This window comes from Apis laboriosa, unplaced genomic scaffold (genome assembly GCF_014066325.1).
Source record: "Apis laboriosa isolate Shangri-la unplaced genomic scaffold, ASM1406632v1 scaffold13_cov153, whole genome shotgun sequence".
Taxonomy (NCBI): Eukaryota; Metazoa; Arthropoda; class Insecta; order Hymenoptera; family Apidae; genus Apis; species Apis laboriosa.
In genome coordinates this window covers 534,042-678,220 of record NW_025221370.1, presented here as the reverse complement: position 1 = coordinate 678,220, position 144,179 = coordinate 534,042, and the positions used below count along the sequence as shown (strand labels likewise).

Here is a 144,179-nt window from a genome sequence, read left to right as displayed (position 1 = left end):
TATTAAATATTCGAACGGAAGATTTATTTTTTAGACAAAAGTTCGAAAATTAATTTTAACGTAAAAAAATCTGTGTATAAATATTTATAAATGGATGAGACAAAATTCGATGGCAAGGAGGTGCGGTCGCAGATGTAACTCCTCTTTTGCTCTTTCTTTCGAATTTTCATTGAGAAAGAAACAGTTAGAGGAGGAACGGCCGTTGCATCCCCCTCTTTTGTCGTCGAATCCACGGTGTGCATCGTTGCATCGCTTTATTGTATGCACTCGCAGTGACGAGGGGAGCCAACAAGAGACATCCTCCGCATGGTGATGGACTCTTTTGGAGGGGATAGATACATTGGTGGAGGGGTGATGCATTCAAGTGGGGGGTAATGCACTTTGCATGGTCGAGAACTGCAGCTTTCAACCGCCATGAGACATTCGTACGGTATTTTGAAGCATTGAATAGAACGCTATTTCAAGGCTAGATTTCTCTATTTTTTCGAATTTTTGAAAAAAAGTCTCACTAAATATTAGAAATAATAAAGAGAAAAATATGGTTTATCTTTCTTGAATATAAAGTGTATTTTTAAGCAATCTTTTTATTATTTTATTTTCTCCGAAAAATACTATTCAATTTTTATCATCTATAATATTTTACTTGAAGCTTAAAATCTGATTTTTGGAGCAATAAAGTAGCTATTGTAATAATGAAATTTATTGAGAGATTATTTTAAATATCGAAGTTTGATTATTTTTTATAGATTTAGAAACAATCGTAACCCTTGAAATTTACCATATCGTCAAAGCTACGTTAATTATTTTACAATTGTTTTGACGTTTTCAGGGAATATATTTTCCCTGAAACGAAAAAAAAAATAATTTCTCGAGCTAATTTTAATTCTCTCTCGATCTTATCAATTTCCTCCTTTTTTGCCATTGCAAAAATTAAAAGATTCCTCTTTACGGGATATCGATTAAACGAAATTTCTTTATGAAATTGAAAATAACGCGCGGTTGATCGACGGACTTCATTACGGATCCATGGCAGACGTCTATTGGCGGAACTGTTCATGGTGGGGCACTGGCAATGCACATTTACGCATGCCGCACGCCAAGTCTTGCATCGTGCATCGCATACTTGACGCCGTGTGGGAGAGACACTGCACTGCGATGGTGGGATACCACACGTAGAGGGGTAATGCATTTTAGCAGCGATGCAGCGAGAACTGCAATCGACATTGGTACGCCATTCGCTTGCACGTTAATATCGAAATTTCGCACGTTCTTTGATATATTCGTATTCGTAAATATTATTCCTTTCGGAATAAATGGAACAAATATTTCAGAGTTTTATTTACCAAAATTCTACGTGTGAAGTAAATTCGAAATTTATTCCCTAATATTAAATAATCTATCGTGTAATCGCGATTAAAAGAAATATTTGTATTATTCGCGCTATTTAATTTCGTGGAAAAAAAAAATTTTCAGCCTTATCGATGTTACGTTATGCTATTTCGATTTTCCAAAGATAAACGCGCGTATTCTTCTCGTATTATTTTTCACCGTTCAAGTCGTAAGCTCGCGGAAAAGGAAGAAAAATTTCTCCTCTTTAAGAAGGAGAAATAAGATGGTAGTTGAAGGTTGCAGTTCAAGATCTCGGGGAAACAAAAGGTCGGATAACGGTGAAAGTAAAAGTTGTCCTTTCCTTTCCACGTCGTAAAAGAAGAAGAAGAAGAAGAAGAAGAAGAAGAGGAAGAGAAAGAAGAAGAGGAAGAAACTGGCTCGATTCGATGGAGCGACCTTATACCGGTCTTGAGAATCGACCACGACGTATTCTGTTCAAAAACTTTGGCTCTCTCGTGTAAGATGTATACGTTGTATAAAGCTAGGAAAAGGAAAGTTGTTCCGGGTACGATCTGGGTTGGAAGGCTTTGCGGCCGATCAGGGTCGCGTCGATGGTTCGACGCGGGAAGAGTAGTGGCACCGTAAAAGTTTCACGAGGGTGAACTCGGAAAGCGTCGAAGGGGAGAGATATCGGGCGTAAAAATAGAAAGGGACGAAGGTATAGACGGAAGCGGATGGGAAGAGGGGAAAGCTGGTGGTTGCAAGTGGGTAAGCGGTAGGAAGCGGGACGAGTCGGCGGGGTGGAGGGAGAAAGATAAAGAGAAAGTACGTGACGTAGGGAGGGAAAGGAGGAGAAGGGGGAGAAGGAAGGGTGCGAGGGTTGGGGGGAGAAAGAAAATCGTGCGGAGAGAAAGAAAAGGGTGAGCGCAGGGATGGTGGTTGGAGGAAGAGAGGGCGAGAGAGAGAGAGAGGGGATAGGTTAAGGGAGAAGGTTAGTGGACGGGAGGCATAGGCCTTCCGCTAGGCAGGGGTGAGTCACCCTGTATTAACGAGCGGCTACGCCCATTCAAAAGATGGCTGTTTCTCGATTGACCAATTAGATTTCGCGATGTGGCCCGTGTCGAAAAAGCGCGGCAAACGTGACCCTCCTGGCCACCCTGTCGCACGAGGGCTTCGCTAGAGGGATGCTTTTATTTATGTCTCCTTTCTCCCTTCTCCCCCTTTCCAATACCGAGAAAAAAATTTTTTCCCCACCGCGTACGCCGCTCCCTCTGCGCCCTTACAATCTCTCCCCCTTTTCTTTTTTGCGCCACGAAAATTCCAGCCGGAAAATGATAATCCGCTTCCGGTAGCGCGCATCTTGCGAGCCCAACCTCCAGAATCTTCTTTTCAACATCTTGCGTGAGATTACTATGTTTGTTCCGTGGATTTCCTTCTTTTTCGTTATCGTTCCGTAAATTTTATTTACGGTTTTTGGAAAAAATTTAAAAGAATCTTCAAAAATTATCCACCTTTCTCTCTTCGTAAATTGAAACGTTACGTTTCATTACAATATATTTAAAAATTTATCTATTTGTACGCGCAGTATTTCAAAGAAAGAAATATAATATATAATTCAATATTGCATTCCTTACGGTGATTGTAATGTATTTATCTTTTTACTCTTCCGTATTTTCGTCCGTTTTCTTAAAAATCATTGAGAACATCGAGGAAATTTATATTTTTCAAATAGATAGAATATTATTTCAGTTTGATAAATTAAAAATATATGATTCTTTTTATTATACAAATAAACATTAGAAAGAATTATTTATCCTATATTTTTCAATATGAAAATTAAGCATACATTCGATAAAAAGAAAGTAACATTAAAATTTAAAATTTATAATATAAAAATATTCTATGCATCTGTTTATCAATAATAATGTTTAATAAAAGTAACGCGTATATAATATTAATTTCAATAATATAAGCTAATATCACTTTATTAAATTTGTAATCAACAATGTAAAATACGTAAAGCAATTTTTACGAATAATATAAATTTGTTTTGATTACAAAAATAAGAAGCATATTTACTTGAAATATTACTCCATTTAAAATTTTCTACCATTATTCTTCTATTTATCCACTCTATAGATAGTAAAATTTTCTATTCATCCGTTACAATTTCTATGAAATAATATAGATTTTCATCGAATATCACGTAATATCACTAATCGACCAACGATATTCTTCTCGTAAAAAAAATCATTGGTCGAATGTTTGCACGATGTTGAAAAATAAAGTTTATTTTGTTTGACGACCTCCGTTCACGAATAGTATTCATAGACGAGGCAAAAGTTCAGCTAGGCGAGCTAGTCCTACGCCTATGGATTCCTAGAAGTCGGCATGTTCAGGACTCATTGGGCGTGTATAGACGCTTGTGCGTATCCGACCTAACAGCACTCTAGGGTGGTGTCGTAGATATACGTTGGCCTTGTACAGAATTTTTAAACCTTCCTCAGGTCAGCCAGGAATTTTCTGACCCAAGTTTACTTTAGTCCCGGGAAATTTTTTTGACCTGTAAGAATTTTTATACCTGCCAGTTGCTTTCCGTTGCAAGGAAATTGTTTTCTTTTCAACCTCGAAACGAAATTTACGAGAGAGGCAATTCCAAGAAAATTTTCCAGCCTTCCTTCCGCTTCGATCCGTTTTTCCGCCTTATTCAAACGTGAAATTTTAATAAATTTTTTTACTTGGAAATTCTTCTTGAAAACTATTTACACTGCACTATTTACTCTTTCTCTCTCTCTCTCTCTCTCTCTCTCTCTCTCTCTCTCTCTCTCTCTCTCTCTTTCTCTCTCTCGATATTTATATCCGTGGTTCATTTACGAAACGGAATACACGTAAGAAGCATTCCAAGTGTTATTCATCGCTCGAAATGGTTCGACAAGTTAGTTTCCATCCGGAAGTAGTTTTCATAGGCGACGAAGAATTTTTTTTTTTTTCTTGTGGTATTGGTAAGGGGGTTGAATGGACGTGTAAGGCACAGCTGAATGGCTAACGAGATCTTCTCTCGTTTCATAGGCATTAGGTACTTGCACATGTATGCCATCATTCATGCGATAGAAACGCTCCAATACAAGCGTATTTCTGCTCCTTCCAGGAGCGTATCAACCGTTGAATGCCTCGAATCTTTGAATCTCACGGAGTAGGAATAAATTTTCAAACGGGTCGGAAATTTTCTAATAATTAGAAATACGACGAGAAATAACTCTCTACTCTCTCTCTCTCTCTTTCTCTACGTTCAAATTTAGGTCTGAAACTTTCACTTTAGAAATTCTTTGGATGCCATTATCTAACCGCATAACTTCCCGACTTTTTTCTTTTTTTCACATTTTACGTATCCACCTATTCGAGGCGTCAATCAGCAGAAAAATCGATTTTTTCGTGTATCTTTTTCCCGTTAGGCAGCGTTATCGCACACCGTTGAAACTCTCGAAACGTGCGCGTTGCGAGCGTGCACGTGTGTATTTTCGGGGAAAGCAGAGGGAGGATGGGACAGTCCCTTCGTATAATTAGCGTACGGCCCTGAATACACACTTAAACACACGTATCGTAGGTAAAAACCTAGGACGGAAGATGGAATAGAGAAGGTTGCACGTGCTTCGTTCACCGGGCGAGGTTGGTACCCGGCTTCGCAAGGACAACGGCCCGGTTTCCATCGGCCGTGCGCACACATACAAGAATCGAAATTCAAAGAGCGGGTCGCCATTTGCAATCGAAAACAAAAAAGAAAAAAAAAAAGAAAAGAGAGGAAAAAAAAAAAAGAGAAAAGAGAAAAAAAAAAAGAAAAAAAGAAAAGGAAAAAAGAAAGAAGAGAAAAAAATAGAGTAGGAGCGGCGAACAAACGGATTCGACCAGGGGGCGATTCCCTTGCTTTCTCGGGGTCGTTACCCCCTTTCGGATTTGGGTCATTGCTCGAAGGGAGCTTTGATTCGGCATCGATGAGAAAATTCATTTGACTATATCAATAGAGAAGTTTGTCCTCGACTTTCGTCCTAACTTCTACGGATATATATATAGGCGGTCTCGTGAGAAAAAATATTGAAAACCGATCGATATCATTCTTGTGAGAGCATCGTATTCGTACATGTGTTATTTACGATCATGTCTAGATTTTGAAAATTAAATTATGAAATTTTATATCCTTTTTCACGTGTAATGATAAATTTTTATTTGTTTATTTAATTTCAAGAGATTTATGATTGAGGATATTATAAAGTGAATTTTTATTCACTAGCTAAAACGAAAAAGGGAATAGATAAAGGTGAAGTACGCGAGTTTTTTTTTTTTTTAAATCAAATCAAGATAAGTTTCTGGGGAAAAAATTATGGATGAAAATAAGAGATTTATGGGAACGGTTATTTTAATTTTTTAACGTATCGACGTTCACGATTTCCATGGCGGCATGCCTCCTGGAAAACTCATGGAGCGCATTAGGGCTTTTTGGGGGTCGTTCCCCTCTTTTCTCGTTCCTCGTGTTCTCAATATCGACCTCGCTTATATTTTCTCGACCCAATGCGAAGGGTCGTTGCCCCCCCTCCTTTTCGCTCCCGGAAATCGTGGCTCATGTCTCTCAAAAGCGGCCACGAACAATGGATTTTATTTCCATTGCAGTTTGTGACCTTCTTTATCTCGTTTTGCAGCAAACTGCTACGTTTACGCGTATGATTCCTATCGTATTTTATTTATATTTATATTTTGGACAAAGTTATTAATTATAGGCTATAATATATAATATAGGATAATTTTGAAAGAAGAGATTACATGGCTATTCAATTCCAACCAATTGTTTTTCTATTATTATCTTATATAAAATTTTATCAATAATTTTCCACTATCCGTAAATTCATTTTCTCTCTAAGAAATTTAAAGTTTCATTTTTTATTGCGATCATTTTCAAAATTGAACGTTCGCTGTAAAAAAAAAAAAATTCAAAATTTAATTTACACCGTATATTCGAAACCTTTTGGATCCTTACGATTGAAAACGATTTACCAGATGTATTCAGCAGAAGAAGGTTTGGCGTTAAATTTATATTTTTGATTTCGCGATTTCTTCTAATAAGCTCGTCGAAGACGAGGAATAATTCGTACGATCGGCAAAAATTCGAGCAAAGTTTCTTCGAAAAGGGATCAAGAGGGTCTTCTACAATTTTATCGGTTGCCAGTGGCAACGCCTCGAGTTGCCTTTGTAGGTTCAGACCAATTTTTACGCGTTTGCTTCTTCAAAGCGCTAAAGAAGGACTGATTCGAAGTAAGAACGAAAACGTAGACGTTGTGGGATAGACTTAAAAGCGAAAGAACTGCTTTCCTATTGATGGAAGAGAGGCTGACATTTTTCAGCCAGGAAAAGAAGAAGAAAAAATATTACGCGACGTGAAATCTAAAATGAACGTAAATATGGAAATGGGGATACAAGTTTATTTCATAAAACATCCTTTTTTAACGTTCTTATTTTTTTTTTTAAATTGCTATCTTATGAAAATAGGACAGATCAGAAACGAAACAAATTTTAGAATATATAGAAAAATATATAGCCGTTAATTTTATTCATTTCTTATGGTAATTATATTATTCTTCTTGGTAATTATATTATTTATATAATATACATTATATTTTAATTTTCTATTTTTAAAATTCGTATATATATATATAATTTTCGTTTTTGTTTGAAAACTTTTATAAAGTATCAATTTTGTGAGATTTTTACGCGAGATCCGATATCGAACAGTTTTATTTTCACAAATCTGCTGTCTATGAGTGATTGGAAAAAGTTTCAACGAAGAAGTTTTAGAGTGTTACTTAAATGAGTCTTAATAACTGAAGGCTACGGGCCCTTAGTTAACCTTCATTGTCGATGGAATCATGTTCTTTCTTCGAATTGAAGTGTGAGATTCTCTTTGGAATTTTTTAATAAGTCAAATAAAATATTTAGCAATTATTCATGAATACAATGAAATTGTAATATATATATATATATATATATATATATATATATATATATATATATATATATAATTATAAGATTTAGAGAATAAATAATATTTTATATATCTTAAATTTATTTAAGCAGAAATTCCAATGTGCATTTCTTTCTTTCTTCGTTTCAAAACTTATGATCTTTATTTTTTACTATTAAAAAGTAATAAAATATGATAATAAAATATTATGATATTAATATTTTATTATTTGTTAAATCTTTGAAATATTTTGAATTCGAGTGTATGATTATTTTTACAGCTTCGAGAAATAGTTATATTTGCAAAATTTTATTTTATATATATATAAAAAATAGATATTATCGATATTTCGTTAAAAATTTCTCTATATCAAACATATATTTTAGCCTAATTAAATTTAAATTGTAACAAATTTGTAAAAATGATGAATTTTTAATGAATTAAAAATTTTAATTGCAAATTCACGCGAATAAATAATTTTAAATTAAAAAATATGATTCATGAAATACAAAATTATAGGATATTTATTTGCTTGATTCAGATATAAAAAATTTTGAAAAAGATTAATAGTATGGCTAAAGAAAATGGCGGTAGCGAAACCACGATTCGCAAAGTTGCGAACTGTAGACGGCGCCACTGGATGGGATGAAGAAATGTGAATAATACAATTTATAGTTGTTTGATTATTATAAATATTTGATAAAACTATAAAATTATTACGTTATATTTAATTACAATTGTATTTAATTGATTTTAAATTATAGAAAGACAAAAAGATACATATCAGACGTATGTATTGTATCTATATTAAATATAGTTTTGAAATATAGGTTGATTATTTGTTAATCGTGTTTCTTTATATTTTAACTCGTCTTTAATAGATTTATATTACATATTTGTATTTTTGCATTTTTGTATTACAAGTTTCTATTATTTTATAAAGATTCTGAACGAAAAAAAGAAGCATGAAAAATTGGTTCGATAGATTCAGTTATAATTTTGTTTCAGATAAAGCAAGATTGTAATGTTAATGATAAGAAAACACTGTAAAAGTGGATGATAATGGTAAATCGAAGCTTCGTAATTATATAAGCGATCTGCTACAAAATATTCGTATAATAGCGAAGAATAGTTAGATAAGCGCGTCTGAAAATAGGAAGATAAATATTTCGTCAGAAACCGAAATCGTTTATTTCGTGATTTCACTGAAAACAATATTTTTTTTTTCTTTGTTATTTATAGCTCTTTACAAATCTGCATTTCTTCTTTAAAAAAACTTAAAAATAAATTAAAATAATAATCTTTTAATAACAATGCATATTCTTTAAAAAAGTTACAAATTTATTATTCTTATTTCATTTACAACAATAAGAGTTTTAATATATCTATAAAATTAATTATTAAACATATAAAATATATGTATATTAATATTAAAACGTTAAAACATCAGAGAATATATGAAAAAGTATAAAATAATATGTTTTAATTGCAAAAATTAAATATAAACATAGTTTTTAAACTTTTTTCATAGTCATTCTTTAATAAAATTATGAAGATTTTTTGGAAATAAAATAAGAATGTTTTTATGGATAAAACTTGAATTTTATAAGAATGATAGATTATATCGAAATAATGTAATTTCTTAAAAATATGAAAGAATTTTGATTTTTTTCTCCGATGTAGTGCTAATTCAGCTGAATCTTTTAGCTCATTTTTATAACGAATTTAAATTAATTTAACGTTAAAAGGATAAAAAACGGTAGTGAAAATGTTCCGGAAATTTGAGAATTTTCACCGTGTCCCTTTGGTCCTTTGATTTACAAAATGGCGCGGCTTTGCCTGGGCGGCATTATGGTTTCCCCCATCCTATAGGGTGAAACTCCATTCCACAAAGCCACCCTTCACGTGGGGTGAACTCTCGATCCCTCGTACTGAATTCGAAAGTAACATAAGGGTGGGGGTAAATGAAGAAAGGGTGTCCAAAGAGGACTCTCGGGAAATTCTCGGAAAATGATAGCAGTATGTTTGAGTTTACCGTCACCGCCATCTAGGAATCATCGTTCATAGTTGTTCGATGTAAACGGACATGTCATGTATCGGTATTGTAGATCTTCTCTCTTTTGAAAATATAGAAAAGATAGTTCGTAGATTTTAACATCATTCACAAAATTTAATGTGAATTTATCGTTACAAATCTTATATCGAATCGAAAATGTTGAGACTATTGTTAAAATTGTGCGAGAAAAATGTATCGAGCGATACATCTTTATCGTTACATCACGAGCCTATATTTTCTTTGAAATAAAAACATAAAAAAATAGTTATTGTTAATAAAATAGAAGAAAGGAATGGGAATATAAATTTTCATCGATGACTTATTCAAAATTTTATGAATGACCTATGTATGAATGACCTATTTTTAGTAATTTTTTTTTATTTCGTATCAGTATCGACGGACGATAATTTGTACTATTTTAAATTCTCTTCTAATTTTATCAGCTTGCCCATGACAGCAGCCGAATAATTTCCTCTTCCTGGATCATCGAATACAACTTGTTCGTTAACAAGCCATAAACTATAACGAATTTCCGAGAGAAGGTGAAAACCCACGCTTCTTGCCCTCGTTTGGCTCACACCGCAAGTGAAAATACCACCGATCGCTGGCATTTTTAAGCTCAATGCTACCCGGATGCAAGCGTTCAAAAGCGCGATCTCGACACTTTTCTCTTGATAAGATGGATGCACGCATAAAATGTATATACAGAAATATTTCGAATGTTTGAACTTTTCATGTGCGTTTGTTTGCTGCATAAGTGTGTTTTGCAAATGCATGATCTTGCGTAGAGTTTCTCCCTTTAACACCTACAAAACTCATACGTGACCTCGTTATAATCAATATATATTTGTTAATCTACAATTTTTATTCAGAATTTACCTAATATCTAATAAATTTATTTTTTCACTCTGGAAGCAACGTAACGCGTTTAACAAATAATTATATCGATATCGATCTCAATAATACCTGAACACGCTGATAAGTATCCGTTTTCAAGGTCCTGCTGTTGACTCTCGTAACAGCAACTCCGATAACGCGACCAGATTTAATACTAAGGGCGACTATGCTCGTTGTATCGTTCATCCACGTTCTTATAAGTTCCAGATAATCGTTCACGGACGTTGAATCCTCGAGCAACGAGGACGCTTTGCACATAGGTTCCTCGCGAAAAAAGTGATGCTGTGGAAGTTTAGATCAGTTTTACAACGTCCACAATATTACGTGGTATATAAGATAATCGAGCGGTTAAAAGAAAGTGTTGGAAAAAGTTAATCGAAATATTTGCACGACGTTATTTCGCGATTTCGTGGCTAAACTTTGATCAGACGTAAAGCTTCGTCGTACTGTGACTCCTTTAGGTCTATTATTTTGTATTTCGCCGTTGATTCCCATTCGAGGGGAGCCTTGAGTCGTGCCTCCGCCTCTAACGTGTATTCATCTTTGTCGTCGATGAAATCCATCTCGAACGTTTTAAGGATTAGGCATAAAAAAATGATTTACGAATTACGTTAAAAATGCTAAAAACATGATATTTTTTATAATAACGGAAAAATTTTTATAATATCTCGCGTAAATTCTGAATATGTCTGTACAGAAAATTTCTTAATCGAGCTTAATCGATTTTGATCGGAAAACAACTTCAAAGTTAAGATCCGAGTGGAAATTTTTAAAAGTGTTATATTAAAAATTACACGTAAATTATTCATTAAAATTGGATCATTGGGGCGTTTTTAAATTACAGAATATTAAGCGTGTTAACACAATTTTGTGAAACATGTTCAGAAGGAAATGGATTCGCAAAAGGAGTTCTATCAAGGATAGCGATTTTTTTGCTTTAAGTCTTCGTATTGCATCGATCAGGAAGAAACGACCATCGGATGATTTAATCAATGGAGATGCACCTATAGTGTGGGAAAGAATGTCGAACGGTTACAGAATCATTGATCTTCAGTTACACAAATTTATGCAGGCGTTGCATTTCGTACTAGTACATCGCTGACCGAAATACAGTTTATTACAGTTTAAAAGATGATAGATATTTTTTAGATATTTTTAGAATATCTATAAATTTCCATACAATCGTTTTTATTCATTTAAATTCTATTCTCTATCATAGACAGAAATAATTATGTTTAATTATTGTAAAGCATTTGAGGGAGCATTTCAAAGGTATTATTCACGATTATTCAAATTGACAAATATATTGAAATTAAACATGTTTCAGGCTTACTACTCTAATTCGGAACCATTGTTCAAAACTATCAAATTGTATGACGATGCAACGTCTATGAAGACGTTCATGAACATGGTCTTCAAACAGATGGAAGGCATGATTGGTTTCTGTGCAATTAGGGAAGGAACCAACGAACTCGTCGGTGTGCTTATTGCTTCTATATTCAAAAAATTTAATTGGGTAATTAAGAAAGGGGTACGTACATCAAATATCAAAAATCTCATCGAATAAAATACTTTTATAACTTTATTTCCGAAATTTACGATTGTTTGCTAAAATTTTTTAATATATATTCGTAAAAAAAAAAAAAAAAAAAAAAATTAATACGATAATCTCTCATTTATAGCAAGGAGAGACACTGTGTCACGTGATGAACTTGAAAAACTTCGCTTTTGCCAAATCTCGATTCGTAGAATCGATATATATAAATAAATCTGTGCACATTGATATCATTTGTGTAAAGCCTGATCATCAAAAGCGTGGCATTGGTACCGCGTTACTTCGCTCTTGCATTACTCGAGTGAGTAATTTTACGTCCATTGTTTTCGGTCAATTCACTTCGAGTGCTGCTCAAACGATCGGTATATATTTCTTTTTATCTTTCATATTTATCGATTAAGATTTATCATTTAATGATGATAATTCATGATATCCGTCGATTTATAAATAATCCATAAATCTCTGATGTTTACAGCTAAAAGATTGAATTTTGATATTGTTGGTGAATTACCGTATAAGAATTTATCCTTGCAGAATATTAAATACGAAATTTTTGAAAGTTGTTATCCGGAAAATTATTCCATAGCTCACATGATGTTAAAAATAATACCAAAATTAAAATTATCGGTTCATACCTTAGAAACGAAAACAATATCTGAAGAAAAAATTAAGATAGAATTAAAAGAAAAGATCGACTTCCCAAAAAAAAAGAAAAAGAGAATACATGTGGTGTATTAAAAATAAAAATATACATAGGTATGCATATTTATATTATTCAAATGTCTAATATACATAATATTAATTTTTTTTTTTCTTGACATTTTTATCGATATCATTTACATTTCGCGATTGAATGTGCTGGCAAACAATACTTCAGTGAAGATATAGAAATATAATCCTTTCAACTATATAAATATACTAAGATTACAGAGTAAAAAATGAATAATATCTTTTTTTTTTTTTAACCTTGTATGATGCAATCATGCGATTATGAATGTAAAAATATATACATTTATACATATAAATAATATAATTTATACATAATTTATATTCGAATGGAATTATCAACAGTATTTCATATGAATATTTCACGTTTTTCGTGGATCCGAATCATATCATATTATCCGTATATTTTCTTTTTTTTTTTTTTTTTTTTTTTCTAAATTGAAGTTCATTTGTTAACATGTAATAATCGAGGAAACACCATTTATCCATTGTTTCGTGCGAATTAAATTTTGTGATTTTCACGCATGACAATCATAACGCAGTTTTTTAACATTTTTTTATAATTCATCTTTTCCTTGATATTTTGATCCGCTATCATCCGATCGTATCGGTAAACTTTCCCAAAATTTCATTCTCTCCGAGATAAGATTTTCCGACATTCTAATGTTATCCTGTCCTATATGAAGATATTCTAGGGCCTGAGTTCTCACGGGTTTCCATTTAATGGGTATATCTTCCGACACTTCGGGTGTAGGATTGCTGAAAATGAATCGTTCGTTTTGGTGAACGAACACAGTGATTTCAACTCAATTTTGAATGAATAGAAAATTTGACTGAAACTTTACTCACCCGGATTTTGCGAAATTGTACCAAAGATTTGTGATAATGTCCACCATTTTGTGATCTTGCTTGCTCAATGAAGTGTTCTTGAACAATTGTTCACCAACAGGGAACAAATATTGAAGTTCATCCGCGTGCGATACACCGTAATCGTTGTGAGGATCGCCAAATATCATACTGAACGACGCGCTTCCTTTGTATGCGAGATAATAATAATACACGGGAGAAGATTGTTTCGCGAGATAATTACGCACAGAAGTGTAAGCTGCATGATTGAACCAGGCGTCACTGTACATCTATAAGATTTATACGATATGATTTTTCATAAATATTGCATTAGTTTTGTTAAAATGGAAATTGAATTACGGCAATTGAATACGGCTATAGTCTACCGCCTATTTCTTCTATCTTATTTTAAATCAAAACGCGATCAATGTCCTTCGACACGCAAAGGAAAAATGTATATAAATACTTATTTCCACGTGTCAACGATCCCGGTAACGAATGTATTAAAAGAGAGCAATAGCAATATAAATTGCAAAAATATAAAATTTTAATTTTTTTTAACGAATGTATACTCACATCGATCACTTTGAATCGCGTTGAATTATCAATTGGGCCATCGTCGAAATAGAATTTCCGTATTTCGGAAGTCACCCGTTTCTGTTCATCTTTGGGGCATGTATCCCCGTATAATAACGTTATTGGAGCGATGTTTAAGAAATCTTTGTTCAATTTTTTAATCAAAGCTCCGTTGTTTCTTCCATATAATGCTACAAGAAAGATACATTTATACAAAAAACAAGAAAGATAGATTTATAATTAATGTAATGATTCTTAGTAATAAGTTTTAGTAATAATAGAATTAAACGAAGACAAATAATAATCATAAACATAAGGATTAAACATGTAATTGAGAAATTAATTGTGTTTTTAATTTTAGATACCTGGTGCTACGAGGGAACCTTCTTGGGATGTAATTCCTGTCATCCATGGTATATCTAATATGCGGCCATGTTTAGAAGAAATTGCTGGATCTTCAGTTAAAAAAGCACCAGGATGAATAGGTTCAATTACCGGTCTGAAGGGTATCATTGGGCAATAACCAAATATCTAATAGATATAGAGCAAAAAATTTAATTCAAGTTAAGTTTTTTCATGGTATATATGAAAAAATTATATATTTAGGAAAAAGAAATCATATTTTTTCAGTTTCAAAGTTTCAATTATGAATTCGATTCATTCAATTTCCAAATATATTCCAAAATACACTTCAACACTTGTGTCTAAGTAAAAATAGAAATTCTTCGATACAATGTAGTCGATTTATCGTTTTATTTGTCTACTTTCTCTTCCAACTGTTACATGACACACTTCTTTGCTCTGAAACTGTTTCCATTCCATAGCGAAAATTCTTTACTTTCCATTTATACCTTGAATAAAGACGCACATTTAATCGATAAGATTTTGTTAGAATATTGATTTTCGTTGGAATCATGAAGTTCACGCACGAATAGATATAATATATTCACGAATGCGCGAAACAGGTTTTTCCAGAAGTTGGACCTCTTAACTATGCATAAATAACATGTTATTCTGATATAAAATTCCTGATAAATCTGATCAAAAAAAATTATTTTTCAGAGATATTGTCATATTAACTTACTTTCACAAATAATACTAATGATGATATAATTTTATTTTTAATTTACAAAAAAATAAAAAAATGTAAAGATATTTAAAGTGGTTAGATACAAATATATATATTATTATAATTAAACCTTTTATTAATTAATAATACCAATAATTCTGTTGAGTCTAATTTGTATTTAGCTAAAGCTATTAAATTTATTTGTTTTAGAAAATTCATTCAAGACTCTGAAAACATCCGCACAACACAACAAGATAAAAAAAAAAAAAATAAAAATATGATATTTCTATAATATTATTATACATTATGAAATCATACTATTTATGACTATTATTTTTATTCGTTCCAATTATCAAGATACTTATATAAGAATTAATTTATAAACATGATCATAGAATAGATTATTCAATATCAAAGTAAAGGTGTGTGTTAAGTAACAGATAAACAATATATACAATATAGACTCATTAATCTAGATTTCTAGAGATATATATATCCATTAGATTATATTGAAAATAAAAATTGAAAAAAATGATTAACATTTCATTAATTTTTCTTGATTTTTAAAACATTTATCATTTAGATAAAATATAATTGCTAGTTAAATAAGAAATGAAGAGTAGACAGCATAAATATCTTTCAATATTATCAATTCATATCATGAATGGAAATTTATTCATTATTCAGTTTATATCATGAATGAAAATTAAGTGTTATTAAAAACGATTATCAAACAATTTTATAAACAATTTTATAACATTTATAAACAATTATTTGCAACCTCGAGTGAATAAGATAACTGATAGAACTGCATATCGAAAAATGTGACAAATACAGATAAATGAGCATCATAATATATCTATTATACGATTAGATGATAATTATATAATCAAATATTGAAAGGTGATTGGTCATGAAAGATAAACTATAATTATATATAAATGGTATTTCTCTATGTTTTTTTCTTGACTTTTTTTCGTGACTTGATTTTTTACTTCTTATATATACTTCTAATATATTTACTTCTTATTTAATTAAAAACTTCAACCTGAAATATTTTTTTTGGAAGGATGAATTGAACATTTTAAATATTTTTAATTTTTAATAATTTTTCAAAGATGCATTAACGATCTGCTTCTATTAACACCGGGTTCAAATATAATATTTTTAATCTTCTATAATTCTATATTGATATAAAATAATGTTAAGAATAATATATCTACTTATTATATTTGAAATTTTGTAATGAAAAGTAACGAGGAAGAGGATAATTGAACTTACTTGAAAAGCACGATCGGTCGCGATGATGTCAGTGGCTTTCTTCTTCCGCAGACAATCGACAAGCTGTTTTGAATCTTTCGAAGGACAACCCAAAAGTTCAGCAACCTTGGTGGCTTTTTTTTTTGCTAAACCTGGTCTAGTTAAAGTCCATAAACAATGGCCATTACCACTTTGAGAGATCGCTCGATGGATAAATCCTATTTTAATTTGTATACCATAATTATGAAACGTATTACATAATCAAGCAATGATTATAAGATTTCATAGATTATGAGATTATTCTAAGATTCATAATTAGGATTTTTTTCTATCATTTCTTCATTCTCAACCTTGAATGTCATTTATTACGTTTTCTCTCAATATAGTAATTTTAAATTTAAAACGTTTCTGGGAATGATATGCGAATATTTTTATCGTTTTATGCTTGATTGGAATTTTTTATGAAACTTTGTTCAATTTCAAACAATTATAATATACAAGAAATAACACAGATTATGTCATAAAAACGTTAAAAAACACTTTAGTCATTTTCAATTATTGTACATTTTTCATTGCATAATTTTAAATTTGTCAAAAGCGTTTTATTACTACCACATAATGGTATCTTTCAAACATCAATTATTTTTATCTGTTTGTAATAACAATGATCTAGAACCAATTTTAAACTTTTGTATATTCTATTCGGTTTTATCAAAACGATCGTTTTAATTTCTTTTTTCTACTGATTTTTTTTTCTAAATAATTAAACTGCACATTTTATGATTTATTAATTTTCGTTAATCGTAATTTTTATTATAGCATTTGTTAAATTTTATATATAATTATTTATAATATTAATTTTTAAAAAGACCGATAAATCCATAAAATTCACATCTCGATAAAAAATATTTATATGTGTCGAAAATCTATCTATCTTACTTTTTATAAATTTTATAAATTTCAAATTTACATAATTCATTCAGTTAAAAATGACTTACCTTTTGTCAAATTACTTATCATATGATAATGCACGCTAGCGCCACCTGCGCTTTCTCCAAAGATGGTCACACTATTTGGATCACCACCAAAAGCGGCAATGTTTTCGTGTACCCAACGAATGGACAAAGATTGATCTTTCAATCCATTATTTCCAGGACATACAGTATCTTCTGTACTCAAAAATCCCAAAGGTCCGAGTCTATGAAAAATAATGGTAAATAATTTTCTTTATCTTATTTTTTTAATTAAATGTGAAAATTTCTAACCTGTAATTTACTGTCACGAGAACTAAATCATGGTCTAATAAAAATTTGGGATTATAAAATTCTGAATGACCAGCACCACAAATCCATCCACAGCCATGAAACCAAATCATAACTGGATATCCTCCTTTTAATTTATCATTTTCAGTAGGTAATTTTGGTGTATAGACATTCAAATAGAGGCAATCCTCGTCACCAACGATCTCTTCTTGATAAATGTAAATATTCCTTTGTATACATATATTGGCGTCTTCTTTAGCTGATCGCACATCATTCCAGGCTATTGCTGGTTTTGGTGGCTATAAATAAATAACATAAGTTTTAAGTTTACTAATTAATGTATTTTTCAGTTTATTATTAAGTTTTTCTGATTATGTGATGGAAAGAATGAAAAATGGATATGATTATAAATATATAATTAATCAATATATCATGATATATGAATATATAATACATGATAAGTTAAAATGATCAATATTTTCATCAAAAATTATTATTCTGTAGAAAAATAATGAAGTTATTAGAAACATATGAAATATATTCACCAGAAGTTGTTTGATACATTCATCTGATGTTTCATAATCTAATATAAAGTTGTATCATTTATAAAAACAGGTTTCTATTTCTAAGTAAAAAAAAATGGAATAATTTATTTGACCTGCATTAATTTGCATTTAATATATGAAAGTCGAATTTTAAGAATTCTATAAGATCTTAATCATGAAAATTTAAAAGCAAGTATGAATTTTCTTATAATTATTTGAAATAATTATTATAATAATTTGAAATATAAATTTGAAATACTAATTCTAATTATTTTTATAATTGCTTTTTTAAATCATGAATAATTTATATTTTTTATATGATTTTTACAGAATGACAAGGAAAAAATCATGATATTATGAAATCTTTTATATAATTCGATGTAATGTAATATATGCAAAACTATATGTGCCTAGAAAACTTTTTAAATTTATCCTTAACTTTTCTGCTACAAACATTTTGTAATAATTTTTAAATAATCGAATGATTATTTATTAAAAAATTTATCTTTGTTTTTATATTATATATAAAATTTCTATATATATATATATATTTCGAAGATTACATTATGTAATATATATATATATATATATATATATTTCTATATTATTAAAATTAATAAAAATTTTTGATTTTGAAAATATAATATTATTATATTATATAATAATATTATTATATAATAATATTTTAACTATTATTTAACTTACCTCAAATCTTAACTTTTCAAGAGGTGGAAGCGCGTATGGTATACCCCGAAAAGCGGCAATTTCTCTGCCCTTTCTAGTTTTCAAAGTCAAACCCGATAAAGTACCATTTTTTATTTTTACTATTAGTTCATCAGTCGTGACATGTTCAAAAAAATATATACAGCTCAATAAACAAAAAATTAGAACTCTTCGATATTGTGTCATTTCGTAACAGAGCGAAGAAATCATCTAAGATTAAAACATAATATTTATCTATTCACATAATGTAAAGAAAAAGATAAATAATAATGAAAATTTTATTCGAAATAACAAGTTAATTTTTTTACAATCATTTTTTTATCTGGAAAATTATCAATTGGTTATTTATGTTTCAGAAAATAAATTCATCGGTTATAGCTATTATCGTAGATATTATCGTTATAAAATAGCTATACGAGTTAAATACGCATCGATTAATCAACTTATTTGATAATACAATCGACAATTAATAAGTCGAATGAAGAAATGAAATAGTATAATTGTCATAGAAGAAATATTGAGTGAATTGCTTTATTATTATCTGAAGAAATTTTTTAATATTATGTGTGAATTGTTATGTGAACATAAAAAGTAAAATATAAATGTATTAAATATGAAAAATTATACATATATAATTATAAATTATAAACTTTTTATTTCTTACACAAAAAATTTCGATATGGTCAGAGAGAAACGCGTGCGCGATCTACCAAGGTAAAACCACGACTGTCTCGGGTGAGAGTCGTTCGTCGGATCGTATACTTTATGATGTTTGGATGTATATTTCTTTAACACTCACACAGTTATAAATCTTGGTACATGAAGGGTAACGATGTTTCTGACTATTTAATTAGGATTAATAATATGTATCTTGGAGACATATTTTTTTTCTATTATATCTATGATATAATCTTTTCATTAAAATGTAAGAAATATTTTTAATTGTAAACATTAAAAAATGAATAATACATTTAATGAGATATTTAAAAGAAAAATGTAATTAAAAATATATATAGTTTTTAAAATTTACTTTTAAAATTAATGAAGATCTTTTTCCTCATATAGATAGATTTGAAAATTAATTTTTTTTATATATTTTATAGCATTTGTTCTTTTATAAAATACTATTGTCGATTGATTAATTGCCGAATGTAGATTATAGAATAAATTATTAATTTTCTACTTTATCAATAATTGATTTTCTTTAAAAAAATGTTATAAAAAAAATCCATAACATAATAAATTTATAACACGAAGTATAGAAAAGATTTATCTCCAATATATGTTTGAATTAATTCGAAGATTACATTATGTAAATTACTGTTACCATTCACATGCAACATTATCGATTTAAAATGGAATAAGACAATAACACTATTAGGATAAAAGAAATTGTAATTAAATATAGCGAATCATAAGAATTAAAATTATTAAATATAAAAATTAATAGAAATGTAAATCTATATTTATAAAAATATATTTATTAAATTTCTTTATTATGTTTTAATTTTTTGTAAATTTAATTTTTATATTAAATTAATTTTTAATAATTTATTTTTATTATACTTTTAATCGGTATATTATTTCAATAAATTCATAATTTATATTATACAATATTTCAATTTTCGCGCGGTTTCAAGATGAAGAAGCATATAGTTTCAGCCAATCAGGTGCGTTCTAAGGCCCAGCGGCTAAACGAATCAGAGTGAATGGCGTCAGTCTGTTGCTAAAAGTCATGAAGTGAGGATGTGTTATACCGGTGTGTGGAATTTCTACGTATTAATATCTGAGGTATGATTTATAAACTTTTACTTTTATTTAATTAATAACAGTTCGTTTAACCTTTTATTAAGCATTATTATATTAAAATTAATTAGTTTTTTGCACTTTTTTTATTATTTTATATATTTTCATCTATTTAATAGTTACATCGGTAGTTTATTATGGGTAGTTTGTATCATAAATTTTGGATTTGATTTCAATTATTATATTAATATTGTTTTAATTTTATACTTTTTTTATGATTTTAATTTCTATTTGTGCAGATTATCGTTTGATGATCGATTTTCTAAGCTACAGGTTATGACACAGAATATAAAGAGACATATTTACGACGTACAAGTGTGGTAAGATTTTATTTATTTAAAAAATTCTAATTACTAAATTACTAATATCTAAATTTCTCTTATATTCCTATTTATTCATAAATGAAAATAGTCAAATTGTTATAATTAATTTTATTTCATATATATATTTCATATACATTTTTACATATTTCTTAATGCGTATATTATATTAACATTCGTGTATCAATGTTTTTGTTTTTATATTTTGCTTAAAGTTGCAAATGTTTCTTATATTTTTATATTTGTTTTGATGTTATGCTCAAGTTTGAAAATGTTTTTTTTCGAGGAATTTGGCGGTTTGTGTTCGTGTCATATTCGACATATTTCGACTTCTCGCCGAGCATATCCCTTCCCCAATTTGTAATATTATAGCGATCGAGGCGCAGGCTGTCATTTTGTGGTTGAAAATTGTGACATCTCGACGATTCGATCAGGTAAGTGAATAATTTATTATTGTATAATATATTATTTCGATAATTATTTTTTTACTTTTTATATTACTGATACACGATCATTTAATTATTCATTAAATATTATTATAAATAATAATCTTTTGGGAAATAATTTATTCTTTTTTTTTTAACCTATATGATTGTTAAAGTTATAAATAGTTTGTATTATTTCGAATTTATTATATCCGAAAATAAAATTTGAGCTTAGTTATGGTTTTGATTTAATACAATCAGTTTTAATTTTATATATTTATTTTTCAAGGTTTTAAAGATTGTCTTTTCTGTAAATTGAGTGATGGAATAAGGCGGGAAAAAAGGATTCCAATATGGCTGTCGAAATGAATATTTGACATAATGATCAGTCTAATGATGATTCCTCATAATGGAATGGTAACGTTTATTTTGTTATATCAGGAATAAGTATATTTTATTTTTATTTATCATTAAGTAATTCATAATCATTTATCATAATACATTAATAGAATGAAAATATAAGAAATTAAACAAATCGCATATTAAAAAATATTAAACTATTTTTATTAAATTATTTTTTTTAATCTCAGATTAAATTAATTTTTAATATATTTTTATATGAAAAGTAATTTTTATGAACTATACTTTTTCAAATAAACGCTTGATTAAAAAAGAAAAGAAAATATTAACTTTCCTTCTTTTTTTATCATCTCATTTTTTATTTTCAGAAAATATTTGTAACCGCGTGCAATGCGGTTGATAGAGTCAGTGTTTGCTTCGTAATAGTATTTTATGTATTTTTTAGAACATAGCTGTTGTAATGTAATTATAATAATCACTCGTGAAATTAGAGTCAGTGTTTGTTCGCCGATTATAATTTAAATGGTCTCGACAATATTTTTTTTTTTTTTTTTTTTAATTTAAATATTTATTTTGTATATATATTAAAGTTAATGTTTCAAAAGGATAAAGTAATCATCCATCACGCGAAGAGGTAAATTATTTTTTTTATTTCAATTTAAATAATCATTATATATATTTCGTTTTAAATTATAATAATTCATTTTTTATTACAGTCTTTTCTTATTTGACGACTTTGATGAGTTTACATGGGTTAATATCGACGACAATATCATGACATCTAATGGTGAGTCGCATGCATTTTGATTCCTCCGGTTGCTCAATTATATCGTAGAATGAAAGGTTCAAATCGATACGAGTGACTGGTTGTATACGTAGAATTTTGCACGAGCACAGTGACCATGGGTATTTATCATACTCATGAATAGTAACATTTCTTTTGTATGATTTATTTTTTAGTTCAAGCTAGGTCTTCTTGTACATCGCGCTTTTAAATATTAGTAATTTTCAAAATTAATTATGTAAAGTTAAATCATTGTAACATTCTATTCGATATAAATATTTGTAAATGTGAAGAATATCTAAATATCGTGTCTAAAATGATAATAAAAATTAATAATTTTCCTCTCGTTCAAAACTATATTAAATTTTATATACAAGAAGACACTTCGCGACAGGTAGATTTTGAAATCAAAGCTACAAGTTTTGAATACTTCTTTCATATTTTAGAAAATATGCTTTGATGAAGGAATCACCTGAGGATATTTTCATTCATATTAAAATTTAAATTTGAATCAATTATTTTATTACATTTTAATTTTAATTTTTTTGATAGATATGTTCCATTTAATTGTTTTTATAAAAGATTATAAATTTAAAAATAATTTACTGCATTGATAAACTATAAAGTACAAAGAGCTTCAGATAAGATGAGAATATAGAATGTTCATTAGCCCGTTAAATACAAAATATTTATATTAATTTATCTTTTTAGCTCAGGATTTTCAGGTTTAATCCTTTCCGTGTTCATTGTCAGGATCTCACTCACGTGCCCAGGTGTTACTTGAGTGAGAGAAAGGCGATGGGCATGATGATCTTAGTTTATAAGTTTATAATAATTTTTTAGCGACTGACGATGCGTTAGTGTATCGTGCACGACGTATTTTCCACATTGTGTGCGTATCGTTAGGCTGTGGAATTGCGTCGTTTCGTTCGACATAATACGATTTATATGCAATATTACAATTCTTATTTTTTAAATTATCAACAATATCATCAAATTTTTCGATAATTTAATTTATTCCTTCCAAAATTATTTTATTCTTTCGTTAATACATAAATTTTTTTCTTAAAATTAAAGATATACGTTTATCTATCGCATAATACGCAAAGGTCACTAGGCACTCGTCAGTCGATTTCAGGAAAATGGTACGTAAAGTTAAAGTATGCGAGTTGTGTGCCAAGCTCGGGTGTCGGAGGCGTCCCGGGACGTTTTCCCTAGTGTAGGCTTTTTTGCGCCCGAGCGTTATGCGTGAGAATCGTAGAATGAGTGTGTTGGTATGCCTGTTTTGCCATATTTTTTAAATATAGGGCTAGGTAGGATAGGTAGTATACTTCTGGTGCGTCTGTTTAATTATAAGTAGGTAGGGCCGGGCAGGTTGTCACAGTCTCTCAGGTCGGGTAGGCGCGTTCTCGCGTGGCAACCTGTTTCAGGAAATCAAATTTGAAAAATCGAGGGTAAAGCTGAGAGGAATGAACGACGTCTCACGTCGGTTTTCCTCGGCTTCGCTGATCGATTTTTCGAGTTTCGTGGTCGCGGTCGCGAAGTGAAGTTCGAAACGAACGTCGCGCTCGAGATTGTGCACATGCACGGAGAACGATCATTGCGATCGTTGATCGTCCATGTGCTTAGCTTTCGCGATATAATTTTTTATTTTTTATTTTTATTATTTTTTTTTTTTTTCGTTTAGTGAATCTCGAGTCTAGATTTAAGTTTCAGCGGGTATCGCGCCCGAAGGAGGAAGACCGAAGAGGCCTCGACAAACTGTCACGAAGAGGGGCTGCAACGAATGGCTTCTCATTTTTTGGATCTTTTTTGGCTCCAAAGAATGGGAAGTCATTGTTACTATTTTGTCACTGTGCTCGTTTTAGTAATAAACGTAGTAAATGTTGTATCTGGCCGATTTGCATGCCGGCCCACCACGGATCCAGTTATCATGGGCATCGCGATTTTGAATTAGTGTTGCGTTATAAGAAATATCGCGATTTCTTTTAATTATTCTGGTCAGTTGAATTAGTCTTTTATTTATGTATTTTTTTTTATTTAAACTTGAATTTATTCTGTAGTGTTGCGATTGATGATATCGGGATATCTTTTCATTTATAATATATAATAGTAAATTTTGTATTAAATTCACTTTAAAATCACTTATAAATTGCGTTTTTTAAAAATAGCCGTTTACAAATTGCCCATATTTCTTCCACTTGGACAGTGGAAACATGTTCCTGTTCCTAATCACCTATTGCAAATAAGAGTTGCACAAGGGTGATTGTACGATTGTACAGCAGTTTTCGATATGGCTGCAATCTTTCGTTATTAGTGTTGTGTATAATAAAATATGAGTGCATAAAATAGTTTAACTAGAGTTTCGTAAATGTTTAAAAACTTATTACAGGTGTATGCTTCCGTGAGTTTTCTATTTTTTTCTTTTTTTCTTTTTTTTTTTTCCAAGAATTGCATTGCAAAGCACTCTTCGTGTTTTCGTTTGTTGAATTTAGTTAGTGTATTATAGTGTTGCGAAACGGAAAAAAATATTCCACTCACGGTTTGTTCGGGTTTACATTGAGTGGATAATTATTTCGGTAGCCCTTCTGGCTATCTTTCTTTTGTCTTTTTCTTTTCAGCGTCCTCTTATGCGAGAATGTTTGAATACTGTTAAAAAAATACATTTCTTTCTTGTTGATCAATTGTCTTTCAAATTATGATGATTTTGATAAAATTATGAATTACTTAACAAATTATATTTTGTTAATTTCTTTTTTTTTAAATATAAATTATTTTTTTTTATTACTAATCCAATTGAGTTTGCAGTTGCAGGTATGAAGAAAATAAATAGAAGAAAAGAGGTAGGAAAGAGGAAAATTATTTTCTGTTTTTTATTAATCGCATTGTATAATCTGTTTCAGGAATTCTTCGACAGAATGGAAGAGAAACAACATTTTATTCTTTTTTCATTAGATTTTTCTCATTTTATTATATCGTACAAAGAAACATTTAGCTTTTTGATAGATAGGATTTATAAATGCGTTTAATATTTTGTTACTCTTCTTATTGAAACGCTTATCCTCACTAAACTTTCTCATTCTAAACAACCAAATTGATAGCTACGTGATTTTATTCACTAGTTATCTAGTACATTCCTACTTAGATTTTTTACTAGCTATAGTGGTTCATGCCGTATCAAAAATTGTCGATGTCATTAGTTTATAAGATTGTGAAAAGAATGTTTTAGATTTTCGATAAGCAGGTTTATAAACAACATATTTAATTCTTCTTTACAATGCATGTATGTAGAGATATGAGATTAGCTTTTTAAATAGGTAGGTTGTTTTAATGTTGTATTTAAGTTTGTTTCAGGGTTTTTCATAGCAGCAGAAGATTATATCATTAAATTACATTATAAAAAAAAAAAAAGGAAAAACTCTTATTTCGTTTTAGGAATTAATAAAATACATCATGCGATATGTATTATCTTATCGAATTTCGGAAACCATTACAAAACTTGAAATTTTCATATCCTGCTCCTATGTTGTCTTATTCCTTCTTCGTTATAGACTTTTAAATAGATGGGATTTATAGATAATTCTTTCTATATTTATATATCGTAAAATTGAGTTGTTTGATATTGATTTACTTGTAAATAGTTTATTTAATTTTTATCGATTTGCGAGATAAAAACTCTTTAGAAATCCAATCTATCTCTAGTAGATAGATTGGATTTAAACAAAGAATTGTTTAAATTTTATTATTTAAAATTATTTAATATTTAATAAAACGATATAATTTTTCTATTCATTTTCTATTATCAATGGACGATATTGAGAAACGTAGACTACGATATCATAGCTTGGTAATGTAGATTGTACAAAAAGTTTGATTGTACACCGAGAGATGGTACTGGCTACGAATTCCTAGCATTCCACGGGTCGTTCGAAACGGGAGATGCGCGCGCGTTCGATGAAGACATGCGCGAGACAAGCGGCCGCAGTCTCGACAGTCGGTGCATGGCGGCCCGAGGCCCATCGTATCGCGCAGCCCTCGAGATACGCGTTCGAATATACGAGTGCATTCGTAGTGAACCGGGAAAACTTCTCTCTTTTCCTTCGACCGTTCGGTCGTAAGAATATTAGCGGCGTGATTGACAGAGTGGGTGACGCTTGTGTGACAGAATTTTTCGTCCTCGCGGAATCTCGTGGATTCGCCGGAATCGTCAGACAACAGAGAGAGAGAACACGAAATATCGTTTCGGTAAGTTCTCACACGTATTAATATTTCAAATCGTGTTTTCAATTATCCCTAAAATTGTACATTATCCTTCGTATTTTTATCGTTGGATCAATCGGAGGGATATTCCGGTTTTAAAAAGTGACATTTCGCTATTTTCTCTTGGAATTTCTTACCACGAATGTCACGCAATGCCATTTACACGATTCGATTCGAACATTAGGAACGATTAGCGAGAACAATCGGTATAATTTCTCCCGCTATAGATGTTAGCACAGATATTCCGGAACACGAGAGCGACGTGTCTGACATGAGTAAAACGTAATATACTATCATCGGATGACGTATCCGGCAACGGTGTTCAATGATGTGGAAAATATCGAAGGGACAGATGCCCAGGCTCGGTGGAACGGATTTCTCGCGGATATCTTTATTTCCGAGCCTCATATGTGCCTCATATGTGGTTTTCAAGTCTCTTCTTCTTTTTTTCCTTTCTTTTCATTCTCCGTTATACGGACATCCGTGTGGAGTCCACACCCGCAGCGTTGCCAAACGCTACAGGTGTGGTCATTGACTTCGAGCATAAGGTTTGTTGTTAATCGGTCGTGTTAAGGAAAAGGTAACGCGGATGATTCGGAAATATTCCGCTCCAAATTTTGCCGGTAATTACGAACGCATATAAGCAAGTATTTGTAACATCACTTTCACGGCTCTTACCGGCTACGTGGGCGAGCGGGCACGCTCGATTCGAGCAAACCGAACAAGGTTAACGGGCAAGGTTAACGTTAATTCGCATCTACGTTTCGAATCGAGAATTATCGAGAATTATTATATAGAATTTTTTAGATTATCACTAATTTTAAAATCCGTACGATCGATACTTACTATCCTTACGATATTATTTTATAACAATATTTATTTAAAAATCTACTTATAATATATTTTCTATTTATAATATTTCGCGTAAAATTCGTCAAATTAATGCAGTTTGCGTTCGTATATATAATAGACATTGCTACGGATAATAAGATTCTCTCGATTCGAAGATGGACTCGGTTCAACCAGTTTCCATGAAGCAAGCAAATGAGGTTAACGTGGAAGAGCAAGGTTAACGTAGACGACATCAGATGCTCGTATATCGCAGTAACTAGTAATCTGGTCTTATCAGTCGAACCGTTGAGTACCGTTGCTTATCAATTCACGGTTGAAGATAGATTTCTAGCGTGTGATGGTAAACTTGGATCGTGTTCGCATTTACCGGAAGCGGAAACGATACGTCGTAGCTTCTCCTCCATGTCTGGCGCATTCGCGTTTAATTACGATAATAATGATGATGATTATAGATACGTATGGGCATAGAAATGACAAGATTATGCGTCGACAGACTTTAACGATGGCTTAATACGCGTATTAAATATTAGCATTTCGTGTTTATCGAAAATTTTAAGACATAAATATAAACTTGATGTAGCTTTAAAATCATACGGTAAAGATATGATACTTGTTAACGAACGTTTTTCGTTTCGCTAATCGTTCTTCAACATCCGCGTCATTACTTACTTATCCTTTCTTTTTCCATTATTGCCGAAACTCACGCAAACCATAAAATATTCCTTCCACTCTTCGATACGCGTTAATTTATCGAATCAAGTCGATGCTCTTTATTTAAATATCCACTACTCTCATTTCCATATTTCAACCATTCGATTTTATTCCGTACGTTATCGAACGATCTTTCGAAATCGAAATCGTTTCTTCGAACGATCTTGTGTTCAAACCTCCCTCCCTCCCTATCTCCCTCCCTTCCTCGAGTAACGATTCGAGTAACAATTACAATCCCTTTACGACTTTTACGATTTCACTCGCGCATCTTTTCGTAATTGTTCATTGTCGGTGTTCCTGCTCCGAAACGGAGTGATAGAGAGCGAAACGAGATGAGACGCGTTAGAATTACAAAACGCTCGTTAAATTGTACGTCGCGAGGAACGCGTCGAAGGCGAGAACAATAGGTTAGTGGTGACCGGTTAAGCGAGAGGGAAGCACGAATCCTCTCTCTCTCTCTCTCTGTTCGTATTTTCGCTCGTTTATTTCGTTTCTCTCGTGCTCTACGAGCAGAGCGAACAGAAGCATATTTATGTAGGTATACCGAGTGAGAGTAGACTCTTGTCTCGAGAACGGTCACTCGAGTGGTGAATTAGTGGAGTTAGCGACACTCGTTTCTTTTCCCTTTCTCCTTCCACTTACTCTTCGTCGATCGTCTCGCTCCCGATTTCTTAGTATTCCGTAACGTTATTCCACGGCGATGACAGTGCAGATGGATCTTTTCGCGTCGCGAATACCATCGTTGTACCGATGTCTCGTATCAATTTAGGCGTTGTTCATCTCGAGGTGAAATGCATACTTTTATTCCGTCATTCTTGAAATACATTCAGAATCAAAATAACGAAAAATTTCGATCAACTTTTCATCGTCACGGTTTGCGGAAAAAAACCAGCATCACCCGTTCACCAATTTTTCAACAGATTTGTACCTTTCCATTTGCCTGGAACGAGATATCAAACGGGTTACCTCGTATATCAAAATGGTAAAAAAAAATGTTAGCTCACACGATCGGGCGATATTTCATTCTCGTCGATACGAGTCCGTGGAAACGTTTTCCACGATTCCGATATCCCATCGATCGGAATCGTTGCGCCTCGTTAAAATTCATCCACGAATCCGTGACTCCACCAACTTGCACATTCGATAGAAAGTATTTCAGCGGGGATTGTACGTGGTTATTGACCTTGTTCATGACCTCCATCGCAATTACGTTGGCGCGTTGCGCTTTTCAAGGATATTGAGCCGGCGCAGCGAGTCGATCGATGAGGTCTTCAACCGTAGGTCCGCTTTTTCTCCCTCCCTCCCTCCCCCTTATCTTCTCTCCTTTTTCTTCCTCTGTTCTTTTCTTTCCTTTTTTCTCTCCCTCCCCCCTTCCCTCATTCTTTCCCTCGGCTCTCTTTTTCTTCGCGTTTCGATTTCGATCCCCCTTGGCCACCGCATGGAACTCCGATATTCGCCGAGCTTCAATAAAGCCGCACCGCTTTTCGAAGTATAAGCGCGTCGCCTATTAATAGAGCTTCCTCTCTTCCTTTATCTCTCCTCCTCCTCCTCCTCCTCCTCCCCCTTCCCTTCCACACACCGGTATTCCGGAGAAAGGGCATACTTGGGACGACGAGAAGAAGACGGAGGAGGAAGGGAGGAGGGGGGTTTGCGACGCGCAGCCTTTTCGCCGTACGCACACCCGCGTGTGCACGCAGCACCCCTTTTCCGCGCTGCTCCAGACGGAAAAAAATAAAAATAAGTCGAACGAAAAATAAGTCGTAAAGTGGTATTCTACCTACCGCTATCCTTCCTCTTGTCTCCTCTTTCCCTTTCGACCGCGCATTGTCCCCGTCAAAACACCGCGACCGGATAAGGATCCGGTTTCTTCCTCTCTTACGCTTTCTGCAAATTTGCCCACTTCGTTGTCGTGAATATCATAAGGAGGATAATCATAGCCTGTATCGTGTCCAATCATCGTATGGTAATGCTTCCAGATTTCTTTATTTCCGAATTGAACGGATGTTTCTTCATAATTTCGATCAAACAATTTCAAAGAGCGAAGTAACTCTTTATTGTTCAACTACCGATTGCAGATAATTTTAATCTCTTAATCCTATCCTCCATCGCACGTAATTAGATAGGAAGCGATATTAGATGTTATTAGTAATTGCGATAACGGAATTATTCTCGTTATCTTTTACTATCTTCGAATTGAATATCACGAGTTTCCACTTGCGAGAAAAACACGAGGTTCTTTTTATAAACGGAAGTTTTTTACACACAGTTGGATACAAAAATTCGTTTTATCCCGCTTCATGAAACGGGATTCACCGCTTTTTTATCGTAAAAATTAACGACGTTGAGTAGGTCCGCCCGAGATCCAACAAAAAAAAAAAAAAGAAAGAAAGAAAAATACAAGCGCAAACGTTCCTTTCAGCCTCGCCTCCCCTCGGTCCACAGTGTTGCGATTCAAAGGCTCGGTCCACTACTGGCCAGACCCCTGCGACAATACCTTTCTCTCTGTAATTAGTCTAACGTGCGCATTACGTATGGAAAGCCTCAAATTAGAACGAGTGGCACGAATAAGCCGAATCGGGAAGGAAAGAACCAGAGATGGACGCGTCGCGCCCTGTTGAAAATTCATTCTCACGCATTCTCACGATGCGAACAACCTCCAGTATTTTTTTTTTTTTATCGCAAGGTCGTTCGTTGCTCGTCGCCAAGGGAGAAGAACAAGCCGAATAAATTGGAGCATCCACGACGCGTTAAATTTTATATGCTTGGCAGATTTACGAAGGAGCGAGTCATACGCAAATATTTAGCGACAGTAAAACGTTGCTTTTTTATCGCGACGATAAACCTCGCGTTCGATAACGATAGCCTTCTCGATGATCTCATTTATAACAATATCCACGTAGATCCATAATCTACTCTAATCTGCTCGCTTCTCGCTCACCTTCTCGTTCCCCGCCATCTTGCCAATTTCTTCCTACGAAATGTTGGATTTGATCGAACGCGCCCCAAAGAGTCTGTATCCTCTCTCTCTTTCTGTTCATCTCTCTGTCCTCACTTTTTTTCTCGGGCAGAGAGAGGAGCACGAGCGACTTCTTCATTCTTTCGATTCAATTTCTCGTTTCCATTTTTCTTTTCTTCTTTCTTCCTTTTTTTTTTTCGACGGCTTTTAATCGCGGAACAATGGATCGCGGGACAGCGCACTCGTCCTTTCTTGGATCTCCTCGTCTCTTCGGGGAGAGACCACGGGCTTTATCGCGAATGTTTACAGGGTTTATCTTCGCACCCTTCACAGTGGTTCGTAGTCACTTACGAGTCCCCCTGCTCGTGTCCAACCCTTGCGTCGCTCGGACCAAGGATTCCCCGAAGGGATCGCAAGATTCTCGCGATCCTTTTCTCACCTTTCCTCTTGCCTTGGATATCGGTGATTAATTGTTATAGAATTTAAAGTTCACTGAAATTTTATATAAATGATTTCATTATTGAATGTTGTCAGCAACATTACTATTTCATAGTTGGTAGCTACTTGTTTCTCCTCGATACACGTATCTCAAATGTTTTATAAACAGATACGCGCAATCACGTATAATCAAATATATTCATTCAGTTAAATTTATATATTTTATTTATTGTTTTCCACTGCCCAGTCAACATTAATAAATGATTGCAGGGAAGAAAGGATTTTCGCGCCGTTTGATCGATATTCGAGAAGATCTTCTTCTTCTTCTTCTTCTTCTTCCCGAGGACGAATTTTATTAATCCGCGCGGAAGGGAAGGGGGAGAAATTCTCTTCGTTTCGAGGAATAATAATAAGTTTCGAAGGAATTTTAATAAACGGAGAGGAGATGTGTGGCTCGGCGTATTACGTGGGATGGGAATAAAAGGAAGGTTGAAAGAATTTTTGTGAAAAGTATGGGTGGAGGTGGGAAAATGCGTGGGAATTGCGATGTCGTTCAATGCGCGACGCGATTTTCACGATTGTACAAAGGTGGTGGTTTGTTAAAAAGCGAGAAACATCTGTGCGTGCGCCATTTTTTATTCACCGCGAGGAGAAGTTATTACAACCCTCCGCTGTTAATCAACCTTCCATTAAAACAAAATGCTTACCGTGAATTAAAACGCGGAGAATTTTGTTCGCGTGGCTCGTAAATCCTCCAAGGTATCCTGCAAGGTGCCCGGTTATAATTATTTTAACGAGTTTGAATTTTAACGTTCAACCCGGAGAGAGATTACATTTTCCACTTAACAATTTCACATTCGTAATATAATCTTAACTCCCTCCCACCAGTGCAAAAATCGTTAAACGTTTATTTATTCCTGGTTTATTCTCTAATCGAAACGAACGAGAGTCCAAAACTCGAAACATCTCGTCTCGAGATAACAAACTTTCCAAGCACAAGTAATATTCTTAAATTTTACTGAAATTTGCCCTTTGAAGTTTACTGAATTAGAAAAAGTAAAAGTTATGTACGCGTTTCTACGAGGGTTGAACGAAGTTTGAAAAGTGACAGGGCAGATTCGAATAATTACAAACGTCACCGGTGGGGGGTCTGGACGGATCCGGTAAACACTTTGTAAATCGTGCACCGGCGCAACCCCCTACAGCCGTGGAACATGCGTGCACCTATGCAGTCGATGCACGCAGGCGTGATACAGGTAGACGACGACGCGTGCCTCCACTGTTTTCCACAGAGGTGGTGCACTCGAGCTGCGCCCTTCCGACCTTGGAGAACTCGCACACGCGATCCTCTCGTTAATTGTACCGAGGCTGCACGCACGCACGCACGCACGCACGCACTTTGCTTCGCGATATACGGCCGCTTCCCTTTTCGTCGAGCGCTTCCATCGTGGCTTTCCGACTGCGTGCATTCCGCCCGTACCGTTATACCCTTCCTTTTCTTCTCTTTCCTTCCTTCCTTCCTTCCTTCCTTCTTTCTCTCCTTTCGTTTAATTCCACGTCTCGCCCATCGTCGCTCCTTTTCGTACGCGCTGTGCTGGTATCAGCGGTTCGAACGGCGACCTTTTGAGTTGGTCGGTCCTCGAGGGAAAATTTCACCGGCCAGCTCGAGCCACGTGAACAGCGAATCGGTCTCAGCGACTCTTAATGGCTCGTCACGCTCGACCGTGGAGAATTCGTATAGATTGTCGTGGCGGTAGCACGGCGATGATTGTCGAGATACGATCGGATTCTTTCCACCGAATCCCGGCGGCCGCTGCTTTGCCATTTACATTCGCGTTCGAATGTGTCGCAAACCTTGGAAACTTTCCCACTTCCTTATCGTGATAACGCGCGTCACGGAGACAATTTATAACGCATAACGAGTGAAACGCGTGCGATTTGAGAGTGTTTTTTTCCTTTTCCTTCCTCTCGAGTCCTCTTCCTAATCCTTTCTCCAAGATCGTGATTCTTCTCGTGATCGTTCATTGGAAGGGATCGTGCTCTCTTCCTTCTTCTAAATTACAATCCGCAGCACGTGTTTCGAATGCTTCTCGCTTTCCTGTCTTTGTCGCGGATATAATTCAGAGACTCACTCTCTCTCTCTCTCTCTCTCTTTCTCTCGAGGGACGATATTAACGGTTTGACGGTTTACACGAAGTCGTAGCCGAGCTTGTTCCTGTCTGGCTGCCGGTAATGGCGAGCATTAGAGAAAATTACCGTTACACAATGATTGCTCGGAATTGAAGCTTGAAATTGACGCGTGATATCGCCGTGTGAAGTTACGTTATCGGCTACGCAGCGACCGGATCGTTTGCCATGAGAAACGATTCCCCGTTCACCGAACCACTCGTTGCTCGTGTTTTATTTAATGTTCCTTAAATAGACGCGTTGTGATTCTTCCCGTGATACTTGCAACCTGCCTCGAGTGGCTCTGGAACCATTGGAAATTCTGCCTTGTTCCGCGCTCACTTTCGATTTACTTCTTTTCTTTTACGCAGTTGTTGCGCCCTCCTTCTCTCTCTCTCTCTCTCTCTCCTTTTTTTATATAGAATTTCGCACGATCGTGACACTCTCATTTCCATACTTTCTCTTAAATAGAAAAAAAACGAGAGGACCGATAACAATGTTCCATAAATCCATCGGGGAAAATTTATTCATTTATTTTATCATTTAATTTTTCATTTATTTTGGCGGTAAAAGATGAAAAGGAAAAAAAAGTGGAAATTTCGTGTAACACGAAAACTACTTGTCCGTAAGTTGTCGAAGCGTGGCGGAGAGTTTTCACAGCTGTTCCGGCAGCACAGACGACGGTAGCCGCCGTCTATATTTACGCCACACTTCGACTTTCCGGTTTCCTCGTTTCCTTTAATGGCGAGTTCACGGAAGTTCGTTAATGTAGAAACCGATCTATTATTAGTGGAGGGCGCGTAGAGTAGTACAGCCGTTCGTGGCCGTTCTGGAAACGGTGTTGGAGCCGGATCGATGTATCGCTCCTCGAAAAGATCGATTTCGATGGCGGAGTCACGAATCGAAGTCGTGGCTCTTTCGAGGCCTGTTTCCTGCCGGCTCGGGAACGCGAAAACGATCGATAACTCGGTGGAACGCCCCCATTGTCGAGGAGAGAAAGGGAGAGGGACAGCCGAGCTCACCCTTTCTCTCTTTACATTCCTCTCCCTCCCTCTTTCTTTTCAAACGGGAGAACCAAGGAGAAGCTCCTTTAACCTTTCCCCCAAGGATATATACACGAGAAGTCGACCAGGGCTGTCGATAAGACGACAAAAGGAGAAGTAATCATCCGTTAACACCTTGCCCTTCGTCTCTCTCTTTTTATCCGATTCTTCGAGTCAAAAAAATTAGCTCGGTTCTCGATTTCTCTTTGATCGCACGAGACGATTCGCGAATGACGAGCGTCAACGATCGAGACCTATCGAGACGAGAGCAATAGAGATGGAAGGAGGAAGGGATGAGGAAAGAGACGCCTCTCTCCTTCTTCTTCTTCTTTCGATCGAATCGAATCGTCGACCGAGCAATTTCCCGGCGAGGAACGATTAAACGTTGACGGCATCGTCTCGTTTCTCGCTCGTCTCACGCCGATTACATCGAACGCGCGTAATTGCCGTCTGAGCCGATCCTCGAGCTCAGGAACCGGCGCACCATCTTTTCGAAACGGTGCGGTCTTCGCGTCGCGCTTCAAACCACGCGAAAAATGCTTTCCATCGCTTTTGATCGCTGCACCCGGAAACGCAGAGGGGGAGGACGATACGAAGAGGACGAGAATGCGATCCAAGGAAATTGTCGGCCGTTGTATTTTGTATCTTCCGAATTTAGATCGATTTAGATCCATCTCCTTGGATCATTCCCCCTCCTTCCCCTCGATATTCGATTATTTGAAGAACAAGAATGCGACCCAAGGAAATTATCGGCCGTTGTATTTTGTATTTTCCAAAGGATTTGAATCATTCCTCCTCTTTCTTTTCCTCCTTCCCCTCGATATTCGATTATTTGAAGAACAAGAATGCGATTCAAGGTAATTATCGGTCGTTGTATTTTGTATTTTCCAAAAGATTTGAATCATTCCTCCTCTTTCTTTTTCTCCTTCCCCTCGATATTCGATTATTTGAAGAACAAGAATGCGACCCAAGAAAATTATCGGCCGTTGTATTTTGTATTTTCCAAAGGATTTGGATCAATCTCCTTGGATCATTCCCCTCCCTTTCCCTTCCTCCTCGATATTCGAGTATTTGAACACCAAGAATGCGATTCAAGATAATTATCGGTTGTATTTTGTATTTTTCGAACGACTTGGATTGATCTCCTTGGATCATCCCTCCCTTCCCTCCCCTTGATATTCGATTATTTGAAGAACAAGAATGCGACCCAAGGAAATTATCGGCCGTTGTATTTTGTATTTTCCGATCGATCTCCTTGGATCATTCCTCCCCTCCCTTTCCCTTCCCCCTCGATATTCGAGTATTTGAACACCAAGAATGCGACCCAAGGAAGTCCTCCTTTCTTCCTCCCCTCTCTTTTCCTCTTTTCTTCCTCCCCTCCCTCGATATTCGATTATTATTTGAAATATATCGTATCAACCTCGATCCGATTTGTTATTATTTGGAGTATATTTAAAGATTAAAGTTTACACGTTCGAGCTAAAAGAAACCGTAAACCACATCTTCTCGGAAGCACTGTTTTCTTCGCTGTTGATACCAAGATAATATACACGTTGAAGGAAATGGAAAAAATTCATAACATCCGCCGCATGCGATGCGACCTAACCTCTCCTCGACCCGGTTCTCCGATTTTCCAAGCTGCGAGCGTTGCGTTACCAAGCGAACACGTGCAAACTTTGTCGCTTCGACAAAAGATCGCGAATAAATATTTTCATCTATTTGTTTGGCCACGTGGCTTCCGTTTACGGTAAGTTTACGGTTTCGCTTAGTACTCATACCGAAGAGGTTATTGAGCGCGATCTTATTAACGATTCTCGATGGAGGCTGCATCCACCACGAGTTTTTCGAGGTTTTCCGCGTGAAAGACAATTGAGGAGTTATACGTAACGTATACGCAAACGTTCCTCTCGCGTAAGTTTGCAGATATATTCGCCTGTTGTAACGTGCCGCGATATTATATGCTATAGCGTTCGCGTGTGCGTGGAGTTCAAAGTTCTTGAAAGTGAGAAGTGTTTCCCTCGTGAGAAAAATTTGAAAGAGAAGAAACAGGACGCGTAAATTTCTCTTTGCTCCGTTCTCTTACTCTTAAAATAAATATCGATTTCAGTTGAGACGTAGGATGAAATGGAAGGAAATCGGATTTTTCAAAATACGAAAATAACGTTTGCCACTGGGATCGATCGAGATCGAGGCGGATGATTTTAAAAATATTCCGCGTGAATAAAGGAGAGAAGGAGTAAAATAATACTTTATCAAAGCCTTTTTTCCCCCCTCTTTGATGTCTCGTACTCGGATATCAAAGGATATCGGGAAAGTTGATTCGACATATGTAACAGTTTTTAGAATCATTTTTATCGACGCGGCAGCGTTGTTTCGAGAAAAACCCATCCGTGGAGTTGTCCTTGTTCGGTTCGAGAGCCGAGGGAACGGGAATATTTCGGCCAACAAAGGAAGCCTTTTGATTTCCTTTCGACGCTCGTTGCGCACGGGGAGGCAGATAATCAAGCTTAATTAAAACGATTATACCCACAAATCGAGCGGCAACGAGAATGCGGGCTTTCGAGCGCTTTCTTCCCTTTCAACCAATTACCTTCACCGAGCTTTCGAATCGAAGGGAGCGCCGTTGAGCAAAAGAGAGAGAGAGAGAAAGAGAGAGAGAGCCCCCGTGCACGCGATTGAAGTTTCATTCTCTCGTAGGGAGGAGTACACGTTTTAACGGAGTGCTTTCAGACGCCGCTCCGTTAAAACGTGAATTACTTACGACGACCCAAAGCGATACGTTGTCCGTGGAAAGACTTTAATCTCTCGCCTATCTCTACTTTCTCTTTCGCCTCTCGATGCTTTCCACCTCTCTCTTTCCCTACGTAACAGGGATGACACGTGTCGTATCGGCCCGATTCACGTCATTTTACATCATTATTCTCCGATATTCTATCGCGAGCGGCCACGTAACTGCGAAAATATTCTCTAAGAACGTAGATGGGCGTGTTACGGAGAGTTCGTTTTCCACGCATTCCACGGGAAAATAATCGAGGCTAGTCGCGAAAGCGGGGGGTTGGCAATTAAAGAAGGGAGAAGGGGGTAAGTAAGAGGGATTTGGTTACCGGCTGCCGACATTTTTTCTTGAGCGAAAGATGGATAGAGACCTCTCTCTCTCTCTCTCTCTCTCTCTCTCTCTCTCTCTCTCTCTCTCTCTCTCTCTCTCTGTTGGGGCGACGAGAGGATTAAGCAACCTTTTTTCGTCGCCGCTATCAAAGAGCTTCGAGGTGTAAACGCGTTACCTTTTCAAACGACGCGAACCCCGAGGATGACTCCTAAGACGCCTGCTAAGGAGGAAACTCTCCCTTCTTGATGCCGCGAGGGCATAGCCGTTTAAAACCCCGTTCATGTCCCGCGAATCAATGGTAATAAGTCGCTGAAAGTGCGATTAACTCTCTTTCAAACGGGATACTTTCGGCAATTCGTTTCTTTCCGATTTTGTTTCACGAAGAAGAAGAAGATGTTTCTTCTTCTTCTTAGGCGGTGGCTTCGAAAGGGAAAATCTAATCTTCTTAGGCAAAAACTTTTTTAAACGAGAATTTTTCGAATTAATTGGAAAGGAAATTTCCGATTAAAAATTTTCGCGTGTAAAAAGCGATGACAGAAAAATATGATATAATTCATGGATCGTAATGTTACGTTCAATTTATCTCGTATTTCCCGTTCACGTGGCGTTTCAAAGAGGAATTTTCGGAATGCACGCCTATATATAATTACGATCCTTTTAATCGATTGTTTTAAGCTCTGTCGATCGTTCCTTCGGATCTCACGATTTTCATTTCCGTTTTATAGGAGAACCTGGTGCCTGAATTTTACGATCGTTCCTCACCCTCGTCTTCCTGTTCTGTTATTATTCCCGCGAAAGGTCGTCTAGAAAACGAAGAATGATTGTGGCGAGTCCTTAACAGGCATACATGATTTCGTTCGAAGCAACGAGGTTGGTTAAATTTTTTGAAAGTAGTCGCGTAATTTGGGGAAGGGAAAATTGTTGGAAAACTTATCGCCACCGAATTTCTTACGCGCAAATCGATCACGAATCTAGTTGTTTCATTCAATCGTTTTGCGTTACGAATGTGTTTTTACTATAAAATAATCGAACGAATAAAATATTGAATAATTTCAGGATTTTATTAGGCTTTGATTCAACTTTTACGGGTGATAAAATAACGCGAGAGTTTCTCGTACAGTCGTAAAAATAAGAATTAAGCAGTAGAGCGAGTCTGAGCTTGTTTCTTTTTATTTTTTTTTTTCTTTCTAGAATATATATTCGCGTAAAATTCTTATTTATTATAGATGTCTAAGAGCCAACTACGATATTAGTATCTTTCCACGATATGCAAAAATGGTCGGTGTATCGTTAGAAAAAGTCGACTTAATCGCGGCCGACTGCGAAATTTTGTTTCCTCGTTTACCGTTTATCGCTCGATACGTCCCACGGTTCTAACATAAAGATTTCACGTTTGCCCACGTATGTCTGTTGCTTTAATACGGCCAACCTACCTTTCGTACCGTACATTCGCGGTTGCAGAAAATAAGTTTCGTTGCTATCCAGTTCGAAAATAAAATTACTCGAACCGATTTTTCCTTCCGATATCGCCGCTAACGTTGTTGTAAACATTGTAATCTTTGTAAGTGAAACAATTTTTAGCAATTTAAAAATTTTCTTTTCGAAGAGAGAGGGGGAGAGAGAGAGAGAGAGAGAGAGAGAGAAATCCTTTCGAATCCAATGTAATTTTATTATTTACAAGGTCGCAAGAAATATTTTCATCGTTTCGAAATTCCTGTCACGTTTTTACAATTTTTTTCTTTTTTTTTTACACGCGTATTTACGCGTGGATCTCTCAAAATTTTATCGTGTAAAAGCGGTGAATTTCTCTCGAATAGTTATTCCAACGACGCGCGTAAGCGTGCTATTACATAATGCAGTGACCGTGCGAACGAGAAAATCGCACGGGTACCAGATTGAAACACGCGCGTTTCTGAAAAAAAAGCCGCGATGCGTTGAAATATCGCCCGTGTTATTTCGAATCGAAAACGATCAAACGTTTCGTTCATACGTGTTTACCCGATTCCAAAAATCGATTAATCAAAAAAAAAAATCAACTCGTTGGATCGCGAATCGTGACCGATGTTCCCTCACGAAATCGCCTTGTCGAAATTTCCTCTGACAGGATCGAGCACATCGAACGGGGACCCGTGAAATATCGGTTGGGTGTCGCGCGTGTATCTGCATGTCAAAGGGTTGCAAGAGCGCCTCTCCCCTCCCCTGGAGGGTTTGAAAGAGTTTGTTGACTGTACGCGCGTGATTTGCGCGTCTACGTCTACGAAGTGACTCTCCTGAAGGCTTTTCAGACCTCGCGTGTTTCTCCGTCTGTCCGTTCGCCGCCGTCCATTTTCCCCTTCGTGGATCTGACGAGGAGGAGGAGGGGAGAGGAGAGGCTTTGCGAGTGAAGGAGCGGTCTCGTTGACGGGAAGGCCGCGAGGGGGTTTGCGATACGCGGGGCAACGAGGAGCTTCGCCGTCCTCGAGGGGTCGAGGAAACGCTTCGAGAAATCGCGTTTAAGGCGAGAGCCGCGTCTCGAATCGCGGCTCGAATAATTGGAGCGATCGAGGGAAAGGGGACGATCGGCCGTTCTCGAACGATCACCCGCGCGGAAATTTGAATTTCGGTTTCGAATGGGTCGTATATTTGACGTATTTAAACGCTGACTTTGCACGCTTTTCGAGCGTTGTTGGATGTTTCTCCACCTCGCGAGGGTGAACGAAGAGAGTGGGTCTTTTTTGGGGGGGTCTTGGAGAGGTCTTTTTCGACGAACTAGGCTACTTTGTGCGCTCTACCGCCACTCGATGATGATTCTCTCTTTAAAATTCAAATGAACAGAAAGTACGTAGGGCGAAAGAAGAGGAGGAGGAGAGAGTGATCGAATTATTCCACCTATCGATCCTCCCCTCCCTCCGTTGGTTTCCACTTGTTGGAAAAATGGGGATGCCATGAACTCCCCCGGAATCTCAGTTTATTTCGTCGTCTCACCTTTCCTCTATCGGTCCCTAAGAAACACGAACGGGGTTAAATCGGTGCCTCCCGAGGGAAACGAGGATTTCAAACAGGAGAGACGGAATTACAACGGAATTATCGGAAGTATCGAGCGGGTTTCCCTCCCAGCCGGATCGGGATATTTGATCGAGGCGCGTATCCTCGATGAAATAACTTGGCCCCATCCCCCCTTTGCCCCTTAGCCTCGTATAATTAATGAAGTTACTACGCTAACGCGATAATGCAGCGGCTGGTCGTAGTCACCTCCATCCCCTGCCGCCGTTGGTGATTCCTGTCCGTTGCTGCCGATTGTCATCACCGCCACCACTGGGAATCGAAAGGGTCGTCGTTAACGCGCAGCCGAGCTGGTTTTATATTGTATGAGCGAGATATGATGGAATCCTCCCCGTGTCTTTTCAAAAAATTCGCGTTTCATCGATGGCGAGGTGACATAAAAAAATATGGTTTCGAGAATACATTGAAAGTTTGTTGGAAAAGACTCTAAGTTGTCTTAACACATGATTGCATCACGGATAATCTTGGTTATTATGTATGAGCAATGAATGTATGAATCCTCCCCGTGTCTTTTCGAAAAATGAGTGTTTCATCGATGGCGAGGTGACATAAAAAATATAATTTCGAGGATACGTTGAAAATGTAAGTTTGTTAGAAAAGGCTCTAAGGTATCTTAATGGTTGGATCACGGACAATCCTGGTTTTATATTGTGTGAGCGACGAGTATGGTGGAATCCTCCCCGTGTCTTTTCGAACAATTCGTTTCATCGATGGCGAGATGACATAAATATGGTTTCGAGGATACATTGAAAATGCGAAAGTAGAAAAAGGCTGTTTTGTCATCTGGACAATCCTGGTTATATTGTATGAGCAATGAATGTATGGTGGAATCCATCCTGTGTCTTTTCGAAGAATTTATTTCATCGATGGCGAGGTGACATAAAAAATATAGTTTCGAGGATACGTTGAAAATGCGAAAGTTTGTTGAAAAAGGCTGTTTTATCGTATAATTGGATCATGGACAATGGTTATATTGTATGAGCGACGAGCGTATAGTGGAATCCACCCCGTGTCTTTTCGAACAATTCGTTTCATCGATGGCGAGGTGACATAAATATGGTTTCGAAGATACATTGAAAATGCGAAAATTTGTAGAAAAAGGTTGTTTTGTCATGGACAATCCTGGTTATATTGTATGAGCAACGAATGTATGATGGAATCCACCCCGTGTCTTTTCGAAGAATTCAATTCATCGATGACGAGGTGACATAAAAAATATAGTTTCGAGGATACGTTGAAAATGCGAAAGAAAAAGTTGTTAGAAAAGGCTGTAGAGTGTCTTAACGTATGGTTGGATCATAGACAATCCTGGTTTTATATTGTATGAGCGACGAGTGTATGGTGGAATCCATCTTGTGTCTTTTCGAACAATTCGTTTCATCGATAGCGAGGTGACATAAATATGGTTTCGAGGATACATCGAAAATGCGAAAGTTTGTTGGAAAAGGCTGTTTTATCGCATGGTTGGATCACGGACAATCCGTTTGTGGAACGGAGTTTGGGAATGCGGGGCGACTTAAAATTACCGCGGGTCAGGCACGTAGACAGTTTTCGGTTCGCAACGACGTTGTTCCCGCGTGCACGCGACGCCGACGAAGCTCGTGCCAAGCGGAGTGCGGCGCGTGGGAAAGCGTTGCTGTTTCGAAGTTTGTATCGAATAAACGGCGTCGAGAGAAGCTCGTGCGCGTCCAAGAATTCGAATCGTGACACCGTGCCCGTTTGACGAAAACCATTTACATTTTACAACCGGCGTCGTGACGGCCATCTACCGTTCGCCAAACGTTCCACGCTCAAACATTACGTGGCTTACTCTCGCTTAATTAATCCAATTAAGCCCGGCCAGATATCCCTCTTCCCTTCTTCCTCATAAAATTCCCATCCCTTCCCCGTATATTCCTCGCTCCAAGATATATCCGATTGTAAATTAATTTACAAATTGATAATCGTAGAAATCGTGGAACGGATTCCGTTTTATCAGCGCGTTCTGATAATTCGTCGTCAACGTTTTGGATCGCGCGCGCGTTACGTTATCGGATTTTCGATATCGGAAACGAATGGAATCCTCGTCTCGTCGAGGAGGCTGCCCTCGAATTTATTCGGGGCGAGGGGACGAATGGTCGCGAGTTTACGGTGGAACGGGTTCTCGATGACGAAGCTCCGTAATTCCGTAAGATAGCACGGAAGTGTATCTCGTCTGCCTCGAAGCAAGCCTTCTTCTCGCGGTTTGTTTGCTTTCTTGCACATAGGCACTGGGGAGATACGGTGGAAGGAGGAGGAGGAGGAGGAGGAAAACCGAGTCGACCGCAGTTAATAATCCTGTTCTCGTGATCGGTGTGGTAGTCGGTGGCACCGGTAAACAGACGTTCTCGTCTTAATAAGCGTACGAAAATCGGTTAGCATTGATCCGGATTGTTAATCATCGAGCAGGGTTTTACGAGAGTGATGGCGAGGAGCGTTGATGACTCCTTTAAGGCACTGGACGGAATATGGGAGATATTTGAGTGAGTATTCATCGTCGAACGTGCTTTTTGTCGATTTTTTTTTTTTTTTTTTTTTTTTTTTGGTGAAAGAGGAATTATTAATTTTCGCGAAATCGCGCGTTGACGTAGATTTCACTCACGCGTGATTGAAAATCGATAACGATTGTCGGCTGCGATATAAATAAATTTCGACGGTGTTTTCGTGGGGAAGATACGATCGATGCGCGTACTCGAAAACAATATCGTTTCATCGCGATAATATCCAGCCTTCCCTTTTATGTTTATTATATCCACGGAACTATTAATATTTATATTCGTCGAGTGGAAAGCACGAAAGCGTAACATCTGGCGTTAAATGGAAAATCAATTTGTCAATTTTGCCCTGATCTCAGGGATAAAGGAGTTAATGGTCGAGCGATTTCTTCTTCAGATTAGCCTCGTTTGGCCCGGTCATTGTCTTCCATTACGTCTTCTTTTTTTGCCAACCGATCCACGATTGATCTTTCTGAAGGGACGCCACGCTCTTTCTCTCTCTCTCTCTCTCTCTCTCCCCCTCTCTGCGACTTAGTTTTACAATTGGTGGTTCGCATACCGTCCCACGATAATCAGCGGTCGGTCGAGGCGACCATTCGTACGAAGCCTGTGTATCGTGTCGTGTCGTGTCGCTTCATTCCGTTTCGATTCGCGAAAGGTCAATGGTACAACGCCTCGAGTTGTTGCACATTGTTGCACACGGCCGCCTGTCACGCCGAAGCGCGGCTATTGATTTTCAGATACGCGGCGACCAAAGGATTCCCCCGTTTGTCCGTTCAAGAGGACACCTTTCCTACGCTCGATTTTTCAATTATCTCGCACTTTGAGATTTATCGAGCGATTTTTTTGTCGCCATGTATAAATATTTTTCCCTATTTGTGCGTTTATTTAACTCGTTCGTGGTCGCGAATCGAAGTTTTCTTATTTACGCAAATCCACGTTACGTAAATCGTTTCGTTACGATCTCGCGAAATAACCGGAATGTTGAACGCAAATCTCGCCTCCGTAACGGTATACGTGTAATATACGGTCGATCGAGGCAATCGACAGAGGAATAACAATCTAATTTTCACCCGCGATCGGTCCTCGCGTTGCAAACTGCGAAGCGACGAACGTTCTCGTTCCTTTACTTTCTCCGATCGATGCGCGATCGTAAAATCACGAGTCGAGCGAACGTTTCGAGTTTCACTTTAGAAACACAGTTTTTAAACAGTTTTTTCGTCGATACGAAGAAATAAAATCGGCATTCGATCGACGATACGGCGGTGGAATTCGGCCACGAAATTTCTCCATAACTAACTCGCAATTTTCTTCGCCTTCGTCTCGCTCACCCCCTGCGCTGTTTTTTTCCGCTATCCTTCCTTTGCCGCGTAATACACGCGCGGACGAGAACGTTTCCCGGTTTTCGAGTGGCGTGCTCGTTTCAACCGGTGGTATATGCGAAATTGGTTTCGTACGCCTGGCCAAAGTACCTCATTTTCCTGCTCTCCCTCCCTCCCTCCCTCCCTCTCTCTCTCTCTCTCTCCCCACTCGAGCGCGCATTCCTATTTATGTTTCCGTGATGCAACAGAACCGCATTGTCGACCGTAGGACCGTAGGAAGCGGGACTGAATTCGTGTCGAAAACGGGACACGGGATATCTTATCTCATTTCTATTGACCGGTTTAACGAGAGCCGCCAAGTCGAGGGCGGCCAAATACGAGGAGCTCGCTTTTCAAACAATTTTCGTTGAAAAGGGGCTCCGAGATACGGAATATTATCGTATTATAATAATAATAATAATAATAATAATAACAAGAATAATCTTATTTAATTAATAAGATATAAAGGTATATATATATAGAGAGAGAGAGAGAGAGAGAGAGAACTGTTGTGCTTATCGTGCAAATGTAATGCAATTAAATTATTCTCCTTATTACTATCGATATGTCGATATGTCACGGGTAAGATCAAACACAATTTCTTTCGTACAACGAATTTTCAAAAGAAATTACTTTAAATGATAGGAACGAGATGGCGCGCGTTTCATAATAATAAAAAAAAAAAAAAAAAAATCTCCGTCCTCGCAATCTTGAGAAAAACACGCCGTGAAATATCTCGCGTGTTTTAATAACGACGGGGATATTTAAACGGAGCATTTTATGCACTCCTCGACGTATTATCTCGATGAGATAAGGTTGGCACGATCATTAGGATGAATTTTTATACGGCGATGATTTTGGAAGAAGTGGGGGGCGCGGGACGTGAAAGTCCCTGCATCGTAAATGCAAATTGCGTACGAAATATAATGTACACCCGTAACCGCGTTATTGAACATTACGTGTACCCACGCCTCTAATGACTCCCTTGGCTAGAGCTTGGTATAAACGTATGCCAGGTATTTGGCCCTCATTACCATCTACGTTGCGTCACGCGGCTCGTGTTCGCCGCCGCTGCCCATTCGAAACAAATTGACTAATTATAATTGCACAAGCGTACGGATACCTCGCGTGGATTCGGGCCTGATTGCTTTTAATTAACGCCAACAACCCGACTTTTCCGTTCTTACGCGTTCTCGTCGCACGACGCCACTTTGCCTCCTCCCGATTATTTATCCCGCCCCATTTGCTTTTTCACGTTTTTTAAATCCTTTTTTTTTTTTTTCTTGCGTTAAAAAATACAAGGAATGCAAGTAAAGCGGAGATTAAAAATCCGACGGGGAAAGACGTGTCTCGGGTATTGGCGATCGATGGTTTATTTAGATTGCGGGGATCGTCTTGTGATTTATAGCCGGTTCGTGTCGATAAGAGCACGGCTCGTAACGAGCGATGTTACGATGTCAACGACTTAATTTGCGAATTCAGGAAGAACTCGATGTTAACGACGCTTTGACACGTGATTTCCACGTTGCCGGGGATAGAAAAGTGAGATCAACTCGGTGCACGCGACCCCCTTTAAATCGGCTGCCATTTCGACTCGATGTCGATACGCGTGTTTTCGTTGGAATCCTTCTGATGAACAAAACGTTCGTCTTCTTGTCGCATAAATGTTCGTATTAAACGATCGTATTGATCTCTGTTTAAAAGTAACGTTAAAAGTCGAAAGTTGAGGTTAATCGTTCTTATACGTTTTATACAAGTTTCGTGACTTTTCACAAATTAGATCTTTGGAATCGATATATCGCGAAATGTGTAGGGAAAATTTATCAACGCGTCTAGTAACGACGCCTTATCGCTGCAAAGATACGCGTGGAATTAAATTGCGTCGCGTGAGGGAAATTAACCGGAAGCTAGGAATGGGTCACGCGTGCCGCATTTCGTACCTGATGCGCTAATTATTCGCGTCGATAAATTTAAAGGAAACGGTTTTATCCACCTCCTCTTCGAAGGAGTCGAGAAATAAATATAATTCGTTTGTTGGGAAATTTAAACGTTTAAACGAAAATTATCGTTTATTTGAGAGAGATATATACATAACGTCTGCTCGTGAAACCTACACGCGAATTCTACGTCGTCGAATCGGTGCACGGTGTCGGAAGGGAGCTGGTCTTCGCAAAATAAATCGTAATCGACGCTCGTAAAATCGAAATTCGCCCCGCGGTGGACGCGACTTTTCCTCCTTATCGACGACAGGTAACACAGGTCTTATTTCGTCCTTGGGCCGATGGTAATTCGCCTCGGCCCATCCTTCACGCCCTTACAATCGCATGCATAATGCACGCGGGCGGCAACCCGCCTATCTCTCTTTCTCCATGTATCGCGAGAGCAACAATGCTCCTCTCGATGTTATTAATCGTGGTAGGTGTGTGTGTGTGTTTGTGTGTGTATTAGACGCGCATTGTTGTCCGAGGCTTCCGTTTATTTAGCGTGGCGTGTTTCATCGATGGTGATTTACTCGGATGAAATCGAGACGAGTAAAGTTTTTCCCGCGAATGCGTTTTTACAATTTTTAAACGATCTCGTCGCGAATTCTTGCGTAATTGGATAAAGTTAAATTTCCATTCCGCTTATGGGAAAAAATTGGTTTTGCGCGCATTTGCATCTGCGCGGAGAAGGTAAATCGAGAGGTATTTTGAACAAGCTCCGTGACTGATTATTAGTGAAAGTCACGTTTGCGGTTGGTAATGGTTGGTCGGTGTACGACGATTAGACGCAGGTTGCCAATGTTTCTTCGGCACAATGACCCTGTTCCATTACCGATCCTTTGCCTTAATGAGACTTTGTGCCTCTCCTTTTGTCGCGATACGTATTCACCGTGCAACGCAGATCCGTGATCCTGTTAAATCGACAATTGCCGCGAAACGAGATCTTCCCCTCCGTTTTATTTTTCTATTTTATCCGAAATAACGGATTCTCCGTTTCTTTCTGTTTTCGTATCTTTTCCTTTAACCCGTTCAATCGATTTTCAAGTTCGCATCGTTTTCCAAAATATTACGCGAGTCAACTGTAACGTATTCTCTAGTGTTCTACACGTGGACAAGGAAAATAGAGATGGCAAATTTTTGTTTAACCGAACCGTTTAATTTACGAAAATCTCTGCTATTCTCTTTCATTTCACTGGATTTTCTGCAGAGAAATTAAATTCTTTTAATACTTCTTTTTCTTTTTCTTTTCCCTCTCATCCTCGACTTTATTATCATCGAAATGGAGTATAATCGTGGAGGATGGTTGAAAGAAGAAAGATTTTCTTAGAGATTGGAGAAACGAATCCACCAGGTGGAATCTAAATCGGGACATTTAGGAGGTTAGAAAACATGGAGGGTCTTGAATCCTCTCGCGTGGGTGTGACCACGGCACGGTTATTTATGATACCTGCCGGGAAGCCTAGGAACTCGTTTCGAATTTTCGAGCACAGGGTGGTCCTGCATCGTTGGATACTTTCTCACACAGTGACCGGGAATCCCTTGTATCACGGACTTGTTGCGTGTCCCGTGATTTGTAGATTCGTGACAAAGTTTCGTAAAAATGAAAAGGGAATTCTTTTATACCCGTCCGTGCTTCGTGATATATCGACGGGGATAGGAAGTGATATCGGAAATGGATTATTTATCTTCGATTTCAACAAAATATTAACATTTTTAGTTTTACAAGTTTAGCATGAAGATACAAGTAACAATTTTTTTTTTTTCTTTTATTTCAAGTTTCTTCCGTTCGATTCACGTATACGTAGGATTCGATGGTTCATTTCCTCTTGTCGCTTGCTTTTCCCCCTTGCCGGGTCAAAGTATCCATTTTTCAAGTTCTCAAGTCGCGAAGTTGAACAGCCCGTCCGTTTACCACGTCAAGTGCATAAATTCTTGAGATGTTTCTTGCCCTGTCCACCTTTTTTTTTCGCATGACAAATGCGCTTCTCGAACGAGCACCGAAATGTTTCATTAATCCTTGGGCGGCTGGGATTAAGAGAGCGTTCAAGAATTAGCGTTTTATACTCGAGGAAGTTCATCCCTCGATAAAAAAATCATCCATTTCCCCGTATATAACCCTTGAAAGGGTTATTCTTCTTCGATTTTAACGCGTTTTAAGAAACGTTAATTCTTCGGTCGAAAAAGTTTTGAAAGTTTGAATTCGATCCACCTCGTTGAAACCAGCCTCGTTGAAACACGTTGCTGGTCACTCGAATCATTTTGTCGTCGACGGGGGGAGGGGTTGGAGGGGGTCGAGGCTCGAGTACCGGTTTTATTAGCACCCGTCTGTTTGGCGGGAGCCAACAGACAACGTCCGATGATCGTTCGATTATTCCAAGTTTTCCTTTCGCGAACAGTTGTCCGCGTTGCACTTGCAGTTCGCACTTGGAGAGCTTGTTTCTCTCGGCAGGCGAGATTATGCGCTTGTCTCGCGATAGCGCGTGCCATTGTTCCCGATCTGTTTGCCGTTGATCTGACGTCAACAGTCCCCCGCCACGCGAGAATAATAGTGGTTCGTTTCTCGAGTGCGAACCTTCCCTTCAACCGCTGCGAAATTATCTCTAGAGAGGGAGGATTCTTGTAACGATAATTGGAACGAGAGTTTTAGAAAATTCTTTTTCTAAAAAGGGAATAGCGATTTTTTAAAAAATTTTTTCGAGGAAGAAGAATCGGGGGATTAAATTGGGAGAGACATTTGCAAGTCGAATTTTTCGTTGGCGCGCTCCCATCCTTGGCGTTAAACGATCCAAAACGAGGAACGAAGCAAGTATCGGGCGTTCCGCGCGAGGAACTTTTCTCCTTCGCTTCTCTCCGCGTCGTAAAGTACGGGGAACGAGCTCTAATTACCACGTTCCCCGTGAATTTCGAAACGGATCTCCATTTTCGTAATCCAATTTTGCCACGGGATCATCCCCAAAAGAAATTACCCTCCGAGAATTCCTCGGGTTAGCTCTTGTTGCGTCTTCGTTTTCACGATCAACGTATTCGAAAGGTTATTGATTTTAAGAAGAGATGATCTGCTTTCAATCCTGCTTTGATCAAATTCCACGGGAGGAATAATGGAAGAAACGCGATTATACTTATATTCGTAAAATATAAATAAAAAGCTTGCAAGATTTTTCAATTTTCGATTCCCCCTAAGGCTCTAAGTTTTCTCGGTATTCCAACTCTCTAATTCACTGTGTACACAATCTGTTTCACACGTTCACTCTACCACGAAAAGCGTGTTCCACGCCTTTTTTTATCGGAATTCCTCCATCGATATTATTCCCATAAGAAAGCCGAGGACACGGAACAAGGTTTCAAGGTGGAAAGGGCAGGCATCGTATCACGAAGATTTTCCCTGTGGAGGAAGAGCGGTGGGAATGGACGAAGCGCAAAGTGGGTCATTGTTTCGTGGTGGCGAGGGGCTGGCGAGAGATATATGCACCGGGAGGGATTCTCGATTCTCTCCGCCCGGCTCACGTTGTGTGCGCTACGAGCAATAGCGGTGAACGATGTTGGACAAACGAGCGGAGAACGAAGGAAGACACGAACGCGAAGGGTGGACAAGAGGGGACGGAGAAGGATGAACCGTTATGTACCGTGTACGAAATACTGTGCACGCATCGATCGTGTGCACGCTGGTAATCCTCGCGTGAGGGATCCTTCGCCTCCCATCTCTCGCTCCACGCGATTAATCGCAAATAAATTGCCGATATTCCTCGCATTTTCGCCGATAATAATCCCCTTTCGATACAATTTTTTTATAGTATATAAAAGCTTTCATTTCTTCTTCTTTCGAAATAAAATCGTGGTTCAATAAAATCGTCTAATTTTAAACAAAGGTTAATCCCAGTCTTCGCGTCGCTGTTGCGATTAATCCAGATAAATTGTCGATATTTTCAGCAATAATAATCCCCTTTGAATACAATTTTTATCGATCGAAAGAATTACGAGTCGTTCACTTCGTCTTCTTCTTTTTTCAAAAGCACCATAAAATCCATAAAATCGTGGAATTTCGATCAAAGCTGAACCTGAATACTCGCGTTGCTAGTGCAATTAATTCAGATAAATTGCCGATATTTTTAATAATAATCTACTTTGAATACAATTTTTATAGATCGTGCAGGATGTATATACGCTTCTTCTTCTTCTTTCAAAAATATTCCATAAAATCGTGGAATTTCCATGGAACCAAAGCTGAAATACTCGCGTTGCTGCTGCAATTAATCCAGATAAATTGCCGATATTCTTATATTTTCAATAATAGTCTCCTTTGAATACAACTTTTATCGATCGATAAAGAATTACGATTTCGTCTTCTTCTTTTTCTTTCAAAAACACGATTCCATAAAATCGTGGAATTTCAAAGGTGAACCCGAATCCTCGCTCGAGACGAGATAATAAATTTCGGAGGATGGAGGTCCTCGCGAAATCTTTGAATTTCCATTACCGAGAGAGGATTGGACGAGTCTCGGATCGAGACTTGGAGAGAGAGGAGGTGTCTCGAGTTTTATTATACGAGGCCCGTCTCGCCATTTTTAATTGATCGGATCGAGGCGATCCGTTGATCGTTCCTCCTCGCGTATGGGAATAATCCCCTCGACTCGATTGTACGTTGGAGTAAAAAAGCTTGGTCACGGGGTCGTGGACGAGGATACGGCCGGATTTCTTGCGTCACGGGACCCCGTAAAGGGGCCACGTATGGTAGCCAAATATGGCCAGGAATCTTACCAAACATTGATCGAGAGTAAGAGGGGGCATCTCGCTCGTTTCCAAATCGAGCCAAAACAATTCGAAGAATCGTTCGATTCGCTTCTGCTCCGTCGCTTTACCATTTATATTTTTTTTTTTTACATTCCTCTAATTGAACAAAAGACAAAAAATCACGCTGATCAATAATCGACGCTCGTCGATTACGAGAAATCAATATAGATCCACTCAAGGTTAAGATATTTTAATCTCGTGGAATCGAATAATTTCGTACGTGAATAATTCTGCATAATGTGTTACTCAATTTTGAGGAAGATAAATTATTCGTTAAATAATTAATTCCAAGTTTAAACGATATTTTTTTGTTTTTTTATACTTAATTTAGAGGAAAAGAAGACAAATACTTTTCAATCTTTCGTTTCGATGGAAGAAGGAAATTTACGTAGGAATCGATAAAATTGCAATTTTATCGTTCGAAGGTAATTTTACCTTGGCCCGAGCTACGATCGTTGCTCCGCTCGACTCGATGTTATCGAGTGCTGCCTAAATAGACTGCATCATCGTTCGGTCACGTTTCACGGCGCTCAATAACGCTCGAAAGTATAGCGATTGTTTCCTGGCCGCGTCGTGACTGGACTGTCGTTACAAATCAAATTTTACAATCTTAACACGACGTGTATAACGCGGGACAATGTTGGAGCATTGAATAGAAAGGAACGAGTAATTGTTTCGCGGTTTACGGATATTCGAAACTCCTCAACGATCCAAGAGGCGTTTGAAAACCGTCGTTTCTCGATCGAATCGAGAGAGATTGGATATCGAAAGGTGGAAGGATAACTCGTTGGATGTCGCAAAGGGATACTTGTCGAGTATTAAAATGGTCGCGTCGTCGTCGTGGTCGTCTCGCGGATCGAACCGGAAGCAAAGTTCGCTCTTCCGTTTCTCCTCCTCGCGCTTCTCGATTCCTTTCGCATACGCACACGTGGAAGCTCGTTGGGGCCGTTTTCTGCACCTTGTAAGCAGGCAGCCAGCTCGATTCCAACGAGGGAGAGTTCGCGGCTCACGTTCCAATCGACTTCCGCTCGCAGAAAGCACGTCTTTCCGCCTCGTGTCGCCGATCCTTCGATCACCTCACGATTCGAATTCCCTTTTGCTTTCTCGATCTGTATTTGGAAGAAGAAAAAGAAGAAGAAGAATCAAGAAACGATATCAATGTCGCTTTTGATAATTCTAGGTAAACTGCAACAGCGATAGTTTCGAGGAAATTTCAATCGAACCATACATCGTTACTTCCTTTGGGAATCAATCCCAGGGGAATAAGAGTATCTGAGAGTAAAGATCGATCGATAGGAAACCAAAAAAAATATAAACGAGAATTATATCTAGCGAATGGAAAAAATTTATTCGAAGATGTATAAACTTGGATTCCGAATAGATGTGAATGTTGTTGACCACCCCGAAAAAACTTTATCCAGCTAAAACTGTCTCACAACTTGACAATCCCCTCACCGTTTCGAAACTCGAAACGATTTCTCCAACTTTCCCCGTCGAATCGTCCCTTGAAACGTCTCGACCACGCGAAAAAAATCTCGATCGATTCTATCTTCCTCGACTTGTTTCTCCACGATACAGAGGGGATATATATATATATATATATATATATATATATATATACACAGAGCTACGCCTCGGATTCGGTGACCTTTTCGATCGAAAGATCGAAACGAGCCTCGCTTATATCGATCTCTCCGGATCGGCGTTATTCAGACTCGCGTGCTCGCCCGTGAAACGGAATCGACTCGCCTCGATGATCCTTCTCGCTTCGTCGAGGACGCAACAGCGCTCCAAACTGTGTACCATTCCGGTACGGTGCACGTGTACACACACGCACACAGTATATATCGGGTATATAGAAGAGAGAGAGAAAGAGAGAGAGAGATCGGTGCCCTCGAGTAATCCCATCGACCGAGCCGCGCCATTTCCGCGATATGCATACCTATACATCTAGATTTCCGCTGCGCACACGCGGCAAGGTGTATCACGCGTGTACACAAGTCAGCAGTGTGTGCATCGAGCTCGGCTTCGATACGATACGGAATTCACCGCGTTCTATCGTAACAACGAATCCGCTTCAGGATCTCGTCTCTAATCCAGTTCGATTCATCAACACCTATCCAACGTTTCCGATTAAACGTTCCGATTTGATAAATATCCTTCCATTCCCAAAGAAGGGAGGAGGAGAGGAAGCTCGGCGGCTGGGTTTGCTCTTTTTGATTTTGAAATAAAGTTCGCTCGAGAAACTTAAAGTAAATTCTAAACTTTCACCGAGCTTAACCGAGAGGTAGATCTGTAGAATTTCTAATTCGTAAATCAATATTCTCTCAACGAGTTCTCGAACGCTGCCACGTGGTGAGCGAGTAAGTAAGTAAGCAAGTAAGTAAATCAATATTCCGGGATAAACCAGGAACTCGGTTAATCGATCTTTCCGCGTTTTCGAGGAAACCGCAGAGTGTGTCGCGATCTTGGGATCGACTCTCGTGGGATAATTCGATGGTGTCGAGAAGCTGGTTCTCTTCTTCGATTCGTTTTCGTCGAGAGAAAGGGTCCAGCCGAGGAATTTTTCTCCGATCTTAGCGACTTGGAGCACCCGTCACGCGACGACCATTCAGCACCAGGCCCAAAGCGAAAACCGAGGCGCGAAACACCGATGGAGGAGGGGAGGAGGAGAAAGGGGAAGGAGAATTCGCTACTAGACGTTGACACACCGCCTAATAGAAATATCGATCTGAGGGTCGACGCACTTTACCAATTCGAGCGAACCGATTTAACGGATGTATTCTGTCTCGATTCGAACAAATTTTTTTAAAAACCTAGGAGCGTAGAGAATTGGAAAATTTTGTTGAAACGAGTCTTTTTTACATTCGGTTGAATACAATGATCGGTAAGAGAAGAAAGGAAAAAAGGGTAGGCGAGCGGATGCTCGACGTCTCGAGTCCGATCGAAATCGTGCTATATTTAGAAGCGGAGAAACTGTCGGTACTTTAAGCACGGCAGTCGTCCACGTATGAGTTGGCTATTCCCGTATTCTGCCCTCCACGCCTGCCTCGCTCGCCTCTTCGTTTTTCGTCTGGCGCGCTGTCCTCGCCTCCTTCGCGAGGGCCTCCTTTTTCCTTTTGTCCTGACGTCCTCTCCGAGAAACCACGTATAGAATTTTTGCCCAACCGATAGCTGACCGAAATACCGAACCGAGCTTTCTTCCCCTTTTCGCTTCCGTTTTTCCAGAATTCCGCGCGACATCGGTGATTTTCGTTGTTGGGTCGAATTCGTCGAATTGTGGAACGTGGCCGCCATTTATCCTTCGACGAGATGAGTTTCGCGAGATCCAATCGCAACTTCTCTTAGAAATTCGTCATTGGCCAGAACGAAGTTGCGCTCGAACAAAGAATTCGGTCATTCGTAGCTAAGACGATATTACAGATGACACGATTGTGGTACGGTTATATGCTATATCGTCACAATCGTTCATTCACGTACTCACCCTGTCGTGTACGTTTCTTCGTTTCAGTTTCGCCGGGTAATTTTCCCTTCCTCTGAAAACTTTGACACGGTGTAGTCTCGTAGCTCGATCGTTCTTTGCAACGTGTAAGCTTTTTCATTTACGAAGGAACTTTGAAATATATCATATTTCATCGTAGTACGTATATATATAATATATACAATGTTGTATTTGGAAATTTTTTGCACGAATCAGTTGACTGGAAATGTTAGTATCGATTAAAAATCGTCGCGTCGATCTTTGGTTATCGAAACAATTTCCAAGCGTGGCAAATGATAAATAAAAATTTCGTTGCATCTCCTACCATTTTATTTTCGTGAAATAATTTTCGAGCAACGCGTTATCGGCGTAAAGATGGAAACGATTTTTCAAATATTCAACCGGTCGATTTGATTTTGACGCGAAAGCGTGATATGTAGAAAAGCTGGGATATTTTGCGAAGAATGGGCGCGTGGGCGTGGATCGATCTCCTCCGCTCCGTGAGTCATCGTTGATCGGCGATTCTCGACGAGATCGGAAGATAGACGAGCCGATCAATCGAGAACTCGAGAACTAATTCGCTCGACGATACGACAATGGATCGACGTACGCTTGCCGTGGAAGGGGAGATGCATTGGCTCGATGAACTTGATTAAAAACTTAAGATAAAGATTACTTCCTACTTAAAGGTAGCTTAATAAAAGGTCCGACTGGAAGATTCAGTTTTGCTCCAACCGATTATTTCCAACGAAGTTGGCGAAGAAAGGAAAGAAAGATGGCGCGTACAACGAATATGAAATCGTATACGCGAAACAGGATACTCGTCTTCTTTCAAGCGTTGTTTGCGACAAAAATACGACGCGATACGATATTTGACGTCACCTCAGCAGCATGGTATACACGCGTCATTATGGAACAGTCGGGGCATTCATTCGCTGGATACACGGGCTTATCAACCGGAGGGAAAGTTGAATGAGATTGCGCGCAAAATTCCCCTTAGTTTTTATACCGAAAAACTCCGCGGATCATCCATCTCCTCCTCGTCGAATCGCGAACGAATTTCGGGAGGAATGCGATTCGCCACGCGGCGAAATAACGAGGCGCGATGGAAATGGAAATGGAAATTTTCCCACACTTCGTATTTATTCCTCTTCCGTTTCGTTAACGTTGCGTTGCGTGCCACGAATTCGTAGATGGAAAGGGGGATGAAGTTCGCTGGGAAAGAAGAAAAGAGAAACGATAGCGAGATCAGAGACTCGTTTTCCGGGGAATAGAATTTCGATAAATTCGATTCTCGAAGGGAAAGAGAGAGAAATGGAGAGAAGGTGGTAGGTGTAACGCGGTTGGGATAGGTGTGAAGCGCGTAAACTTGGAAGCTCCCCTATCCTTCCTTTTCTCCCGTTGGTCGCCGCCTCTTCTTCCTTTTGCGGCGCCTCGAAACGCTACGCGCTTTCGTCGATCCGTTCAACGGAGGATGATCTCGAGAGAGAAAGGAGAGACGACGGGAGGAATGGTTCGCGGTGATAATGCGGGGGGATCGAGGGAAGAAACGTGAGAAGGAGAGGGAAGAGAGGAAGGTGAGAGAATGGAAAATATATATATATATATATATATATATACACTGGAATAAAGCAAAGGATGGCGGAATCTTGTGAAAGCGTTTCAATTCTTCTCTCTTCGTCAAATCGATCTCGTAATATCTCTCCTCGATTACCGGTGGATTATAAGTCCAGGGAAAAAGTTAAAGGAATAAACAACGCGCAGAGCGCGGGAGCGTGATTAAACGTGGTTTGATTTATTCAAATTACTCGTTTCCCTTTGTAATGACTGACTGGTACGAGGAGAGAGAGACAGGGGATGGCTCGAACACCAGACGGAGCGGCGATGCCAACTTTGGAACCGTTAAAAACATATTTCCATTCATAACCCGGTCGCGCTCCCCTTTTTCCTCCTGTTTTCGGCGCTCGAGTCAGCGACCCAGCAGGCGGCGCGCGTATCCGACCAACGTTCGGTAGTCTCGTATACTCGAAGCGGTGGAAAAAAAGAAGAGGAAGAAGAAAAAAAGGAGGGAGGAAGAAACACGGGACACATGCGTATCCGGTTCGTAATCGACGGATCGAGCGTGGGGGAAGGGAGGGAGGGAGGGAGGGGGAGTACTATTCGAGCTGTATAAATAGAGACGGAGGGGGAGGGGTGCGTCTTTGGTCGCTTCGATAATTTTTCTCGAGCGGATGTAAGAGGATGGGAGAGGAGGAACATCCGTGGTTCGTTAGATGGATGATCGATGCGGTTCGCAACGACTCGAGTTTCGTGACGATCTGAGTTGGATGCCAACTCGGATATTATGAGCGGGCAGAGCGACGCTCGTAACGGATGACTCGATAGAGGTCTCTGTCGGCCGTTGAAAACAGAGGAATGAAAACCCGATTCCTCTGTTCGCGCGCGTAGGCAAATATTTTAACGAGGCGATCGCGCGGAATTTCGCGCGACAATGGCCGCTCGAATTGTAAACGACAGCTGCGCTCGGATCGGTTTAACACCGCCCGGTCGGTAATAAAATTATCCCATCTTTCCTTTGGAATATCGATCAAAAAAACTATCACTCCGTCTCTCCGTTACGAATTCGTTACGAATTCGCGAATTTCATCGAGTGGTATATCTGAGAGATAATCGATATTCGAACGATTTATTCGAACGAAAGGGAAAAGAAGAAAGGAAAAAAAACGAGATTACGAAACGATCCAACGTGGAGAGAGAATTATTCGAATTATTGAAAATTGTGCAAAATTCGAGGCGTCTCTTTTCTCTCGTGTTTATTTACTATTGGCGTCTCGGGCAAACGGTCGATTGGCTTGTTGGTACACACGTACGGCGGTAGCTGCTTCGAGCGTGGCACGAAATCGAAGAGGTGTTATTATATTTAGTATCGCCACGGGCAACGTACACGGTTTATTGGAACGAGTACCGTTCCCGCGTCGCATCTCGGCCAGAAATGGTCGTACGGAATGGCCCAGGTTCCTTTCCTTTCGTTTATTTTTACCGGTTTACGCTCGTCGGGCGTACACGCATCGCCAACTTGCGCCTTCTTATTGAGACGTTGACGTCCGCCACGTGGGCAGATCGGAGAACCCGTCGAAATGTCGAGGCCTTCCATGCCTCCGATAATCGTTTTTATCGATATATCGGTTTATATTTACCACGGAATCGTGGGCTTTGGCATAAAACGAAAATTATGGAACATCCATGAAACGAATCGTGATCCAAGTGATTCGAGAACGCGATTTAAATTCGAAACGAACGTGTGATAAATTTATGAAGCATACATACACACATATATAAGAAGTGGTGGTAATCGTTGGGAACGAAAAGTCGACTCGAATCGATTCGTCTACCTTTTTGCAGCAAAGATTTTTCAACGCGTTCCAACGATTTTTAATCTCGGCGAGGGAGGAATTGTTCGAAGCTGACCTTCGAACCGACCACTCGGAATATCTCTCCTCTCGACGGATTCCACGCGAGAACGGTTCACGCGCCGGCAGAGATCGCGAAAAATAAATTAACTCTGGCGGTTAAAATCGTTATTACCGTTACAACCACCCACCGTGAACCTCGCCGCGTTTCACCGGGCGAGACTTTCACCCGGAACGGCTATCCCCGAGAAAGTTGTCGCGCTCGTCGCAACTTTACGCCCTTTACGAAGGGAAAAAGCGTGCGAGCGATTGAAAGGAGGGGCGAGAATTTGTGAATTTGTCGAAGGTAAAACCTCGGATTTCGAAGCTCGTTTTCTCTTCTCTAACCCGCTGTTAACTCCGTATCTCGGTACGCGTCACAATTATTAAACCTCCGTGTTCGTTTCACGTTTCACACGGAAGTTGTCGTAATCGAGGAGGGGAGGGACGCTTGGAACGCTCTTGTATCGCTTTCAGCCGCCCCTTCCCCCTGCCTCGCCGATACATATCCTCCGTGAAGGATGGATTCGTCTCTCGTTATTCTCATCCACTCCCTTCACGAGGCAAGAAAACCGAGGACAAACAAGCTTGAAATTCTCATTCCAATGGACGCGATTCAGACGCTTGTTTGCTCGATGCTCCTCGATAACGCTCCTCGTCCAACGTCGAACGGGATTTCCACGCAGCTTGGACTTGTCGTTCTAACCTAGATCGATCTAGCCACCGTGTGTACCGTTTCGATAAAACGAGATATCGATGAGATTCGTTTTTTTTTTACGCGCGAGGGAAAAGGAAAGAAGGGAAAAAATCGCGAGGATACGAGGGATTTGAATGGGCGTCGTTGTCTGGGAATAATATCGATGCCAGGTGGGCACGCGTGCGATTCAATCCACGCGTGTAATAAATGGGAGCGAGTGTTGTGTACGCGGATGCTGAGATCGATAGGAATCGATATCGGTTGACTTTATTTGCCGGTCGAAACGTCGAGGCTGCGCTCGTGCACGCACACGCACCACGCTTGCTGGATGCCTTCCATCCATCTCCCGTCGGTATCGGGCTTCGTATTACCTTGCCGGGATGCGGAACGAATCGCAAATATGGCGATTTAAGGAAGCGGAGTCCTGGTAAACACGGAGGGAGGGATTCGAAGCAATTTTTCCAGTATCCTTGCCTTTCTCCTAACTTTTTCCCGTGTATACATCAGGATCACTCACTCTACCTTCCGTCCCTCTCTTAAGTTTTGTCGAACAAATAGGCCAAGCTTATTTTTCGACACGGAAAGCAAATTTCCTTGTGGAAGATGGCAGGAGATATCTCGAGGTAATCTCTCTCTCTCCGTCACGATGTTGGTGCGTCAATCACGGGCAATTGCTCGTCAAAGCGAAGTGGACGTTAACAGCGATCAATGCTGTCGTCTCGTTGATCCGATGGATTTCGAGTTTGCGGTCACCGTTCGTGAGTGTGCACGACACGCGTTAGAAACGGGGCCGGAAGATCGAAACCGATCGGTTCTCTACACCCGAGACTCGGCCACGAGAGAAATCATTGCTCTTCGATTTTCTCTCCTTTCCCCCATATTCATTAGATTATCCTCGTTCCCCTTTCGTCGTCCTTAATTAGATTTTAACCGATCCGGTTAAACGAAAGTGTTTCTCTTTCCTTCTCTTATAAGCGGCGATATAGCGTCGCGCTAGTTTTAAAGACGAAATGACGGAGGAGTGTCGAGGAATTTTCGACCGGGGATAATCCGGTCTCGACCGTGACCGTGATGAGTTTTTCTGCCTCCCTCTCTCCTCGGATCGATTTCTTCGCGAGTAACTCTTCGTTGAAACGGGATACTTGCCACTGAATACCGTGTAAATTGGCGGCTTCACGCACGATCAGGTTTCGCGCGAACGAGCGTTGGAAGAACACATGTCGAGCAAACGATTCCGAGCTACCGAGATAATTACCGATCGAGCCGGTGTAATTGTTCCGCGTTACCGATCCCGCTTCTCATTCGGAGAAAGTCGGATTTTACGTTTACGAAAGGGAAACGTGGATCAAGTGGGTTCGATCTCCTTGGATCAACGATTCGTTCGATCTGATTCACGATCGAAGCGGGATGAAGGAAAGGAGTGGGAAGAGTGAAAAGAGAAAAAAGAAGAGGAAAAGTGGACGGACTTTCTAAGCAGTGGAAGAATCAACGAGTCGTCGTTCGCGTGAAATTTTATAATTTGAAAGTTTGAAAAGTTGAAGGAGAGTGGAAATTAGATCGGTGTACGTGCGTATTTTGAAGAGAGAAAAAAAAAAGAAGGAAAAACGCGAGATTAAGTTAAAAAGCAACGCACACTCGGTATCGTCGTGTTTGCTTTCGCGCAGGAACGTTTTGACGGGTTTTGCAGTATGCGCCGCATAATAAAATGTACGTTTATTAAAAATAAGAGAGAGAGGATACACATTTTTTTTTAAAACGCGTATTTCGAGGACCACTTTTAAAGTTTTATTTCGGTTTGGCAAAAAATAGCTTTCGAAAATCTCGTTTCACCGCGAATACAAACCGTTGGTCGAAACGCATTTGGATGCATGGAGGATGGGACGCGAAAATCGATAACGTCGCGTGTTTTCGCGCCGCGTAATGAAACGACGCGCGGCTTCGTTTCTCAACGAAGCATTCTTTGTCCTGGAAAATCTTTGTTTTAAACTTTGTTTAGAAAATTCGAAGCCACAATTTGCATATATATATATATATATATATTTATATCTCGCGAAGAAATTTATATTTTAATTTTGTTAAAACGAACACGCAAAACGTCGAAAACGAAAATAAATTAAGTTCCATAAGCGTAAATTGAAACCGTGTTGCGCTAAATTTCACGGAACAAGAAGAGGAGGCTATTAAATCGTATTTTAACACTGTTATGCCTAGGAGGCATGTTCGAACCGGAAAGCCATTTATATTTCGTGTACCCGAAAGGCGCATCGACCGCCTCTCCCCTTCGTATTAAATTAATCCCTCCGAATATGATTTTTTTCCTTTGAAGTTTCACCATTCCGTTTGACGTGCCGTACACATGTACGTGCATAACTAAAAAAATGAACGGAACGGAAAGACGGTCTTCTCGACACCACGCATTGCACACGTATTTCGTCGATGAGAATTTTGAAAAAAGAAACTAGACTACGTTCAAAGACGAATATTTTCTTCGCCAATTTTAAATCGATTTCTTCTTCGAAGAACCAAGTATAATACTTACGTAACGAACGTCGGCCACGTATTACTCGACTCGTAATAGTAAGCCTCCCTTGCCAGGTCGTTACATTATTAATCGGGCAATCGATATCTCTCGGCCTACGTTCTATGTCTGCGTCGCACCATTTCACCGAATGGTTTCGCGACGAAACCTTGCAATTCTTTCTTTCCTTCCTTCCTCGTGTATATATATATATATATACACACACGATCGACTCGACGGCATTCATCGAAACGACTTTTTGTGAAAATTCCGCGCGCGCGTAACCGGGTTAATTCGAGGACAAGGGCAACAACAGCAGCAGCAGCGGCGGCGGCTATGACGCATTCTTTCGTCGCCTCGCTTCGATAACGATTGTTTTAACATTCCCCCTTTCGCGTATCTCTGATATCGCGATACCGCGTAACGTAACGTTCAGAAAATTTACACGAGGCGCGCGTGTTGATAAAATACTCGCGATCGCCCGTTCCACGACACCCGAGTCGTATAATAAAACCTTGCAAGGACACCCAACGGCAGCTTTACGCGATAAACTCGTTTCTCTCATTCCGGTGTCTGTAATTACCAACGTCCTGCGACTCAGGACTGCAAGCATTCGTTCGGAATGCGATACCGCGTTTCGTTTTGACGGGCAGCCGCGCGAAGAGAGAGAGAGAGAGAGAGAGAGAGAGAGAGCCGCCTCTGAATAATCCTCGCCATTCAACGCAACGGGTCACGCCGTTGCGTTTCAACGGAGATACACTTTGAACCGAACGAAAGAAAATCAACGTGGCCTTTTATCCCCGGCTTGTTGCCTATACACGCCGGTTGTAAATTAAATTTTGTTACAACGTGCAATTTAGTTATTCGAGACTTTGCTTATTTACGATTCCCGCGCAGCCTCGGTTGAAATACGACGATGCTATCTGCGGATACCCCCCTCTGAATATTAAATACGATACGCGAAAAAACAACTCGATAGCGAAAGGTCGCGTGTTTTTTTCCTTTCTTTTTGCGAACTTTGCGGTAAAAGAAAAGGTATTAAAGTTTTGTTTGTCCATCGCTTTGATCGAGTATATGCTTGAATTATTACTTTTTTCTTTTTTTATTAGAATTGGCATTGGTTTCATCGCTGTGTTTAAACGTCGTCGCGCGAGGGAAGAATATCGAGTGAACAGATCGAAAGGGAAAAGTCGAGCGGACGGGCGAAGAGTTTCGCGTCTGGTGGCGCGTTAAACTCAATTTTACCGATAGTTTATCATAAATTACCCGACGATAATTAATCGACCCATCTTCGTCGATATTCTCGATAACGAAGCAATACGGTGTCGAGAGAGAGAGAGAGAGAGAGAGAGAAGCTGCGCGCAATAACGTTTTCATTCTACGTGCTTTTAACGTTCGTATTTAAGGTCTAATAGGTGGCGTGTAAAGTATTGAAACAGGCTGCAAAGAGGCTAGAAATTAATTTTTCATTCCTCGCACGATATATCCATAGCTACCGAACGCGAGAAACACCCTCCCCTCCCCGAGTCTTTACGTATATAACGTAACGATGCGCTTATATTTATCGATGACACGGTCGCGCGAACAAAATATACCTCTTCTCCTTTCTTTTCTCTAAGCTGTATTACATAAAACCGTGGATCGCAAGGCCTCGTTTATTAACTCGTGGACGATTTAACGTTGTATCCACGTTATATCTTGGTGTGCATACCGAATACACGTTGCGGACTGCATCGCTGAATGTATCGCGTGATTCATCGAATTATCAAAAATGCAGGATCGTCACTGTTCGCGGCGAACTCTGATCTTGGATACGTATCCGCGTGCAACGCTGACGCATTTCTCACTGTAGATTTCCGTACTCTTCATTGTTTTTTCTTCATTGTTTCGTTTGTACATTTTCTTTTTTTATTAATTCGTTCGAATCGCTAGATTCGATGAATTGATTTTTTCGGGGCAAAAATAGAGCGATGCGTCGATAAACGTGAATTACGTGTCGAACGTGAGTCGGGAAACCGATTGAAATTCCCGGACGATTGCCCTTTTAACAGTTTTGTTTACGTAACGCGGAAAATTTCAGAGACAAAAGCGAGCGAAGAAGGCGACTAGGATGGAATCTCAATGATCGTCTCGTCGGTGAATTACGTCAGATCCATTTGTCATTCGCTTTGCAAACGGATTCCGTGGATCGTTCGTGGTATTTCGAGTAATTGCGCCACGAGATCCGATAAATTCCGATTTTTCGCCGATTTGACCCGATCCTCCCCCTCCCTCTCACGAAACTCTTTTCCCCTCCTTTCGAGCGTTTCAAAATTCTCCAATCAAATATTTTTAAAGAGTTTTCCTTTTAACCGATCTCGTCGAGTCTCGAAGAAAGATTCGATCGGATTCCTCTCCTACGTCTCACTTTCGCGCAAATATCGAAACCGCCTCCCGTCGATTGCGAGAAAACGGTTGGTGGATGGCAACCTTAAGCGGGTTGTCGATCGACGCGCGTCCTCCGCAAGGAATAAGAATTTATCACGGCTCCGTTAATCGGTCGTTAATTAGAGGCCGGGAAGTGGGGCGCGGGACACGGCGTGGGCTCTCTTCCGCTTGATTTACAATCGAGGTCTCAACGCCGCCTCTCCTCCTCGCGCAAAACGAGCCTACATAAAATGTTACTTAACCCCGCCCCAAGTAAATCGATTTCTGCGGTTAATTCGCCGCTATTCCGCGCCAACTTTGCATATCCGTACACAACCGCGCTCTTTCCTTCTTCTTCTTCTCTCTCTCGCCTCGTCGAACGGGAAATATCTGTCCCCTGTATCAGCCGGTACGCAACGACGTTGATGAAATTTATTTTCGCGTCGAACCGTGCGAATTTGTAATTGTTATTGCTATTGGTAGAGATAATCGCTACACTTATTACTGTGTAATTCGAACGAAGAATGTAGAATGTAACTGGGTTAGTCTATACATATATATATATATATAGAAGTGGTTAGAAATAGTAGGACGATTGAGTTGTATAAATCCAATCGGTTTTACCTTGCCGTTCCAACTTGACTGGAGGAGGATACGTTCGAAGTGAGTAAAAATTCTTGACATCGATTTTTCGATGATCGGTGAAAATCGGTGGAATTTTTGCGCATCGCAAGAATTAAACCTCGAAGAATTAAGCCTCGAAGTTTGGAGTCACTTGGTGGCTAACGAGCCCCACCTTCACGATCGATATCCGAAGTGTCGTTTAGAAGGTCGTTTAGAAGGTGAGGGAGAAAAAGAAACAAAGTCTTCCATCCTTCTGGCGGAAAGGAAAGATGGCCGCATCCGATCAGCGATCAAAGAATTCGAGATTTTATTCTTTTTCGAGGGCATAATTAAGTTCGATTCCAGCTTTCGAAAGAAGTTGTAGACGATGAGTTTTTAAAAGGATTGGTTAGATACGACGTTTATCGAGGATGTTTGACGAAGGAAGACACGATTTGCATCGGACGTGTAGCTCCTTAAAGCGGGGAAATTGATTGCCGTGACGCTGACTCGCTGACCTTGTTGCTATAATACCTCGTAAAAAGGCGTACAGTTAGTCAGCGATGAACCGAGACGTGAATTTCTCGGGGATACGTTTCTTCGAAGAATGAAGATGGAGTAGTTGTTGTCCATTGACTTTTTATTGCAAATTGTTCTGTACAAACTGGACGGTATTAACAGGATGAGATTTCTTCCTCGTCTTTTGTCTCCGGCAAATAACACACGCATTATCGAGAGATTTTAAAAAAGACGGGAATGAAATAAAATTATTGATATTGAATCTACGAAATANATATATATATATATATATATATATATATATATATATATATAATCGTAAAAAAAACTTCTTCTTAAAAATCTCTATCCTCGATTCTCGTTCCGATTCTCTTTCGAATTCGAATTCTTTTCTTTTCTTTTCTTTTTTCCCCCTTTTTTCGAGATAAAATCATCTCATCCCGAGAAGAAATTCGCATTCTAAAGAAATTCTTTGTATTTTCCACTCTGTCGAGCTTAAAATTCTTTCCCAGTACGTACAAATAGAGCTCTGCCACTTAGACGGTTGAAAAATATGAGGCAAACGGGTAACAAAACGCTACCGCGTTTTCTATAGTTATTTTTCGCCGAAATGGGTAAGGTTTCCACTAGAGATGTGTGTACTAGCGGGTTTCCACGAACATGGTCGACGACCAAGCTTTGAGTTTCCTCCCTCTCTCCCTCCCCCTCCCCTCCGAGATTGCACGCTCGTTCGCAACGAGGCACACTTTGATCCTCCACAGAAGAAAGTTTTTCTCCCTGCTGGCATTTTTCCTCCCTGCTTCCGGTGTTTATTATCACGCGCGAACCACGAAGTCACGAGACGCGCCAACACCGCGCCCGGCCTTCCCTTTCGTTCGTCACCACGTGAAACGTGTTATTCGCAATGCTGCCGGGAAATTCGTTGAAAACCCGGCCAACGAAAGCGCGTTGAAACCCTTTCGCGCGCGAAAGAGAGAGACTCTTTCTCTCTTCCTTCTCTTTCAAGACTTTGCCCCGCATCGTTCAGAAAGAATTCGTACAACGTATTCTTTCCCGCGAATTTTGAATATTCGGAAAATCAGGGTGCGTCGTGTTTCTTATTACAAATATGTCGCGACACGTGTCGATGGTGCGCAAGGTGACAGTGGATCGTGATCGCACGTATCATGACGTAACGAAACACAAATATATATATATATATATATATTTTTTTTGTTTGCAGGAACTGGATTTGTCGCATGGATGCGTCACGTTGATTCATTGCATTCGATTCCTGTTAAAAGTCGATAAAATCATTGCCTTTTTCTTTTTCTTCTTTGTTCGAATACGAAAACTCGAACGAAACTCCTCTGCAATTCTGTCGTAAAAACGTGTTGTTTCTACCAGTTGTAAAATCTAGAGTGGGTTAATAATGGTTTCTCGCTTCGAAGTAGGTCGATACGCGTCGAATTCGCGAGAGGGTTTTCGCCAGCGAAAGGGAATAAAAGGAAAGAGCGCGTCGAACGTTCCTCGAAACGGCGAGCTAAGTTTGGCAATGAACCACTTGGCCGGAGTTCAAAAACTTTTTTTACCGAGTTTTCTTTCTTCGTGTGCCCCTAGGAAGACGCTGACTAACGAGCGACGAGTGCGTCACGCTCCTCTTCTGGGCGCCACAACCTGTTTTTTTCAATGTTTGCCTTCGTGTGTCAGCGTCACGCGTTTATGCTACCGGCTTCCTCCTTCGTATTTCATTTTTCATGCCCGCCTCGTGTCCTAAAGTGGGACACGACGACAGTTCTCGAGACTTTTCCTCCACTTTCTCGTCCGATCGGTGGAAAATTTAATGAAAACGGCCCAAATTTAATGAAATAAAATATCATCGGTGAAATATCGAAAGATCCGGAATAAGGACGTATGACGCAATTACGAAAAAGAGACAAGCGTCCGGGAAAAAATCTAGACGCTCTGTGTACATTACGTTGCGACGTATCTCGCGTTTCGTGATGTATCCGCCGCTGTGGCGAAGAGGCGCCCAGTCGCACGCGTTCGGACGGCTGTCGCTCATCGGTGCAATTTGCGTCGGATGAGGGAAGAGTCGTTGGCGCACAGGGCCCATTAGCGGGGATTTTCGAGGGGTGCGAAATCAGGGGTTCGAATTCCATTTCGAGTCCCCGCTCTCCCCAATCGTCCAATCCCGTTTTCCTCGTCCTCGTCCAAAGCGGTTCCGATTGTATATCGCGCCCGAGTGTCGTTGCGCCGTTGAATGGGAGCGAAGGTGGTGTAAAGGGCTTCTTTCAGGTTGCGCCAAGTGGTTTTAGGTGGGAATTATTGGCTGAAATGCATCCGCCAGGGGACGCATATGAATGGTTTGGAAGAAGAAGGTTTTCGAAAACCTTTTCTCATAATCGTTCGATCATATTCCAATTGAGTTTGTTTGTGTGTTTGCAGAGGATAAGGAGAGTCGCTTAGATTACGGTCGTAAGCTGGATCATGGAGCGGTACGAGGAGGAAGGCGAGGACAGCGACAACGAGACAGACCCGGAACAACTTTTGAACGAATGGCTCGGCGAGTTGGACAGCCTGACCGTGGTGAGTTTTTTAATTGCGTGATAATTGCGATCGAATCCGGAAAAGATGGAAAAGGAATCCGGGAAAGATTAACGTTTGACGAAATGTCACGAAGATAGATGATGGGTGTGGATGGGTGGAAGAGGCGTTTGCCTTCGTCTCGGCCGGTTCACATTGTGGACGAACCACACGCCGGTCAATTGGTGTCAATTGACGTGTAATCTAAATAATTCGTCGGTGGGGCCGTTCGTTACGAAGAAAAGAAAAACGAGTGATCGTTTCTACTTCTACGAAAGGCTATAAGTTTCTAACTTATATGCGCGCAATTCCATTTTCCAGTTGCTCGCTCCCTTGAAGCTTATGGGCGTGTACAAGTCTTATGGACACAATGAAAACGAGATTTCAATCTTCAATCGTTGCTTGAGCGCGACGAATCGATCTTCACCGCGTGGTCGATAGCCGACCGAGCGGCTCCAAGTTCTCCAAGTGTGCAACGAAGGCCGCAAAGCGACAAATTGTCGACAATTGACGCGATCGCGATTCGAACTTTGCCCGACCAACTTCGTTCCAACTTTCCAACCATTTCCATATCTCCGTGCCTCTTTGCGTCATTCTTTCATTCTTATTTTCTTCCAATTATTCGAATTTAATTATCCGTGAAAAAGTTGGAGGAAACTTGGAATCACTTTTGCAAATAATTCATCGTGCTCGAAAAATCATCGACGATTAAAATAAAGAATTTAACGTGGAAAATGGAGGGAATTTGGTTGGAACGAACGACGCGTGAGAATCGTAGAACGTAGGAGAGAGAGAGAGAATGAGAACGCTTCCTATGTTCATACCTCGAAGGCGCGATAGACACGAAGAGTTCGCTGCACAGAGGATAGATTAAACGTGTTCAAGTAGCGGCCGACGACCGAAACAATTTCCGTAGTTAACGTTTGTACTTGGACTTGGAACCGCCGCGCTTCCAACCACGTCGAGGTTCGAAATCGATATCCCTGTCCCCGTGCTTCCCACTCGATGATGCTAGATGCTTTTACCCTCGGTGATTCTTCGAATTTACCGAATTTAACCCTGTTATCGCAAGGTTAAATAGTGGAGCGGGATTTTGTGCGTAAGAGTAAACGAGCGTACAAGTTATTGTAGGGATTAGGGGATTAGGGGGGCGGGTAAAATGATAATGAAACGTAATGGAACGGCGTAAAGTGATCTAGCGTGACATGTGCATTAACCGTTCGGGTTTCGATGTTACAAGATTAATTAATTATAACCCTGCGTCAACTGTTCGGAATATGATTAAGCCTTAAAATTGGGATTGTATTCGTTAACATTTTCTTGTGGATTGAATGGTTAATTATTATAAAGTAATTTCTACGATTATTATATGTAAACAATTTTATCGAAAATCAACGACCTAATACCGGTGAAAGTTTAGACAATGAAAGCAACGTTATCGAACGAAACAAATAGTCCGATCGAAAGTGCAGGAAAGTATGTCGAGGCGTCAATTTAATCAAGTCCGTTCGTGTTTCGTGCGCATATCGCGTAATTATGACGGTTCGACTTTCTTACGTGTTGCTGTACGTAGATAACGTAAAAAAAAAAAANAAAAAAAAAAAAATATCGAAAGCTTGAAAAAAAAAAAAAGAAGAAATGCCTGGAAATATAACGATATCAACGAACGTGTATCAATCAACGTGTAAAGTTAAGAAAGAAAGATAGCGCGTGCAACAAACGCTCGACGACAGTTCGTACGTACGTATATACGTACGTACGGGAAGGTGTTCGATTATCTGTCTAGCGCGATGCGCGCGCCAGATCCTTCCTGTCCGAGAGCGGAAAGGTGAGAGAGCTTTTGCACTTGCACTTGGCGATGCATCGGAGGTCGGTCAAGGCGCCTGTGCACGGATCGATAACCTGCCAACGCGGAATGGATAACGTTGCAGCGTGGTGGTCGGTGACCTCGACAGAGGCCTATTCGGAAATATTGGAGTACACGCGATTCTATCGTTAAAAATCTCGGCGAGGCGAGGATTTTTTCCTCATTTTTTTCTTTCAACATACTTTTCCCCTCCGGATATCGGCTCGATCGATCAACGAAGTCCAACGACTCGATATCGTCGCTCGTTTTCTTCGTCTATTTGGTTAATAATCGAATCGTTGAAATTGTTTTGCTGTATACGATGTATTCTAAATGCGCGAACGATTATTATTTCGAAAATATCGTTTTTTTTTTTTTTTTTTCATTCGCGTTTCTTCTCGGTAAATTGAAATTGTAGAGACGGTTAAACCGAATTATACACGGTGGACAATGGTTCTATCTCTCGCTCCTACGGTTTTGTTACACGTCACGTATAAGATTTCTCTCTAGAGCGGCGAATTGCACAATTGAATTCCGAGAATGCAGATGAAACTGCAACGATGTTAATTTGTCCTCTTGATGATGAATACAATTCTTAATTGGCATACACTAGATAACATTGTTTGTACATTTATCGTTGAGAAAAAGATTAGATTTTTCTCTCTCGTTATTATTCACTTTTATCGTGTCGTTGAATAAACATTTTCAATGAAAATATTAATATCTGCATCGTGCCGAGATATATCGGGATCCTCGCATGTTTGCTTCTAATTAAATTAATTTTTTAACGACAAAGTAAGAAAGATAGAGAAAGAGTTTATTATTTAACGAAACATTTCCTTTCTTAAAGGAAATTTATCTTGCAATTTACAATTTTCCCTTCATTTCAGCGCGATCTAATAACGCAAGCTCGAGTTTGATTCGCGTAAATCGAATTATCTTCGTCGAGTATATTACCGACTCGGTACAGTTCCCTGTTTTATCCATCACCAGTAAAGTTTCAGAGTGCGCTCACAACCTTCGGAATTTAAATACGCGTGGCGCGAATGCAGCGAGTCGAGCGAGAGACATTACTAAAAAAATATAAGATATTTAAATTAATTTTAAAACGATAATAATATTTTTTACAATATTCTAAATTTTCGATTTAAAAAATTTCAAATTTTTAATAATATCCCTAATAAAATTGATCTTCGAGAAATCAATTATCACATTTCTTAGATCTCGGATTATTTTTACATTTTCCCATTAACATACATGATCGTTCCTCGTCGTTGCATTCGTATGCGATCTTATCGCTCGTAATGGATCATTAATTAGAAATAATTACATTCGCAATTGTCCTTCAACGTTGGCTCAGTCCTTGACATAATAAAGTCAAGAATCGCGTTATACGAAACGACGAGGTATTATATACGTGCAGCGTAAAATGGACAAATGTCCGAGGACTTCCGGCGGCTATTAATATGCGGGCTTCGTTGTATCCGCATCCGTGCGGCTCTTCTTAGCATTGTTAATCGACGAGAACCTTTGTCCGTCGATATTACTATATCCGGTTGTAATTCCCTACGATTTCATTGATAGAACGAAAAATTTCCTAGAACCGACTCGCTCTCTCTCTCGGGGAAGGGATATTTCTCCGTAAGGAAATCAATCGAATTGATTTAATTTATATGGAATATGAAACGATAAATTTTGAAACCCGCGTGAAAAATGGAAGAAGGAATTTTTCAATCCTGATATCGGTTGGCGAGAAGCGCGATAAAATACCGATTCTTCTCAACTCGAAAAGCTCGTTAATGAAATATAAATGGACACGATTGTCCATTATCGAGAATTCAAAAGAACAAGTTGGTGGAGTCTCTTGGTACACCTGGTCTCGAAACGATAGATCCTCTTTGTTAATATTCGACCGCGTGTTGTGCGTGAAAAGAAGAGGGAAAGAAAAGCGTCGAAAAAGAAGACGAAATAGCGGACGGAATAGGTCAGGTAGCTGTTCGATCCACGTGCCCGGAGGCAGCTGCTTCTTCCTCCGCTTCCTCCTATCCTCTCGAACAGCCTTCTGTTTTCCTCGACCGGATCGTTATCACTTCGCCTCGATCACGCGAAATCAATGCCACTTGAATATTTTTCTTCAACTTGGGATAAGAGACGATGAATGAACTTATTCTTTGTCTACGGCACAACCAACTCGAAAATAGATTAATCATAATTTACTGATCGCGGATAAAGTAACCGGACGACAATTTCCCCAATACGAAAATTTTCAAATGGGAGGAATACGAATCGAAAGGGAATAGGAAAAGAAAAGGAAAACTTGTATCGTCATCAGCCACGCGTTCCGTCTACCATCTGTTGCGCTCCTCTGTCCTGATCTTTTTCCAGATCTGTTTCGAGGCAAGCTGGAATTATTATTACCTTAAATTAAAAATTCCAAGATTACGAACTACATTAAATTATCCGTTAAATTATCGAGGATGTAATATTTCCAATATATTGCGTTTCGCTTTTCTTGTCGTAATTTTTGTTGAATCCAGTTCTCCAATTTTCTGCCGATCCTCCTCTAACGATGGTGCAAAACGAGCAATCGACGAGGCCATAGTAAAGGGGAGCGGTGGACGGAAGGTTCGAGAAGCGAGGCGCGCGCTCATCCTCGTGCTGCTTCGGATATCTGTATCCCCGAAGCTCCCAAACACTCTCAACACCTCGGAAATAGGGGAAGCCTGTCCCGTCTCCTGCGCGTCGTCGTTGGGTTGCAGCTGCCTCGTAGCTGCAGCACGTGTTCCTCTTCACCGGGGCAGGTGGTTGGCGTCGTTAAGCAATCGCCTCCCCCTCGACGAAGGCCGAGATTTGGACGTGGCACACGGTCGACCAACAGGAACAGGATCTTTTACGACCGAGAAGAATACCGAGGGGGATGGAAGAGTGGGTCCAGCACGAGGCAAGGAGGAAGGGAAAAGGTGTCCGGGATGGAAAGGTGGGGGTCGAACATCCTCCATGATATATATATATATATATATCGAAGAATTAGTGCAAAATCTTGGCGAAAATCCGATCATCGATAAGGAATGCGTGCATACTTTGACAGATATTGGATCGAAATATGACGAGGAGATCCTTTTTTCGAGATGTGAGATCCGAGTAGGTGATACGACGAGTTTGCGTTTACGTTCGTCACTATCAGTTTCATGGATCTGCAGAGTGAGATTACGTATACGTGTATGCGCTATAAATGGAAGTAGGTTGTATCGTGTAACGTAATTGGTAATGCAAGTGAGAGGTAACGCGCGAGAAGAGGATGCGTTTTAAATCCGGTTCTTATTGTCAGATACACTCGCTCGTTTTCGTTTAAATCGAAAAAAGATATTTCTTCTAACTCCATATAAAATATATATTCATTCTCGACTTTTTCAAAAATGTCTTCTACTTTCGCCACGTTCTAAAAAAAAAGAAAAATCTAAGAGAAACTTTTACGATACACTACTCGAAACGCGTTGCTACGTGCTTCTCATACATAACGGGTCATCGAGCAGCTCTGTTATACCTTGTGATAACGGGCCAGGCAATAAACTCGTCGACAACCTGAATATTTTGTTTCTCGTGGAAGCGAGAATCCAATCCATCTCTCTCCATCCGCTCGGAAGAAAATCTATACGAAAGGGGACGAAATAGGATGATACGCGGTCGTCAATCTTTCTTTCCTTTCCTTTCTTTCTTTCTTTCTTTCTTTCTTGAAATAGCTAGTAGTGCGCCAACTCGCGATGGAAAAAAGGAGGAAAGGAGAGGAGGAGAGGAAGGCAGGTGATACCGGAGATTTGCTTCTCGCTCGTGACCGGTTCCTGGATCATGGATATGCGGTTTACTGCCGCTTAATAAGCTGTAATAAGGAGCGCCGGATACCCTCGCCACTCGATATTCCGTGCGCGATAAATCTGTACGAGCGGCGCGGTCGTAACGCGAATCGCGCAAGGGCGAGAGACGACGACGGGACAAGAGGCAGGTGGTTCGTGACTCGTTCCGATACCGATGATGCTGTCTGTCGACGTGGCAACTTCTAACGAGTCCTCCAAACCTGTCCTCCTCTCGAACGTACTTCGATTCCGTTCCTCCTTCCCTCCCAAGGGACTTTGAGTCTCCTCCGAAGTGAAAATCCTTCTCGTTCTCTTCCAATATTTCTCGCTTTCGATCGGTCGAAAGATTCGGATTACGCGTAATTTTAATTAAATCCGTCTATCGTTTCTATCGACTTCGAACGAGGTTAACAAGGGGAAAGGTAGGAAGTTGGCGAAGAAGAAGCTGGAGAAGGAAGTTTCTCACCTTTTTATTTTTTTTTTTCCTTCACTTGATCGAGGAGGTCGACTTTCGTTGTACAATCTCGATGTACGCTCATTCGTTTCGAATGAAGGGATCTGAAATTACGGACGATGGACGGATATCGGTAAAGGCATCGAAAGGAGGGGGGTTGGATTGGACGCGTGATAAATCTGTAAAGTTTTTGGCCGGCAGTGTTGGGTTAGGTCTTGTCCTTGTACCAACTCGTTTATCGCCAGGGTCGATCGAGAGGTTTAAGGGTTGCGTTCTTCTAAATAGGGACGGTCCACCCTCTTGCGCGGGTGTTGGATCCCTTTTTTTCGGTATCGATTCGACGAAGAGGGCCTCCTTCTCTCGCTCTCTCCTTCTCTCTCTGTTCCCAAGGACTCGAAGGAGTGGATAAAGCGGAGCAAAGGAGTGACGGAAAGATGGATTTTTCCTCCTTTCTTCTCTCGTCTTCTTCTTTCCTCCTTTCCTTTCTTTCTTTCTTTGGTAAATCAGATGCAGCCTCGCCTCTCGTCGCAGTGGCGTGCAACAGTTGGCGAGGAGGAAACATCTGTCGGTCGCGGCGCATGCGTATATCCCTCAGGTAAAACCTGCACCAACTCAGAGATTCTCAAATTTCTCACCTCGAAAGCGATGTTTTTAAATGACGTATTTATTGAAAAAGAAAAAATATATATATATATATATAATCTCGCTTGAAGTTTTAAATTTAATATCGTGCTGCACGGAATCAATAGAATCGAACTTTTAAAATTTACAAAGAATCGTCACTTGGCGCAATTAGTTCCGCGTACTCGTTGCAGTACTCGTGATTACGAATCCTAACAATCGTCGCCGTAACAATCGTCACGGTTAAAAAGAGAAGCTGCAATTACCAATGACAATTAAGAATGAACAATCACGGCCTCGTTTTAACAGCTTGAACGACTCGCGTTTCTCATAATTGCTGCGCCTCTTCCCCCCTCCTCCTGCGATTTTAGAAAAGTGGGTAACCGGTCCCACGTCTCTTAGATCGGATTTTCCTCTCGATCGAAGCGATTTTAATTACTTTAAGAGACTTTATTCGAAATGCTCGATTCTTTCTAATCCGATTTTTTCACGATTCCTTTACGACAACAGAGGGACAACACTGTCTCTTACACGATTATTCCAGCGTGAAAGTGAATTGCGATTCGTCGAAATAAGAGAAGTGGTAATAATTCATTTCAAATGTTGAAAAATATATACGTATACATACGCAAAATAAAATAAAAAGGAAATACATAGCATGGAAAGTAATGCACAAGTATGTATTTCAACTTTCATTCTTCAACAAGCTGGCTGACCTTCTATTGTTCTCTTTATCGCGTCTCACCAATAGATACCCGATTTACCTTTTAGCAGAGTCGAAGAAAGTGCAACGACCACTCCCCTCCCTCGACTTGGTTACGCTGAAAACTCAATTCAGAAGTTTGCGCCGGTCGGTTCAAGACCGATTGTTCGAGACCGGCCTGGATCAATGGATTAATTAACGCGACGCTCCTCGAAACAGGAAAGTAGTAGCTAGCTCCAATCCTATAATCCTATCCGATAATTAAAATTGAACACCTCTTCGGTTTCGAGCGGCGTGAAATTCAATTAGCCCTAACCGCGAGTTACTGGCGACCGCGTTCGATCAGATTTACACCGAGTCGAATTCAAGATGGCGGTCACTACCAACAGGAGTCGCGATGACTCACGATGAAAATTACAAGGGGCGTACGGAAACACCCTCGTCGCGTGTCCCTCTTTATTCTTATTATTCCGATTCTGATGCAAATTCACTGGTGGACACTGGATCGTTTTATTGGTGACGATGGTGGTCAACCGTGTCAACCGCTTTAGCAAGATTGGTGGAGAAAAATTGAGGTAAACTCACTTGGAGAAGCGAACGATCGACATTGCTCGACGTTGGATTTGGTTCGAAGGAACGGTGCTAGTTACCCTGGTACCGGGTTACACGACGCTTGCTTCGCGTGCTGGAAGGGTACTTTCGTTAATTTTTACGATATCGGCCTCGAATTTCGTTCGATCGCTTTTGTTTTTTGCGAAAGTTAACGAGCAGACTTTTCCTTTTTTTATATGCATTCACGATTCAGTAATATCGGAATATTTATATAAATTTCGGCACGAAATTTCGTTGTTTTTAGATGCGATGTTTTACTACCCGAGGAGTAGAAATCTTGTTCAATTAGTCTAGAAGAAGAACAAAGGTAACGATGCAATTGCGTCATGTACGAAATGAATGTATCGCGACGATAATGGCGATTTTAACGAGAATCTTAGGAGGAAACGCTCGATTTCAATGAGCGGAAGTAATACGCGAGGGACGACCGTCTGTTCGAAAGCACAGATATTCAGGCGTGTAAAAGAGAAAAAAAAAAAAAAAAAACGTTCGAACGCTGAAATCAATAACGATATTCAACAAGATTACGCAAGGCACAGACAGATGTACAGCGGTATCGGTTGTATCAGTTAACCTACATTCGTTCGAGTACGATCTTTGGCATGATTAATTTTAATTTTAATTTTCGAGGGAAATATTTATTCGTGATAAATGTTGCTCGAAAGGAAAAGGGAAAAGGGAGAGTGTAAACTGGATTTTAAAACTTTAAAGTTGAATTTGTGCGTAACGTTGACGGGGAGAAAATGGAAGGCGAACTATTGAAAAATTGAATCGTACGCGACGGTCGCCGCAATAGATCCTTGGAACGACGATGGAACGACGATTCTGAAATTCAAGAGCTCGAACTGGGTCACCCGGATCGTGATACTTCCTCGTCTTTTTTATCCTGTATCGCGTAGAACGAGTCCTTCAAAGTTATCTCATCTATAGGCGTGCCTCCTATAGCCGTTCCTGCGTTGTGCAACACACGGTTCCCAGAGGAAGTGGAACGAGCCGCGTATCCTCTACCGAAAGAAGAAGGAACTTTGAACTTGGCTAACATTTGCGATAATCAAAAAAGGTCAATCACTTGTAAAATTTCAAACGAAATTACGTTTTTTGATTTTTTTTTTTTTTTGAATAAAGAATCGTTTAACGAAAATGTATTTCGAAAATAGGCCGAAGAAGAAGAAGAAGAAGAACAAGTCGTAGGAGAAGCGAACAAAGTAACACTTTTTACGTGTTTACAAAAGGCGAATAAGAAGTGGTGGTTTCGAAACACAGTTGCAGATCGGTATTGGTATGGGAGGAACGAAAAGGAGAGGATTTTGAGAAACACTGCGTATCTGTGCCGAGCGCCACGCGACCAGGTCGTCCGGTCGGGCTGGGTGCCGGGTGTTGTTGAAATCAACGTGGTGGGGTTCCTTCGACGACCACAACCGGAGCCTTATGCCTTCAGTCGACTCTCGGCTCTCACTGCGACTCGAGCTGCCTGAGATTTCCGTTAATTAACCAACTACCGATCCGCGACAGTGGCTGGTGAACCACATCGCACCCGCTCGATACGTACCGCTCTCGCGGAGGAAATCGCCGAATCGCCAGCTTGTCGTCCGAAAAAAAACAACATCTGTCGAGAAGCGAAGGAGAGGCGGAGGAGGCCCTCGATCCCGCTCGCTAATCCATTCGCGAACCAGTGGCCAGTTGCGAAACCCGTCTCGTTTCCAGAGGATGAATCGATCGAGGTTGGCCGAGGATCGACGACGAGGCCTGCCGTTTTAAAAGCGCGTGCGAGCGAGCGAGGAACGATCGTCACGGCCCGATCCGGAGATCGATCCGACCAGTTCCTTTTACCGGTCGATCACCTCGATCCCGCGTCACAATCGCTCGTGGAGCGGGACGTGCACGTCGCGTACGCGTCGTTGGCTGTTAATTAGTACGTGGGTGCCGTGATAGAGTGGGAGAGGAGGAGAAGAGAGGAAGAGAGAGAGAGAGAGAGAGAGTGGATGCAAGGAGATGCCGAAAGCGGAGGGAGGAGGACTGAGAGGAGCAGAGGAAGAGAGCATCGAGGAATAAAAGAGAAGAGGGTTGAGGTTAAGCCGCGGAGTTAAATAGATGCAGGAATCTGTACGCGGCGCCATGCTGGTGTAGCAGCGAGAAAAAATATTCGGTGTGTATCTTTCCGTGTGAACGTGCCCGCGCGGATGGAACGTAGGAATCCCAGGAGCGTAACAGTCAACGCGTTTCGCGACCGGTCGAAGGGAGCGTGAATTCGTTCGAGGACCAGTTCGCTGCGGCAGAGGCGTTAGGAACCCGTTGAGACAGTTGCCAGAGACGGAGGAGGAAAACGTGGAGGTGAACGGTTCGTGGTCGATAACGAAGGATTTTATTACGGATTAAAGGATCGATGATCCTCGACCAGTGATTATTTTATCTTTTTTTCTTCTTTTCTTCTATCTCTCTCTGTTTCTTTCCTCTTCTCGTGTTGTATAAACGATACAAAGGAATACGCGTAAGGAACATGTTGTGCGGCACGTTCAGGAAGAAGAGAAGGCATCCAGGGGATGAGTATCGATTGGTGAGATCGAACACGATGCCTAGAATCCTGTCGGCGAAGGAAGGTAGCCTGGTCACGGTCCGGAGAACAAAGTCCTCGAGGGTGGCGGCTCGTTCCCCTCATCTCAGGGATCTTCTGCACATGGTAAGCCATAAACGATCGCTGCGGTTTACGTGATTCCAGATATTTTCCTATCCTCGAGATAAATCGATCGCGACATCGGCCAAGGACTCTCGAGAAAAGAAATATGGCCGATTTCGTTGTCCTTTCCGGCTCGAGAGATTGGAACAAAGAACGAGAAAGGTCGTGAACGGCCTTGCGACTTTATCTCATTTTCCGTTTCCTTCGATTCAAAAATCGATCTCGATAATAATTTTTACCGAAATTGTATTTTGTATTCGATTCGCGTATTCCGAAGCAGCTGTTTGAACACGGACAAACGATTTCGACCATGTAACGCAGCTGCTATCCCCGAGAATTAGATAAATTTAGTTTCAAGGATAATTTTTCAAATCGAATATTCGTAATATACGTACCTCGCGAAAAACTTTGACTCTACAAATTTATTCGATTCCCTGATTCTCTCGAGGAGTGAAACGAAAATAATTCGAAGAAGAATTATTGTCGATCTTGCGGCATATTTTGCCCCGTATGGCAACGAGGGGGCTTCGAGCCGGCCCAATCGATTCTTCCCTCGAACGACTCTCCGATCGTCTCTCGAACACGCGAATCCGAACGCTTCATGCCGTTCGCATATATCCGCGTATGCACGCGATGATACAGTCCAGCGGGCGTGTACTCGTTGCATAATTTACGACAGCGTCCGCGCTCGAGCGCTCGGAGTCGATTCGTTCGAAAGCAGGGTGGCGAGGAGAGCGATCGACCGATCCCACTCCGATTTCCCGATTCGGCTAACCTAATCGCGCGATTAGGATATTAATACTCTCTTGATGCGATATTAATACCCTCCTCCCCTATCTTGTGTACCGTTCTGTACTGCCGAAGATACAGTTTACGTTGCAATTTAACGATTAAATCTCCTTTTAACACCCAATCGGGGAAAAAAACTAATAATTAAACTGATGCAAAAACTTGTCCCTCAAAAGAGGAAATTCGAAGATAACTTATCTGGGAGCAATAAAAGTGTCTACGAAGATGCAAGGGAGGCGAGAAAATGGAGAAACGAGAAGAGGGGCATCGTGCAGAAATTCGGCACGTCTTCCAAGAAGCTCGACGAATTCCCCCGGTTACACGATCACGTTGGGGACTGTGGATGGTATCGATCGGTGGATCGAGGGGGGCCGGTCACGATCATCCTCTTTGTCCTCGCCTTTCCGAAACTCCTCCTCGGTGTTTCTTTTACGGTCTAAATCCGGCCACGGAGGCGCCTGTGACCGCTCGCAGAAGTCGCCACGAGATACTCGTGAGAGGGAGAGAGAGAGAGAGAGAGAGAGAGCAAAAGGAAGCACGCGAGCCACCTTCTCGAGATGTTGGCCTTATAAGGTCTCCTCCTTGGGTGCTGCTCGGTCTTCCATTAGAAATCCTTTGTCGTCCCGGCCTCTTTTTCCGGACGGATTCTCGAGGGCTTTTCGTCGCCGGGATAGAATCCGCGGGCCCAACCTGGATAGCGAAACGGGGAGATCGTTAGGAAGAAGGTTGGTTCGTGTCGCGGAGCATCGTGGAGAAGAGTTTTTAAGATAATGAGAAAGCGAGCCGTGCTCTTCTTTCTTCGTCCACTTGAGAGAATTACCTGAGAAAGGGATCACGATCTGGATCGGCCTTTCTAACGCCGTAAAACCGGCATTCTTCGGAGTCTTTTTTACCGCAACGAATCTTTGCTCCCGGGGACCGACCACCTCGGCTCCCTTTGTCCAGGGCACCCGGTATCGTCCCTAGTTTACGCTCCTCCTTCGCTCGAGCCATCATTAATCCGAGCGTTGTTTTCGCTTCTTCCTATTTTATGTATTACGAAAATAAGTCTGATCGAAGGAAGAGACTGACTTTTCTAGCGACTCTTTATACCTCTAACTATATGTATCGAAGAAACGTCAGATTCTGATTCTTCATAAAAAAGTGCGACGCGGCGTGAAAATTTGTCGAGCGATTGTTGCGAGTTCCTTCTCTCGGATCGACGCGTTTCCAGCCGCTGGTTTCAGCCTCTCTTCCTCGGCAACGCGGACAACGCGCATAAAAACGATCTCGACTCGATTTCTATAATTGCCGTGGTACTTTTTCAACGTCCTTCGTTGCCGAGTAATCACCACCGCCTTTCACTATTCATTCGTCGGAGCGGGTTTCCAATACCTCGTTTGATCGGGAACGCGCGAGAACCAGGAAATTAGATTCGAATCCGTGTTGGCGATCGCTGGAGGAGATTTTTTTTTCCACCCCTCGAGGGGATGAAACGGGGATGGGAGAAGAAGCGATTTCATCTCGGCTGGCAATTTGTGTACCCGGTCAGCCCGGTTCCTTCCCTTTTGCGCGCTTTTGTTCCCCCCCTTTTTGCTCGTCCCTCTTCTTCTTCTTCTTCTTCTTCTTCTTCTTCTTTGGCTTGGTCTTCTCTCGCTGGAATTCCACTTCCCCCTCCCACTTCAGGACTCGCGAAATATCTCGACGCATTCCTGCGCACCGTGCAGGTCCGATTTGTGCCCTCTTGTCGTCGGGCTTAAGGACCTGTTACGACTCTTTCCGAGTTGAAGCGTCCACCTTCGATTCCACCTCGAAATTAACGCGACGGAAAAACACCGATGCACGCGTTATTAAAAGACGCGGGAGTTAATTGATATTTTTCCTGGAAAAGAGGAAAAATACGCGTTCCTATCCAATGAAAACAAAATCGAGTATTAATAATGGATTAATAAAACTCGCGCTTGCAGTTTGTTAATGGAAAGTTAATAGCAGGAATATTTTCTATATCCTAACCGCTATTTCAATCTATCTGAGGGAAGGGTGGGAGGCAGCTTGGTAATCTTCGTAACTGGTATCAGATGCCATCGAATCCGAACCGCCTTTTAGATACCCGCTTTTCTTCCGGTAACCTTCCATCGATGGTGATCTGGACGACGAAAAATTCCCATGAAAATGGCGAAATCGTTGCATAAGCGGTGGTGACGAGAGGACGCCAAAGGAGTAGCTCTCTCGGTTCAAGGAACTTGTATCGTCGCGCCCTATATTTCGTTATCTCGGTGTCGTTAAACCACGGTTTAACTCGCCGGTTTTCTTCTAGTCGATAACGCGATACGCGCGGCTCAATTGTAGTCGGGAATTGCGCGATTACGCTTTTCAAACGGACGCTTCTTTTGTGGAAAACAAGCGTGGAAAACAAACGTGGAAAACAAGGAGGGTTCTTTTGTTTCGATTCGATTGTGAAAAAAATTGTTGGAGGCCGGGATGGGATTATTTTTCGGGCGATTAACACGACGTAAATTGATTTTAGAATCGGTCGTGGCTTCGCGATGGATAGGATCGTTGTTTGCACGCGCAGCTCTGGTTGAGGAAGAGGAGGTTGAAAGGTTTTAGAAAGTCATCCTGACTTATTGAGCTTTACTCTTTTATTAGAAAGTTTGCTGATACTGTGATTCTTAACGGAAGACCAGAAAGCAATTTACAGTTAACAATTGGTGAAATCAAACGCATTGTTCAATTTCCTACATACGAGTCTTTATTATTTGCAATAACTTTTATTAGTTTTATAAATATATATGTTATTTACTTTTACTTTACTTTATCGATCGTGGCGAATGGAAGGAAGAAATTTGAGAAGAAAGAAGAAGAGAAAAAAGACGTCGCGTTCGAACGCAATTTTATTAGCGAGACGACGATTCGTTTGACTCGATTCGATTCGTTGGAGCGTTCTCTACCTCCTCCGGATTGGTTTACGCCGGTTTCAATTTGTGGCGCCGTCCGCGAAGCTTCTTCTAATTACCGCTAATTAGAGCCGATGCTGTAAGTGGCGGCTGTTCCCTTCTCGGATCGTTGAAAGGAATTCCCCTCGACTATTGGCGTCGCCTAGTTTCCAGGAACGTTACTTTATCCAGAAACGGGACAGAGACTCTGAAAGCGATACCGGCGCTTCTTCTTGCGTTACATCCTCGTTAGGCTAGACATTTTGCGTATCAAAAATTTTAATCTTCCTTCTCGAATCGGATACTATGTGGATTTTTTTAACTCCACACCTATACCATACATTTCCAATTTTCCAACGTTTCTTCCTTGCATTAATTAAACGCGTATATCTATAATTAAAACTTTTTCCTTTTTTTTTTAAAACGACGATTTGTCGAAGTATTTCAACAGATTCGTTTTACAAGCTTGTCGCTCTTTCGAGTCAGAAGAAAATGGTTAAAAATGGCGGAAGAACGTTGATACGAGAGAAAACTCGGTCGCGAGAAACAATGGTGTAACTCTATTAGGATCGTGCAAAGGTTGGCGGGCGAATATGACGATTCTAGGAGAGGTTAAATCGGGCCCACATGCGCATTTCACTGGGCGTGGCCGGCCACTGTACTCCACTTAATCCGAACGACAACGTCGACGAAACACGCTTCGCTTTGCTTTGCAGAATTCTCCAAAGCGATTGAATCATCCGGGTTCAGTTGGATCGATATCTCTCCGTTAAACGTCCAAACGGATAAGGCATAACGAGAAAAAGTGTTTCCCGACGAGAGTAATATCATTTCGTGCCAAACATTTCCCTCCCCCCAATTTCTCGACGAACTCTCTTCGATCTAACGAGATGAACGAATCGACAGTTGGGAGGAGATCCTGAAACGACGAGTTAAAAAGGTCCTGCCGTGGGATAGTCTCTCCGCTTCTCAGGGACCCTTTTGGCCTCGGTGCGGCGTTTATATTTCTCTCTCCACCACCTTCTTTCTCTCGCGCTTGCTTCATACCTTGCCCCTTTCCGCAGCCGGGAGATGTAAATCTTCCGAGATGAACTTTTGCCTCTTGCGTCAGCCGAGGCAACTTCAAAGGTCCGAAACTCTGGCCATGCTTGCCTGCTTCCACGGAACAGGCACCGAGGCCATGTTAAAAATTAACCACTTAACTTTTCGTTCGCGACAGCGCCACGAATTCGTGCCATTTATCAATGTCTGCAATTTTCTCCTTTTCTTTTTTTTTCCCCAGTCCAGTAGAACCCGTTCAAATTCGTCACTTTCGGTATTCGGAATATTTCTCGTCGAAATATCCGTCAAAATTCGAACAACCTTCAAATCCTAATCCTAAAATGATCCGAAACATTCCGATCTCCATGTTCCAGCGTCTAGCTAGTCCGCCATATTGGCTGTGTATAGAGAGGACGGTGTCGCATTGGTCCGCTCGCGAGAACGGTACCCTCGGCATCGAAAGCGAGAAGAAGCTAGGAAGCGATCCGGCTGAAAAGTGGTACAAACGCGATTCAACCTGGCAAGAGTTGTCGTTGGAAAAGGGGGAAGAGAGGAGAGAAAGATGCGCGCGACGGAGAAAGATGAACGACATTGTCGTATCCATTGCCGCCGAATTCTCGTCCGAATTTCTCGTAAACTCCCACGCGTGGCGAAGGCTGAAGTCGCTCTCTCGTCGGAGGAGCGCCGCCGAGAGGGGTCTCGGGCTTCTCTAGGTGCATTCAACTCGTCCCTGGTTCGTCTCGTTGGTGGGGTTTAATGGGCAGGCATGTCGTGTACCGTGAACACCGCACCGGCAATCATGACTTACGCGTATCGACGCGCGCGAACCGCATAGGACGGCGGGCATAATGCCACGGGAACGCTTCGCTCGTGGCCTGTTTCAATTTAATGCACAATTGCTCGCTTCGTGTCTCGCTCCGCGTTTCCTTTCTTCGTCGAGATCCGCCCGATCCCCTCGTCGGTGTGCCGGGCCTCCTTTACACATGCGCGCGCTTCCCTCTCTGTGGCCTGGTTGTTGGACTTTCCAGAATAATTCCAACGACGCGAGATAGCGTTCTCTCTATCTCTCTCTCGTAGGAAGGGGAATAATCTTTTTTCCTTTTTTTTTTTTGAGAGGCGAGATTTTAGAGAGAGACGCGATCGGTGAGAATTGGATCGGCTCGGATGATTGGACAACGATTGATTTGATATATATATATATAATAAACGATTGTTGGTGTACGTTGATATAGATGGAAATTAGATAGAGTATCGTGAGAATTTATACAGCGATGATATTGCGAATGTTGCGAGTTAGAGTTAGCTTGGTGAAATTTTTTCGTATCCCAGTTTTTATATATAAGTATAACGGAAAGAGGAACACGCGAATAAAGGAATGAAAAATACATGAGATTCGGGGAAACGTAACGTATCGAGCGTGAAATCTAACTTATTAACGGCGTTGAGAAGATACGTTTCTTCCGCTTAATCTGATCTAAAATCGTTGAATCGAGCGCATTCTATTCTTTTCTCTTTAATTGCGTGTACCTCGTATTAAATAATTAGTAATATCGGGTTCGTTAAGAATTATGAAAATGCAAGAGATAAAAATTTTTTTTTTTTAAGATTGCAATCTTGCGACTATTTCGCACACGTGCTTTAATGAAAAATACTCGTGTAACGATTAAGATTCCAATTAACCCAAGTATTATCCGTATTATTGTTCGAGGCGAATTATTCCAAAATATAAGATACAAGATACAAAAACTTGAAATTATGCAATTAAAGAGGATTGTTCGAAATCCATCTCTCATTTTCGAAACGCGATAATCGAGCATCCCCCCTTTCTCCTTTTCCGGCATTAAACGATTTAATAAGCGCATTACGTAATCAGAGAAACGATCCTCGTTTTCTGGAAACGATCGTAGTAAGCTGAATTATCGAGAGCCTTCTTCCTGACGCGGTTCTCGAAAAACCGCTATTACCATCGACCGATAATCAAGCGATAACGATCGTCCGTGTCCAGGTAGCGGCGAGAATGCGAGACTGGTAGAATGCATTTTGCATGCACCACGATATCCCGGATTACGGCATGAGCGCTGTTAATTGGTGCGCACAATACGATTGTGCCAGGATGCAACTGCCATGCCGGTACGACTGCATTCTCCTCGCTGGCTAGCCCGAATTCTTCGCCCGTTAAAACAGAGTTCGAATTCTCTGGACACGGATAATTATTCCTAACTGGATACGTGATCACGTACATCAGTACGAATGCTGATGGAGAAAGGAAAAATGGAACATTCGCGCAAATTGAGAAGAGAAGAATTCTTTTTCGGATTGATTTAATAATTTTGAGTTGAGTATTTGCAATAATTCGACAAAATTATTCTTGTCCTTTTCACGAAGGATAAATAAATATACACAAAGTCGAAATATATATTCGAAAAAGCGGCGGAATACATAATGAAATCGATGCCACGATTGATATTTCAATATTGGCAACGTCCATATGGCATACCGTCATCACGGTCGAACGATTCGAAAAAAAAAAGAAACGAGCAAATACACGGGAAGCACGAGAACGTGAGCATCGTTTTCCAGTTCAATGCCAGACTCGATATTGTATATACCCTGTTTCATTCGCCGACCTCTTTACATAGAGGGTGTGTTGTGACCGAAAGATCTCCATTCGATGGTCAGGATGTCGCGACGTGGCGCACGTAGACGACGATAACGCGGTTTCATTGCGTGCTTCGATCGAATAGCAACATCGTGGCAACGAACGCGGAGGCGAAATCAATTAACTCGGCCACGTGTGTGGACGCACACGAACCTGACCTCCCGTTTTCCATTGTACAAGCGGGTAGTAGTACGCGTAGTACAACCTACAGAGTTACGTATACTATACGTACGCTTTTCCCGTACGTGTACAGGCAGCGTTGTCCTGAACGAGTACGGCCTGTACCCGCGTACATTAGCCGCGTGGGTTGCCATGGGCAACCCATGACTAACACACGTTCCAGCATCACGTGTCTCTCCTGCGTCTGTCTCTTTCTCTCGTGGTTCGCGCCAGTGCCGCCCTAACTGGTGGCGCTGCGCTCTTGTCATTTAGTTTCGATTTTATAATCGAATTTTGTAACAATTTTGTGTCGTTGTATCGTTATTTTTTATACAAAAATGTTTTACAAACGAAAATATAAATGAATATACAAAGTTTTTGTGAGTGTCGGGCAATTGGAGCTGATTAACAATTCGATTTCTGTGTTTAGAAGATACCTTTCTCGAAGATATCGTTTGGAACGATATAACAACGAAATAGAGGTTAGTTAATATCGTTTAAGATAATTATTTGATTGATCGTTTAATATCGCGTATAGATAATTATGAAATCAAAGTAAGAAAATCATTCTTAAATGAAATTTTGATAAAAGTATTCTTTAAACGTCTAAGGAGATTATTTATTCGATACGTTTTTTACGTTTATTACGTATTTAACAAGTGAGCGGAGATACAGCTACAAGTAAGTAGCGGTAACGGACGTGCGATATTTTAGTTGAATTTTTTACCATTCGTTTGCTTGTTACGGTACTGAGGGTCATTCTTCCTCGTCCTGTAAGTTATGCCCATCTTCTTCTAAAGTATTCCGCTTCTTCAAGTGCTCTAGCATCCAGGAGGTTTGCTCCTCTTCTCCTTGTCGTTCTTATCGTGACATACTTGCCATTTTCATCGCTCCTCTTTCTTCCTCGATGGTACCTAGCTCAGGGATGTATCGTGGCTCATTGCGGTTCAACGATGCGTAATTTTCAGAGACGTTGCTTACGTAATATTTCACGAACTTGCAGGGTGATTCAAATTATCGATTATTCGAATCGTTTTATCGTCGTCGACTATTTATCTATTTTATAATTGATAACTTTTTTTTGCTTTATCGCTAAATTTAGAAATGTCTTTGTCAACTTAACAAAAAAAACTTCGTTTCCAACAAACCAACGAAATACTTAATACTAATAATAAACTAATGGAATTTCAATTGTCTTATCCCTTCGACAAGATTGTTCCTTATTAAAAAGATCTTTTCTCGCGAATGATTCTTTCTTATCGGCAATTTGTCACGCTCCACAAATCTATATTCCGAATCCCGTAACGCGCAAGCATAAAAAGATGAAATCCCTGGCGCTAGAAGAAAGTCGCTATTTCTGGTATCCCTCGGGGCGTTAGATCCAGGGTCTCGACTGAAAACGGATCGTCCCTGAACTCGTAGCGACTCCACGCGAAAGGGAAGGGGTCATGGAACTGGAGAGAGGGAGGAATGGATCGAGTTGAACAGAGATGGACAGTTCCTGGTGGGGGAGGATGAAGGACAAGAGCGGGAGGAAGAGAAACGGAACAGGGATGCTGCTCTTGAACAAAGATAGTGCACACGGACTAAGAAGCGAGACAGAAAGAGAGAACTATTTCTGGCCACCCTTGGCTATGTTTTTTTTCTTTCTTTCTCATACTTCTCTACCCTATCTCGTTTTTCTTTTTCTCGTCTTTGCCCAATTACGGATGGTAGTTGGCCGTTTTTTCGTCCACTTGCGGAAAGAAGAAAGTCACGATGAACGAAGAAACGAGAGGTCGAGGAGAGAAATGCTTGGGAGAATAGCGGCGGAAGAAAGAAGGAAGTCGAGGATGATGGAGAAATAGAGTCGAGCTAAAACGTCGAGGGAAGCTGTAACGAAATACATATAAAGAGCGCATATATAATATATGCGACGAAAGAAAGATAGAGTGAGATAGAGTCGGCAAAGAGACAGAAACGAACGAAACGAAGAGGGAAAACAGGAGGTTAACAAAGGGTGGGAGGAAGATGGCGTAAAGGTAGCGCGATAGAGGCTAACGTACAGAGAACAGAGAGGGTACTAGAGTTGCGGGGAGAGCTCTAGAGTGGAACCAAGATGGGATGACGAAACTACGAGGAGGAGAAAGAAGAAATTAAAGGGAGAGAGAAGGTTTGAACGAGAGAAAGATAAACGGTAGGTCTGACTGAATCATCGAAGAAGGATGAAAGATACGATGCGGTTGTGAGTAACGGGGAAAGAACGACGAGAGAGAGGTAATGAAAAGGTGACGAGTGCGAGAGAGACGGAAGAGCGGCGGACGATTCAGTGAAAAGAGCGAGAGTGAGCGACAAACGGAGCTTTCGAGAGTACAAGAGAGAAAGTATTACTGTTCCCTGTCCGTGGAAAAGAGAAGGAGAGGGCAGATGAAGCACGTCTGGACAAGAGAAAGAGAGAGTGTGAGCGAGGAAGGGAAAGAGCAGGGACGAGACAGAGTGCGCCCACCGAGCCGCCTCCATACCACCTCCAGCATTCCCGGCCTGCACACACAGTTGCAGCTGCACCGCCGCCGTGGTTCGCTCGTGTGCACATGCGAGACTGCGCGCGCGTCCATCTCTCGCTCGCAATCATCTCTTCGCCGGTACGCTGTGTGTATTAACGACGCGCTCTCTTCTCGATATCGAACCGTATAGCGTGTAAGTTTTTCCTCTCGACAAGAGAGTGTCGTGTACTACTGAGATCGAGCCAGTCCTCGTGACTGTCGTGTAAAAGGAATCGTGACTATCGATCGGATCATCGTCGTCAATGTTCGTGAACGAAATTTCGGAAAACTTTTCAAATTTTCCAAAAATCGTATCGTATATATTGTTCTCCAACGAAGTCAATTTCATCGCCAGTGAGATACCCAGTGAACAAATTTTTTCCAAGTAAAATTTTTTCGGAGCATACGCGATTGGTGCACGTGCATTCGTGGTCCCGGTATCACATCATAAATTTCGACATCTTGTTAGTTCCAGGAATATATTACGCGATCGATCAGAAAAACTTTGACATTTGGCAAATGTCAGCGGTAGTCTCTGGCGGAGTGGCTTCCATATAATCGAATCGTGGCTTCCACATAATCGAATCGTGGCTCGTGATAAACGATAAGAAAAAGCGGTTACAGTTGAGTGTTCTGTTTTCGCTACACACGCACGCACACACGAATATCGCGGTTGTTTCCTTCGCTGTTGTGATATCCGATCGATTTCAAGGGAGACATGTGATCTCGCGTCGAAACGAGTAAGGAATAGGATCGAGAAGAAGCATCAGCTTGACCGGTCGCTCAGAGGCTCGAAAGGGATTTGAAGATGGATTGGATGAGAAGGCAGGACATTAAGGAGGAGTCACCGGAAACTCCTACCGCTCTGACACCGGATGAGCCCGACGAGTCCTACTTCGAGGAAGACACCTCGATAGACGAGGGCATGGTACGTGATTCGCGTGGCTATTGCCACTTACGCTACCGTTCGTTTCGAATCAAACTACGAATCATTTTATTCGTAAATTTCAACCTTGAGATTACTCTTTTACTTAATTCTAATTTCTTCGATAATGAAGCTCGTTACAAGAATCCTCGAAAAGATTTTCACTTTTTGTGCGATTAGAAGATAGCATGATTTAGAGTTCGAGTAACCGGTTCAGGTCACTGATAAATCGTGAAAGGCATACTCTCGATATTCTCGTGTTTGCAAATCATATAGCGAGAGAACTTATTCGACGAGTAAAAAGTTTCGCAACGAGGAAATGTTGCCATTGTTTCAACCAACTATTACGCGATGATTCATTCATTCATTCAAGTTTTGAACAATAATTTTTTCCTAATTCGTATAATAACGATTGACGAGCACGAAGGAAATCCGAGATTAATCGCAAAATCATCAATTTTCGATTGCGTAATCGCGTATGACTTGAAACGAGTGTCACCGACTCTCGTATCCAGGATATATTATTAATGGAAAAGTATGCATGTTAATTTAACGCGTCGCCACGCACCGAGAACGTTTCGAAAGTTTGTTCCGATCTTTACGCCGATCTCGTTCCTCTCGAGAAACTTGCGAGGGAAATATTTACAGGAGACGTTACGTATCGATTTCAATAGAATTTCCTAGGAAAATACGATACGCGAAAGATCGAAGATTAATCTTCTTCGTTAAAATTTAATTTAATCCTCTTCGTAATACCTTCTTTGTTGAACCCGAAACATTCAGGTATAAAATAAATATTTATCGATATCTGGATTTTAACTTTTAATCCCCCGTAATCTGTACCGTAATAAACTTTCCTCGAAGTCATAATACATAGACATAATATTACAATACGGATTCTAATTCTCAATAACACACACAAGTTACTACAACGTACATTTATACGCTGCGTCATTGATCTTCAATCTTTCGCCCATAGATCGTCGCGTAGGAAACGTGTACGCACGACGTGGTATACCTCGACTAACTCGATTCTATTTCACGCGCATTTGCTCGCAGTAATCGTCGCGGGCGGCTTCGTGTCGTGAATCCATGTCCGATAATAATTTAAATTAACGATGCTCGTGTTACGTTGGCCCACGGCCACGTAAATTCAGCCGAGCTTCTTTCTTCCGGCCGTGAGGCAAACTCGCGAGGAGATCCACAGACGGGGATTTAGGTCTGCCATTAATTTTGCTTTATCTCACCTTGACCCTTCCCCCATCCCTTCCCTCCCCTCTCGTCCCCTTTTTAATCTTTACGAGGCTGCGCGAAGTAAGAAGTTATTACGACGCTTCCTTCCGGCGAGGCGCGCCTGTAATTGTTATCATTTTGAGCGGAAGATGGTATTCTCTCTCTCTCTCTCTCTCTCTCGATGCTTTTAAACGCTCGACGGATCCAACTCGAACTTCTGCAATATTATTATTAAAATGTTTATTCGCTCTCTGAATTTCCACTCTTGTGAAACTGTTTTCCGTTTAAAAAATACGATATTTATTCCTCTCGCACTCCTCGAGGAATAATCTCGACTCGAGATAAAACCATTTACCGCCATATATCACCATCATACGTACGTACGAGCAAATGCACGCTTGTAGGATAGAACGCGACCGTTTCCGCGCAAAATCTCACGTCCCACGATACTTGCTTAACGATCCCGTCTCCCTTAACTCGCGAGAGGGCATCGTGATTCGGTTGGATCGACGACGACGAGACTCGGTATCTCGAGTTACCAGTCCCTGGTAATTGGCACGCGGGGTGGGCCCAGAGGAGTGGAGAAGCGGCCGTTGAGGGAAATTCGAACACGTGTCGCGATCGACCCCCTCTTTTCTCGACCCGGCCTCCTCGACAGGGCGCGAACGTTGCAGCGGGCTTAAGCGGGCAACGAGAAAATGGACTCGAGTGTAAAGTTACCTCGAATCTACAGTTACGGCCATTGTTGCGGCCGTTCCGTTGCCTCTGAAGTGGCTGCTTGAATTACGGCCCTGAAGCCCCCGAGTCTCGATCGAGCACACGCACGGTTAAACGCGCGATATTAAACGTTTTTAAAACGCGAAGATCGATAGGAAAGATCGTAACGCTCCGCTTGAAAAACGTTCCGATCGATGTAACGTATGGTCGCGTTTAAACGGAGGGGAGAGCCTCGAAGCCCTGCTCTTAACGGATATCTGCGTATCTGCGTGGGAGTTGATACGCCGATTTCGCGTATTATTTCTCGGAGCGATAAAACAATGAATTTCGAAATATTTCTCCTCGGATTGTTTTCGAAAAATGATCCCCGAGATATCCAGAATGTGGAACGAGAAGAAAGAGAGAGGAGTTGGAGGTGATTCATCGGCGACGTTCAACCGTCGTCCTTGGAGCTTCCGCCCGTGACATCGAAACGACACGGGAGGGGAGGAAAGGGAAAAAAATCGTGTTACGAGATTACGGTTATTGGCCATGCAGAGGACCGCGTTCGGTTATCTGTCTCGTGTTTTGGTGGGTGCGCGTGTGGCGGCAGATAAATATGGAGGATCAACGAAGCGGCGGCGGTTATCGGAGGGCCGTGTACCGAAGACGGAAGTCACGTGAGCCTTCGGTAGCCTCTGTTCAGTATCATGGCCGGCGCGAGCCCCCTCCGTTTTTTCTTCCTAGACTCGATAAGAGGAAACGATAAAAGTGGTTGGAAGCCGGCCCGAAACCTTGGCAACGCCGTCGTGGCTCGAAGGCCGAAGGGCCAGGATGATTCAGCGACAGCTGCGTGGCCGAGGGCCGTCTTGCTCCCGAAATTTGTTAGTCAAAATCGAAGCAAGAGGTGGACGCATCGACGCGCGATCGATCCTCTCGTGTCGCGGTTCCTCTCTCTCTCTCTCTTTCATTCTCCACACCTCTTCCGTCCGCAAATTGCTGTCCGGGATTTATAACTCGCCACACTTTGCTTTTCTTTTCTTTCCTTTTTTCTTTTTTTTTGCCACGTCGATCGCGACCGAATTGGTGTAATAATTTATGAATCTTGTCTCGATTGATCGTGTTTTCCTTTTACTCTCGTTGCACTTTTCGATCTGTCGTGGGTGGTTCCGTGTCTAGTCGGAGGGGAAACGTTCCAGACAAAAAAAAAGAGAGAGAGTATAGTATATGAATAGAAGTAGAGGATATTTTTCCGAATCGATGCATCGATCACCTACGCGACGTATCTACTTAAAAAAAATCTGGCCCTCGAAACTTGAAATCGCAATCCGTATGGAACTCGGCGGAGGAGAGTCGGTTAGTTAAAATGATTTTCGCGAACGAAAGCGACGAGCATCGAGGTCCCGGGACGCGAATGGCCGGAGATGGAGGGAAATATAATTTCAATCGCAGAGAGGAAATCCATAGGCGGGGTGGGTGGTGCGGGCGGAGAGCGAAACGGAGGGGGATGTTGGCGACCAGTCGCCGTGGCCGTCCACCCTCACCCCCTCTCTCGCTTCGTGGGGGATGAAGCATGAGTCACCGGGTGCCACCACCCCTGTTTTTCGGCTGTCTCGTGCCGGCAATCCACCCCAAACCTCTCCCTCGCGGATCAAACGGAACGAGGAGAGGACGGGCATTATCATAATCCTCGTCGACAGGGCGTAGGAAAGGAAAAAAGAGAAGTATAGTCGGAGTCAGATGGACGCGTTCAGGTGTCGTTGGTGCGTCATTGTTGCCTCCTCCACTGCTAACGATGATAATATTCGAGTCATGGCGAGTGATGATCGTCACGGGCGAGCGGATTGCTTCGAAAGTTAACTAATTCTTGTTTGCGGGGATGAACGGTCAAGGGAGAGATAATTTGGATAATCCACGTCCCGGATGTAAGAGGACGAAAACTTTTGTCTCCTTCTCTCGACTATGATCAGGATGGAAGGTTTACGTTTAGGTATCGGGGAAAGGTTGTAGGTATCGTGAAAGAGGCCCGGATTTATCGACTTTCGGTCAACGTCGATGTTGGATCAGATAGAAAGGCTGAAGATAGAACGTTAAATTCTCGTTACGTTGTAAGAGAGGAGGAGTGGTACGGTAGAATTCCATTTATACCGAGTCCATTTATCCGAGCTAAAGTTATAGTTACTGCCCCATTAACTCGAACTCCCCTCGAATCCATTTAGCTGGTTGAATCTGTATCATTCGAACGAGAGGTAGAACGAAACGTGTTTCGCGACTCGTTTTCCCGATTCGTCAGGATTCGAATAAACGGAGTAAAAAGTTTGGTATCCGAATAATTTTCCATCCACCAGAGGAAGAAAATTTCGAAATAGACGGTATTTCGAAACAGCAGTTCACTTTTCACCGGGAAGAGCATAGCCCACTTGAGCATAGCCAGTCGAAACGATTCGACAGAGAAGAATCTCGCATCGCTACACCATCGCTGTAAAAAAGTTTCCACTCGTCGTCTCTCTATCGCCATATTGAACTAATATCTCTCGGGGCATTCGCCGCAAAAACTATCCTACATTCTTTTTTCTCTTTCGTCCAGCTGGAATTCGAATCGTCGGATTAGAAACGGAGGGGGGATAAATAGAAAGAAAAAAAAAAAAGAGATACGGTTTCCGTTCACACGTGCGGGGGAGGTCATCGATCACGCGGTGTCGTCATCGCTCGACGCGTTAAGTTAATCCCATTATTTTCGTTCGTCTTGCCCCCGATATTACGAGAAAGGGGAGGCGACACGCGTGAAACGGGCATCTGGAAAAGTTGGCATCTGCCGTGCAACACCGTGGAACGAGTTTCGACGTCGAAACTAGATTACCAACCGTCCCTCCCAAGATGGAGGAATAGCGCGAATTTGTGCGCTTCTTTGGGGCGTGTACCGCTTTCGGACGATCATTATTGCGTACGAAGGGGTGGGTTTCCACCCTCCACGATTCAGGGGCGGAGGTTATCTCTTATCACCGTTGATTCGATCGAATGCCACGGGGAAATTATTGCCAAGGTTCAAATTATTTCACCTTGCCTATCTCGATTCCGCTCCAATTTGCACTTCCTGAAAGCTCACGCGTTTATTTTTTATCCTTCTCTTTGTCCTTCTTTTATTTCGAATACAATACAATTTTTAATCTTTCGCTTTAATTACACGCGACGCGAACCCGATCTTTCACGAATCGAGGAAACGATTTCGAAATATTTGATATTCGAAATTGTTGTTCAGTCGATGTATAGTTTTCGAGAACCGGGATTTGGATTCGAAATTCATACAGGGAATGGACGAATTGTGGACGAGCAGACACGTTGGTCGGCAGGAACGATTTGCGAGCCGGCGCGTATCGATTCTCCAGGCCCGGTGCAGTTTTTTGCTAGAGAGCGAAGCTAGAGAGGATTGCGCGAGTGGTGCAAAAACCTCGGCCGAGCGGAGAGAAGGATCTCGGCGTGGGCGAATGGTTATTATTGCTTGGCGCCAGACTGGAGGAGTCCCCATGCTAAGAAGTAGCTTGCGCTTCAACTCGCCTATTCTCTCTCGCGGGAGAAGAAACAATCGGAGGAAGAATTCGCGATGGATATTTCCCTTAAAAAGAACGATATTTCCGAAAACTCTCCGATCGAATCGCACGAATTCTTCCGTAAAACTCCTCCTCTCGAGTTTCTCTCGCCAGCTTACGATATTAACTCACCTTCATAGACGTCCCTTTTACGATCGTTCACGAAAACTTTCCACCCAAAGTCCGCAAAGTCATTCCATTCGCCAACAGTTCGATTACCCCCGTCACAGGATTCGGGAGGGACGATTTGGAGGGGTAATCGGTTGCGATATTTCCTAAGTGGATTCTCCGATAAGGCGCTGGACGCTCGTAAATAGGAGTCGCGGTAAAGTTTCGTGTCCGCTTTCCCGGCGATCCTGCGTGTTAGATCCCGCATCTAACGAGGTTGGCGGGGTTGTGGAGGATCGCGAAACGTCGCGCAGATAAGGTGAAACCGCCGAGGGTATCCGCTTTCTTATTGTCGTGGCCCGGCCGCGCGAGGGGGTATCGTAACGCGAGACGTAGCCGCAGAATGTCGCCGCTGGATTACGACACCCGTTTCCACGCAGCGTTCAACCGCCCCGCAACGCTTGCGAACGGTCGTTAAAACGCTCACTTCACCCGCTCCTCCTGCCAAATTGGATAGAAGTTGGACGAACTTCAATCGATCCAGCGTTAGATCGTGCCTCGTCTCGATTTAACTCGTTGCACTCCTGTTTCGCTCGGTCGAACTCCAGACTCAGACCCGCGCGTTCGAAATGGTTTCATAAGATTATCATAAGATAATTACTCACAAGATAAGATTGCACCTCATTATACGTAAAGAGCTTAGGAATCTATTTATGAAGCGATGTTCTAAAAAAGTCAAATAAATATAAATATTGTCGCCGTGCAACTTGAATCCCAGTGGTGCCGGAGAGTTGTCACCGCTGGAGTTAACTCGATTACCATAAGATAATTACTCATAAGATAAGATTATACGTAAAAAGCTTAGGAATCTATTTATGAAGCGATGTTCTAAAAGAAATAAACATAAATATTGTCGCCGTTCAAGTTGCCGCAACAATTCCAGTGGTGCCAGACAGTCACCACGTTGAAGTTACGGCGTTAACTCGAGTGATCGAGAGTTAGGTTGGAGAGTAAAGAGTTAAATTAATTGATCGAGAGTGATCTTTTTCCTTTTCGTCGAGATCGGAGAATTTTCGAATATATTGGAAGTGGATCTCTTGGTGAAAAGAATTCGTTCCACCGAGACCTTTCTCGAACCTTCCATCCATCGTCGTATCTCGAGGAACGGGGCAAAGGAGAGCCGAGGCTCGTTGTGTTCGCCGACACCGCGTGTGCCTCTAATGGGCTCGCGGACGGACTGCTGCCACTTATTCTCCTTCCTTCTGCTCTTTTGTCCTCTCTACCAACCTCTCGATCTCTCCAACCATCGATCCAAGTACGCGTTTGCTTACTCCCTGCCGTGTGGCATCTCCCCGCATCCTCTCTCGCGCACACAATCGCAAGATTATATTTCCCAGCGAATATAACTCATCGATCCCTTTTTACGATCTTTCGCGCGAGCGAGGAGAGAAAGAAATATCGATTTCCTCGATAATACCGATCGTAGCGAAAAAGTAAGAGAGAAAGGGAGGGGGAAGAGGATCGAGCGGAATCTTGGCTCTCGACGAAAGGAGGGATATGCGTGTGGGGGAGGAGAAAACGCAGAGAAGACACGGGTGGAGAGACAATGCGGGGATTAGAGGCTCGTCAAGGCCCATCATCGCGTTCTTTCCGCCCCGCGATTCACAAAAGGGTGGTTTTTCACACGGAAACGGCGGCCACACGACACTCGGATTAATCGAGCGGAACGCGGTCACGATCCCCGATCGTTTCTCATTGTTCATTGCGATTCTCAGGAATCGATGGCCGACCGATTATTCCCCCCTTCCTTACCTCCCTCCCGATCCAACCGCTGATTACGAAATCCCTACCTGTTACCCGTTTTCGCGATAGGGGAACGATCGCTTTTTTCGTATCCCTGCGATACAAACGGCTGAGGATCGATCTTTTCGTTCCTTTCAAAGGAAAGGGGGGAGAGAGAGAGAGAGAGAGGGTGAGAGTTAGAAAGTCGTGTCCTTTTTCTCGCTTAGGAAATCGGCCAGGAAATATTTATAGGATCTTTATTAGAGTTTTTTTGTTTAGAATTATATTTTTCGTGGATGTGGTTCGTATCGTATATGATGACCTCACTCGTTGGTCGTCGCGGGGAGAAACTTGCAAAAGAAGCAATTCGAATGTGGAAAGTAAAAGAATCTGTATTTTTATTCGGGGATTAAAAAGAAGAAAGGAAAAAAGAGATGGAGATGCACGAGGGGGGGGGGGGCAGAGTTACGAAGAAGTCAACGCGCATATAAGGGGCATATTAACCGTGGGCTGGCACGCGAAAGCCCCACAAATCCGTGGACGAAAAGCTTTACGTGACCAAGCACGTTCGCGACGATCGTCTGACCGTGACCGCACGTAACCTTAGAGCTCCTTTCAGTTTCTTCGCCTTTTCATCCTTCGTTTCCTCTCACGGACGTGATCTCGCCGGTCTAGAAACTTTTCCACCTTGGATTTCGAAATTTTAAAGCTTCGAACCTCGCTCCGGGAAGCTTTTTTTTTTTTTTTTTTTCCCTCCCCTCGTGGATCGACGCCCCTTCGATTTCGACACAGAGAACTTGGAAAAATTAGTGTCTTTCTTCTTCTACTTGGAACACTTGGGAAATCAGGTATAGGAAAGTTTTTCTTCGAAGATGGCTTCTCGTTGTCACGAAGATTATCCCGATATAGCTTCGAAGAAATTTACGACTCGAAGCCACGAAATATTCTCCAGGATATACCTTGTAAACCTTGCCTTTGAAATCGTTATCCTTTCTCGTTCGCCCTCTCTTTCGATTTTCGATTACGAACGATCGTGGTAAAGGTATGTTTGGGAATATCTTGGATCCGAAATAGTAGGTTTTCCAAGAAGATCTCGGCGGTTAGATAGAAACGAATACGGGTCGAAACGGGTGTGATTCAGCTGCTTTCGCTTTCCATTCCGCTCGCGCGTAGAATGCCACGAACCAGCGAAACCAGCGTTCCTCCCTGTTTCGTTATTCAACGCCGATGAATAACTCCCTCTCCCTGATTTTTTCTTTTTTCTTTCGCCCGATCGTTTCGCTTTTCGCGAAGGATTATATGGATATCTCACTGCTCCAATTTTTCAGGATAACGAATAATTCTCCTGTTAAATGATCCTCTAAGATATATTTTATTCCATTCACAAGTGTCGGTACGGCGTGTAAATTTAGCGAGTGCTGCTCGATCTGTTATCGATGATGGGTAATTCAGAGATGATCCGAGTGCACTTATTTTCATCGTACTAAATCGCGCCCAGCCGTTTTTATTTTTCGACGACGAGACAGTTTCATCGACGTATCCCGTTCCTTTCGTTTTTCGAGGGTTGAACCGCGTTCAAACTTTATGGAGTGATCGCGCTTCAAGATGAAGTCGAGGTTTCCGGATGACTTGTCACGAGCTCCCCGACACGTTGAAATTGTTTCTCCACCTATTTTCTTCTCTTCTTTTTCTCTTTTTTTTTTTTACGAACGAGAATTAAAGTCCATGTATTTTCTTTCTTTCTTTCTTTCTTTCTTTCTTTTTCTTTTCTCCTTTTTCAAAGAAAAACTCGTTCTAGAATGCTTTATATTCTTAAGAACACTCTTGGCTCAATCTCCGAGTTTCTACATGCGTTCGAACTTCCTCTTCACGCTCCATTAAAACATTCCTTACGCGAGCTCTTAATAGCATTCCAATATGAACAAACAATCTCCTTTTAACCGAGCATTTTCCAAATATATTCGTGGATAATTAATATTCGAATTGGAAGATTTCAAAAGATACTCTGCACCATCAATGTTTCTCAAACAGTTTTCTCAAACTATCTTAATCCATTCGATTTATCTTCCTCTCCAACGTCTATAAATAATCAAGATTCGTTTCTTTAGATTCCTCGAACAAATACTATCTATTTTCGACCACGTTTCGCGCGAATACGTCGTTCCTACTTTCGTATCGATCTCTTTCAAAAAAAAAAAAAAAAAAAAAAAAAAAAACATTCAGTTCGATCTACACCTTCCGAAATCTTCCTCCACGATCCTCCACGATCCTCCACGATTCAAGATTAAATCGATTCGTTTAAAAATGTTTGGGTGAACGACCAACGTCCCTCCTATTTCGAGAATCGGTTCCTCGCCGAGGGGAGCTTTCTATTTACAGGTAAACCGAGTGGACGAGCCGTGTAATCTGCCCGAACGTGATCAGGAAAGGTAGAGGAGAGAGAGAGAGAGAGAGAGAGAATGAGAGAGGGGGAGAACTCGACTCGGGATCGTCCGCATTAGAACTATTCGTGCTTAGATCGCGAAGGTTGCGAGCAGAATGCAATCCGCAGATGTCGAGCAGCTGCCGCGGCAAATTGCTTTCGTGTCTCGCATTTAATCCCGCATTGGTAGCTTCTTCTCTAGGCAACGATGACGAACGAGACGCCAGCACAGCTGGCATCGACTTTCCAATTCGATCGTGCTCTCAACCGTCCTCTGCCCCCGTAATAATAATATTTCCTAACTCGAACGGCTATATAGCTTGAACTAGGCTTGGAAACCCATCTCTCTCTTTCCCTCTCTGGCGGTCGGAGTCAGAAACGTCGAATCGTCTTCCATTCCTCTACGATCGAATTTGCATAGGTTTGATCATCGTTTCTTCGCTCCCGATAATTTCTCCCAACAACGATATCCCGACGCGATCGGGATTAAATTTCGTTCGATCGAGCGAATGAGGGAGAGAGAGAGAGAGAGAGAGGGGGGAGGAAAACTTGGGAATTCCGGTTCGTTGCACGAGGCACCGTTTGCGCCTACCTTCGACGAACGGTCGAGTTGGTCGGGTAACTTTGCTTAATCGCTCGCACCCCCTCGTCGCCGCGATTTTATCGGGCGATATTTTACCGTGGGGGAGAAGTTTGGGTTTTAACGATGGACAGGCGGAAAAAGTTTGGTAATAATTTCGTTGAATCGTCGAGATTTCGAGTGGAGTGAGTTGATTGAGAAAATCAAGTCGGCGGCAATTATTTCGAAGAAGAAGGAAGAAAAAGAGGGAGGGTTGGAGGTATCGTGGTTCTTTTATTTCAGGATTCCTTCGTGCCACCGCTTCTACGGATACAGCTCGATGTAGCATCGGTTCCATTGCCTCCATTGTCCCATTGGATTGCCTCGTAAAATCTAATACTTTGTATTCGGATTAGACGGTTTTAGGGGCTCGTAACAAAAGCAACAACCCCGGGGGCGAGACAGAAATCATTTCCCTCTCCGCCGAGTGAAAGGGAGAAGCGATTATTAAGCGAGATGGTGTCTGATTACCGCCTTTTTTCTTTTTTATCAATGTCCTTATCGCTTCTACAAATAATCTAATAGCCTTTCGATCCTTAAAAAAAAAAAGAAAAAGATACGGTTCCTGTATCCACAAGCGTGGATACAGCTCGTAAACATTTTAAACGACGATCGAAATTTGTAAAAATATATTACAGCCATAATCTGCTTTCCACGAAATATTCTTCTTATCCCATTACGCTGCACCCGCTCTACGTTATCCACGCTCCAGAACGAAATCGAGAATAAAAAGTTCCCGTTTGACGAAACTACGGTGGGACGGGTTCACGGTTGGTTCACGCGCACCTGAAAGTCTCCCAATTAAAAGTTAGCATCGGCGTTAGGGCCGGTGGAAGGGTCGGGCGAGTTTATCGCGCGTGGCGATCATCTCCTTTCCGCGAGGCGGAACGAATCGGCGGAGCGGTTTTGCGGCGCGTCGATCGCGCAAGGTTTACAACAGCCGCTTCCGGAAATTTGGTAAATTGTATGCGCGCCGGCGTGGCGCGTGCCTCCGCATAAATCGCCTTCCTCACGCACAACCCCTCCCGAAAATAAATTCGGATAATGAGCGTTATCGTTGCATCCCTGCACCACCGGATTTAAATTTCGCCGATGCGAGGGGTAGATTTCGATCCCCGCCATCCTTTCGCTTTGGCGCTCGGACCTTGAGTCGACCAGATAAGAATTAATCGAATTTATCTCGTCGTTTTTTTTTCCCCTCCATCATTTCTGGGTGATGGGGGAATGGGACGATGGACGACTATGTTTTTTTTTTTTTTTTTGGTTAAGAGATGATAATCTTGGACTTTGGTTCGGGAAGGTATTCGATCGAGTTCAATTTTGAGCAGTTTAATCGAATAAGGGAAATGGATAAATGATGCGTGGAATCGGGGGAAAAGAAACGCAATCGAGGCCTTGCTATTATTACCTCGAAATTCAAAGAGAAGCCACAGAAATGCAAACAGCCTAAACTAATTCGTTATTTCTTTCGTGGCCTTCCCCTCGTCAAGGCAGAGGAGCGCAATTAAAGCGCTATTGTGCGGTGATCGCATGAAAAACCTGGAATATCATCCCTCTCTGCCACGAAAAATATTGACACGAGTGGAGAGTGGTTGCCCGTGTCGAGGCGCAGCGTGAGTAACGCAGAGAGAGAGAGAGAGAGAGATAGGGGAGAAGGAAAAGTAAGAGAGGGAAAGGAGGGAAAAAGGAGGGAAACGCGGTGGTTGCGTGGGCGTAGGTCAACAACGCAAACGGCGAAACGCGGTATCGGTACAATAAGTTATAACAAATGGCTACCTCGGCCGTTCCCCTCCCCTCCCCTCCCCTGGCGTAAGGGCGCGCGAAGAAAGGACGAAGAAAGAAGACGAAGGGGGCGACGGTGCTGCCACGCCTCGGTATATAAAAATATCGGGCGACGGTGGGCGTTTAAATAAACGTCTACGCGAGTCCTCGAAAACGAGACGAGGGGAGGGAAAAAGAGAGACGGTTGTCTCCACGTGGAATGAGAAATGACCAGCGAGAGGATATATCGGGTTTTATGGGGCTCGTAAGAAGTGCCACCGAAACGAACCACGGAATAATATTATTAGTGCGCTCGTACGGAGGGCCCCTCGTAAATCAATCGTTTTACGCGCGCAATTATTAATTATTATTACGTTATACATTTATTTCGTGGTACTTTATTTAGAATCGAATGGTATTCGAAATATTTCGATAAATCGCGATTTCATTCGTATATAATTTATTATATAGGAGAGCAACGACAAGTGGGGGAAATGATAAGGAGACGGCGTGAGACGGCGATAATGGGAAGGTGGTTTTTGTAAACAAAAGGCCGCGACGCGACTCGGTCTCGAGTCACTTCCGCCCGGCGAGACGGCGGCCGTTTCCTCCGGCGCGAGCTCATTGTCGCGCGACGATCGCACGCGGCATCGGAATGAGAAATTTCGGTCGCGCGATCGAGGCGAGGATTCGAGGCGCGGAGAAAGTTTGGGGCTCTGCCGTTCCGGCTAATAATCGGGCTTGTCGCGATCCGATCGCTTCGATTAACAGCGTGTCGCTCGCGTTTCGCGCAATTATTTTAACACCTTTGCCACTCCCGCTTTCTCTCCGATATACTCGTTCGATCGATCGTTCGAGGCGAATTCCTTTTGCGAAACTCCTTTTTCCTGTATCTGATTCGCCCCAAGGACCACGCGATAAACGACACGGGCCAATAACCGATCGATGCTTATCACTCGATCGACACGAATACTCGTAATAAACGGCGTTTTCGTAGCATTTCGTAGCGCGAAAACACTCGTACGTATTCGCGTCTTAAATTTCGTGTCTTTTCATCCTACGCTCTGCTGTACCGTCGCGGAGTTATTTCGTTGTTATTACATTATGTTTGACTGGATCGAACGTGTTGCGGCCAAGTGATTCGAATGTTTGGTTAAATTGGTAGGTTCGTGCCGATCGTCTGTAAAGTCGTTCCCTTCAATTTTTGAACGAGTCGATTATTTAAGCGTTGTAATTTGGATCGAGTTTGTATCGAGTGTACCGGGGAAGAGGAAAGGGGGAAGAGAGGAGTTTATTTAATTCGATAATTCGATTCGTCGATCAGCTTTTTTTTTTACTTCGTTTCTAATCTAGCTTCTTTTTCGCTTTTGACGCGAACGAACGTTCGCCTATTTAGGAATGGAAATCTCATTTCGAAAGAAAGGGGAATTAGTTTTTCGGGTAGCAAGGATTCGACACGATGGGCGGGTCGTTTATGTACGCGGTCCTTTTGGCTCCTCTGTAAAATATATAGCGAGGGTTTCACCCTTGAAAAGGCAATAAAAACCGTCTCGTGCCCTCGAGTGCATCGACGTCTTGAGAACGTTTCTATTTACAGTACGGCTCGCACATGTTTCGTTCGCACTTCAAAAATTTATGCTTGTTGGAAACGTGTATATCGTCGATCGACGTATTTTCTCAATACAATTAATTTCATCTCGGCATATTATTCTCGTTCTCGTTCCTTCCTCAATCGTGAAGAATTGTGCAGTTAAGAAGAGCTCGATAAAGAAGTTCCTTTTATAGGAACAAGTCGAAGGGGAATTATCAGACGTCGAGCGATTTCCTTCGAAAGAAAGAAGATCTTTCTCGCTTTCTACCTTCTTCAATGCTCTTTGTTCCACCAGTTTGTTCTCGAGAATCAAACCCGACAAATCCTTCTCGCGATCCTTGCCAAGTTCGTGATCCCTCCTCCAATACACTCCTCCCCATGGCCACCTTTTGTTCCATTCTCTTTGTCAGAGTGTATCGGTTTTTCTGTCATTTCGTTCCCTCCACTTTCCAGTTAGGGAACGCCTTCTCTCCGTTCTTCGTTCAAATCCCCATGGTCAACCACTGGCTGAAATTGCTCCATCTGAAACTCCTCGTGTATTTTTTTTCTTTTTTCACGGCTTCGCAACGTTTTCACGGATCGAAAGGATGAAAACGAGATTTTCCTTTGACCTCTCGCAAATAGGATTTCGAATCGTGTCTAGATTCGAAAGTTTCTTCCTCCTCCACCATCATCACTTTTTTCTCCTTTGTTCGGCCTTTTTCGCCCGTTTATCGAAAATCGTTCGTGAAAATCTGCCGAGGAGGATCGATCGTTGCTTTATCAACATCCTCAAAGATCTTCAAATCTTCTTTGACGAGTCTTCCCTTGAATTTTAATCTATCGATGGATATTTTACATACGTATGTATATGTATATATATATTTGCTTAGAAATTATACGAATCAAAGGAACGTTCGAAACTCTCTATTTCCCAAAAGGTGGAATCTTGGCAGAAATTATATAGGCCCGTGTCAATAGTGCGGGCACTATGACTGAATGAGCGAATTCCGTTATACTTGAATCATTGGTGGCCAAGAATATAGTTGGAGGTTGGAAAGATGGTGGTGGTGGTGTGTCGAGACGGTCGTCGTGTTTGCGGAATGCAGCCAGGTCCGGGGGCACCGACTGCGATCTATAAATAGTGGCCGGCGTTCGACTATTATTGGAAACGTCGTGCTTTTCCATTCCATTTTCTCTTGTTTCGCGGGAAAAAACCGTGGACGTCCAGCGGCTTTTGCGACGAGACGATGCTTTTCTTTGACGGTCAGGGCCTGGTTGGTTGGTTGGTGGGCGTGCAGAGACACGCAGTCGACGAAAATAGAGGATGATACTTGAACCTCGAGCAGTTCTCCAATCCGAGTTCGATCTATTAATAATCGACCATCGAAATAATATTTTGCCTCGGGTGATAGATGAAACGAATAATCCACTTGGCGAGCGCACCGACCGATTTTTCCAAACGATCGCTCCAAATATCGTAAACGAAATTTTAAAGTGAAACCAAACGGTATTAATTAAGTGAAAATTGTAATCGATTTGTCTATTTCGAGAGAACCGAAAAATCTGATCCTATCGATATTTTAGTACCTTTGATTTATCAAGGTGCTTACATTGGGAAACGACGAGGGATTCTCGCTTCGTACGAACGAAATCCGTCGATATTTCCTTTTCCTCGCTTTTTTGTTACGACGATCGCCGAAAAAAGGGAGAGGGATAATCGATTTCGTCCCTCGAGAAGCGATCGATTCGCGGATTCTTTTCATTTTTTACTCGACGAATCGTGAGTCATCGAGTTTACCCCCCTCCCCTTGATCTAAATCCAAAACCTTACCCTCGGCCTCGCGATACTTTTGCCTTTTATTTTTCCAAAATTCCGCGCATCCGCGGAGGAAACGCCTTTTCTTCTTTCCGTCGCCGATCCCTCGAAACCGTTAAGGGAAGTTCTAATCGGCGAAACAGCGGGGGGGATACCGTTGGAGGAGGAAGGCTGCGGCCGGCTATATTTAAACTGGTGGCGGGCCACGATGTACGATTGGGATGCGTGGAAATGCCACGGGACGTGCTTAACGAGCGGAAGCACGTTGCAGCTGCAGTCGAGGCGAAAAGGAATCCTCCTCCTGCGTTGCTCGCTTTCTTTGTCTTCTTGAATAAGAATATACAATGCCTTCCGCGCAAAATCGAATCGGCCAAAATCCTTTCGGGCGACGAATATTTTTTTTTTTTCCCTCTTTTTCTGTTAAACTTTGGATTATCTTTCCAAATCCGAAATACGAAAACTCATACGGATTTTGCACGGAAGAAGAAGGGGGGGGAGGAGGAAAAAACTTTGGAAAAATTAAAGGAAGAGGAAAAATAAAAATAGTTTCCCGAAGGGTGAAACGACACGGATAAAACGAACGAATTTATTCGCGTGGATTCGCGTGGCGCGGTCGAATGGAAATTCGGTTGAATGCGTGGAGGCCGGGTCGATTCTCTCGCTTAGCGAGAGGACAGAAAGCTTTGTCCCGCGCTTTCCACGGGATTAGAATTTGTCGAATCGGCCTGTCCACTCTCTCCTTTGTTTAACTTTCGGCTTCTGCCTTTCCCAATCTCCTGTGATTTATTTTTTAAACCGATTCGAAACTGTTCGCCATTCGATACGAATCGAGTGGGAAGTTTGAACATTTCCTTTTCAAACATTTTTACTAAAATTTTTACTAAAAACTTGCCTCGAAAGGAGGCAATCATTTTCACTCTTTCTCAAAACGACGAAACTCGTACGATATTTTCCGATATTGCTCGAACAACGAAACGTTCGAATTTCGCGCGAGATTCGATTCGTCGACTCGATATCGTCCGCGATGGGGAATCGTAAATCCCCCGATTTCCATTCGTTTGCCAACGCACGTTGGTGCGCGTCTTTCGACCCGGAAGCGGCGCGGTGGTGTAATGCGCGAGCCAGGGAAGACGAGATTTGCCTCTCGTCGCTCAATTACCAACGAATTGGAGCGTCCATGCGCGTTGCTGAAGTGTCCACTTCCTCGAAACGATCCAATTTTGCCCCGGTGGCGGACCAATATCGTCCAATTGCCGTCCTAGTCCTCCCACCGAGAGATTGGACCGTTTTCTGCGCGCACAAGTGTTTCGCAATTATATACGTTCTCATTTCGAATTCAATTCGCAAACTGGCTGGTAATTTTCGAATTCGATCTCGCGTTAAAAGTTTTATTATCGTATACGCATACGCAATCATTTTTAATTTCCTTTTCGAGAAATCCGTTCGCAAGATGGGAGGAATTATGATCCCCGTTCCTCGCCCCGAATAATGAAGAAATTAAATCTCGCCGAGCGATGATCACGTCGATTACACAGAAAAGTTCGTTAATTATACGGAATCATCGCAATTAATCTCTCGTTACTCGAGACTAACGTGAGATTAATTGGCGAGCTTCTGACGTCTGTAATAATAATTAAAATTTGTTTGCATAAAGAAATACTTACGCTTACTCGAGCCGCTGTATCGCAATCACGCTCGATCATTTCGCTTTGCCGACTCTTTCGCAACGAAATTCTTCGACTTCGAATTGAAATTAGGATTCGAATTAAATCGATTTATATCGATTCGACGATACTCTCCCCTCACCACACAGCAGATATATTCCGATCGATCGTGTTCCAAATCCTCGACATCCCTCCTCCCTGCCCCCTCCCCTCCCCTCCCCTCTGTTGGCAATAACGCGAATAAACAGCACGGTTTCCAATTACCGGGTCGCACAATGAGACGAGGGCGTGGTCGATTAAAAGTTTATCGAGCATCCCGTTGCCACGTTTCGTGCACGTTCGGGGATAACCCGAATCGGAAAAACCTCCTCTCTCACGCGCGTTATTTCCAATCCCTGTCGGCTCGTCTCGCTTGTCTCGTCGCGGGTGATGATGTATCGGGAAAAGAGGCCCGTTCCCCTTCGTTTTCTCGTCAGTTTTTTTGAACGACGTTGATACCGTGCCAACTGGAACGGGAGAAGATGAAAAAACCTGGAAAAATAGGGAGGGAGGGAGGAAGAGAGAGAGAGAGAGAGAAAGAGAGGTTTTTCTTGGGTTGGAAATCTCCCCTCTCCCCCTCAGCGGTTGGAAATCCATTTCTCACGAAGATGGACGTCGCAACGAATAATCCGGGTGTTGATCAACCGAGATAACGGATCTCTCGATGGAGGAAGGAGGAAGTGACGCATCGTGGCGCAGAACGCGAGTGTTGTTGCTCGCCAACGATAAGTAACGAACGTCGAGTTTAAACGCTGTTAACAGGTTTTTCGAATTTTATAAAACAGTTTAACCACAGCGTAATTAGCGCTGTTGTAATATACGAACCTCTTTCTCTCCCGTTCGAACACTCCTCCGATCTTCGTGGAGAACCGATTCCCAACGTGGACGTACCTTGTTTCAACTCGAATTATTGGTAAAAACACATTGGGGAAAAGATTGAGTATACCCTTTTCAGAGGGTGATTTAATTGTCTTCTATTGTCTATTTCGAGCGTTATAAGTGGCGTAAAGCGTGTTACTCGTAGCCAACATCGATTTTATATGAAACCCATAGCGTGTAAGGGGGGCTTAATCGATAATTAAGAACACCTGGAGATACGATTCGATCGGTGTAGTAAAACCTTACGTCATCGATCGATCGCGAGAGAGAGAGAGAGAAAGCGACGACAGGAAGTAGTAGTCCTGAAATTACCACCGGTTATCCTCGTATCGAACGATGGTTGGAAAAATGATGCGTACACGGCTCGCGTGCGCATCGCGTTTATCGTGACAGTGGAGATAAGCAGCATCCTGTTTGCTCGTCGTCGCGTCGAAATTTGTCATCGACCGTGAAAATGAACGACGTAGAAAAAACTCTCTTCCTCTTCGATTTTTTTTCTTTTCTTTTCTTTTCTTTCTTCCCTGCCTTTCAACCAATAGTCAATCTTCTCGACGACGCGTCTGTCTCGTTGCTGCTTCTCATTAAATCAATCGAGCAAGGAGAAATTTTTCAACGGGACAATAGAGGATCGTAGAGGAGGACGGATCGAGCGCCCAGCTCGTGGAGCTGGAGCTCGCGCGGTTTTTAGAACGCGCTGCTATTATTAACCCGGGAAAAGCGCGTGCACGCGTGTTGCTCATTGTTGTTATACAAGCGACCGGTTGTTGCGTAACCGCAAACGATATCGTCGCCGATCCTCGGAGCGGAGAGAAAACACGCGCTCGGATGGATCTTGGCCTCTCTCAGTCGCGTTCTCGAGAGTTTGGATTATCACCGTTGGATCGATAAAGAATCACTCTGTGCGTTTATGTGAAACTCTTTTCCGCTTTTCGATTGTATGTTCTGAGTCGTGTTCTCGGCGAGGCTCCAAATTTCGAGAGTTTGGATTATTACCTTTGGATAGATAAAGAAGGATGATTCACGATGACTCTGTGCGTTTATATAAAATTCTTTGCTTTTTGATTATATCGAATTCTCAGTCGCGTTCTCGGCGATGCTCCAAATTTCGAGAGTTTGGATTATTACCTTTGGATAGATAAAGAAGGATGATTCACGATGACTCTGTGCGTTTATGTATACTCTTTGCTTTTCCATTTTTCGATCGTATCGAGTTCTCAGTCGTGTTCTCGGCGATTCAAATTTCGAGAGTTTGAATTATCACTGTTGGATCGATAAAGAAAGATGGTTCGATGACTTCGTGTATTTTTATAAAACTCTTTGCTTTTCCATTTTTCGATCGTATCGAGTTCTCAGTCGTGTTCTCGGCGATGCTCCAAATTTCGAGAGTTTGGATTATTACCTTTGGATAGATAAAGAAGGATGATTCACGATGACTCTGTGCGTTTATATAAAATTCTTTGCTTTTCGATCGTATCGAGTTCTCAGTCGTGTTCTCGGCGAGGCTCCAAATTTCGAGAGTTTGAATTATCATTGTTGGATCGATAAAGAAAGGTGGTTCACGATGATTCCATGTATTTCTATAAAACTCTTTGCTTTTCCATTTTTCGATCGTATCGAGTTCTCAGTCGTGTTCTCGGCGAGGCTCCAAATTTCGAGAGTTTGAATTATCATTGTTGGATCGATAAAGAAAGGTGGTTCACGATGATTCCATGTATTTCTATAAAACTCTTTGCTTTTCCAATTTTCGATCATATCGAGTTCTGAGTCGTGTTCTCGGCGATGCTCTAAATTTCGAGAGTTTGGATTATCACTGTTGGATAAGAGATAAAGAAGGGTGGTTCGATGACTTTGTATATTTAAAACTCTTTGCTTTTCCAATTTTCGATCGTATCGAGTTCTCAATCCTGTTCTCGGCGATGCTCCAAATTTCGAGAGGAATTTGGATTATCACTGTTGGATAAGAGATAAAGAAGGGTGGTTCGATGACTTTGTATATTTCTGTAAAACTCTTTGCTTTTCGATCGTATTCGAGCTCGATGAATCCGAAGAGCGGAGAGGAAAGAGGAGCTTGTTTCGCGCGGTTCGAATTCGGAGTATTTTCTCGGAGTATTGTATTTCCTCCTTTCGATAATGCCCGTTCGATAATGCCAGCCGCTCGAGAAATATCAATAAAACGCGGTATCGCGTCGATAAGAAGCAGAAGAAAAGAGAACGAGGAGGAAGAGAAAGAGAGAGAAGAGAGGTTCCTTACAAGGCGAGAAAAAGTTTTCTCGGCATTGTCGTCGAGTGGTTCTCCTCGATAACTTTTCGATTCTCTCTATCTATCGTTCCCCTCTATCGATATACACTCCCGCGATAACTTTATATAACTTCTCCTCCTCTCGCTCGCGATTTCGATTTCGCGGATCTCATTTCAATAAGTGACCGAGCGAGTCCGCGACTCTTCGATACTTTTAACCGCGCCAGGCAGGGGAAGGATGTCGAAACCACCCTTAATAATGCTAATGGACGGGCGAGCGCCGATGCCAAGACGCGAGGCCCAAAAAAGAAAAGGAAAGAAGAAAAAAAAAAGAAAGAAAGGAAAAAGAAACAACGTTGGAAAAACAACGACACCGAGATATCGAGGGAAGGAAATGGGAGGGGCGGAAGGATTGCCTTTTAGCCATTCCCTTTGAGCCAGTTTTGCTGGGAAACGCGGCTGAACGAGCCAGCGTAATCCGCAAAGGAGAATGATTTCATGCTTATATTTCGTGAATTTGGATGAAGGGGTGCACCACACGTGCACCCCTTCGAACTCTTTCCCCTCCCCTCCCCCTCCTCTCTTAAAATTCATCCGTGCGTCTATCGCGATGATGGAACAAACGAGACACCAACATCGATTTGTCAAAAGTTCGGAGAAAATGGTGCGAATGGGCTTTACGAACGATAGGGCACGTATGCTCGAGAGAGGTTTGAAAGAGAGGAGGCTGCTGTTTATCGAACGAAGCCCGATGCCGTAAAATCTGAAACAAACGTGCCGTTGTTTTCGTAGGAGGGCAGAGATAATTCCGTGCAAACAAGCTTCCGATAATTTATCGGAAGAACGATGGATATTTTCGTCCTGACAAACTGTATCCGCCAATCTTGGCAAATTTCTCCCATCCTCTCTCTCTCTCTCTCTCTCTCTCGGAGAAGATTTGCATGCGCGTGACTTTGCAAACAGCGTTCCTCCATTCACGCTTTTAGCCCGATTGCACAACGGCAAAGGGTTTCGTCTCGAACAGAGAATTGTCGAAGGGCGGTGACAATTAATCATAGCACCCTTGCGAACGTCGATTCCAGAGCGAATATTAGGGTGGTAGGTTTGAGCCACTCTGGATAGAAGCCTCCGATCTAATTTGTCGATCGTGTGACGATTCTCCAACGATCGATCGACACTCGTCGATTTTCTCGTTTCGACTTTCTTCCCTTTCTCCGATTTTTATTTATCCGATCGAAATCGACTCTCTGTCGAAATCAATTAATGCCATTCCTCTCCGTTCGAGGTTGAAGGGCTACATCTTGCCAGCAAATCGTTTTCTTTCGCTCGTGGTCGGAAATTTGTGCGGGTGCCCTCGTTGAAACGGCGAAACGAGAGAAGGCAGAATTGGGCTGGGCGGGGGAGGGACGCCAGGGCGGCGGTTTTTAGGGACCTAGACACACGGGGTCTAATTTATCATTTTACTCGGGCAGGATGTTCCTCGTTCCCTCGAAGAATCGCACGACACGCGGCCAACTTTAAAGGAGTTCTCGTTTCCGGGCCGAGAACGTCCTCGCGCAGCGATACGTCCTATCGCGCTTAGAATCTAGAGTAGTAGACAGGGACCGGGTGCAACAGCTGGTTGCAAAATTTCTGGAAGCAAATTGTGAGAAATGGAAATTGGAGGAAACGCGTTTGTCGGTGAACATCAAATATGAAACGAAATTTTAGAAATTAGTCTCGTACAAAATCGAGATCAACGTGCGACGACGGGCTTGTTGTTGTATCAAGTTATTTGCAAGTCAATCAAACTTGCTCACCTTTCGAGCTTGTCCATCCTTCCTTTTCGTCCTTTTTTCCAAAACTAAAAGAGAAAAGAAGAAGAAGAAGAAGAAAAAAAGGTACTCGAACTTTTCTCCAACGCGTTCAATCCTCCCGTTTCACGTCCAATTAATTTCCGGCCGGGCCTTTCATTCTCTGAAAGCAAAGAGAGACAGAGACAGAGAGAGAGAGAGAGAGACGAGTCGATATCTCGTGATCGACGACAGAAAGGAGCGATGACACACGCAAGTCTCTAGTGCCGCGTGCATTGTCGCTCGAGTGCATTCGCTCTCGAATGCATTTTCGTGCACCAGATATGGAAGCACGCGACAGCTTAGCCGACAGCCCATGTTTATTCCTCCCGCGAGTGCCGAATATATTTTTCTTCGTCGTCGAATCGACGGCCACCACGAGCGCGCGAATCGTTCGAATCTTCTTTGCTTTTTCGTATTGGATATTGGTTCGAAATATCGGTCCCGTCTCGAACAGCTTTTCTGCGACTGACGGATCCGCCTTCGACGGCGGATAAACCCGATGGAACGAAAAATTCAATTTTCACCCTTCCTGAATTTTTTCCACCGAGAATAATAATCTTGATAAGAGGTGTTAACCTCGGCTCTAACGGATTCATCTTCCGTTTCATATCCATTTTTATTCACCAGATGAAACTCGCTCTTGAACGCGATCCACTTTTCTCGCGTTGCAAAACGTTCGTTGCAATCGTTCTCGCGGTGAAACGCGGGAGAGCATCGAACGAGTCCTCCTCTACTTGTTTTCGAGTCAGAATTAAACTTATGCCTCTCCTTAGAAACCAACGAGAGTGTTCCTCCTCGGCCGATTTCTACCGCCTCGGCAACGAGTCTATAATTATATTTGCTCCACCGTATCTCGCTCCTTGCAGTTTCTCACATTTCTCGTGGACGTTTTGCACGCGAACACGACGAAATAAACGAATCAATTTTGAATTTTCTGATTTTCTGATCGCGAGATAAATTGCGATGGATTATCGAGGGGAGAGAAGTTTCTTCGACGGATTCGAATAAATAAAGAATAAACGATTTATTGTTCGAAAAGAGAAGATAGAATTCGATTTCTTTTTATTCTTGTTTCCCTGCGAGCACACTTCAATAAATCTCCGTTGAATTTAAAAATTATTTTCAAATATAATTCCATAGCGGTTAGATGAAATTGAAGAAAAAAAAAAAAAAAACGAAATGAAATTAAACGAAATGAAATTAAATGGAAATTGGTGAGAGGGAAAAGTCGCGATTAGGAAGCAATTATTTAATCCCTTTTCCGATCGATCGAAATTTGTACGGGGGGAATTATTCCACGACGTAATTTATACATGGTATCAAGATTGTTCTGCAACGTTGCAGCGTGATTATCTCCGGGAACGGATGTGATCGATGCCGTTTACCAGCGCGTTTCACTCGCCACGACCGACTGTCTCCATTACTCGAAAACTCTAATTGGGGTTGAACCACAACCGGCGGTGAGATTATACGATGTGTATGTGTGTGCGTGGCCGGTGTGTACACACGGTAATAGGTACCTTTGGATCGTGTGTTACGACGATAATGGAAGCCGAAGAGGCGGTTGTTAGAGAGAGGAGAGCAAGTCGGAGAGCAAAGTGCGCGCCCCTCGAGTATGTTTGAGCGTGCTCCGCCGATCGATCCATTCCGCCTGTGACTTTAGACTTTTCGTGCAAACGCGGCTTCGGGTCAAGGCTACGGGACGCATTAACCGAGGAACAAGCCTGTTTGCTCGCGCTTCCTTTCTTTTGCGCGTTTTCTCCGAACCGAGCCTACCAGCCGGCTTAATTGAAAAATATCGTAGACGAGAATTTTTCACGCGAAAACGGTAAGAGAAAAGGAAAGACGTAGATANATATAAAGAGAGAGAGAAAAACGATCGGATTCGTTCCTTTTACGTTTCGTTAGTTTTACGAGAAAAAAATATTTCGCATTTAGAGAGAAAGTATTTAACCAAGTGTATGCGAAGCGATGAGAATCTTAACCTTCGAATCAAACTTTTGGATTTTTCTATTTCCCTTCGGAAGGAAAGGATTCAACGGGTAAAAGAAAAAGAATGGAAATACTGGAAGGGAAAAAGTCGATCGAAAGGAGTTATCGAGCTTCGAGAATTTTTCGAAACAGGGGGGTTGGACACGGGCAATCTATGACGAAGGGTTGTCGCAACCACCCCCTCGGTTACGCAGGTTCGTGTGTAGGTGCGCGAACGAGTTCGAATGCGGCACCTGAATGAATGCATCTGCCGGTCCAATCCCCGAATCCCGTCGACCCCCGCGTTCTCCGTTCCAGGGGGGGTAATTCGACCCCCGTGAATTGTGCGCGCCGGCCTCGAGGGTTGCTTGCGTCGCGCGCAGCTGGGGTCGTAGAAACGAGTCAACGGTGTCGAATCGGTGATGAATACGATCAAAAGGAAAATTCGAAAGAGGCGAAAAGAGTTCCATCCCGAAATCTCGTTCTTGCACGTTCCGTCGCTCGAAATATGATGTAGTTTGGTAAATTTAGGAAGACGAGTTTCCAAAGAATTCGCAAAGTAATTCTTAGCCTTAGTAATTATCCTTCGATTGATAGGTGAAAAAGTTTGGTCTCGAGTTTCAATATTCTTTAGGAAAAGTATTCTGTACATTTTTTTTTCTGACAAAATTCTCGTTTATTAAAATTCGAACGAGCTCTAGTGTCCCCTTTAATTACGATTTGTTTCGAACGCGATTTATAGAGACAAATTTTCTCTGTGCCCACTGGGCACTGGGAAAAATCGCGCACGAGAGATTATACCGAGGTGTGCATCGGTGCGGTTCCATCTTTAATTAAATTCGCCCAAAGTCGGAACGCGCCGTTCGTTAAATCCTTTTAATTAAGCTCAGTTTAATCAGCAGGCTCGGGACGCTTGTGGCGAATTGAAAAACACGATTAACGATCCTTCGTTTCGATATTCATTCCCGTTCGTAAAACGATAAATCGCGAAAGTTTTTCATCCTTTTTCGCATCGTACAAATTTCCAATTAAATACAAAACCATTTTACTCTACTAAATTATACGAAAAAAAAAAAAACAAAAAAACAAAAGTAAACTACGGAAGAGAAATGGAATTCGAAATGTAAAATTCGAAGGGGCGACCCCCATTCGGTTCCCTTATCCTGTCCCCGACAGGCTAGTCGAGCAGGACGATTTCCTCGCGGCATTGCGCAGGGAAAAGCATCATCGGCTTGGTCCTGTGTTCCTGCGGGAACAGGCGGAATCGATAGCCGCACATGCGCGTGCTGGACGCAGAGGGAAGCAAAGGGGAAAGCAGGGAGAGAAAGAGGGATGGATAGCCGCATCTCCTCTCGAGTTGGTTCGAGGGAATCGAGAGGGCGAGGGACGAAGAGGCGACCGGCTCCACGTTGAATCCCTCGCGGATCGCCATCCAGTGTTCGCAATACCACGCCAGTAGTCGCCGCTCCTCCGCTTCTCGAATCTCGATCGTCCCACGTCCTTCCTCGCATTCCTTCCCTCCTCGAGATCTCGAGAAAATCTCGCACGTCGTGTCCAACGTCTCTTCGCATCGACGGTGAAAAAAAAAAAAAAAAAAAATTGGCGGACGAAGAATTCTAGTAGAAAACGTTCTTTTCTAGAAAGAATTTGAGTGCGATTTCGAGTCGATCGGTCGGCGAAACTATGCTGTCGGCAGTTTCTCTATCTTAGATTCGGAAGGAGGATCATCGGAAGAATTGTACGTCGAAGTGGGATCGATGTGATCGATTCCTGTACGGGCTGTCCCATAACCGGAAATCGCACACGCCGTCGGCGCGGGAGGAAATCCGAGCGGACCGATGATTTCATTAGCCCGGTCCTCGCTCGAGAGGAGGTTGGACGTTGTTGAGAACGAAGGCCCATGACCGTCCCCCGCGATGACTATCGTTGCTAAACGATCCCTCGGCCAGGTACACGGTGTTTTACCCTCCTCCTCGTGCCATGCTCTCCTATCCTTCCTAGCCTCGATCGAGGAGGGATCCAAGATCGATTCGAAGCGAGGACGATCTCGTTTCCCGTTTCTGTGATCTCAAGTTAACTGGGAATTTTCCAAGATCGATTTCTTCCATCCCTTTTCCACGATCGTTCGCCTGCTATGTCGGGGATAATCGTCGTGGATTATTACTCGCCCGTCCGACCGATTTTCGACAATCACCGAAGAGGAGGAAGAGGCAATTGCTGTTGGAAGATGTGAACGAGGCAAAGGCCGCCAAATGGACAGGTTTTTCCGATGGAAAAGCCACAACAAGGCGCAGGAGGACGTGAGTATTGCGCCAACCATCCGATCGGCCGGGTCGCGGCCCTTGTTGCCCCGAGCCGAGAACAATAACGCGCCGGGATAAAGGGATACGCGGGAGAGGAAACGAATAGAATGGGAGACGAAATTATGCGTGTATTAGTAGGAGAGAAGTCGGGTTAAGTCGAGCTCTCTCAGGTGGAACGGGTTCCTAGAAATTGTAACTCGATTTCCTCTCTATAGGCTCTCCGCGAACGCGTGCACGATTATATACTTCCCTAACCGGTTTCCGCGTTTAAAACGCCAACGTTACGTGTAACGCGTGACCATCTCGCGGGAACATGGCCTCAATGAGCGAGACATTTTCTCCCTATATTCTCCCTATTCCTATCTTCCCAACAGAGTTTTTTGGAACCTCGCAGCGAATCGATCATTTTAATTACTTTCCCCACTTTTTTTACAATTTGTCAACTTGAAAAGTTTTCAAAAGGATTCGTTCGAGTTATTTTAGTATACGATGTTACAAGAAGTTTACACACTTTGTTCAAATTCGTGATTAAAAAATATCTTTCGTATATTTTTAACCTAATCGCCTCTCGAAGTACTCGACGCTTGTATTGTCGATGATTCGTGGAAACGACGAATTTTGGCACTGAGACGTTCCAATCGGAGGAGAAAGGCCGATTCTTCGGCAATTCTTCCGAGGACGGAGACAAATCACGTATCTTTCTCGCGCGAGAGAAGAAGCCAATCTCTTCGTATCCGGAGCCAAGAAGAGGATTAAACGAACTCGTGCTACTTTTTTCCCCCTCTTTGTAGCCGAATTCGAGCGACAATTCGAGTTTCCCCGAAACGTGACTCCTATTTATCCTCGTTCCAACCCCTTAATCCGGCCTAAAAAAAAATCGGGCGAATAAACTCGGAATTTCTCCATCTTTCACGCGATCAAGATTTAGGATTAGGAGAGAATCCCCTTTTTCTTTCTCATAAGCCATAAGATGGAAATGGTCCAAGTCGCGTTTAATTTGTTGCCACTATTTTCTTCTCTCTCCACCAATTTTACGATCTCTCCACAATTCATCCTCTGGGAGGAGGGACACGCTTTCTTACTCGATGGGCCGAAATATCGCGCGTCGCGCATTGTTTGCGTGCATCTCGATTAAGCGTGCTTATACATCGAGCAGCTATTCACATTCTCATTCGAATGGAAAATTTTTGTTACACGTATCTTTAGGGAGTCGACAGGAGAAAAAAAAAAAGGAAGAAGAATTCTTGCCACTATCTTGGCAACGCGAGTTTACGCAAAGTATACCCTCCAAACTTTTTTAAACCTTCTTCCCGGCCATTTTTTCGCGCTGTTTCCCTAATGTCTCCCTCTCAAGACCGCTCCAACGTGAAAAGTTTCTCGCTCGAAAGAGAGAGAAAGAGACAACTAATCTCGGATGGTTATTGCTTTCGGTTAAATCGAAAAGTTCGAAGCGAGTTTTTATCGCTTGGCGATAAAGAGGGGAATAAATTGGCGGTCTTTCTTCTCCTCTCTCCTTTGGGTTTTTCGCGGGGAAAAAGCGCGAGTCCTCGAGAGGGCAGCGTGAAAGGGGCGGAGAGCGTAGTAGTAGTCGGCTCGAGTCGAGAGTAAACCCGCTCTTTGCACTCGGGTAAACCGACACTCGGCTAGTGCGAGCTTTTCTGCTCTTTTCACTCGGCCGTTCCGCCGCCCGGAAGAGAGCCCGTGGCCATGAAAAATGTAAGGGCGAGCGCGCACAAATTATTTCATCATCGGTGGAGAACACGTCTCGAGGGAGTTTTTCCCTGCCTACCCTCTCGAGAACGCTTCCAGCGTCTTCCTCCACTCCGTCACCGTTTATGCGGTTTCGTATCTCGTCGCCAACGCGCGTCCCCGTTGGCGAAATTTTCACGAAATCAGAAAAGAAAAAAAATCGTCGGTTTTGACCCAGTTCGATACGTGCATCCTACTCGAGGAATAAATCGATCGTATCGGCTACGATATCGGCCCTCGAAATCGGTATAAATTAAACTCACCGACGTTTCGACCGTACGTATCCTCCTCCCGACTCGGAGAAACTCGATTCCTCCGAGGATAAGATCTGAGTCGAGTCGAATCCCTCCCCTCCCGCTTCCTCACTCCCACGCGGCCGTTTCGAGGATCGTTGGCGGATCGATTAACTCCTCAACGAGCGGAACAAGCGTAGAAATTTGTTGGCCTATCGGCGATCTGGCCGCGTGAACTTCAATAACATCCGCTAAATATCCGTGACAATGGTCCGGGGCGCGCGAGATACGAGCTACGTTATAACCGTGGACGAGTTTCGCGTTACAGGAAGACTCGGGTTATCCGGTCGGATCTAATTGTTGTGCCTGTTGGCCGAATGGTGGTTACCGGGTCGTTCACCACATTCACACCCACGCTTGGCTCGTCGACTCGTCGTCGACGGGAGAAGCCATCGATGTAACGCGCCTCCCTCCCTCCCTCTCCGTACTTAAGCTCGTGCGATTTATCGGGGCTTGATGCACTTGGGTGAACTCGAAAATGAACAATTTTTCTTCGACCTGTGAAACGCAACAGCTTTTTCCGCGTTTTATCGCCACTTTACACTCCTCCCTTTACAGGGAATATTTCATTTTACACTTTTGCGCTTATCTTCTTTCTTAAATTTCTTACACGAGTATTCGAAGCGAGGATATCGAACGTTGCTGTTCGGCTTCCGCCGGATTAAAAATTAATCGATAAAGTTGAAATCCGCGAAGATTTCGAGAAAAGCTTTAAAACCATCGGTTCGTTGCCTGGGTAAATAATCGAGAGAGAGAGAGAGAGAGAGAGAGAGAAAAGAAAGAAAAAACTACGCATCATCGACCTGCCTCGAATCCCCTGGTGCGAAAAAAAATCTCTTTCACGTATCGTTATCGCTCGGTAAAGCCGTCACGAAGCATTGGACGAGCAACGCCGCACACGCCACCATTTCACCCCATCAGTTTGCAACTTACCCGCCTCGACCATCGAAGCCAGCCATCGAAGAATCGCCGATACACACACACACACATACACGGGTCCCGCGTGAGATCCCGTGCGCCTGCCCTCCGGTCACGTGGTTGGACAGGGGCGAGGGACGGAGAGGAGGCGATCTATCAGGCGTAGCGAAACGTGTACACACGGAGTATACACAACACGGCTGTGCTCAGTTTTCTCCTATCCGTTAGAACGTTTCGCCTCGTGTTCCTCCTCGCTCTGTGTATACATATATATATTTACACGCGTGTATATAGACGTGTGTGTACAGGTTGGTCGAAGCCGAAGGCATTGTGTGTCCACCGTGTGGAGCTGTTGCTTGATTAACCGCCGTGGAACGGTTACATGCACACACATACACGTACACACGACCGAGCGACCGACTCGGTTCTCGCATTATTTACGGCTAATGGTTGAAAACGCGGAAGTCCGCTGGCTGTGCGCCACCGCCAAAGAGAGGAAGGAGAAGAAGAAGAAGAAGATTTTAAACTATTTTCCACGCCGCGATAGAATCCCGATATCAGCTCGATTCGATAGAAATTATTAAAGATTGCAACATTTTGACAAGGTGCGATTATTCCGTTACGACTTTTTTTCTTCGTATTCCCTCGATTATGAAAACGTGCATTATTTTCGAAATGAAGAGCACCGTTGTAACGGAAGCAAACTTGCTCTCTGCCCAAACACGTGCCTTTAAGAGGCAAGTTTCGCCACCTCACGACACGCGGGGAGCAGGAACGTTATCATTGCATTCTGCGAAACGAGAACAACCTTCCACTTCACCTACGATTTCCCATTCCAAACAAAATCCTTTCTCGAAGTGGCTGGCCCGTCTTGAAATTTCAGAGAAGCTTGGTGGAATTGATCGATCGAAGGGCAGGAGGGGGGGGAGAAGGCATCATCGTAGGAAATTGAGTGAGCCACACCACGGTTTCGCGCAAATCGCATTTCCAGCCGAGTCTGGCCGTAAAAGGATCTCGAGCGGATTACCGGGTTGCGGCGAGAAATATCGGCGGTTCGTGCGAGAAACGACGAATTCAGCTCGCGTCCTCGCCTCTGGTTCAGTTGCAAGTGGTGGGGAGTTGGTAGTGTTTCCTTCGTGGAACGTGCTCGATTATCGACGCCCCGGTAAATGATTTATTTCTGTACCGGAAACAGCTGAGAACTGGCCGAGAGGAAGGAAAAGAAGGAAAAAATTCGTATTTGTAATCTCGCACGCGTCGAGAATAAATCCGAATTATCCGAGCCACTTCGAAGCGCAAATAAAGATCGATTCACCCGCTAACGTCACGATGAATCGATGTTGTTCCAGGGTCTGGACAATGTGAGCTCAGCGACCCTCAGGCCTTTCAACTCGGACATCAACACGCCGAGGATCGACAGCTATAGGTTCTCCATGGCGAATCTGGAAGGTGAGCTATCTTTTTTCATAAGCGTTGATAGACACACTGGTTGATAGACACGACGTCTATCCGTGCAATTTCCGTATCCGTGACTTTATCCGTTCTTCCTAAGAAAAAAAAAAAAAAAGAAAAAAGAAATCAAAGTTCTTTCCCCTCTTTTTGTTCACCCTCGTGAAAGTTGCAGCCGCGCCTATATCCGATTCGCGTCCCCCGTATGTAGGACAGTTTTTCCAACGTACTTCACCCTCTTCCATTTTGTGCTTCGTGAATAAACGAACACGGGCAGCGTGGACAAAAAGGGGCGTTTCATCCCCGCGAGATTGTGGCGCGTTTTTCCTCGGGGACGCGGACGCGGCGAAACGAGGGAAACGAGGATGTTCGTTTCGTCGATCTTGCCCTCCCTCCGATTAAATCGAGTCGCGAATTGTCTCGACTCGCATTGTTGAAATCGAGTCGACGGTAAAACGAGTTTTTCTACGAGGTTGAGGGACGAGGGGGCGCGTCGGTAAAGAGGAATTTTCGGTGTTTTTTTTTGTGATATCTCACGGCGACGCAAATGTGGGTGGAAGATTTGATCGGGCGCGTTTCGTCGCGTGATCGCGAGTTTATCGAGGGAAACTCGAAACGACCCGTTTGGGATTCGATCGTGTCGATCTTCCTCGAGGTCTGTGAAGAAAAAAAAATTCGAGGAGATGTATTCGGGGAATAACAGGTGTAAATTACTTTCCTTCGAAGGAAATCTGTCGTACGCCTGGCTCGTTATTAATTCCTCCGGTTTCCCCTGCGTTTTTTATTATTATTCCAATGGCCTTCGAAGGGAAGGAAGGGATGAATCGAAAAGCGATGAAAACATTCCCCGAGCGATGGTCCTCCGTGAAGCGGGGTCAAGCGTAGAAAATTGGACGCTCGTCGAACGTGATCCGTGGTCGGCTCGTGTCTCGAGTCACCGGTCACGTCCAGCCCCCTCCGTCCCCTGCGGCGATTCTGCGGCAACGGCAGCTGCAACTGCACCGACAACCCACACTCTCCTCGCACCTACACCGCATGCTTTATCTCCAATCTTTTGAACTAGCTCCAACAACCTCTCTCCTCGATGGCTCGAGAGAGAAAAGAGAAGAAAATCCCCGCTCGTATCAGCGGATTTATGCTCGATGGTGCCGCGTCGCGAACCGCCTCGATAATCTGAAAAAAACTTCGCTTCGATCCCGTGCTTAACGCGCCCCCTCCCTCGCCCGAGGACTCTCTTCGATCGTTTATAGTAATTTGTCGTCGTTTCGTGGAAAGATCGTTTTCTTCGCCAGTCTTTGTCTTGCGCCACGTTCAAAAATTTGTCTAATTTTTTTGTTCGCGGATCGACATCGAGATCAAAGTTATCGAGAAAGGAACGAAGTTGAAGCGTAGCTTTAGTGAATTGTTTCGTTTCTTCGTTTCATTGAAAATATAATCGAAACGATAGATATAGCAGCACCTCGAAAAAGTTCGTTTAATTTATGGGGAAAGCGTTAAAAATGAAAATGATACAGAGTCGATGGATATCGGTGAATAAGTATGAATTAACGCGTTAAAATATCAAGTAATTTAACGAAGTGACAGTAAAAAAAAAAAAAAATTGTGTACACGTTAATTAATGCGCGTTCAACGTTGAAATCGGAATTACCACGGTAGTGTCGTTAATACGATGCAATAATCTCTTTTAATCCCTTATTTTTATCCTTCTTTCTCTCTCACGCCTCTCTCGCCCTTCCTTCCCACACTTTTCCGTTAATTATTTCTTCGACTTTCATTCGCGCCTCGTCAAAGGGGAAGACGAAGCGAATTTCGCACGAAACATTCTCGAATCAACGATTCGATCAACGTTTGGCTTTTAAAACATCGTTTAAATTACTCGCTCGATGAAATTGAACTCGTTTTCATTACCGTGAAACATTTTAAAGTGGATTTTTAATTAAATTGTTGTACACTGATGAAGATATATATATATATATATATATCATCATTGGAACGTATAATTATTTGTAACTAACTTATCTGAAATTAAAATTATTTTACGCCCGAGTGGAACACGTTCGAATTAATTTACGAGAGAATTCATTTTATAACCTTTGAAACACTTCAAACGTCGTTTCTTGTCCCGAACGACAAATGATCCGTATACGAAGCCACAATTTTTCAAATTATTTAAGATTATTTAAGAAACAAGCGTGTTTAAGAATACCGTCCTCTTTTGTCCTCCACCGACAAAATAAACGCGCGGTGAAAGAGCAGGGACGACACAAAAGAGGCGCGCTCGAAGGAAGCCAAACGCGTGCTCAAAGGACTCTAACGACTCGTTACGTTCAACTCGAGACGGGACAGTGGGGGGGCTAAAATTGGCAACTTGACGAAATTCAAGGGAGGCGGCGGGTATAATATAAAAAATTAATCCCTCTTTTTTATTCGTTCCAGCCATCCCAGGGATGCGTTATGGGGCGCAGTTTATCGTTACAACCTTCTCTATTTATATTCGCGTAACTCGGGGACAAATTGTCTTCCTTTTTTCCTTCTTCTTTTCTGTTTCAAACTCGCTCGATCCCCCTCCCCCTGCGAATCAGTCGCGTATTCGAAGGAGCCAGCTCAGCTCGAATAGATGTATTACGCTGCGCTGGCTTGGAACGGTTGCAGAAGCAACTCTCTTCTTCGAGGCTCGATCGAAGAGAACGATGAGACGTGTACCGGCGAAATTGCACGCTCGGTCGTCCATCGCGATCATCCGGTATCTTGACGGAGGATTGCGTCTCTCGAGGGCAGAGTTGGCTCTTGGAAAAATCGGGAGCAGCTCGCATTCAATTACAGAGACGTGGCTTCGCAGAAATTTAATCAATCATCTCGCGACGCATTAAAATAGCTCGGGGAGGTGGGGGAGGGCGTCGTTTCGATCCGCGCCATTTTCCTCCTCCCGGATATAACGTTCGGCCGGTGGCTACGTGGAATTTCTACGGCTCGTTACTGCCGTTATCGCCCGGCCAAATACGCGCAATTCGCATCGTTTCGGCATTTTATTTCCTCTTCCCGGTCTTGGAACAGCCACGGTGACAGCCAGAAAATATTTATTATTTAATCCAATTGATGAATGGCGGAGACGGTTTTCGAATTTAACGAGTTTTTAGAGAAATTTTTTTAGGGATGTTTGTTAAAAGAATACGTTTCTTATACGTTCTTACAATTCGATATTCTCTTCGTGAACGCGGTCGTAAAAATCGCGTGCTCTCTATCATTTACGTAGCTCTTGTGGGAGGAATCGTCGCGAGTGCTCCTCGCTTTTATCGACGTAATAGCTTCATTTCGTTTTATAAGTAAAATCCGGATAAAATTGCGAAAGCCTGCGCGAAGCTTAAAATTTGCAAAATAATCGACTCGTAACAACGTTTTGCACGTATCGTGCGAATATGATGGAAAATTCTTTTTATACTATTTTCTTCCCTCCCCAATAAAATTTACTCGCGAAACAAAAGGGAATATGGATATGATACGTGTAGCATAATATCGATGCAAATTTCAAGTTGACCGAATGGCAAACGATTCGATAACAAAGCAGGTAAATCGAGATCGAAGCTTGAACGTTTAACGTTTCAATCATTCGATCATCGTCCTTTGTGTTGGTTCCCCTAATATAATTTTATTAACCGTCATATAGAAGCTAGCAAACGATGTGCTAGCTCGCTTCCCTCTTATCGTTCGTGCACGAGGGACAAGCATGACTAACGAAGAAAATAATGAAATTTTAACTCGAGTTCTCGATTGTTCTCGATGAAAATGGGAATTCGAAAAATTTCACGCGTCCAGGCGATACGAATCGAATAAGAAAATCGAATTCGCGCGCGCGAGGAAAACGGTTGGCAAACAACTTTTTACGCCACTTTCAACCTATCTTGATCGCGCTCGAAGGGAAATCTCCTCTCCTAGCTCTCCTAATTTATTCCCTTTGACAAATTGTTTCTTCTTAGCCGAGAACGAGCATCCTGTGGGAAAGGTTGAGGCAGAAATTGCCGGAGGCCGCGAGACCGAACCGGTCGTATTAGGTTCCAGCCTCCTCTTCTGACGGATAACGTCGCGAGTTTATTTCACTGTCAACCCCTCCCTCCACCGTGCTATATATAATTCACCCTCCCCCCGTAAATTTTATTACGATTCTGAGACGCGGTTTTCTTACTTACTTATTCGGGGATGAATTTATTCTTCGAGGTTTGGGGTTTGTTGAAGCCGTTGGCACGCGATAAACGTCAAGCAACGCTTAAAATTGAGAAATGAAAAACGTCGAGGGACGTTTCCCTGCGTGTTTAATTAATAATCCAACTCGAAACGAAGAAAAACGCGATTGGAGAAGATTTGCACGCTTTGAACGATGTCGCGATTAATTAACATGTTATCTCGATTAATTAACATTTTCGCGCGAATTTACCCCGTTTAATTCCCGATTAAACTCCGCCGTTTATTTATGGATGATATCCATATATCGTCCCTGCGTTTCCTAGCGACATCCAAGAATTTATTCGATCGTGATAACACAAGGGGAGGGGAAAGAAACGTGCATCGCCGAAACGAGCGGGAGAAAAATTATTACTACAGATTGGTCCAGTGACAGACTTCATTAAACCGAGCGTCATTGTTATTTGACGGTAGCCTAACGTCCCGTGCATGCATGCAAATGTTTTATCAGCGACTTAAGTCTCTCTTACTGTCGCGTTTAACCTAATTACATACTTTCCTAACGATCCTCTCCTTGGTGGAGCGACGATCCGTTTAATCGCTCGAAAAAATTCCACGACTCGTCTCTGAGCTAGGCTAATTTTGTTGCCTGGTATTCGTAGGAAAATTTCATTTCTTGTAAATCTTCAGGGAGAAATGAAAAAGAAGAATGGCAAGGTAAAACTTTCTTGAACTCGACAGGGTTTAAAGTTTATTAAGATTAAGATTCAAGAGGATGGCACGTTCCAGCAATGGACAGATCTTGGTATTCCGCGTAGCTTTCCACATAAATTCGGTAAAAATTCAAAAACATCGATATTTCGTTTAAAATTTAAAAGAAACGATTCTTCGAAAATTATATACGATTTATTCTTGCTCGTTGTTAATGGAAATCGGGGTTAGGCTCGAGATCGCCGATCGTTTTTCGGGCGTGCGTGGACACGCAACGTAATACGCGGGGAAGGCTGCGTTTGTGCTCGCACGACAGTGTTAAATTAAAAACTTGGGGTCATTCGTGACGCGGGGCGGGGCTCATTAGTTAATTAAACAAAAGGTCATTTATACACGATCGAAGGTCACAACGCCTGCTTTGCCGCGCTGCCCGCACGATTCGCGCGCTCTTCCTTCTTTCAACTTCAACTACTTTTTTTCCTGCAATGCGATTCTTCTATTTTTACCTAAAAAAATAACACACTTTATAAGATTTTTATTTATCGAAATACCAAGCGGAATACCAGGATCTGTCCATTGTTGGAACGTGCCATCCCCTTGAATCTTAATCTTAATAAACTTTAAACCCTGTCGAGTTCAAATAAGTTTCTTCGCTCGAAGCTAGAAGCTTTATTACCTTCTTCTTGTCGCGCATCGTTAGTTTCAACGATCGTCCTCGATCAATCCCGTGGCCTGGAACGCAGAAGCTGCAAATTGTCGGTGGAACCGCGATAGGCTCCTCTTTCTTCGGTCGTTCGCCTCGCGCGAACGTGTATCAGCTAGCAATTAAGCCCGATAGAGGATTGTCATTGGCGAAAAATATCGCTGCGTCAGCGCGCACTTTGTCACTTTGCGGCAAACCGAATCAAATCGAACCTCCTTATTTCCTTATCTGGCCAACCGTTGCCACAGATCTGACGAAAATCTGATAACGTTCGAATCCTTGCTCGAAAGGAAAGTGCACTCTTCTGCCTGTTTCCAGGCAGAGTAAAGGTTCCCGCTCGACAAACCGATAACATTATCGGTAACGTTAATTACGTGGAAGCCGGGGCACATTTCCGTTCCTATCTATGCGGAACGATCGACCTGTTCGAATTATCGCGTGGCTCGTCTGGCTCGGTGGTTCGAACGGTAATAAGGCAGGCTCGAGGCAGGCAGAGGGGGTTGCGGAGGAGCGATGAAGGAAAGCGATGAAACGGATATACAGGATCCGAGGTGGAAATTTCCCCCCGATGGAGAACGAAATCGGGCGGATAATTAATGGGGAGGAAGAGGGATGGAAAGAGTAAATGCGAAAAGTGTCCCTTTGTTCGCTCGTCTCGTTGGTACAAGCGCGCTCGACATTGTTCGATTCGTGGGAACGCACGCGTGTCGAGGATCGACGATTGTTCTTCGCGAGGAAAATTAGAAATTTTGATAGGATCGTTTGTTGGATCCGTTAATCTCGATCCTACGCTTCCCGGATCCCGCATCGTGATTCGATCAATTGCGTTAACGTATTAAGGGTATTTGCTTCGTACGAGGTATTTGCTCCTTTTGTGGTCGGTATATTGTGCGGTAATTGACGTCGACGAACGACGTATGTAATCGTCCTACAATGCTTTTTTTACTATTTAAGTTTCGTGTATTGATCTGTGACAAAGTGATTCTGAGAACCGGGAGGATAATATTGTAATTTTTCTTTGTAACTATGGATGTAATTATCTTAATAAAGAAGAGAATTGGATTGTCAAGAAGCGAAATGGAAAAGCGCGCGCGGTGTGATAAAATTCGAGTTAAAAATGGCTTATGTCATTGCGAAATTTCGATCGATCAAATCTTTCGAATTAATCGCTTTCGGGGAGATAACGTTTTGCAAAGACCGTTTTTCGCGGCACAATTGGTCAAATACGACGCAGCTGCGGCGTGAAATTCAGAAATTATCGTTCACACTCGATAAAAAGATGGAAAAATTATTTTATGCTGGTTGGAGAGCACTTGGATGTCGTATGCACGTTTATTTCTTACCTCTTCTCTGGAGAACAGTTATATTCTACGCCGAGTGATTAATTTTACTTAATCATCTATTCGTTTAATCGTCGATACTCGATACTTTCCTATTCCTTGCGAATAACGTGTTGCGTAAACTTAACGGGAAACAAAGAATCGTATTATTTTTCTTTCTTTCTTTCTTTCTTTTTTTTTTTTTTACGACGTAATACTGACGTAGCAGATAATACGATACGAGGGATTTTTCGAGCGCTTCGATTAATCCGACGGATCAAAAATTACGAGTTGTACGAGTTTATAATTCCTTTTGTAATTCCATTAATAAACTAAATTTTTTCATTTGGACGTTATCAGCCAGACGTAATTCAGACGGATATAAGTCAACTCGTAGTATTTAGATTTGAACACGAAACTGAATAAAAGGCGGCTGATAGAATGTAACAAATTTGCGGTGAAAAATATTGCGGTATCGTTTCCATAATATATTAACGAAGGATCTCAGGGGTCAGACGCCGATCGGCCGTCGAGTCTGACGCCACCCGTGGAAAAGTGTCGATTTTCTTTTCGCCAGAGATAATGAACGAACGCGGAGAAGAAAAATATTGATCGTCAAAAGTCTAGCCAAGAATGATTTATGCGGTTCGATTAATCTGGGTTACGCGTTTATCGCTCGCTTTGCGTATTCGCATAATCGACAGGGGTGAACGAACCTTGCCTCGATCGCAATCGCGCCTCCGCTCGCCGTACGTTGTCGAGGGGAAGAACGAAGAAAACAAAAAAAGAAAAAAGAAGAAGAAAAATAAAGAAACGAAGGTTAACCAAACTTGATAATGATTGTATCGATGCGTCTGCCGTGATAAAATTCGAGAATAGAATTTCCACGAAATTTTGCAGGGGAATCTTGAAATCAGAGATAAATAATAAAGAAAGTAATCGAATTCGATTCGCGTGTAACTAAAGACGAGTTTCAAAGAATCTCGCGCGGAAGACGCGATTCCAATTTCGTTCAATTGGAGTGCAGAGACGGATGTTACGTTAAAATCGTCGATAACGCCGCTTCGAATTCAGTTGTGACGAGAAAGGGGAAGAAGCTCAGTCTCGGACGCGAAGCGACGCGACGATAAACCGTATCGAACCGCATTAATCACCGTCCATCCCTTGTTCCCTCCCTTCCAGCGTTCCGCTCGTACTTGGGCGACAAGAATTACAACGCAAATTAGTTGCAAAAAAAGGAGAAGACCGATCCACGAGCGCTGGCGTCGATTGTAATTTATCAAATCGGCCGTTTGGCGCCCACACTTCGATCAATACGAATCTTCTCCTCGGTCCGTGAACTCTTTCTCTCTCTCTCTCCTCCTCCTCCTCCTCCTCCTCTCCCCCGTCTGGCTGTCCGTGCCAACGAACGGAAGGCACTCGCGTCCCACAACGCGATTCGATCTATATTTTTTCCCCTCCCAGTGTTTTTCGATTCGATTCGATTCGATTCGATTCGATTCGATCGCGGTCGTTGTTCGTTGTTCGATCGTTCGAAAATCCTCAACCGATTCCAGATCCGACGATTAATCGATCATCGACGAAAAGATGAACGTTTCCATGTCGGAGATGTTGGAGGATTGGCAGAGTACTACTTTAACGTTTGACACGATTTGTCGTTTATGTTGGAAGAGGAACGGCGTGGGTGGCGGTTGAAGTAATTAGGAAATTGAGTCTCGTGGTGTTTGTGTAGAGTGTGGAGAATATGAAGGGACGGAGATAAGATATATATATATATATATATTCGATGTAGAAAGTTTTGTTAATTACGAAAATACGAGGCATATCCCGATTCGAACTAATTTTGTTCAAGTTTGAAGATACTTTTCATCGTTTCGAAAGGAGAGGAGCGATTTTTTAATATTCGTTCGCAATTCTCAAAATATATATAATATATATATATATGTATAATGATATCGTCTCTTCTTTCAAGATCGGTTTTATTCGAATCGGAGTGATCGATACAACATAATGCGCTTAATGAGGCGGTTATCTTACAACAGCTTTCACGGCTTGTTACGTTTTATGCCGGCTATAAAACGTATTAGCACTTTCACATTTGTGGATTATTATGCATTTAATCAGCGAATACAATACGAATTATGACACGATGAAACGCATTAAATCGGAAGATTTATACCGGTTAAGTAACGATCCCGTAACTGTATATCGTTCTCCGCTCGAATTAAACGTAACAATGTTGATCGTTATCGAAAAGAAAAAAAAAAAAAAAAAATTTACTCCTCCATTTCACGACGAATGAAAATCAAATTTACCGAATTTCCATTCGAATTTCATTCTCATTCCCCCTCTCCTATCCTCCCGTTCTCCTTTGTTCTCTCTCTCTCTCTCTCGTTTGCTTTCCTCAGGCCGATGATCGCGTGAAATAATTTTTAACGCTAATAGCCAGTCTAATGGACGTTTGCGTAATTCCCCGTGCACGTCCAACCCTCTTTACCGCTTTGGAGACATAACCACGTACGAGGTACACCTACACGCAAGCGTGGAGCGCGTCCGCGTGGAAAACTCTCGAGGCAAGAGGCAAGTGTGTTCACCTTAAGGCCTTTAGTCGAGCGCCGTCGCACGCGCGGTAAACATGCGTTCGTGTCGCGTATCTCCCCGTCTCCTGCCGCGTTATCTCGCCCAATGATCCCTCTTTTTCCACCATCTACCTCTATCTATACCTCGATCCGTACCATTCATCGCTTCGATCCTCCTTTCGATCCGTTCTCGATCCAATTATCGAATAATTCGCGAATTTGATATTACGTCGCGGGTTTCGTTATCCCGAATTTTCCAAATCGTCGAAAATCGTCGAAGGAATGTTTGTATACACAGGGTTTACGAGTCACCCGAAGTGTTGATACGATTTTGCTCCCATTCCACGAGGATAATAATGTGTCGTTAGACGTGTACGTGTTGTTAGATGCTGATCGATCAAAAAAAAGATCGGCGTGAAATTATCGAACATGCTGGCGAATTTCGGAAGCAACGAGAGTATATTGGGTTATCTTGCCAGTAAAGGTAGGTGCAGCAAAAGGTATCCAATTAGCGATGTCTGAGATCTAAGAAGGAACGACGAACGGCCAGCCACCACACAGAGTAGAGGAACAGGAAGCTTTTAGATACACAGACTCGGATTCGACCGGGTGATAATGCAGTGTCGCGAGAAAGCAGATAGAAAGTAGGCTTCCCGATCCCTCGAACGAATTCTCATCGAGATCGCTTTCGTTGCGATAAAGACGTGTTTTTTTTCTCTCTCTCTCTCTTCACTCGATCATTTTGCCACGATGAGAACGCTTCTCGACGCCTCGCTGCCGATAGTCGACCGATGGATAGCCTTTCGGATTATCGGGATTTATATATCGCGATATTGAAATGACTTCTCGTTTATAATTTAACTTATCCGCGAGAAATTATTTACCTTGAATGGAATTCGAATAATGCTCATCGTAATATATTACAAATATAAAACCACTACTTATCGGCGCGATTAATCATCGTTGTTTAATCAACAATAACCACGCCTCAAAAATACCAATTTGTTATTCGTATTTAAATCCGTAGCCGTCACTCGGGAGCCATTATTTATTACTCTCGTACTCTTTTTTATCCAACGTGTTTAAACTTTCTTCCACGAGTGAATACTTTACCGTTTTTTTTTTCTCGAAATCTTTAAGATTCGATTCCTCTTTGTCCAATCAAATTAATTCTCTCTCTTTCTCAAAAAAAAAAAAGAAGAAGAAAAGGTGTATTGGAAAACGAATAGAGCATCCTCCTTCGTTATTCAACGAAGAAAGTGTGCACAGACTGACTAAACTCGGCTCGGCTTGTTCACACACATTGTTGAATGGGTGACGCGTTTCGCCCCCGGACTCCCTAAAAATTTTATAGTTTCCTCGTCTGGTGGACGAGGAGGAGAGCATTGCGAGGATAGATGGTACGTGTCGTATCGTGGAGGAGGATCGCGCGTGAACGTGGTTGGGCATTAACGCGACACGAAAACGCACGTGCATCACCTCTGTGTCGGATGTGGATCCTTGCGGGAATACAAATTGGACGTTGCTCGTGTCCCATTGGACGGCATCGAGGCGGTGGTAGACGCGTGGCTAACGGTAATCCGTTGGCTTATTTCGCGAGTTTACGAGGCGTAGCCGAGGTTATTCCATCGTTTGTGAACGTGGAAAGTGCAGGCTCGGTGCAAGCTCGTCATCGGTTTCAGTTTCGTTCGGAACGAGCTGCTTCGAATCGGGTTCGAATCTCCATTGGATCGCGTACGCCTCTCGCCTCTCGCGCGAGGAAAGAAAGAAAGAAAGAAAGGGAAATTACGAATTCGAATAAACAATAACGATTTAGATGTTTTAGATAAAATATATACAACGAATTCTCGCTTTCGTATTTGTGTACGCATACCGATCGATAATCATCGAAAGGTAAATTATGCACCCCCGTTTTGTCGATGGCTTTCGAGCACGCAATTCGATATATATATATATATATATATATATATATATATATATTATCGACTAGAATTTCGAATATGTTTAGCTTCGCGAATCTCTGAAATTACCGGTAATCTGACGATCAACGGAGGATTTAGATTTCTGAAAATATTTGCTTAATTTTATTCATTCGATATCCTGGTGGTTTACGGCCTCGGTCTCTCGCTCGCAAATATTGCGAAATGTTGAATTAAATTTAATTATCAATTAAATTACCAAGCTCGTTACTATCAAATTATCTAGTAATTTTCAGTTACAAAAATACATATAATACTTCGTTCACAGTGAAGTGCAATAAAATACTTTTTGTCTAAACGAATGTAGAGTTTAACGATACTCGTTCGAGATAATAATTAATGAGAAATATTGGAGAAGAAAATTATATATATATATATATATTTTTTTAAGTGACGGGAAAGGAAAAAATTCACCTTCGATGCGATTAAAAAAGATAGACCAAAAATATTATCGAAAGACGGGACGATAAAATATTATCATTGAAGGAAGATTCGATTTCCAGGGAATTTCCGTTCCCATTGTTACGATCGGTTGGTCGGCGAGTTGAAAAGCGTCGGTCCTCTCCGACCGATCGAGAAGTTAAGCTCGGCCACGATTAGAGCTCATTGTTAAGCAGATGACTGTTCCGAAACTACTGAATGGTTTCGCTCTTGGGCCCAACAATCGGTGATTAGCGAGCTCTTATTGTTCGTTCTAATTATAGGCAGCCGGTCGAAGATTTGGCTGCTCAAGGTCGTTTCTCCTATCATTACCCTATTGTGTAGGTTATCTATTGTCGCGGTTTCACTTTTCACCGCGTCATTTGCTTCCTTTTATCCCATTTCTTCTTCTTCTTCTTCTTCCCCCTATATCTCGTTTAATCGACCTTAAAATCCGAAAGATTGAGAAGAGAAAAAGTTAATTTGAGATAACACATACAGATAATATTTTGTTCGACAAAGGTGTTAATGAACGTCGAATCTGAAGATAACGGACGTCCATTTTGCACGGGTATCGTACACATTATAACGAAGTAACGAACACCGAGCTCCTTTTCTGCTGAATTAAATGTCAGCAGGTTGGAAATTCAAAGCGAAGAATCCGATTGATAACGTTAGCCCGAGTTTCTTGGGTTTCCTATCGTCGCCGACGTATTGGCTAGACAATCCTGAACGAGATATCGTCGCATTCCACATTGACTTTGTCATTCATTCACTCGATCTTTCGTTTCTCTTAACTCCGATACATGTAAATAAATTCGTCTTTTGTTCGTGGAAACGACAGATTCGTATTGATAAAACGAATGAATATTAAATACAAATTCACCAAATTACATTATATATATATATATATATATATATATCCCCGCTACGTATCATCTCTCTCTTTCTAGGATTAACTCTCGTACGATCCGAATTAGAAACGATCTTGACACTAATTCGCGAGTAATTGATCACCTTGATAAAGCGTGTCGCATCTTATATCCCGCACGAGTTCTATTATAGTCTCTATAGTTTAAGAATACCAAAAGGAAAACTGTTTTAGAAAGGATTTGATGGATTTTAGAGAGAGGCTACGCAGCGCCCTTAGCTCGGGAGGCTGGCGATGGAATGTCTCACGCCTTCGTAACTCTTCGCGAGAATTTCATTCTGAACTGTTATTCGCTAATTGCGAGCTCTGTTATGAAAGGAGGGCAACAGTCGATGAACGATAAAATAATCTTGGGGAACGTTTCTTCTTCGAAGCAACGTAGATATCGATCAAAGTTATTTCGTTTCTTCGATATTATTTTCTTCCTTTTCTTTTTTTTTTTTTTTTTTTTTACTTACAGATATAGCTCGTAACGTAGTAGCGAACAGCAACGATTGCACAATTCGTTGGAACAATTTTCTCTTGATTGAAAAATCCGTGTTGCCTCTACCAACCGGTCGCGAACTTAATTTCGTTAATTATCTTAACGAAGTCGATGTTATCACGTACGGGAAAGGATCCCGCGATAATTATCGCGCCGCGAGAGGAATGTTCGGCCCCGGAAGAGGGTTAGTTGCAACTTTCGTCTCGCGTTATTCGTCTCGCTTCGATTCGAAATTATCGTAGCATTGTGGAAATAGAATCCGTCCGTTATTCGTCTCGAATCGAATCGGGTTGGAAAGATTGATTTACACGAGGGAAGGGATTCCAAAAACAGGCATCGACCGGTTTACGAGTAAACGATCTACGGTCGCAATTAAAACCGTTGGTTTCTTGGCGAGCCAAGGACTTTCGCCTCGGTGTTGCACGAGGTCAGGTACACGAGTCCGCGGTCCGAGGCCTCGTTTCACATTCGTGGAACACGAAGGAGGCCTGCGTGCGGTTACCAGACGACCGTACAATCGTGCGGGTAATTAGCGCGGAACTGGTTTCATCGCTGGATCGTTCATAATTCGCGTCCATTAGCAGTTTCCCCCATTACGATCGAACACGCTCCTTCCTTTAGCATACCCGCCTATCCGATATTCACTCTCCATATTATTCCATCCACTCTTCCTTTTTTCTTCGTCTCTTTTTTGTCGTTTTATCGATAAAAAGAGCTCGCTTTGTTTTCGCACTAAGATTAATCTCGATCTTATTCGTATTATACGTTTTCGTTGCAGATTCCCAGGATGTCGATCTGGACGCCATCCTTGGCGAGTTGTGCGCTCTGGAGCGCCGCTGCGATGGCGACATCGCTTCCACACCTGCACCCGACTCGCAGAGACAGGGCCGACCTAATAGCGCTAGAATCACCCCTGGCGACAATACCGATATCGGCAAAAACGAAGGAGGTACGTATGATTCCTTTTTTTTTTTTCCTCTCTATTTGTCTAGATTGTCCATGGAACGATTCGAATATTACTTGATATTTACCGCTTAAAGTTTCGACTCTTATAAATAAGGTAAAACCTCTTTCGCACAGATGATGCGAAGCGAAAGAAATTTCTATTGGCGAATTTTCTATTATTTCATATTATTTGGTAGGATCCCTTCGATCAATGTCAACAAATAGTATTTGTTTTCAGCTATGCGCACCGACAGTCCCGACAACGACAGCGCGTTCTCGGACACGGTGTCGATGTTGTCCAGTGAGAGTTCCGCGAGCAGCAGCGGTTCCGGGCACAAACCACCTCAGACCGCCATGCACACGGGTCCGCAGCAGCAATCTCACCAACTCATGGGTGAGTTTTCGACATTTTTCAATAATATGAGGATAGTTTAGGTGTTTTAACGCTGTGAATTTTTGCGGGGAAAGACGCGGCGAGCCGAGTCAAGGCAGAGAAGATCCGGTTGGCGTTGGAGAAGATGCGCGAAGCCAGCGTTCAGAAGCTGTTCATCAAAGCGTTCACCTTGGACGGGAGCGGGAAAAGCTTGCTCGTGGACGAAGGGATGAGCGTGGCACACGTGTGCAGGCTTCTAGCCGATAAGAATCACGTGCCGATGGATCCAAAGTGGACGGTGGTCGAGCATTTGCCCGACCTTTTCATGGGTGAATATTTCTTCCATTTTTCTTTTCGATCGAAAAGAAATCGTTTGCGGACAATTTTTCATTCTGAGATCCGTTTTCTTTTTCCTTTTTTTAGAGAGGGTATACGAAGATCACGAATTGCTGGTGGAAAATCTTTTACTGTGGACCAGAGACTCGAAGAACAAGCTGCTTTTCGTCGAGAGGCCAGAAAAGACCCAACTCTTCCTCACTCCAGAGAGATTTCTTCTGGGTCTATCCGACAGAAGTTGCGGCGAATACGACGATCACTCGCGCAATATTCTTCTCGAGGAATTCTTTTCGAGCAGTAACGTTGGCGTGCCAGAGGTAATTGCAAGTTGGAATGCTTTCGATTCGTTGCGTCGATAACGTTTGATGCTATCTCATCGTAATTTCGAGAAAGAAAAAGAAAGAAAAAGAAAATTAAAAGAGGAATAATGTTTCAACTTTGATCGTTTAGGTGGAGGGACCGTTGTATCTGAAATCTGATAGCAAGAAGGGATGGAAGAGATATCATTTTATTCTTCGAGCATCCGGCCTCTACTATTGGCCGAAGGAAAAGGCTCGTACCGCTCGTGACCTCGTTTGCCTGGCCACGTTCGACGTGAATCAAATTTACTACGGTATCGGGTGGAAAAAGAAATACAAAGCCCCGACAGATTTTTGTTTCGCCGTGAAACACCCGAGGCTGCAGCAACCTAAATCGACCAAGTACATCAAATTCCTTTGCGCGGAGGACAACGCGTCTCTGGAACGATGGATGGTTGGGATCAGAGTGGCCAAGTACGGAAGACAGTTGATGGAAAATTACAGGACTCTGGTCGACGAGCTCGCTCAGGAGGATCTCGATATGCTGGCCCACGCGAGGTCGTGTTCGGTTAGCTCGATCGCCCCCCCAACTCAGAATCAAACTCAGTACAACACCAGCAACGACAACGCTCGCCAATTCACGGAAAATTCGAGGCACAACGCGGAAGTGGCTAATGCTAGACAGTACGAAGGCCAGAGGCAAAGTTACAATTCCGAGCAACGGCAGAGTTACAATAACGACGGTAGACTGAGCAGAGCGAGTAGCTCGAGTTCCAGCGGATGCCTGTCGGACGGAGCACCCAGTAGTTGCGAGGTAAACAGCGCGACGATAATCCTTGCATTTTAAACTCGAGTTTCGAATTTTAATCTCGCGATCTCTCTCCAACCTCTTTTATCGTCTCGTTTTTTTTTTTATTTTTGCACGGTAGGTAGCTTTCGAATGTGGCGAGTTTCCAACGGGCACGATAAAGAGGAAACCCTCGATGAATCCAAAATTGCCCCTAACCTCGATCACGAGACAATTGAAGGAAGTGGGCGAAACGGTTCGCGACGAGCCAGACTCGTGTCCCAGCCCGACCAGCTCCGGTTCCGGAACGTTGACCAGAAGGCACAGTCGAAGAAGGAGCGGCACCGACTCGGACGGATCCGGAACTTTGAAGAGACATCATAGATCCGGTAACGCGACCCCTGTCAGCCCTGTACCGCCCGGCACACCGGTCAGAGAAAGAGCGAGCCCTATGGGCTACAACAGATCGGATAATCAGGAATCGAAAACACCAACCAGCCCTATACCGTCGTGTATGGTTAGTACATTGGATAGCGCGTTTAAACGAATCCGATCGTTACGTTTCGATACGTTTTTCCAGATGGACTCGATCACCTCGTTACCACCGCCACCCTCGCCCTCGAGAGTCACGGAGGAGGCAGAATCCGATAACGAGCCGCTCCCCCCACCTCCGCCAGAGATGTTCAGATCGAATCTCTCGTTGGACTCATTGCCACCTCCTCCAGCGCCTGGCGAACTGCCCGTGTGCAACACCCCGGAACTCACCGGTTCCTCGTTGAGTTTGGCGTCCCTCCCGCCACCCCCGAGCCCTCTGGTCGGCGAGACGGGAACGATTCGTCGAGCAAGGCCGAAACAATCCGCATCCTCGAGCTCGTCGTCGATCACACCGGAAGGCACACCGACCCACGCCTCGTCCAGACCTTCGTCCAACAATCAGCAACAGATGTATTCGAATCCGAGCAGCGGCAACCCGACGATGCAGAACAGCCAGAGCTACGCTTCGCAGAACCCGCAGAACGCCGTTCACGCGAGCAACGCCGCGAACTCGGTATCGTCGCCGCACAGTTCCTATCCGGGCTCGAGCGCCAGCACACCGACCTACGCCCCCACCTCGCCCAACTTCGCCTCGCCTCCTCCGTTCGTTCCCCCGCCAGCCTACGGCTCCCAACAGCAACACGGGAACGGCTCCAGCCTGACGAGGCAGAACTCGAAGATAGAGTCGATGTACGGTGGCCACCACCACCACCACCACCACCAACAGCAGCAGCACAACAACGCGATCCAGCCTATCAGGCCGAATCCGAACATGGACACGGTGAGGCGAAGCGCCATGAAGCAAGGGTCGGCGGCTGGCCACTACGCGGCCCCTCCTTACCTGGCCGAGTTGAAAGCTGCCTCCAGCCCCCAGCCTCAACGCAGGGTCACCATTCAAGAGCCACCCACGTCGCCCAAGTCGAAGACCGGCACCGGGAAGAAGATCACGTTCAACCTTCCCCCTCAACAGGAGCCGGGGAGCCCCGCTTTGCCGCAGAGGAAACCGATGCCGCCCAGGAGGTCGGACAGCACGAGGCTCACCTCCCCCAAGAAGCTGGCCGCGTCCGATCAGGCGCCTCCCGGCGATTTCCTCAAGGATCTCCAGAGGGTGATGAGGAAGAAGTGGCAAGTGGCGCAGAAGTGCAAGCTGGATTCGACCACGACCCCTCACGAGGTGCTCGGTTTCCGGGACCCGCCGCCCGCCGTCGCCGATTACAGGGAAACGAACGTGTCGAACTGGGTTCAGGAACACTACGGGGCCGACAATCTGTACGAGAACGTGTACGCGACGGACCCACACGCCCCCGTCGAATACGCGTCGAGCCCCGGCCGCCAGCCGAGCGTCAGGTTCGCCGACGAGAATCGCAGCATCAACATCGTGAACGCGATCGCGAGTAAACGAAGGCCGCCGCCCCCGCCGCCCAAAAGGGCGGAGACCACCCATTTGACCACCACCAGGGCGATGCACTGACAATAGCAGATGCTCCAGCCCCATCCCGAGAGGCGATGGTTTTGCTGTTTGTGCAGCTGGTGGAAGGGCTGATAAGGGAGGAAGCTTTCTTCTCTCCGTGATTTCGGTCACCCGTGCTTTTCGAGGTCCTAAACCGTTCGAGTCTGTGTTCGCGTCGATCGTCCGAGGGAAACGAGGGCGGCGAGGCGAAGGGAAACGCGGAGGAGTTGGACGATTATACTTAGACTCGAGGGGAGAGGTTCGGCTTTTGCGTTGTTCGCCACCACGTTTTTGCATTTGGAAACCGCCTTCAAACGATCCTTTCTTTCGGTGTTCGCTCCGCAATTGAACACCCGCGACCACCCCTCGTCCCTAGGATTAAAATACGTTTGTGTACATTTTAAGTCCGTGTCGCGGACGAAAGCGTCTAGCGATCGATACTGCCAATCCGAAACCGATGATCACGATAGATCACGCGCGTCGAGTCCCGAGGCTCGAACGTATATAGGAGAATTTTCTTTTTCCTTCGTTTTCTTTTTCTTTTTTTATATATATATATATAGCGACAAGTTTGGTATAATCGCGAATAATCGGAGCTGCAGGTTAAAACTATCAACGAGTTTTCGATGTGAAACATCGATTCTCAGCGCCGAGTTCTTCTCGACGGCCGATCAAATTTATTCAGGCCGTTTCAGAAGCAAATACTGCCGCACATATTGACGATGTGATATAATAAATCTTAAGCTGCTAATCTCGTTGTCTCCCGTTTCGGAAACGACCGAGACGATTGATTCCGACCGTCTGGTCGATCCGAGGATGCGATCCTCTCGGTTTCGAGGCAATCGAATTTAAACTAAGAAAAGAAAGAAAGAAGAAAAAAAAGATAAATGCACGAGAATCGTGGTCGTATCTCTGTGTGCAAGTTTATAATCCAGAGTTAACTAGGCTTAGCTAAGGTATCTCTGATGCTCGCTGACGCAAATTAAGCAAATTCGCGTTGAGTAAGATGGAAGGACGATTTTTTTTCTTTTTCTTTTTTTTTTTTTTTCCTCTTTGCGTTGTTCCAATTACGAACAATTGTATCGCGACGCGGTTAAAAGGAATGATAAAATCGGGACGTAAACAAATTTTTCGTTTGTTCGGAGGATTGCTTCTCAGACATACTTTTCGTTCACACACGCAAGATGACACGTATTGCGTTTCCTTTTTTTTTTTTTTTTTTTTTTAAACGTACTCGTACATAAGTGTGTATGTATATAAATGGAAACACGTATGAGCGTTTATATCGATATATCGACTTTTTGATGCTGTATGTTTAGATCGATATCGTACGATATTACGAAATATCCTGTGTACGACGCGTAGCGCGATAAAGCATAATCCGTTCGATAGTGGGGACGCGAATCCTGTTCGAGGCTCTGCTACGAACGCGTACGCATACACGATTACGAATACGCTAAATTTTTTCGACGAAACGCGACTTTCTTCTTATTCTCGACTCTTTACAAGAAAAAAGTTTTCACTCCACGACTCGACATATCTCGTTCCTATCATTTTTCATTTCTCATCTTCGTTCCCGTTTCGCTGCTTCCGAAATCCGTAGTTAAATTATCGCAGATGAAAAATCGAAACGAATGGACTCTCGTTTCGACGGGTGTTTTTCAATAATTTCGTCTTCGATCGGGACGAAAGAAGACGCGTGGACTTTGAAATTGTATCTGTTGTATCCGAATACCACCTCGTTTAATATTTTCTGTGCGATCCATATGATCCCATCTACGAATTTCGACATTGTCAGCGTGACATTTGGTACGCGATCGAATAGCGTTTCTTTCCTATTTCTCTTTTTATTCGATACACCACATATCAAAGTAATTCTTCATAGATTCCACGATCGATCATTTGTACCGAATCAGTAACACTTGGAGATTTTAACGTAGTGCGCGGCAAATAGTTTCGCTCGAATGTTTTTAACGCAATTGTTCTCCCAAGGTATAATAATTCGATCTCAAACTCGAAGAATCCTCGAATATCGAAGAGCGTCTATCGACTTTTCTACCATGCGCACCGTTCTCATCTACTTCTGATCGATGAATCGTAGACATTACGACATCATTTTACATTTGTATCGATTAAGAGCAATACGAGGATTTCCACGATACAAAGTCTTTCAGCAACGACTGAAGGCCTCTCGTTGACCGTACTTTTTTATATCGAACTTATATCAATCGGAGCTATCTCCAAATAGAATTTCACAACAAAGAGTGGGTTACTCCTTTTTCTTGGATCTTTTAACTTGGAAAGTTAAGCGTATTCGAGTAAGAAAAAAAGAAAAAAAGAAAAAAAAAAAAAAGAAAAAATGAAAAAAAGGAAAAAAAAAAGAAGCAATGGAATAAAATATATAAGATAGAGAGGGAAGGAGTTTCGTCGAGGAGGTTGCAAGCTTTTTACAAGACATTTAAAACGATATATACCGAAAGAAGCGACGAAGATGCGATATTTTCTACTAAATCAATTTTGATACGGGAGCTAGATGACAAAGGGAGAATTTTTTACGCGTATCCAGTGCCTCTCCTGGTGAGCTTTTTTTCCTAATCACATTTCGAACACCGACACGCGACAAACACTCCAATCGTATTATTCGATTTTTCCGCATAATTCGTAAGGAATGAATTTAGGATATCGATTCTCGATTTCGAGAATGGTAATCGTGAACAAGGTCCAATCGAAACTGAACCAATAATATCGAGTAACGATATTCTTTTTGATTGACACAATTGTATCGATATTAGCCGGCGATAGATTATTCACTGGCCGATTTTTCTCGCGTCCAAGATGATACGATCGATCGCTCGACTAGTACCACGTGGAATGAATTCTTCTTCAACGCGGTTGCTCGAGATTGAAGAGGAGAAAGAGAGAGAGAGAGAGAGAGAGAGAGTAAAAAATAGTAGGACGATTAAAAATATTTTATTTCGATGTTATTTGCGATTACAAGGAAGGACGAAGAATTGATTTTGAAATGTGAATTTTCGCGTTTCGAATGTGGATTGGAATTGATCGATTGTTGAAAAAAGAAAAAAAAAAAAAAAAGAATAAATTTTTAGTTTCTTATTTTCCAAGATATTTCCTCGAAACGTATAGGAATAAATAAGCGATATAATTTTAGTTCGATACCTATATGAAGAGGATTTCTTTTTTTTTTTTTTTTTTTTTAATTCTTAAGAGAAACTCTACAAACCGCTATTTTTCTTTTCTCATTACTTTTTTAAATATATCTACAATTTGGAAACTACTGTTACTTGTACTTTTGGGCGAATATCCCAAGACGAGGGAATTTTTATCAATAACGAATATTCTGTAACCCATACGATTAAAGCGACACGTTTTTACGTATTTGTATTATTTGTAAGGTTTGATTTATTTATTTTAATTTTGTACATAATTGTGATTCGAAAGTAGAGTACAAATATTTAATAAAAGTATGTAGAAATGAAAACCATCTTTTTTTTAAGTTTATATTTTAGTTTATATCTTTTTTTTTTTTTTTTTTTTNTTTTTTTTTTTTTTTTTTATATAAGATCTTAAGACTTTTAAGATTAGAATAGAAATAATTGCCAGATGTTTGGGTTACAGAGTTTATTTGATTTTCGCCTCTTCTTTTCATCGTTTTAGCGTTGCTTGTTAAAGAAAATTTCTTCGAACAATATTCCCGCGAAGAAGGAACGAGCGCCACGTGGTCCCACTTTTCGTAAGGATCGTTTTAATAAGAATCTCGAAGCGAATTCAATTCCTTTTTATACCCGTACAGTTTAAGGAGCTGCTTAATCGAGCTAAACAACGCGAAGGAAAGAAGAAAAGAAATAAAATACGAAAGAGAGGAAGCGTGTGAGGACAAAAAAATGGACAGGTAGCTTCAGCGTGGTAGATCGTTTCCTTACCCCTGATAAACGCTGATCTGATCGAGCGCCGATCGCAACAACGATCGTCACCGTGTTGTTGTTGAACGTGAACGTGATTATCCACGATTTATCTTCTCTTCTTATCGTTCGATCCTCGAACGATACAATTTCGCGTCGTGGCGACGTGCGTAACCATCGTACGGTGGTTAAGAATTTTTGAACATTCGACGATCGATAATTTGATTGGAAAATCGAAATTCCCTTGCTAAGAGGGTCGAGTGCAAAAAATTCGTAGGGAAGCGAGATGGACAACGTTAATTTCGAATTTCAAATTTTTGAAAATGAAAAATTGTCGAAACGTCGATCGACGATGTATCATCTATCGACGGGGAAGGAAAGCGAAATGAGAGAAAATGAACGATAAAATGTTTTAATCAATCGTATATCCTGCTTAATATTTTATTTCCTTTTTTTCCATCGATAATTCTGAATATATCTTGTACGTACATTCTTTTCTTTTATTTTTTTTTTTTTTTGTAAATATTGTAACGAACACGAGAAAAAATTGATGGCGAAAGGTGATGGAGGGGGTGAATGAAAATGACGAATCGACCGTGCTCCGCCGATTTTGATAATATAAAAGCGCTATTTATGACGACAGGAAGGAAACGATTTTTCTTTTTTCTCTCGTTCTTGTCGCGCGCACGTATGAATCGTATCGAAGGAAGGGATGGAAGGGAGGAAATAATGGAGGCGAGAGAAGGAGAAAAAGGGAAGGGAGAGAAAGCAAATAAAAGGGAATCGAGCGTTGCGAACAGGGTTTCTCCACTGAGTTTCGTTTGATTTGATCCGATTTGATCGTTCGGCCGACGAACAGAATTGCGTTTGCATATTATCGATTACGTTTCTTTTAAAGAATACACTATCCTTAAAGGATTAGACCCGTTTAATGATCGTTTCTCGTTATTTTCTATTTCTCTCTCTCTCTCTTTCTTTCTCTCTTTATCTCCGTCAATCTTTATAACTTTCGTTCGATGAATTGTCTCGACGATTTAAAAAAGAATGCGGCAATACCGATTAATTTTGGATAAGATCTATCTCGATTGTTTTTTTGAATACATTGACACCGAGTGGAAAAGCGAAGAAAATGCAAGCAGCAGTTGAAATATTATAGGTATTATATTCATGTTTTTATGTAAATAAATTTTTGGTATATTTCAATGATCGACTTCTTTTTCTTCTTCTTCTTCTTCCTCTTCTTCTTTTTCATATCCTTCACACGCCGAACAAATACCGTAATCGCATCTCACGACACGAGCGAAACAACACCCGTTTTTGTTCCGCTCATTTTCACATGCGCGTTCGAGATACCGAATCAGGGAGGGAGGGGAGGGGTTGAAGAGTTTCCAGCGAGCGCAAGTGATAAAACCGTTGCTGTTCATAAAGCGGTCCGATAAAAAAGCCTCTCTTTTTAATATTCCCGTGGTGCACAGCAGGGACCACATCGTGCAAGTACGCATAAACTGTTCGCCTATTGAATTT

General features: G+C 42.0%; 2 protein-coding genes across 5 annotated transcripts; one reads left to right on the top strand and one right to left on the bottom strand.

Annotated features, from left to right (window-relative positions):
- Nucleotides 1–12,593: 12,593 nt before the first annotated feature.
- Nucleotides 12,594–19,603, bottom strand: LOC122720843 (venom carboxylesterase-6). The gene is made up of 9 exons (XM_043947871.1): nt 19,516–19,603; nt 18,834–19,061; nt 17,587–17,882; nt 17,320–17,519; nt 16,343–16,539; nt 14,358–14,523; nt 13,993–14,183; nt 13,420–13,706; nt 12,594–13,329 (listed from the first exon to the last, which is right to left on the bottom strand). Exons 2-9 carry the CDS (start codon nt 19,059–19,061, stop codon nt 13,128–13,130), a joined length of 1,767 nt encoding a protein of 588 aa, XP_043803806.1. The 5' UTR covers nt 19,516–19,603; the 3' UTR covers nt 12,594–13,127.
- Nucleotides 19,604–26,561: 6,958 nt separating this feature from the next.
- Nucleotides 26,562–142,234, top strand: LOC122720852 (amyloid beta A4 precursor protein-binding family B member 1-interacting protein-like). Of its 4 annotated transcripts, none has more exons than XM_043947885.1 (10): nt 26,562–26,791; nt 67,865–68,005; nt 120,610–120,709; nt 134,790–134,960; nt 135,195–135,350; nt 135,425–135,658; nt 135,753–135,982; nt 136,116–136,778; nt 136,894–137,268; nt 137,332–142,234. In XM_043947885.1, exons 2-10 carry the CDS (start codon nt 67,907–67,909, stop codon nt 138,754–138,756), a joined length of 3,453 nt encoding a protein of 1,150 aa, XP_043803820.1. In that variant the 5' UTR covers nt 26,562–26,791; nt 67,865–67,906; the 3' UTR covers nt 138,757–142,234. The 4 variants fall into 4 exon arrangements, with proteins under 4 accessions (XP_043803820.1, XP_043803821.1, XP_043803819.1 ...); XM_043947886.1 differs by lacking the exon at nt 26,562–26,791 and adding an exon at nt 67,439–67,782; XM_043947884.1 differs by lacking the exons at nt 26,562–26,791; nt 67,865–68,005 and adding an exon at nt 78,587–78,766.
- Nucleotides 142,235–144,179: the final 1,945 nt, after the last annotated feature.

Coding starts and splice junctions, on each gene's coding strand:
- LOC122720843 (XM_043947871.1), bottom strand. CDS start 19,061: ATGATTTCTTCGCTCTGTTACGAAATGACACAATATCGAAGAGTTCTA. Junction 17,883..18,833: donor TTGAAAAGTTAAGATTTGAG/GTAAGTTAAATA, acceptor ATTTATTTATAG/CCACCAAAACCAGCAATAGC. Junction 13,707..13,992: donor CGCGATTCAAAGTGATCGAT/GTGAGTATACAT, acceptor TAAATCTTATAG/ATGTACAGTGACGCCTGGTT.
- LOC122720852 (XM_043947884.1), top strand. CDS start 78,587: ATGTTGTGCGGCACGTTCAGGAAGAAGAGAAGGCATCCAGGGGATGAG. Junction 120,710..134,789: donor CTCCATGGCGAATCTGGAAG/GTGAGCTATCTT, acceptor TTTTCGTTGCAG/ATTCCCAGGATGTCGATCTG. Junction 135,351..135,424: donor GCAATCTCACCAACTCATGG/GTGAGTTTTCGA, acceptor TTGCGGGGAAAG/ACGCGGCGAGCCGAGTCAAG.